At 37.2% G+C, this 144179-nt stretch overlaps 3 protein-coding genes, 1 long non-coding RNA gene and 2 pseudogenes across 6 annotated transcripts; 4 read left to right on the top strand and 2 right to left on the bottom strand.

The window, feature by feature from the left end:
- Positions 1-5334: 5334 nt before the first annotated feature.
- On the top strand, positions 5335-5778 carry LOC127079203 (60S ribosomal protein L12-3-like; annotated as a pseudogene).
- Positions 5779-24059: 18281 nt separating this feature from the next.
- On the top strand, positions 24060-24460 carry LOC127085402 (60S ribosomal protein L12-2-like; annotated as a pseudogene).
- A 10448-nt stretch (positions 24461-34908) lies between these two features.
- Positions 34909-35554, top strand: LOC127079201 (uncharacterized). Its single transcript, XM_051019618.1, has 2 exons — positions 34909-35260; positions 35339-35554. Exons 1-2 carry the CDS (start codon positions 35120-35122, stop codon positions 35552-35554), a joined length of 357 nt encoding a protein of 118 aa, XP_050875575.1. The 5' UTR covers positions 34909-35119.
- A 7022-nt stretch (positions 35555-42576) lies between these two features.
- LOC127088288 (protein SABRE) lies at positions 42577-79190 on the top strand. 2 transcript variants are annotated; one of them, XM_051029215.1, is made up of 23 exons: positions 42577-43046; positions 50457-50568; positions 50996-51256; positions 51526-51728; positions 53281-53503; positions 55896-56066; positions 56160-56237; positions 57775-58026; positions 60361-62448; positions 62978-64823; positions 65051-65145; positions 65486-65842; positions 66385-66503; positions 68731-68980; positions 70948-71172; positions 71597-71736; positions 73180-73252; positions 74374-74475; positions 74577-74756; positions 74948-75274; positions 75372-75539; positions 75750-76122; positions 78362-79190. In XM_051029215.1, the coding sequence occupies exons 1-23, from the start codon at positions 42976-42978 to the stop codon at positions 78469-78471; spliced, it is 7824 nt and encodes a 2607-aa protein (XP_050885172.1). In that variant the 5' UTR covers positions 42577-42975; the 3' UTR covers positions 78472-79190. The 2 variants fall into 2 exon arrangements, with proteins under 2 accessions (XP_050885172.1, XP_050885171.1); XM_051029214.1 differs by having other exon boundaries at positions 51526-51788.
- A 16448-nt stretch (positions 79191-95638) lies between these two features.
- On the bottom strand, positions 95639-97135 carry LOC127088287 (uncharacterized). The gene is made up of 3 exons (XR_007790165.1): positions 96597-97135; positions 96115-96475; positions 95639-95997 (listed from the first exon to the last, which is right to left on the bottom strand). It is a non-coding gene; the product is annotated as an uncharacterized LOC127088287 (long non-coding RNA).
- A 10720-nt stretch (positions 97136-107855) lies between these two features.
- On the bottom strand, positions 107856-110170 carry LOC127088286 (pentatricopeptide repeat-containing protein At3g18970). Of its 2 annotated transcripts, XM_051029212.1 has the most exons (3): positions 108694-110170; positions 108215-108406; positions 107856-108098 (listed from the first exon to the last, which is right to left on the bottom strand). In XM_051029212.1, exons 1-2 carry the CDS (start codon positions 110069-110071, stop codon positions 108231-108233), a joined length of 1554 nt encoding a protein of 517 aa, XP_050885169.1. In that variant the 5' UTR covers positions 110072-110170; the 3' UTR covers positions 107856-108098; positions 108215-108230. The 2 variants fall into 2 exon arrangements, with proteins under 2 accessions (XP_050885169.1, XP_050885170.1); XM_051029213.1 differs by lacking the exons at positions 107856-108098; positions 108215-108406 and having other exon boundaries at positions 108549-110169.
- Positions 110171-144179: the final 34009 nt, after the last annotated feature.

Raw genomic sequence — 144179 nt, 5'->3', positions numbered from 1 at the left:
AAATTGGACTAAAAGGATCCTGTTGAGTATAACGAATGTGAGGGGTGCTAATACCTTCCCCTTGCGTAATCGACTATCGAATTCGAATATGGTTGCAACAACAATTATTCTATTTTTAAAGGTTTTATAGATATTTTCCTATTCCTTCATCGAAATAAATAAAGTTCGGTGGCGACGCTGTTCGAATCATTTTTCCACGACCATCGTGAGGGGTCGTATTTTTCGAGATGCGACAAAGTGATTTAATGTAAGGAAAATAAGTTTATTATTGGGAATTTGTTCACTGAGGATGAAAAGTTAGTCAAAACATACTAGTGGAGGGGAAACAAGGTCAACGTGGACAAGTGTTGGAAATTGATTAACATAGACGAGCGTCGGAAGTCAATATATACGAGTATTGAAAAGTTAATATCAACACGGACGAGTGTTGGAAATCAATACAAACGAGTACTAAAAAGGTATGATCAACACGAACAAGTGTTGGAAATTAATACATATGAGTATCAAAAAGGTACAATCAACACAAACGAGTGTTGGAAATGACTACAAACAGGTATTGAAAAGGTAATATCAACACAGACGAGTGTCAGAAATCAATACGGACGAGTATTGAAAAGGTAAAATCAACACAGACGAGTGTTGGAAATCAATGTAGATGGGTATTCAAAAGGTAATATCAACACAGGCGAGTGTTGGAAATCAATACAGATGAGTATAGAAAAGGTACGATCAAAACGGATGAGTGTTGGAAATTAATATGGACGAGTATCGAAAAGGTACGATCAACACATACGAGTGTTGGAAATCAATACGGACGAGTATTGAAAAAGTAATATCAACATGGACGAGTGATGGAAATCAATACGGACGAGTATAAAAAAGGTACGATCAACACGGGCGAGTTTTGGAAATCAATACGGACAAGTATCAAAAAGGTACGATATACACGGACGGGTGTTAGAAATCAATACTGACAAGTATTGAAAAGGTAATATCAACACGGAAGAATGTTAGCAATCAATACAAACGAGTATTGCAAAGGTAATATCAACACGGACGAGTATTAGAAATCAATACAGACGAGTATCGAAAAGGTACGATCAACACATATGAGTGTTGTAAATCAATACAAATGAGTATTTAAAAGGTTAGGATCAACACGAACAAGTGTTAGAAAAGAATGGCTAACACAAACGAGTGATAAAAAAGTGGTTAACACGGATGAGTGTTGGGAAAATGGTCAATAAAAACGAATGTTGGAAAAAATATAGTCAACACGGACGAGTGTTTGAAAGAAATATGGTATTTCATACAAGGTACCAAGTCATGCCTATGCTTTATATGCATGTTTGAATTTGTATGACGTAATACTCCATCCTGATGAGAATGTAATGCTTTATGAGATAATAATTACTATATGTAGAATGTCAGTTGTTGGGCTTTGTGGTATGCATGGGCTATGTAGGGCCATTTTTTTGTCAAAAGGGAGGAAGGTTGAAAATTTAAAGTAACAATGACCATTGGGTTTATCAATCTAAATTAAGGTTTTGAGTTACTGGAGGAACGAGTTTTTAATTATGCCAATGATGATTGAGCTTTAATTTTTCTCATTTGTTTTACAAGGCTTCATGACATGCCATATGCATACAATGATATGCAAGAGTGAAAAGACATGATTAATGCATGATAATGATTTATGCAATGGTTTTGGGGTTCAAAAAGTTCCCATGGGATGGGTCATGTAAGGTTTGAGGCTAGGATAAGATTTATGAAGACATGATTCTCCGACACCTACTTCAGGCTCAACGGTTATTGATACACCTTTGAATTTGCCTAAAAAACTTGAAACATGGAGAAAACTTGCACCTCCGTAGCCTATCTCTGCCCCAATCTATTGGGTATTTGCATAGATTTCCCCAATCATAAGTTATGAAGCAATCTTGTCATAGGACGATCTCGACATGGCTTGCCCTAGTGTCTTCAAAGTGTATGCCCCTGATTAGTCGTCCCCATTAGCGGTTGACTTCTTGTGCTCTTGAGATGGCCTGCCCCAGTACTTTGAACCTTGGAGCGGTGCCCTTAAGCAACTGATTCTTAGAGAGATTTGTTGAAACTCTATGTGATTGCTCCAAATTGACTGAATCTTGAAGCAACTTGCCCTTTTGCTCAATGAAGTTTTCAAGCATTTTGCCCCTTGGTGTGATCAAACTTCTCATTATGGAAACTTTCTTGATGTCAAGTGCTTATCCGTAAATAAAGTTGTTCATTTTGAAAATGATAATTCTAATGGTATGCTTATGTAAGTTTTGAAATCCAGGTTCTTTTCATTGAAAAATTATGTTGTGATATTCAGTGATCACTAGTCAACATCTCATATCGATACCAATAGAAATGATAAGCAAGTTTGAAGTAGTCAATTTTAACGCGATCTTATTGTAGTATGCTTTTGAAATAAACCTTGCTTCAATTAGGTCTTTTAAGGGTTTTAATGTCGTATGGTTCGTGGTTTCAGAAAAAAGGATGTATCACTCAGAATTTTATTTTAACTTACTGTTCTCCTTGATGTTCTCCAATCCTACGTTCAGTTAGTTCAACATAAAAGTTGATTTTTTAAAAGGGTTTTGATGGTCAAGGAACCAGTGAGACTTTTAGAGTGGAAGTCACTCACATTTTGTTTTTTGTTTGTAGTCACACGAATTTGTTATTGTTGATGATTTTTTTCTTTTGGTTCCTTTTTTTTTCTTTTCGATTTCCCTAATTTTTGCGTAGACTGTGTTTTTTTTAGTTTGCAGTCCACCGAGATGCCCTAATTTTTTCCTAAGTCACTCGTTTTCAAGTTTTCGACTTAGCAAACTTTTCTCTTTTTTTTTTTTTTGCATTTCTCATTTTTTTGTTGGAACAAATCATGTGACATTTGTTCATTTGACTTGTTGAAAGGGTTGTGATTGCCTCGTTCCTTTTGTTAATAAGGGATAACCGTTATGGATTTGTGATTTTCGACCTCGTGTGAGGGATAAGATGTGGTTGATCCTCAGACGAGATACTTCTCTTTTTTCCTTTTTGAAATTTGAACGCATGGTCAAATTAATTGAATACTACCATGCCCCTGTTTAAGATTGAGGTTTTTTTTTTACATAAAGAAACTCATACTCCTAGGCTCAAATGGGTTTAATAGATATTATATTACATATACCTCTGTGTGTTTGAGAATTTGGAACAATGCCTTACATCGTCAGCAAGGTTTTATTCAAAAGCATACACCAATTAGTTTTGTGTATTCTGATTTCATAATTCTCCTTTTGATTTTTTCTTAAACAAGAGTTTGACATTGATGAGTAAAATACGAGTGAACACAAATAGATTTGTTTGAAACATGCATATTCATTTCATTATTATTATCATTCGAGAACAAAAAGGATTCCAAATGAAAATGATTGAACAATCTAATGATCGCCGACGTGATTTTCCTTTTTATCCATACACATGTTGGACTCATCATGCTTGTAGAAGTTTATGTGATAGTCCTAAAAGGGGTTCCCCTTCAGACTCTTCCGACGGATGCAACCTCTTCAGATGTATACTTGCTTCCACTTGCACTAGTTATGGTATAATTATGCCTGCATGTGGGGGCATGGGATTATTCAGTACATTCGGGCTGTTTAGTGTGAACATGATGGCCTTTGAGTCGATCAAGTCTTGTACTTTGTGCTTCAGGGTTATGCAATTCTTGATTGTCTGCCCCTGAGTGGAACTCATATCTAGCATTCACGTCATAACCTAAAGGAATAAGTGTTGGAGGAGGTTATTGTTCCCTTAATTGACCAATGAGCTATTAATAAATTTAGGGAGTAGTTGACCGTAAGGCATATGGATTGGGTCAAACTTTTTCTACGGCCTCATTGGTCTTTGTTGGCCTTGTTTAGCATAGGATTTTTTATGCTGATTTGGATACCGATTCTGATTTTGCACTTGATTCCCTTGACTTGGTTGGGGAATAAGCAATGGTTGTTGGCAAGTGTCATACCCCAATTTTGTCCGGGCATTTTAAATTTTCATAAATTCGATTTAATTTTCAGTTTACATCACATGTACAACATAACATGCATTTTATCATTAATAATACCTGAAATATCAGTCAGGATAAATTTATTGAAAATACAGACGAATCGGTTGAATCTTTCCTCAAGTACGGAAAAAATCAACGGATAAAAAGTTTCGAAATTAAAATTGCAGACGCTAGTATTATTAATCTACGGTTCATGTAGTTTAACCTGGTGTGCTCGTTGTATTTTTCAGCAGCAGTTTCAGTTATGTTTTGACCCGCCTGAGCCTTTTAACCGATGCAAACTTATTTCAGAATTTGAAGAAACACTCTATTTTTTCAATAAGTATATTTCGCACTGATCATTTTAATGTATCTGATTTAATTTTTCGAGCAAAATTTTGCCTGACTTTTATTCATTTTTAGTCATTTTAATTTTACTCTTTCGCCAAAATATTCTGATTAAATAAATAGAATTTTTCATGTCCTTGTTTTATTTTTATCATACTCATTTTAGAAGTTGAGAATTTTATTTGATTCAATTGGTTTAAATTGTTCTAAATCGGTTAAATCATATAAAAAAGGCATTATATGAATTTTGATTTATTTAAATAGTGTGTGTTTCTTGGTGTGTTTCTTGGTGTGTTTCTTTGATTCGATCCATGCCATCAATTCAAATTGATCAATGCTCCTCATTAGCAATCTGTATCTATTTCCATCATCCAATCAAAAACAACATTTAAATTAATTGAATAATTAATAATGAAAATAAAAAATATCTCTTTTTTTTGGACACGCCAGCGGTTAGAAAAGGGAGAAAGAAACACTCTCTCACACTCCAACGTCTCTCTCTGAGCCAAAAAGGAAAGAAAATAATAAAAGAGAAAGAGGCATCGTCCCTCTTCTTGTGGAATATCCATTTTTTCCCTCCAACAAACTCTATGCTCTCTCTGTTGTAAAAGAAAAAAAAACAGAAAGTATAAAGAAAAAGAGAAGCTTTTTCTCTTCGTCTTCCCCCTCCACTCTTAAGATCCACGACCACCATCTCCATTTGATTTCCATCTTCTTCTTCGCTGACCCCCATCCTCCATAAACCCTATTCACCTCCACGAACCCCTCACCTTCACAAACTTCAGAATGTAAACCCAACCCTCAAACCGCCGGCGACTTTTCTCTCTTCCACCACACACTTCCGATCTCCACCGGCAATAGCCGACCGAAAACCATAACGAACCCACCGACGAACTTCCTCTCACGCCGTCACACCTACCGCCATACCAAGACTCTCTATAATGCCTCTCAAGCTCGACCCATCCTAAGTCGTCGAAGTTTATGTCCGCGTCACCGGAGGTGAAGTCGGAGCAGCGAGTTCCCTCACTCCCAAGATCGGTCCCCTCGGTCTCTCCCCGAAAAAGATCGGAGAAGACATCGCTAAGGAAACCGCCAAGGACTGGAAGGGTCTTAGGGTTACCGTCAAGCTCACCGTTCAGAATCATCAAGCCAAGGTAGTTGTTGTTCCATCTGCGGCGGCGCTGGTTATCAAGGCCTTGAAGGAACCAGAGCGTGATAGGAAGAAGACGAAGAACATCAAGCATAACGGTAACATTTCTCTTGACGATGCTATTGAAATTTCTAAGATTATGAAACCTAGGTCGATGGCGAAGGAGCTTGCTGGAACTGTGAAGGATATCTTGGGGACGTGTGTCTCGGTTGGATGCACTGTTGATAGAAAGTGATCCTTTTCTAAATGCGTACAAGCTGCTGTTGTTCAATTTTAAAAGTATAGAAGTTATTCTTTTCTAAATATATTTAAATCATATAATATAGAATTTTAAAATATTTTTTTTTCTTTTCTTGCTTGCTGTTATAAAGTATATAAATTTTGTATTTTTAATGCATTCAAGTTATAAAGTATGGAAATATATATATTTTTAAATACATTCAAAGTTATAAAGTATAGAATTTGAAAGTATAGAAATTTGTTTTTCTAAATACATCCAAGTTATTACAAGGTGCATAAGTACTCCAAGGTTTCACAATTTTCTTTCTTATGCAGACAAATTAGTTTTTATATATGTTGCTATTGATAAAGTATCATAGGTTGTTTTCTGTTACAATTAATTCTTTGATTCAACCATTTAGTATTTATTTTGTTGTTTATTTCATTTTTTATGTTTTAATTAAATTAATTAAAGTTTTGTCTAATTAGATAATTCTGATTAATTAATTTTAATTTATTTGATTATTTGATTTAATTAAATAATTTCTGAGAATTAATCTTAATTAACTTCTTTAATCGATTTAACCAAATTTAAATTAATTAATTTCCTTAATTAGATAAGCATCGATTTATTTCACTATCAGTTTCACAAATCATTTGCAAACCATCAATTCGATTTCATTCATAATCAATCTCATTTCGAGACCATTTTCATAATTCAATTCATATGCACATGTAAATACAAACCTCGGTCAATATCGAGTGCGCCTTTTCCAAATCAATTCACAACACTTAATCACAATCAAATACTGTTTCATTTGGAAATGAAAAGGGAAATGGCTTTGAGTTTTCAATTCCTCTCCTCGATTATTTGAATATGAGTTCTCTTACTCGGTTAGTCAAATGGTCGTCACTTCTATTAACCTAAGCACAAACAAATCAAATTATTTTATAATAAGAAACAAAAAGGGAGATGACTTTGAGTCTTCAATTTCTCTCCTCGATTATTTGAATACAAGTTCTCTTACTTGGTTAGTCAAATGATTGTCGTTCTTCCACAAACTTCCAAGCCCTGATTAAATCAAAACACTTTCATAATAAGGTAAATGAAAAGGGAGATGACTTTGAGTTTTCAACTTCTCTCCTCAATTGTTTCAATACGATTTCTATTACTCGGTCAGTCGAACAATTGTCATTTTTTCGCCAACTTATACCGTAAGTCAAATCATTATCAAACTATACGAAAAGGGAGATGGTCTTGAGTTTTCAATTCCTCTTCTCAAATTCTTGGGTATGAGTTGTCTTACTCAACCATTCAAGTACTTGTCGGTTATCTAAAATACATCGACCATACATAAACCTATTTTCATAATCACTCAGATGAAAAAGAAAGCGGTCTAGAGTCTTCTATTCCCTCTCCCGACTGTTAGGATACGAGTTGTCTTACTCGATTATCCGAGTAATCATCATCCAACCAAAAACATTTCAACTAATCAAAAACACCCAACATATTAATCCAACTTGTCACCCCCATGTGACCTAAACTATTTTCAAAAAGAACAATGTTAATCCTTTCTAATGCGCACAACAAACCAATGCTTAAGCCTCCGCCGAGAGTAGACAAGCCAACGTTTAGCCTTTAGGATGCGATCTAAATAGTTGTTCACTAAAAAACACCAACCAACCGTAGTCCCCGAACTACGAATGCTCTGATTTCCTTATTATACCATAAGGATACGTAGGCAGGAGATTGTTGTATCTTCGCGAGCACACTAATAAAAAACCTCCCCTTTCACTTTTTGAGGTTCTCATCCATTTTCAATATTTTATAACCCAAAGATAACAAACAAACATAAATTAACACACAAATCGCAAAATTGAACTAAAAGGTTCCCGTTGAGTACAACGAACGTAAGGGGTGTTAATACCTTCCCCTTACGTAATCCACTCCTGAACCCGAATATGGTTGCGACAACCATTATTCTATTTTCTAAAGGTTTTATTGATATTTTCCTATTCCTTCTTTGGAATGAATAAAGTTCGGTGGCGACTTTGTTTCAAACGACATTTTTCCGCGTCCTATCGCGAGGGATCGCATTTTTTTCGAGGTGCAACAGATGGCGACTCTGCTGGGGAAAGCTCCAAGCAAAAGAGAGTGAAGCCTAATTTAGTTCAGTTTCTGTATTGTGTGTTAATCTTGTTTGTTTGATTTTTATTTTTGTTATGTTATTATTATTCTGTCATAATTATTGTATTGTGATTTATTGACTATGTCTTATTTGGGGCTTTCTATTAATGGTGCTTTGTGAGATAGGCTCTCTACCCGAGTCTGAGAAAAACCATAAGTTTAAGTTGGTGGTTGCACAGTGGACGCCCACAAGGAGTCTTCCTTGTTGGGAAGATACGAAGATCCCGCCTAGAGGAGATTCTCTTGAGATATTATTGTCCGACGAGTCTACGTCACGACGATAGTATTTTCAAGTTGGATCAATGACTCTAGGGACCTTTTAACCCACTATATCCTGTTGGTGTAAGCCCTAGAGGCCAATACTTTTGGTACATGTATCGAATTATTTATTAATAATAAAAGGCTTTTTCTTTATTATGTTTGTTTAATAAAGTCCCTATAATAGCTAGTCTGTTTAATGTATCAAGTATGGCTTAATCATGAGATCACATTAAACATAAGGACATTATTCTTAAAGTATCCGTAGTCAAGCTTTATTGTGAAGTGGGATAATATTAAAGCATGAAGACTATTATGTTTATAGACTGATGATCACATCTCATGGATCATGGATAAAGAGTTATCAAGTCTTAAACATAGGTATGAATATTAAGAGTAATATTTATACTGGATTGACCCGCTATGAGAATATTATATAGAATGTTATCCAAAGTGTCATAAGTTATTCTCATGGTGATAATGGTGTATACCACCCTTCGACCTGAAACCACTATGGACCCTAGATGTAGAGTCGAGTGCCTTATTGCTGATCAAACGTTGTCCGTAACTGGATGACCATAAAGACAGTTGATGGGTACTCCACGACGCATGCTAAGGGACATGAGTGAACTAGATGGAATTTGCCCATCCCACGTAACAGGATAATTGTCTATGGGCCCAATATTGAACTGGACAAGGATGACACGGTCTATGCCTTGTGTTCAATATAGACATAAGGGCAAAAGGGTAATTATACACATAATTATTATCACAGAAGGATTTGTCAGATCACATGACCTTTTTGTGTCTTGGGTAGCAGTGATGTGTTGCTAGATACCGCTCACTATTTATTATGTTAAATATGTGATTTAATATAATTACCAATGCCACGAAAACCTATAGGGTCACACACAAAGGACGAATTGATGAGAGATGGAGTAATTAAGGAATACCGTAATGTACGGTGCCCTTAAGTGAATTATAGAACATCGTAAGGTACGGTGTACTTAAGTAGAATACGAAATATGGTAAGGTACCACGAGCTTAAGTGATTTTGGCATATTATAAGATATGGGTCATATACACTTGAGTGGGCTTTTTAGCTTGCAGCCCACACAAGTGGTTCTATAAATAGAACCCTTGTGTAGAAGCATTGTAACACTTGCAATTTCGTTTCTCTCTCTCTATCTCACTCAAAGCCTTCATTCGTAGCAGCTAGCACTGAGATTGAAGGAATCCGTTCGTGTGGACTGAGTAGAGGCGTTGTCATCGTTCAACGTTCGTGATCGCCACAAGAGGTAACGATTCTATCACTGATCATGCCCATTCGTAAGGATAATTAAAGGAGAAATTTTAAAATTCCGTTGCGTTTTGGATCGCAATTCTCCTTCAGTGGTATCAGAGCCACTTACGAAACCATGAATCTGATAACTGTTTATTTTCTGTATTAATACAATTAAAGACATAATGAATCAAAGAATAAACGAGTAATTAAATCGAGATCGATCAAGTTATATATATGATATAAGTAATCCTGATGCAAAATACAGTATATATGATATACTGTTCCTGTTTCATTCATTCAAACACTTAATGGTTGTTTTCCTTTGAGCGATCAATGGTCGTTTGCTTCTTGATCCGACATTAGTATGGTGAAGCAATGCCGTGTTGATCAATCATACTGAATCAACAATCAAGATGTGTTTGACGGTCTGAAGTTGGTGCATTAGGGTTAGTGACGGCACAAGGGTTGTGTTGTCAAAGAGTTATACGATTAGGGTTGTGACTGCACAAGAGTTGTGCTTTCTAACAGATTTTCAAACAGTGTTAACCGGTTAACGTATATGGTTAACCGGTTAACGCAAGACGGAATACAACTTTCTAACATATTTTCAATAGTGTTAACCAGTTAACGTATTTGGTTAACCGGTTAACGCAAAACAGAATACAAATTACGAACAGATTTTCAACAGTGTTAACCGGTTAACGCATTTGGTTAACCGGTTAACGCAAGACAAAATACACCCGTTCCCGTTGACCGGGCAGCGGACCCCGGCTAACTCTGCGTAGTGTGATCGATCGTCGAAATTTAATTTGGTTTTAATTTATTAAAAGAATTAAAATTAATAATAATAATGTGTTTATTATTGTCTTGTGGTGATCGGTTATGACCTTAGTTTTCCTTTATTTTGTTTTGGGTTTTAAAATGCGACCTGCGTGTCGTGCCTCTCTTTTAATCTCTCAATGTAACTTCTTTTCTCATCTCACTCCATCGTATGTAAAACGAGTTTCTTTATGTAATGTAATATCATGAAGAAAGATAAGAAGTCAATATCAAAGGAGGACAACCTTGAAGATCTTGCTTGGAGAAGCTTAGATCGTTATTAGGTTAGCTTAGGTTCTCTCATTGGCTTGGGAGAACAATTGCGCTAGGGGCCATAACTGTTTCATTATATATGTATGTTGATACATGTGAATGTATGTTGATGCATGTGAGAGACGATTTATATGATAAATAAGCCGGTGATATCAGAATAATTACAAATTCCCTCAAATTAAATATTAAGTTTATGCTTTCCAAGTTTTAACACTCATCAAGACTAGTATCGGATAATGTAGGTTTCGCCTACGCGAGGTGCATGTTCTATATTAGTAAGGTGCGATGGGATAATTGTAATATCCAATTGTTAAAACAATGGGTCAAACTTAACTAAACAAATTATAATAAGATTATATATGTTTAGAAGCAAGAGTTGGAAATTATCCATGTGATGGATTATAATAAGGAGTTATTCACCCAACTAAAATATTCGAGAGTTGTATTAGATACAATTGGAAGGAGTTCCTTCCTAAATAACCTAGTTTTGTGTAATCCGCCTACGTGGATTTAAAACGAAGTGAAATATGGATCTCGACCCACTAGAAAATCTTCCAACGGGATTTTCCGAATCAAATGATGAGGGTCATTTGTTTTGAGTAAAATAGTGGGAGCATATTTAATTAAAGGCCTAATTAAATATGTTATTGATACTTATATTTTCATTAATTCTTATGTAGATTACTATGACAACAAACACCTTTAACAACATCTTGCGATCAATCCTTGACAAAGAAAAATTGTTTGGGACAAATTTTCTGGATTGGCACCGAAACCTGAGGATTGTCCTCAAACATGATAAAAAGCTGTATGTCTTGGAGAAATCTGTCCTGAAGAGGAACCTCCTAGTTCTGCACCTAAGGCAGAAAGAGATGCTTATAAGAAGCATGTCGATGATGCCAATGAAATTGCTTGTCTCATGCTTGCTACCATGAACTCAGAATTGCAAAAGCAACATGAGAACATGGCAGCGTTCGATATGATCGAACACCTGAAGATGCTCTATCAAGAGCAAGCAAGACATGAGAGGTTTGAAGTTTCAAAAGCCCTTTTTCAAGGCAAGTTAGCTGAGGGAGCCCCTGTAGGTCCCCATGTGCTCAAGATGATTGGGTATGTGGAAAATCTTGAGAGATTGGGTTTTCCCCTCGGAAAAGAACTTGCGACTGATTTGATCTTGCAATCGTTGCCGGATAGATTCAGTCAATTTGTCCTAAATTTCAATATGAATGATATGGACAAATCTCTTCCTGAACTGCTAGCCATGTTAAGAACTGCTGAGCAGAATCTGAAGTCAAAAGGGAAGTCCATTCTGATGATCGGAAATGGAAAGAGACAGAACAAAAGGCCCACCAAGTAGGGTGATAAAGGGAAAGGCAAGGAAGTTACCAAACCCAAACCCACAGTTGCTGCTTTAATGCCTAGTGGAGGCATAGCAAAAGAAGGGACCTGCTTCCAATGCGGTAAGACCGGACACTGGAAGAGAAACTGCCCAAAGTACCTAGAAGATAACAAGAATGGAGTAGAGACTTCAACTTCAGATATTTTTGTTATTGAAATTAATTTATCTACTTCTGCATCATGGGTATTAGATACTGGATGCGTTTCTCATATTTGTAACAATGTGCAGGGACTAAAAAGGAGTAGAGATTTGGCAAAAGGTGAAGTCGATCTACGAGTTGGCAATGGAGCAAAGGTTGCTGCTTTAGCCGTAGAAACTTATGTATTGACTTTACCTAGTCGTTTAATAATTCAGTTAGAGAACTGTTATTATGTACCTGCAATTAGCAGGAATATTATTTCCGTTTCTTGTTTGGACAAGTGTGGTTTTTCGTTTATAATAAGGAACAATTGTTGCTCAATTTATTTGAATGATATATTCTATGCTACTGTACAAATGAACAATGGACTATATGTCCTTGATCTTGAAATGCCTATTTATAACATTAATACTAAAAGGATGAAACCTAATGAGTTAAATCCAACTTACCTTTGGCATTGTTGATTAGGCCACATAAATGAGAAACGCATTTCCAAACTCCATAAAGATGGACTCTTGGACTCTTTTGATTATGAATCATATGAGACATGCAGATCTTGTTTAATTGGAAAGATGACAAAGTCTCCATTCACAGGAAAAGGTGAAAGAGTTAATGATCTTTTGGCCCTCATACATATTGATGCATGTGGACCACTGAACATACCAGCCAGAGGAGGTTTTCAGTACTTCATCACATTTACTGATGATTTCAGTAGATATGGTTATGTGTATATAATGAAACACAAATCAGAGTCCTTTGAAAAGTTCAAGGAATTCAAGAATGAAATACAAAACCAACTAGGTAAGAATATTAAAACTCTTCGATCAGATCGAGGTGGTGAGTATTTAAGCCTAGAGTTTGATGACCATCTGAAAGAGTGTGGGATCCTATCCCAACTTACTCCTCCTGGAACACCCCAATGGAATGGTGTATCTGAGAGAAGAAATCGAACCCTGTTAGACATGGTCCGATCCATGATGAGTCACGCCGATCTTCCAAACTCCTTTTGGGGACATGCACTATTGACAACAGCTTACACACTTAACCGTGTTCCATCCAAAAAGGTTGAGAATACACCATATGAGATATGGAGTGGTAAGAAACCACATATGTCTTACATGAAGATTTGGGGTTGCGAAGTTTATGTGAAACGACAAATTTCAACTAAGCTTGAGCCCAAATCTGACAAATGCTTATTTGTGGGGTATCCTAAAGAAACAAGAGGGAATTACTTCTACAATCCTTCAGAGGGCAAAGTGTTTGTCGCTCGAACTGGAGTTTTCCTAGAAAAGGAATTTATTTCCAAAGGAATCAGTGGGAGGAAAGTAGAGCTTGAAGAAATTCATGAATCACAAAGCATCGATACACCTATGGAGGAATTAGAGCAGGAAACACAAGTAGTTGTGGAAGAGCAACCTGCTCAAGTAGAACAAGACCAACGTAAGTCAAGCAGGATACGTCACATACCTGAGAGATATGGATATCTCATAACTGATCAAGGTGATGTATTACTCATGGATCAATATGAGCCTGTGACCTACCAAGAGGCCATAACTGGTCCCGAGTCTAAGAAGTGGCTAGAAGCCATGAAATCTGAAATGGATTCCATGTACACAAACCAAGTTTGGACCTTGGTAAAGCCTCCTGTAGGAGTTAACCCTATAGGATGCAAGTGGGTCTTCAAAAAGAAGACTGACATGGATGGTAAGGTACATACCTATAAGGTAAGACTGGTTGCAAAATGATATAAACAAATTCATGGGGTTGACTATGATGAAACCTTTTCACCAGTTGCAATGCTTAAATCTGTTCGGATTTTACTTGCTATCGCTGCATATCATGATTATGAAATATGGCAGATGGATGTCAAAATTGCTTTCCTTAATGGGAATCTTCTTGAGGATGTGTACATGACACAACCTGGAGGATTTGACATACCAGAAGAAGCCCAAAAGATATGTAAGTTACAAAGGTCAATCTATGGATTGAAGAAAGCTTCCAGAAGCTGGAATCTTCGTTTTGATGAAACAGTAAAACAATATGGATTCATCAAGAACGAAGATGAGCCTTGTGTCTACAAGAAGGTTAGTGGGAGCATGATCATGTTCCTAGTATTATATGTAGATGACATATTACTAATTGGAAATGATGTCCCTACCTTGTAATAAGTAAAGTCTTGGTTGGGGAAATGCTTTTCTATGAAGGACCTAGATGAAGCAGCCTATATATTAGGAATCAGAATCTATAGAGATAGATCACAAAAACTGCTTGGCCTAAGTCAGAGTACGTACATAGACAAAGTGCTGAGACGCTTTAACATGCATGATTCCAAGAAAGGATTCATACCTATGCAACATGGCCTGTGTCTTTCAAAAACACAATCCCCTTCAACTAAGGAAGAAAGGGATCCCATGAATAAGATTCCATATGCATCTGCAATAGGATCTATCATGTATGCCATGTTATGTACTCGACCAGATGTCTCGTATGCTTTAAGTGCAACGAGTAGGTACCAATCTGATCTTGGTGATGCCCATTGGGTAGCTGTCAAGAATATCCTTAAGTATTTGAGAAGGACTAAGGACTCATTCTTGATATATGGAGGTCAAGAAGAGTTGGCTGTAATTGGATACACCGATGCTAGCTTCCAGACAGATAAGGATGACTTTAGATCGCAATCTGGTTACGTGTTTTGCTTAAACGGTGGCGCTGTGAGCTGGAAAAGTTCAAAGCAAGATACAGTTGCTGATTCTACAACCGAGGCCGAGTATATTGCTGCCTCAAGTGCAGCAAAGGAAGTTGTTTGGATCAAAAAGTTCATTAGTGAACTTGACATAGTTCCTAGCATTGTGGATCCCATTGGTCTCTATTGTGATAACAATGGTGCTATCGCACAAACTAAGGAGCCTAGATCTCACCAACGATCCAAACACATACTTAGGCGTTATCACCTCATTCGAGAGATAAAAGATAGAGGAGATGTGAAAATATGTAGAGTACCTACACTTGACAATATTGCTGACCCATTGACAAAGCCTCTTGCGCAGCAGAAGCATGATGGCCATACTAGATCTATGGGCACTAGGGGTATGCCTGATTGGCTCTAGTGCTAGTGGGAGATTGTTGGTGTAAGCCCTAGAGGCCAATACTTTTGGTACTTGTATCGAATTATTTATTTAATAATAAAAGGCTTTTTCTTTATTATGTTTGTTTAATAAAGTCCCTAGAATAGCTAGTTCGTTTAATGTATCAAGTATGACTTAATCATGAGATCACATTAAACATAAGGACACTATTCTTAAAGTATCCGTAGTCAAGCTTTATTGTGAAGTGGGATAACATTAAAGCATGAAGACTATTATGTTTATAGACTGATGATCACATCTCATGGATCATGGATAAAGAGTTATCAAGTCTTAAACATAGGTATGAATATTAAGAGTAATATTTATACTGGATTGACCCGCTATGAGAATATTATATAGAATGTTATCCAAAGTGTCATAAGTTATTCTCATGGTGATAATGGTGTATACCACCCTTCGACCTGAAACCACTATGGACCCTAGATGTAGAGTCGAGTGCCTTATTGCTGATCAAACGTTGTCCGTAACTGGATGACCATAAAGACAGTTGATGGGTACTCCACGACGCATGCTAAGGGACATGAGTGACCTAGATGGAATTTGCCCATCCTGCGTAACAGGATAATTGTCTATGAGCCCAATATTGAACTGGACAAGGATGACACGGTCTATGCCTTGTGTTCAATATAGACATAAGGGCAAAAGGGTAATTATACACATAATTATTATCACAGAAGGATTTGTCATATCACATGATATTTTTGTGTCTTGGGTAGCAATGATGTGTTGCTAGATATCGTTCACTGTTTATTATGTTAAATACGTGATTTAATATAATTACCAATGCCACGAAAACCTATAGGGTCACAAAGAAAGGACGAATTGATGAGAGATAGAGTAATTAAGGAATACCGTAATGTACGGTGCCCTTAAGTGAATTATAGAACATCGTAAGATACGGTGTACTTAAGTAGAATAAGAAATATGGTAAGGTACCACGAGCTTAAGTGATTTTGGCATATTATAAGATATGGGCCATATACACTTGAGTGGGATTTTTAGCTTGCAGCCCACATAAGTGGTTCTATAAATAGAACCCTTGTGTAGAAGCATTGTAACACTTGCAATTTCGTTTCTCTCTCTCTATCTCACTCAAAGCCTTCATCCGTAGCAGCTAGCACTGAGATTGAAGGAATCCGTTCGCGTGAACTGAGTAAAGGCGTTGTCATCGTTCAACGTTCGTGATCGCCACAAGAGGTAACGATTCTATCACTGATCATGCCCATTCGTAAGGATCATTAAAGGAGAAATTTTAAAATTCCTCTGCATTTTGGATCGCAATTCTCCTTCATATCCGGCGGTTATGTAGTATTTACCTACGAAGTTTCAGACTTGTTGGGTTGATACGAAAGCCCCAATCAGATGAGATCCCTTGGACATATTACTATCTTACAGTAATATTTCCAATCTTGATCTATGACTCTGAGAACCTTGTTAGAACCCTGGACTCGAGAGTCGTGTAGTAGAATCCCCATGGAGCCTTCCTTGTTGGGACTATACGAAGACCTCAGCTAGATGAGATCTTCTTAAGGATATTATTGTCCGACGAGTCTTCGTCACGGCAATGGAGTTCTCAAGAAATATCTGTGACTCTAGGAACCTACCAACTGTAGAGCTTACCCATGGGGTTACATTAATCAGAGATACCCGTCATTTACCCGTTATGCTGATCCATCTGAGAACACTTTGAACTTGTGATCCTGAACATGTCACTACACTCATACACATATCATTGCATCTGCAATCATCATGCATTGCATATCACCTTTCACACAAAATATATACAAAAAAACTCTTCCACTTTTCGTCCATAACCTGCAGTTGATTCCCCGACACCCATATTAGACTTGAAGTAGCTATTGGAAGACCATGGATCCATTGGAGCAAAGTCACATTGCATTAAGAGGAGATGTTGACTCGATGAAAAACCAGATAGACCAACTTATGGAGGCTATGATAGCTTTATAAAAGAGGGAGGACAACATTCAATAGACTACAGTCGTAGAGAATGTTATTCCAGCTATAGTAAATGGTCTTACCCAACCTCAGCTTGTGCAAACCCCAGTTGATAACTCTATTGTACAAGAACGTCATGTTATTCAAGATTCCTCACGTCATGATGTTGTTGAGTATCACAGTTTTGCATTCTCTGTGCCAGACTCACATGGAACAAGCCTGGGGGTTAATACTGAACGACCATAAGATAATGAGATTTCTAAAAGATGTCGCGTGCTTGAGAAAAGACTCAAGGCTATAGAAGGACAAGATACTCTTGAACTAAATGCTTTAGACATGTGTTTTGTACCTGGCCTGGTTATACCCCCAAAATTCAAAGTACCAGAATTTGAGAAGTACAAAGGGGATAGCTGTCTGAAGCACCATTTGGTGATGTTTTGTCGGAAAATGACCTCTCATACCCATGATGATCAGCTAATGGTTCACTGTTTTCAGGATAGTTTGACTGGGGCATCATTGAGTTGGTACATGAAGTTAGAAAGGAGTTGTATTCAATCATGACTGGACCTAGCTAACACCTTCTTGAAGCAATACAAATATAATTTGGAAATAGCTCCCGATCTCATGCAGCTGAGGGCCTTATCTAAGGAAAGCAATGAATCCTTTAGAAGGTATGCCCAAAGATGGAAAGAGTTAGCGGCTTGCGTTGAACCACCACTCTTAGACAAAGAATTGATGGAATTATTCAAGGATACCTTGCAAATTCCATACTTTGAAAGGATGATTAGCAGTGCAACATCAGACTTCACTCACTTGGTGTCAATTGGAGAACGCATCGAGCATGGCCTCAAAAGTGGAAACATCCAATGCGCCTCAAATAGCCAGAGCGTTGATAGTGAATTTATTCCCAATTCCCAAAAGGAAGAAGAGGATGAAATTAATGCAGTCTGGGAAGCTCCACAAGCTTCACACCAGACACCATTCTCTCCTCATGGTCAGTATCCTACAAATCAAGGATCTTTTCAGTATCAACAACAGATTCCACCTCAACAGCCATACAAGCGACAAGATTTTCCATATCATCAGCGTCAACATGCTCAACCAAGGCCAAGAAAGCCAGAGAGACACATTGATCTGCTTCCAATGCCATACAGTCAAGTACTTCCGTATTTAATTGAGAGAGGGCTGATAGTGCCAAAGGAGCTAAAATCAGTAAGTCCTCCATATCCACCTGGCTATGACGCCAATGGTAGATGTGACTTCCATGCTGGGGCACAAGGGCATTCAATTGAAGTCTGCAAAGTGTTCAAGAGTAAGGTACAAACCCTGCTTGATTCCAAGATGTTATCCTTTGCACCTCGAAGCTTGCAAGTCAATAATACTTATTCGCCTAGCTATGCGGGTCCATCAGTCCAAACGGTGGAAGAGATTTCCGAGAATAGATCTGAAGATGATTATCATGCTAGTCTCGATCAGCAGAGCTACCACTACTCTGAAGGAGGTTAACCCAGCAGTGAACTAGACACGAGAGAGCTTCCTCTACACTGGAAATCATTTGGCTATTTCTAGTATTTCATTTGTTTTGTTCTTTGCACGTTAAAGTATTTATCTACTTTCAAATATTGTTGATTTCCTTTAAATGGTAATGTTAATGAAATGATCATGCATGTTTTGAACAAATCCATTCGTATTCACTCATTTTTTCCATCTACATAAAAAAAAAATTCTCCCATTCACTCATCAAAATTGTCGTTTTAGCAAAAATTAAAGGGAGGATGACAAAAACAAAATACCCATAATTGTTTACTATATGCTTTCGGATAAAATCCTACTGATGATGTACACACATTGTTTCAATTCCCCAAACACTGGAGAGATAAGAAGTTAATCCCTAGTCAACCACTTCGAGCCTAAAAGTAAGAGTTTCTTTCAGATATACAAACCCTTATGTTTAAACCGGGGCAGGGTAGTGTTCAGTTAGTCTGACTCCATATTTGGATTGTAAGGGAATACATTCCGTCTATGGATCAACCACATAATATTATTTACACACATCCTGAAGTGTCGAAGGAACCATACAAATCCAAATTTTATGTCGGTTGTTCTTCAATGACCAATGACTTGGCAGTCACGATTTCCAAAAAAAATTCAAAGAAAGAGCCCGCTAAGTCTAACACCCTAAAAGGAGACTTAGGCAAAAACTGGGGCAATCCTGATGGGTTAAAGCTTCAACAAGCGGTCCATGAAAAAGTTAGGGATCAAAACAAAAATCAAAAGAGGCAATGAAAATTCTCAACAAAACAAAATAAGATTCGGTGACCGCCATACCAAAATCAAAGGGTCACCAACATCCAAAAAATGAAATAAGGTGACTGCCATTTCAAGAAAGCCTTGAATCTTCATCTTTCTCCTTACATTGTCAAGCCTTTTTGACAAATATGTGTGTTAAATTAGCTGAACAAGGACTGGAGAATCATCACGAAGAAGGGGTGGGTTAAAACAAATTTGAGCCTTACATCCTTTGTTCAAAAACCGTGAACCAAGCCACATTACAACCCTTAAAAGACCTAATTGAGGCAGGGTTTATTCTGAAAGCATACTAGAACAAGGTTGCGTAAACTGACTCCTAAATATTTGCTAATCACCTGTATTAGCATCATATTCTCACTGTATCTTTCACGCACCAGCTAAATCAGCAATGCGTTTGAACTAATGGTTCATTTGTCACACACTATCACATCACTTCAGTAAATGATTTTTCAAACCCGCATGAACGTTGCATTAAAATTACCATTGATTAAATAAATAATTTTAAACTGTAAGTAAATACTTGACATCAAGAAGATTCCAACAAGAAGAAATAAGAGAAGAACTTGATCATTCGTCAGTACTGACCCGAAGCAAGAACACCTCTTAACCCTATGGATTAGGGGCATTGCATCCAATAACCATGAATTGGTCAGTCAAGAGATAAACCTTCAAAGCATCAGTTGGTCAAGGAGGCAAATTATTACAACATACTCAGTCAATCTGGGGCAAGCCTTTCAAAATCTCAATCAGGGGCAAACTACTGAAAGATTCATACGTTGGGGTAGAATTGGTTCAAGCCATGGTATAACTATTCCCAGGGTTTCTTTTCAAAAGGTGAATTCCTTCAAAGACCCTACAAGTCGGGACAGACAAGTTGCAAAGAGCCTTGGGGCATAGAAAAATCACAATCATCATGCATTGATTATGTTGCTACGCTCATTTGCAAGCCATCAAGGCATACCAGACAAAGAAGTCGAGGTTCTCTCAAGAACAAACATGCAGTCTATCAACAAGGAATCAAACCGGGGGCACCAAGAGAATCCATATTTATCCTTCAATCATCACATCATCCAAAGATCGAGTGTCGGGAAGTCAAAACCTTTCTCCAAATCCAAAGCCCAATCCACATTGGCAACTACCAAAAAAAAAGCCCACTTTGCTGGCATCTTCATAAACTCAAATCCAATCAACATTGGTACCCAGAAAGTCTCACCTTCAAAAAGCGAGGTCAATCCAAAAACAACCAATATTCATATTGCATTACCACGTGCACTGCATACAATGAAAACGCATAACTTTCCTGCCAAATAAGGAAGTTGCATATCAAAAAGCTCCCTCACAAAAACGAGAAATATCCATTGACATGCATCATATGCATACATAACATGATAAGTCCTTTCCATCAACCCTTTGATGAGGACATAACTTGACTTTTTCTTTCCGTCAACCCTTTGACGATGACAAACTCTTTTCCATCAGCCCTCTAATGATGATATCTAACAAAATTCCTTTTCCACCAACCCTTTGGTGATGCCACTCCCTAGTGAAGTTTCTGTGATCTTTTCCATCAACCCTTTGATGATGCCACTCCCTAGTGAAGTTTCTTTCCGTCAACCCTTTGACAATGACAAAATCTTTTCCATCAGCCCTCTGATGACGATAATTATATTACGTCAATCCTTTGACGATGATATTACATATTCCTTTTTCACCAACCCTTTGGTGCTGTTTTTCTTTACCTTTTCCATCATCCCTCTGATGATGATAATCTTTTCCGTCAACCCTTTGACGATGACATTCACCTATACATCAACCCTTTGATGTCGGCATTCACTACCTTTCTGTCAACCCTTTGACGATGATATCACATATACAATTTCTTTCCATCAGCCCTCTGATGATGATCATCCTTTTCCATCAACCCTTTGATGATGCCACTCACTAGTGAAGTTTCTTTCCGTCAACCCTTTGGCGATGACAATCTTTTCCATCAACCCTCTGATGACGATATCTTACAAAATTCCTTTTCCACCAATCCTTTGGTGATGCCACTCCATAGTGAGGTCTCCTTTCCGTCAACCCTTTGACGATGTCACTCCATAGTGAAATTCCTTTATGTCAACCCTTTGACGATGACATTTAACTTTCCATCAGCCCACTGATGATGATCCTTCCCACCAACCCTTTGGTGATGCCATCCTTTACTTCTTTCCGTCAACCCTTTGACGATGACGTAGTCTTTTCCATCAGCCCTCTGATGATGAATTTTTTTTTTCTGTCAACCCTTTGACAATGACATTTACCTGTCCGTCAACCCTTTGATGTCGACATTAACTATCTTCCATCAACCCTTTAATGATGAGATTCCCCGATAATCTCATTAAAAAATAAAACTTTGCAAAATATCCAATTACCCATTTGCATTCTAACATGCATCATATAAATCATTCATAAATGGTTTTCCTACCAAACAGAAAATAAAAAAAACACAGTCATATCAATCATCAACATACTCATGCATAACACTCCCACAAAATGGGAATTTCATAAAAGAGTGAACAAAATAAATCGCATTCCTACATGCACAGCCAAACACCCCCAGCAATTGCATATTGCATGCATCTCATGCATCCTCTCATGCATAGTATTTCCACCCAAAGTGGAACATCATACAAAAATCACACTAAAATATCAAGATCCAAGGTCATTCATGTATACCTTGGACATTCCTCATTTCCAAATGAAGTTATTACCCTGCATATGCTCGTGGGATTATTTCTCAGTAAATCATTTTTCAACTTTATGATTAATAATGATATTCTCAACATTTTCTTTACAATCATTGCTCCCCAAGCAGAGGTTACCCTAAAAAGTCTCTTATGAGCTTTTCCCCCTGCAGAGCATTTTTAGTAAATCTCCCTCAAAAGGAGTCCTTTCTTAAAATTTCCCCCCAACAAACGAACATTTGAGATACTGCTTCATTTATCTGAAGAATATCAATTTTATCGTTCAAGATACTGCTTCATTTATCTGAAGAATCTCACTTTTACCGTTTGGGATACTGCTTCATTTATCTAAAGAATCTCATTTTTACCGTTCGAGATACTGCTTCATTTATCTGAAGAATCTCATTTTTACCGTTCGAGATATTGCTTCATTCATCTGAAGAGTCTCATTTTTACTGTTTGAGACGCTGCTTCATCAATATGAAGAGTCTCATTTCAGATTTTTTTTATAGATACTGCTCTAATTTCCTCAGAGAGTCTTAGATTCAATTAAGGTATTTTTCCCTTGCTGGAACATCTTAATTCTATCAGATAAGATGCTGCTTCGACCCGATATAGAGAATCTCATTTTTACTGTTTCAGATGCTGCTTCATCAATATGAAGAGTCTCATTTCATATTTTTTAGAGATACTGCTCTAAGTATCCTCGAAGAGTCTTAGATTCAATTAAGGTATCTTTCCCTTGCTGGAACATCTTAATTCTATCATATAAGATGCTGCTTCGACTCGATACAGAGAATCTCACTTTTACTGTTGAGATGCTGCTTCATCAATATGAAGAGTCTCATTCCAGATTTCTTATACTGTTCTAGCATCCTACAAAAGTCTTGAGATTTAGCTAGGAATATTATTCCATTACTAACATATCTCGATTATGACGTCCAAGATATTGTTCCGACGACTCCCAGAAAGTCTTGGCTGTTCCATTTTTACTTTAGGATAATTTCTCTTACTATTTCTCACTGTATTTTCTTCCTTGCATTTCCCAGGACAAAATTTGGGTTTTTCTTGTATTCAATTATCTCCCACCGCGAATGTACGAAGACTGCTGTCATTCTTACTTTCCGGTTCGAGGTAATTAAATAGGGGTAGCTGTCATACCCCAATTTTGTCCGGGCATTTTAAATTTTCATAAATTCGATTTAATTTTCAGTTTACATCACATGTACAGCATAACATGCATTTTATCATTAATAATACCTGAAATATCAGTCAGGATAAATTTATTGAAAATACAGACGAATCAGTTGAACCTTTCCTCAAGTACGGACAAAATCAGCAGATAAAAAGTTTCAAAATTAAAATTGCAGACGCTAGTATTATTAATCTACGGTTCATGTAGTTTAACCTGGTGTGTTCATTGTATTTTTCAGCAGCTGTTTCAGTTACGTTTTGACCCGCCTGAGCCTTTTAACCGGTGCAAACTTATTTCAGAATTTGAAGAAACATTGTATTTCCCCTCCTTCATCCTTAAGATCCACGACCACCATCTTAATTTGATTTCCATCTTCTTCTTCGCTGACCCCCATCCTCCATAAACCCTATTCACCTCCACGAACCCCCTCACCTTCACAAACTTCAGAACGTAATCCCAACCCTTAAACCGCCGACGACTTTTCTCTCTTCCACCACACACTTCCGATCTCCACCGGCAATCGCCGACTGAAAACCATAACGAACCCACTGACGAACTCCCTCTCACGATGTCACACCTACCGCCACACCAAGACTCTCCGCAATGCCTCCCAAGCTCGACCCATCCCAAGTCGTCGAAGTTTATGTCCGTGTCACCAGAGGTGAAGTCGGAGCAGCGAGTCCCCTCGCTCCCAAGATTGGTCCCTTCGGTCTCTCCCCGAAAAAGATTGGAGAAGACATCGCTAAGGAAACCTCCAAGGACTGGAAGGGTCTTAGGGTTACCGTCAAGCTCACCGTTCAGAATCGTCAAGCCAATGTAGCTGTTGTTCCATCTGCGGCGGCGTTGGTTATCAAGGCCTTGAAGGAACCAGAGCGTGACAGGAAGAAGACGAAGAACATCAAGCATAACGGTAACATTTCTCTTGACGATGTTATTAAAATTGCTAAGATTATGAAACCTAGGTCAATGGCGAAGGAGCTTGCTGGAACTGTGAAGGAGATCCTAGGGATGTGTGTCTCAGTTGGATGCACTGTTGATAGAAAGTGATCCTTTTCTAAATGCATACATGCCGCTGTTGTTCAATTTTAAAAGTATAGAAGTTATTCTTTTCTAAATATATTTAAATCATATAATATAGAATTTTAAAATATAGATTTTTTTTTCTTTTCTTGCTTGCTGTTATAAAGTATATAAATTTTTTATTTTTAATGCATTCAAGTTATAAAGTATGGAAATATATATATTTTTAAATACATTCAAAGTTATAAAGTATAGAATTTGAAAGTATAGAAATTTGTTTTTCTAAATACATCCAAGTTATTCCAAGGTGCATAAGTACTCCAAGGTTTCACAATTTTTTTTCTTATGCAGACAAATTAGTTTTTATATATGTCGCTATTGATAAAGTATCATAAGTTGTTTTGTGTTACGATTAATTCTTTGATTCAACCATTTTGTATTTATTTTGTTGTTTATTTCATTTTTTATGTTTTAATTAAATTTTTGTCTAATTAGGTAATTCTGATTAATTAATTTTAATTTATTTGATTATATGATTTAATTAAATAATTTCTGAGAATTAATCTTAATTAACTTCTTTAATCGATTTAACCAAATTTAAATTAATTAATTTCCTTAATTAGATAAGCATCGACTTATTTCACTATCAGTTTCACAAGTCATTTGCAAACCATCAATTCGATTTCATTCATAATCAATCTCATTTCGAGACCATTTTCATAATTCAATTCATATGCACATGTAAATACAAACCTCGGTCAATATCGAGTGCGCCTTTTCCAAATCAATTCAAAACACTTAATCACAATCAAATACTGTTTCATTTGGAAATGAAAAGGGAGATGGCTTTGAGTTTTCAATTCCTCTCCTCGATTATTTGAATACGAGCTCTCTTACTCGGTTAGTCAAATGGTCGTCACTTCTATTAACCTAAGCACAAACAAATCAAATCATTTTATAATAAGAAACGAAAAGGGAGATGACTTTGAGTCTTCAATTTCTCTCCTCGATTATTTGAATACAAGTTCTCTTACTTGGTTAGTCAAATGATTGTCGTTCTTCCACAAACTTCCAAGCACCGATTAAATCAAAACACTTTCATAATAAGGTAAATGAAAAGGGAGATGACTTTGAGTTTTCAACTTCTCTCCTCAATTGTTTCAATACGAGTTCTATTACTCGGTTAGTCGAACAATTGTCATTTTTTCGCCAACTTATACCGTAAGTCAAATCATTATCAAACTATACGAAATGGGAGATGGTTTTGAGTTTTCAATTCCTCTTCTCAAATTCTTGGGTATGAGTTGTCTTACTCAGCCATTCAAGTACTTGCCGGTTATCTAAAATACATCGACCAATCATAAACCTATTTTCATAATCACTCAGATGAAAAAGAAAGCAGTCTAAAGTCTTCTTATCCCTCTCCCGACTGTTAGGATACGAGTTGTCTTACTCGATTATCCTAGTAATCGTCATCCAACCAAAAACATTTCAACCAATCAAAAACACCCAACATATTAATCCAACTTGTCACCCCCATATTACCTAAACTATTTTCAGAAAGAACACTGTTAATCCTTTCTAATGCGTACAACAAACCAATGCTTAAGCCTCCGCCGAGAGTAGACAAGCCAACGTTTAGCCTTTAGGATGCGATCTAAACAGTTGTTCACTAAAAAATACCAACCAACCGTAGTCCTCGAACTACGAATGCTCTGATTTCCTTATTATACTATAAGGATACGTAGGCAGGAGATTACTGTATCTTCACGAGCACAATAATAAAAAACCTCCCCTTTCCCTTTTTGAGGTTCTCATCCATTTTCAATATTTTATAACCCAAAGATAACAAACAAACATAAATTAACACACAAATCACAAAATTGAACTAAAAGGTTCCCGTTGAGTATAACGGACGTAAGGGGTGCCAATACCTTCCCCTTACATAATCCACTCCTGAACCCGAATATGGTTACGACGACCATTATTCTATTTTCTAAAGGTTTTATTGATATTTTCCTATTCCTTCATTGGAATGAATAAAGTTCGGTGTTGACTTTGTTTCGAACGATATTTTTCCGCGTCCTATCGCGAGGGATCACATTTTTTTTGAGGTGCGACAACAAGGATGCCTTGGAAGTTCGGGTTGTGGATGATATCTGAAATTCTGGTATCAGATATAAGATGTCGAAGGTAATGTTACGACACTAATATCTGTTAACACAAATAGGATAACGATACAAAATGGTAAAGTAAATGACACAAGCAATTGTTAACCCAGTTCGGTGCAACTCACCTACGTCTGGGGGCTACCAAGCCAGGAAGGAAATTCACTAAAATAGAATTAGTTCAAAGACTCTCCGTACACTTCAACAAGTTACAGTCTTTCTCACCTAATCTCTACCCGTGCAATTTCTACCTAAGCACTCTTAGATATGAGAACCCACTCACTTCCCTACAATCACACCTGTGATCTTAAACAACAATCCCTTGAGAAAAGAAAATACTTTTCAATTACACACTCTTGATTTTACTTCACAGTTTCAATCAAGAATACACACTCTTGATCTTGCTTCACAGCTTTGATCAAGAAGACACACACTCTTGCTTAACAGCTTTAGAGTGACAAATTACAACCACAAATCAGTCCAATTCAATCATCAATTGGTGACTTGAATGGCTTACAAGTCTCACAACTAAACATACATAAACCCTAGCTCTCTCTCTATATTTCACTCAGTATTGGTTGTGTATTCAAACAGGTTTTCTAAGTCCCTTTTTATAGAAGCATCCAGCTGGGCTTGGACATCTTGAAAACCCTAAATCTATTTTCCAATCAAATCTTTTTATAACAGCTGGTTAGATCTCCTTGGAAAATAAGTAAATCTGGTTGTAATCCATGATTAAATGCGCTAGCTAATCAGATCTTCAATCATACAAAGATTGCCATTAATTGTGCAATCACAAAACACCAGACATTCACACTGAATGTTCTGTGTACAGGATGTCGTGACATCGGGTCTGACATCCTGGAAAAATCCTGCATAATCCAATAATTCCTTTTATAACTTCCAACAGGTACAACCATATCAGATGCCATGACCTTGTGTATGTCATCTGAAACAATCCTGCATGAACATGTCTTTCATTTAAGCTCCAGCAGGTACATCCAATATCAGAAGCCATGGCATTGTATGTGGCATTCTGAAACAATCCTGCATGAACATGTTCTTGAACTCCAGCAGGTACATAGGACATCTCATGTTAAGACATCACACATAACATCTTGTGAACATTCTTTGTTTTACCAAAATTGCTGCCAACACTTAGTATCAATAATATCCATGAGGCATACCATGACATGAGGTGAAACCAGCCAGATGTAAAGGAGTGACCATCTATGTTGCGAGAATTGGTGTGAGATTGCCTTCCTTTCTCAACAATATTTGCAGGATTTCCATAACCAAGCTCATATGAGTTTTTAGTTGGTTGACCTCCTCCCTCAATAATTCCTGGCTTCGCTGAAGTTCGTACATAGTCATTTGAGACATGCTTCCACCGATAACTGGTGAATTATTCTATTTAAGAATGATGTTAATTGTAGTCGAAGACCCAACAACTTATTAGGATATTCGTACAATTGATGGAAAATACTACTTCAGCTTTAGAGATGCATGATTTGCAATGGATTTTCTTGAGGATGACAAGGAATATATTTTGGCTATAAAGGAAGTAAGTGCATGGGGTTCAGGATATTTTTCGAGAAAACTATTTGTCACTATGTTGTTTCCAGGTACAATAAATATACCATGTCATGTATTGAATAATACTTGGTCATGGCTTTCTGATGGTATATTGAATTCATAACGTATTTTATCTTCTAATCCATGTACAAAATGAAACAATGTAATTTTTCTCTTATTTTATTTCCTTGATATATCATAAGAGTTGTTTTTTTGAACAATAATATGAGTGTGTTTTCATATACTAGGTCTTATTTTGAGTAAATGGGCATAAAAAGCTAGCCCGTCCCACCAAGGTGGCGGCTTGGAGGGCTTGCCCACCTTATTTTATTTTATTTTATTTTCATTTTTTAAAGAAATTAAAAGACTTTTTTTTTCATTTCAATAAGAAAGCATCAAACCAAGAATTAGAAAGCATAAATGGCAAAAGACCAAAACCATCAAAGTGTGAACCTTTAATCAAGAATATAAGCTTCAACACGTATTCACCTAAAATAGAAGTAGAACCATCAACAAGTATTAACTCTCAAGTTTCAACCAACCAAAATAATTCTTAAGTTAAACAATCAAGCAACCGTTAACTTTTAACCATCAAGCAACCAAATTTAAGTTCAACCAACCAAAACCATAATAATTATTAATTACAACATCAAAGTTTAATTTCAACTAACCAATACCATAATAACACTGCCTAACAAAACAAGACTAAATCATTCTAAAATCTAAATCTTAATCATTAAGATCAAGAATATTAGATGCACTCTTAGAACAAGTTGGACCCTCATTTTCATCTTCATTGTCATTGTTATTTCCATCTACATTACAAAACAGTGAAATAAATTCAATGGTCAGTAAAAAATATATTTTAAGAAATAGTAGAAAACTATACTCATACTAAAAATAATTACCATCATCAAAGGCATGCAACCAATTGCGATAATAAAGCAACGCTTCAACATTTTCAGACAATAGTCGATTTCTATACTTGATAAAGCACTCTAGAACCAATACTAAAGGAAGATCCAGATGCAACAGTGGTATTAGGAATGCTTAACAAGTCTTGAGCCATTACCGAAAGTTCGGGAAATTTATGTCTAGTGCTCTTCCACCATTGCGGTACATCCAAATGTTTTGTATAATCAAGATCCAAAGTCGGCTTTTCTAAATACATGTCAAGCTGATTTTGACCATTTCTTTTAGTTGTACTAGATTGTTGTCTACCCACTCTAATTTCCTAAAATTATGACAATTGAATAATAACATAAAGTTAAATGAAACAAATTAGTAAATCATGATTTCATGTCATTTGTAAGAAATAATTAGTAAATCATGAACAAAAAACTTACATCAAATAAGCTTGGTTCAGTTGACATAGTTAAAGAGGTAGTATGGGGAATACTTGAAGCATTGGAAGAGGAAATAAAATATTTTGCAAACAACTTATATAATTTAAGCTTTATGTTTTCCAACTTCAATTTCCAAATTTAGTGGATCAATCACTTTATACAACACTTGGAGTGACAATTGTATTTGAGACCAAACAACTTGCTGGTTATTTGAGTCTGTTACAGGTATGATGAAATTACTATTTGTTATTGATTTATTATTTACCTGTTACAAATACCATTCCTTGTTTATTATTTTTTATGTATGTGTTTTGATATCAATGTTGAATATATGAGCATTTCCCTACCATTTGTGAATGAAAGGCGAAACATTCCCTAATGGGTACCCCATGAGCAAGGATATGGAATGGGATGCAATCACGTATGGGTGGTGTTACCGAGTATTGGAGGAGGCTCGATGCATTGACTATAGATGATGTCATCTGGACACCATACACTGATCATAGATTCCACTGTGAGTTCGAGGAGTCTTCATTATAGTCAGGTTATATGCGGTGGGAGACCATGATTGCTAAACATTTGCCTGAGAGATATCTACGACATTATGGTTATGTTCAGAGTATCCCATGACCAGTTCCAGGGCATTGATTGGTGGTTTCAGAGTAACTTCATCAGCTCTGGTCGTGCCATTAGAGATTCAGTAGTTAGGGTTTAACACCCCTTGTAGTGTGAGGGTGGTTACTTAAAGTGGTACCTCACTGTATCACACCCTCACATTATTTCGTCTGTTGAGGATATAAATGATGTTGGGCATTATGATGATGAGGTACTTGTTGATGACATGCCGCCACCACCTACTATAACTGATGTCGATGACCAACAATGTCTCTAGATGATTATAGTTATTATGGATAATCCCATGGTTTTAGTGAACCCATATGGCGAGGTTTATATTGGATTAGCTCGGGTTGCACACATATCCCGTGGGGGCCTATTTACACATCTTTTATATATTATGTATTATTTGTATATTACTCATACATCTTCATCAGAAACTTTTTTATTAGATAATATTTTTGATCTTTCATTCTAGCAACATCAACATAAACTAACATTTGATAAACGATTACATAGATTAAACATAACTTAAAAAAACAGTGATAAATAAGAAAACCTATACACTACCAGATGATTTTGGATATTTCATCATCTTCATTATGTCATCGACAAACCTTGAAATCTTAGCATTTAACTCGACCGACCCCTTTATTATCCTACGATGAATTGATCTCCATATATCCTTCATATCTTCATCCGTCTTTAAGTCAATAAGATTGTATTTCACCCTCTCGTCAGTATCAATCCAATATTCATGAAACTCGATCTTTCTCACCTTTATGTTTTTGGCATCGGGCAACAATTCATTCAACTCGGACGTCAGGCCAATAGAAAATGTGGTGCCATTTGGAAGTCGGAACTCTATGGAAGGTGAAGCTCTGTTAAATTACACTTCTCCCTTTATTAAAAATTAAGGAAGAGGAATTTGTTGAGATGTTTTTATCAAACAACAGGGGACCCCCTTATTTATACAACTTTGTTGTTACTCTAGACTATACAAAATTGTCGGTGTAATCACAGTTATTCAAAACTGTCGGCAAAATCCCAAGCATTTAAAATTTCAAACAAATAACACTACTGGAATTTTCACTTTGGTTGAAATTTCATATATCAACTAGTAAATTTTAAGTTTCCGGAATTATTTGAAACATACCGGAAATTATAAAATTTCCGGTATACCGAAAATTTATTTACGGTATACCGGAAATTTACAATACACAACCATAATTTTTGTTCGTACCAGAAATTTAATTGTTGCCTATCGGAAATTTCACTCATATTTAAGTTAGGGGCAATTTCGGGAATATGAAAGTATGGGGGTGTCATGTTTAATGGGGGGGGAGTTAAAAACTCCATTTTTTTAAACCGGTTTGCGGGCCAATTATGCCCCGTTATGTATTTCACTCACGAGGTTTTTTGATTTGGCGGGGCAGGTGAAACGGGTAGGCGGTCCCAAAATCCCAACCCATCCTGCCAATTTTGGCAGGTGCACGGGCCGACTTTGCGGGCCCCCGCCTGTTTTGCCACCCCTAATTGCATATTTATTGCTCCCTGATGGGAGAAATGCTCACTCAAAGTTCAAAATACATGTTCCTACTTTGGATAACTCTCTTTGCAACATTGAACATAAGGATGACCTTGTAGAATTGCTAAGACAAACACTGTTGATAATTTTGGATGAGGCACCAATGGCTCACACACATTATTTAAGGCTCTTGATAGATCACTAAGAGACATTATGAGTAACCATTCTAATTCTGAATCCATTTTTGATGGAAAAGTTATTGTATTTGGTGGTGATTTTAGGAAAATACATCATGTTGTCCCAAGAGGAACCCGTTCAGATATTGTATATAGTTCATTAAATGTTTCTTATATTTAGAATCATTGTGAAGTACTTACACTTACAAAAAATATGTGGCTACGAAGTGGTTCAAACCCAAATAAATGTCTTGAAATTGAACACTTTTCTAAATGATTGCTCGATATCGGAAAGGAAAATTGTCAAAACCTAACGATGGATGTGCAAAATTTGATTTTCCTTTAATATTTTAATATCAAGTTTTGATGACGCAGTTGAGGCAATTGTGGATAGTACATATCCTATTTTTTTAGAACTACCATTCATATGACTACCTAAAAAGTCAAGCTATTCTTTTAGGCAAGTCAAAAGATTACTACAACTCAAATTCGATCGATAGATCTGAAACACATGACACAGACATTTATAACTTCTAAGTCTAAAATTTATCAACTATCTAAGAACTCCAGGATTACCCGAACATCACATTAAATTGAAGATTGGGACATCTGTAATGCTCATCAGAAACCTTGATCAATCTGAGGGTTTGTGTAACGGAACACGTTTAATTGTCAATAAGATGGATAACCATGTACTTGAGGAAATGATTATGGGTGGTAAAGACCATGAATACCTCGTTTACATACCATGTATAGTTATGTCTCCATCATAATCTCCACGACCCTTGAAATTAAATCAAATAGAATTCCCGATAATTGTGTCGTATGCAATTACTATCAACAAATCAAAAGGTCAATCTCTTGATTAGGTTGGTTTATATTTGCCACAAGATGTTTTTAGTCACAGTCAAATATATGTCGCAATTTCAAGAGTGTCTTCAAAGAGAGAGATCAATATTTTGATACATGATGAACACAATAATGTCCAACGTGCAACAACAAATGTTGTTTATAAATAGGTCTTCCACGATATTTAATATGTACATCAAAGTTGTTATTTTATACAGTATGCAAACTTTACCGAAATTGTATAACTTTTATGAAGTGGCACTTAAATATCCAAGTTATTTCCTTTTATTTTAACCACTCTATTCAACATTTGTTGCATTACACAACTAAACTTTTTATTTCACGTAAATTATTCCTTCTTATAGGAACCACTTTCATCACGCTGTTAGACATTGGGCAATAAACTCAGGCTTCATGTAAACAAGTGTCACCCGTAGCTATTTTTTATTGGTTTTTTTAATCCCACAATAATGTTTTTCTATGTTATATTTTTCTCATGTTAATCACTTCCATAAGACATAAAAGAATATATTACTTCACTACATAGATGGAGCAGAGTCTATGTTTATGACAAACTTAACCACTACATTTTATTATAATAATTGTATTTTACATCTTCTTGCTACAAACATAGACATAACCATTACATACCTGAGGTACATTACTTGATTTATACTTGGAATATGTTTCTCATTACATATTGTAAATGTCTAATATAAAATCACATGCACCTGTTGACAACCACATAAAGAATGTCTAGTGAATGGAACAAAGTAAAAGCAACCATGGCACCTGTCCTCATCTCTTTCTTTTTAACAAACTCATACTAACCATGTCCAAATGATTTTTCATTAGGATTTCTTCCAGCTATATGAACTACATTGTCAAATATATCACCAGTTTCTTCATCTAAAAGACCGATCTTAGAAATATGACTGGGTAAAAATTTCTTACAAATATCCCTTGGAATATTCTAAAATAAAAACAAAAGAAACAACTTTACTTAATATTCTAAATTTGGAAATATGATTTTTCAATATTCATACATTGTTTTAGAGACGTACCAATACATTTGTTCCTTTCCTCATTGAATTTGTTACCTCCACCTCAGAGTAAATTCCATTATCTTCGACATTCATTGACTTCTCATGTTCGTTGATGCCATTCTGAAGAGCCACCTCACATTCACCTTCATTTTAAACATGAACCATATTTTTTTTATCAAATAAAGAAATTGCATCATATCTACTTCCCCACTCAACATATGTATAGTTGACATCACTTCATCCGTGTCAACAGGTGATGCGCTGCAAAATTTATGTATTCATATCATGTTTTTTCAAAACATGCATCCACAACCAATATGAAATACATATAAATAACTTAATTTCTACCATGTTTTTTTACCTCCATTGTACTAACTTGCAAGATGTATTCCAATGTTATATATAAGGGTCATCATTTACCAAATTAAACTCAACTTTTGGTTAAAAAAGATTTGACATGACGAGTGCAAATATTGAAAATGATTACAATTGTTATTGTTACTATTCTTGAATGACTACACATGCATGCTATCATATCCCTACCTAATATATTGCAAACTATTTATTACCATATTCTACATATGCTTCCTATGCAAATTTTGTCACTCTACACATGTTATGATATGGATTGGACTCTTACATACCATATCCAACAAACCCAACCACTATTATATTTCCAACATATCCAACAAACCCAACCACTATTATATTTCCAACATATCCAATTGTACACATGCATTAATGCATTTTGAAAAGCAACCACAATTAGTTAATTATTTTTATTTTTATATAAATAAAATGCTTAATTAATTAATGTCATTTATAACTTATTATATTTTATTTAATGAGAATTTTACTTATCAAACAAATTTATTACAATGACAATTTCTTAATCTTACACATAAGTTATAGTATCTTATTAATTATTTATTACTATAATAGTATATAAGTTATAATATATTAATAATTATTGGGTTAAATACACTTTACCCCCCTGTAATGTTAGCGAGTTTAGGGTTACCCCCCTGGTAAAGTTATTTTTTCAATACCCCCCTTATGTTATGTAGATTCCTTCATAGAACCCCCTAATATCCAGGTGGCATGGAATCTTGGTTTTTTATTTCAGACGTGGCTTTTTAATTTTTTTATTTTCACATGTGAATCTTCATTAGGTCTCCAGCATGGCATAAACTAGAAATTAGGGTTCCAAATCCATCCCTCTCTCTCTTCGTGAAATCCATCCCTATCCCAAATCCATCCCTCTCTCTCTTCGTGAAATCCATCCCTACCCCAAATCCATCCCTCTCTTCATCTTCGTCCGTGTCCCCTTCATCTGGGTTATGGGTGGCAGCAAGGCATCTTCCACGAGTGAAGTTGGAAACGGCTTACCAAGATGTGGATGCAATGAAACCATGAAGTTGTTGGTCTCCAAGTCAATTGAAAACCCCGGTCGCAAATTTTGGAAATGCAGGAATTATATGGTGAGCAATTTTGAAGCATTTTATTATTTTGAGTTTGATTTCGAAATTAATGTTGGTGGTGTTTGTCTCAAATTGCAGAATGGGTGCGGTTTATTTTTGTGGGATGATTTGGTCAGTGAGTTTGCAGTGAAAGAAACCAATCCGTCCGGATGCCGCCAATGTGAAGTCAACAAGGCTTATTTGATTGAATTTGCTAAAGAGATTGTTGAGGAGATAGATTGCAGAGTCGGAAAGCTTAACAAGTTAGAAAAACTGAAGAAAAAGATTGCAATGGAAAAGAGGAAAAATTTATGATTAATGTTTGTAATTGGTCTGTCATGGATGTTGATAGCAGCTATGGTTAAGTTAGTCTAATGAGTCTGTCATGTAATTGTTATGTCATTAGTGTTTTTCAGCAATGTAATGTTGAACTTGTAATGTGTTCATCAATGAAATGTAATCTGTTCATCAATCTTAAACTGGCAGTGCATCATCATTATTTGATTAAACTTTCAGCATTCAATCTACCAATAATGACAGAAAAAAGTTATATCATAATGAAAGAGCAAAATTGCAAAATCATCAGAAAACTACAGAACAATTTTATAGTCAGTAATTCTAAAGAAAATATGACATAGTAAACATATAAATAAATTGAAATATATTAATGTAGTCTATCTCTTAAACTTTTTCAGTGCAGAATTCAAGGTGAATGTAATTAAATACTTTGGCTTTTTCTTTAGGTCCTGCAGAATTCATGGTTTTGTTGTAAGATTAGTGCACAGACTAGCCATGGCTCTCTGCAGAATTCATGGTTTATGAAAAACAAGAAAAAAATGTGACAGACTAGCCATTGTGTTTTATAGACAATACACACCAATAATGTTAAACTGATACATTAGAATTGATCATCACAGTAAGTGCATATGTTTGTTACAAAAGGATCATCTGGGTCAGAACTATTCAACTCATCACTATAGTATACATCATCTGAATCCATACTCTTATTGGGCTCCTCCATACTGTTATTGGGCTCCTCCCTAATAGGCTTAGTAACATCTATTCCTTCAAAACCATCAAAGTAAGCAGTAGCTCTTTCATCTTCACTGTCATCTAACCCCTCTACCTTCTCCTCATCTAACCCATCAATTCCATTATCAGGGGGGTGGTCATCATCATTCACACATTTAGGTTCCCTATCAGCAGGGTCCATGTTCCCAGTACTATGTTCAACATACAAATCTCCTTTCACATTCATTGCACTAAAGTATAGAGCAAAATCATCAACAACATCATCATCTTTCCTAATCAGAAAAAAACCATCTTGAATTTCTAAAACTTTTGTCCATACCCTAACACAATCAGCCTTATACCCTAACCTACTCAACAACTTCTCAATGTTATCCATGTTCCAATTTGAAACATGTATCCCATTAACTGTCGTATCCGTACCCCCTCTGTATATAATTTCTTCTTCAAAAACCCTGTAAAATTCACCCCCATGGTGGAGTGTAACACTAAAGTGTTGTGAATCCTGTCAATATATTATACCCACATGTCAAAGATTGTTGATTTCAAAATTTTACCCTACGACATTGATGAACTTCAAATTTTTACTAACCTCGGACTTTGGACACTTCACTGAGCTCGTCTTCACTGAGCTGGATCGCTTCTTCGTATTCGCTGAGGTTGTCTTCATCTTCGTCTTCACTGCGGTCGTCTTTCTCGTTTGCTTCGTTCCCTGCATTCTTCTTCTTCGTCTTCGTCTTCCCCTGGAAATTTCGTCTTCGTCTTCCCTGCTATGTTCATAACCCTAATTTTCTAAGGGGGTATTTGAAATTAAAAAGTGTAAAATGACACATAATCACTTTAACAAAATTAAAAATATGCCAGGTGTAGGACCTCTTATTAGATTCCATGCCACCTGGATATTAGGGGGTTCTATGAAGGAATCTACATAACATAAGGGGGGGGTTTACAAAAAATATTTTTACAGGGGGGTAATCCTAAACTCGCTAACATTACAGGGGGAAAAGTGTATTTAACCCATAATTATTTATACTAAAATAAGTTACGGTGTTATCATTAGAGGAAGTGAGGGTGAATGACTTTGAGGTTTCTCCAAGCATATTTGTATAAGTAGTATTTATATAGCTGAGCTTTGAGGTATCTTTGAAAGTTTAAATATTGCGATGATAATAGATCTTAAAACATTATTATGGAAGTGAATTCTCAACAAAGTGTTAATGATATTGAGTCCAACAATTAGAGTAGTAGCATGGGAAGAACTTTGATCACCAAAATCAGAGCGTTATTACATCAAGATATTAATGTAAGAATTCAACATATTTACCGGGAAGCCAACATGTGTGTTGATGCGTTAGCCAGAGATGAAAGATTGTAGTTGACGATTATGTGCATCTTTAAGGAGTGTCCTTATTTCCTTAATCAATTTCTTGATAGCGATTTGTATGACAATCATATTCCCCATTTAATTTCGTTGTAATTTTCTCTTATGGGCTTAAACCCTCCCTTATATCAAAAAATAAAATAACAACTTTATAAATCCACTATCATGTTATTTGTATTACAAGTTCTAATAGAAATTTGTGTGTAATAAATGGTAAGAAATAATATGAACCTTCTTATTGTTCATAACACCTCCATCATATGTTTTATAACTACATTTTATTTAACGTCATATTGCATACTTGTTATTTAATCTTCTTGAATTTCGACATTTCAATACATTCATTTTGGATTTTCACATATTTTATTTATCATTCACGAAAATATGTTAATCCATATTGGCCATCTTATTCTTTTGTGGATTGTTTACAATTATTAAATGACTTCATAACTCTTTTCGAGGCTATATTATCTACTTTTTTTTTTTCAAATTTAAATAATTATAATCATTCAATATCACATATTACATTTTTAATACTATTTAAGTTATTATGACTATAACAATTCTATGATTAAAACCTTTAAAATACCTCAGATTAACTATACTTCTATCCACAATATATTTTTAAATCAAACTTGTAGTATGTATATAACCTCAGATGCATTCTACCAACCCATTTTTGGGTTATATTATAATCATCAAATAGTCAAATAAAGCCATTATCTTTACTATTACAACCACTACAATAAACAAATTTAACAATGCACCCTTTTAATTAATAGATTAACTAAATGTCTTAATTTATTTGACATCAAACCTTCCAGGAAAATGGTACAATTATTTACCCATGCAGTCATTTGTTAGCAATAGCAAAACAAGATATACCATTATACAAAATATATAATATTGTCCATACAATTAACATTACATTCAAGATTTGCTTAACAACCATTAATTCAAAATTAATTCAAAATAATAAAGTTCCAACAAATGAGATAATTCCTGACACAAAACACCCACTTTCCAAAACCATTCAACATTCTCCAAATACTAGAACACCATTAAAACAATTTCATCACAACACCAACTGCAAAATACACCAACCCACCATACATAAATCTCCAACAACACAACTTTTTTTTCGAGCATTCTCAGCGATTTAACACATACACATACAACTTTTTCGAAGGATAGCTAATGCTAAATCCTAATTTGTCTCCTCTTCTTAGCCTCTTATTTTGTTGGCAAACTCATACCACCCAATACCAATAAACTTTTCATTCTTCACAATCTTTTTGTTCCTTTTAGCAATGTGAACCTCTTCATAACAACTCATCTCGGTTTCCTCATCAATTAGCTATATCATTTTCTGGTTCCAATAGAGACATTTCTTTGTGACTATTCTCGAGAAATACTGTAAAAATACACGTAACAAAGGATTGACATCATTGTGTATTAACAAAATAAATACGTTTGTAATTTTGTGTATTAACAAAATAAATACGTTTGTAATTTTGTGTATTCCCTCATACCATAACAGTCTTTCAAGCTTTATACCCGAAGCTTATTTCTTTTCCCTAATAATATTCATCCTTTTGGTCTTCTTCATCTTTGCCATCTGAATCAAAACTGCTGTTGTGCTTGTCTAAGTTCGGATCCTTGAAAGGCCCCCACAATCTTACACGTATCTCCTTAACATCTTCATTATATGCTTCTATTAGGTTCTCAGCCCTGCATTAGATGGAGAAACATTAAATCATTTATTAGGAGCTACATCACAAAATACACAATTAACATGCAACCCGTCTTGTTGTTATGGATTTCTATAATTGCCAACCTAAACAAAAATTATTTTACGATGTCATCACTTCACCATAGACATACAAAACATACGCCCAACAAATATGCATGCAACTTCAGTCAAACCACTTTCAAACTCGACAATAATACATTAAACACGACTCATATTGCCATATTTCTAATTAAAATAACTTATAACATTTACACATCAGTTGAAATCCACCAAACATACATGCAACATCTTTAATCATTTTTAGACAATTCTTAATCAATATGGAAACTAATATTTATATGCTTTTTTCTTAATGATATGAAATAATTTCAAATCATTATTCAAAAATAATTCTTCTGCAATACCGAACAAAATAATCATTCAACAATACCAAATAAAATTCTTTTACCTGTTTCTGCTTTTACCAGATACATCATCAACCTTTGAAACTTCACCAACTGTTATGTCGTCTTCGCAAACTACTGCTACCTTCAATGCCTTTCATACTTCTTCCTCTCCCTTATAAACTTTTTGTTTACCATTTATTCCACCAACTGCAACTACAATCTGTTTTCCTTTTTTCTTTCTTCCTCAATCTTCCTGCAACAACTTCTGCATAAAGGCCGCCCAACTTCTACTGGATCCTCTCTTTGTTTCAGAATAGATCTGCAAGAAATACAAAAGAAACATTTAACATCATCAATCTATTTTAAACATTTCTAAGATCAAATGACACAAAAATGTCAAACTTAATAACATGACTCATCCGATAACTCTTTACCGCATATCCGTATAACAAAATCCATCATTGAATTGAAATATATTATCATATAGACCATCTCTATAAGATTTAACATCATTAAAAAATCATTTGATATGTCAAAGATAATGATTAAAATTAACGATTTTGTTAAAATTTTATATGACGTTAATTTGTATGCATCTCATTGATATATATATATATATATATATATATATATATATATATATATATATATATATATATATATATATATATATATATATATATATATATATATATATATATATATATATATATATATATATATATATATATATATATATATATATATATATATATATATACAATTAAGTTTTCCCATATCTGCTAGATAAAGTCATGGGACTCGGTGGAGCCATAGTTGGGGCGACTTCCTTTGAAAAAATAAGTTATTTGCATATAAATAAGCCCTAATGCTATTTATACATCCTACAATAGTCCCATTTTTCTTTTTCAAATATCCAAACCCATTGTCAATTACAATTAGGGGTGGCAAACGGGCATGCCTGCCCCGCAAAAACCCGCAAAAAAACGGGCCGGTCATAGTTGAGGATTTGGGCCTAAAACTTAGGTCCGCCCCGCAAAAAAGTGAGGGCGGGACGGGGAAAGCCCGCGGGCACTGCACTCTTTAAGCCTAAAAATGCAAAAAATTATGTAAATGCACGTGCCCGCAAAAGCCCCCGAAAAAAACGGGGCGTGGCGGGGCAGACACATTAGAGGTTGAGGGCCTAAATCCTTGGCCCGCCCCGCACTAAAGTGCGGGTAAAACGGGCATGCCCAGCGGATCGGGCCCGTTTTGCCACCCCTAATTACAATTATAATTTAACCTCATTTTTTAAACTTTGTCTTTCTCAATTCTATTACTTTTACACGTCTCCTTCTTTCTACACATTCTACTTTTATCACTTCTACTACCCTACCTCTTATTATTTTAACATTTCTTTTTTTATTAATAATTTATAAATTTATAAATTTCTCATTATTTATTACTATTTTCTTTTATTTTTAAATTTAATTATTTTTTAACACAACATCTATTTATGTTGAACTATTATTTTAAATATATCACCATTTACATATTTTATCCCTACTTTAACATTGTTTCTAACATACTTTCTAACACATTTATTTTATTCCAATCTCAATTAATAATTCTTTTTTTTTGTTTTTATTTTAATATCATAGTTGTAAATTGTCTCATTCTTTTATTGTTTTAAATTTAAACATCTTTTATAGGATGTTATGTTTAAATTTTGAAACAATTTACAATTTCTTTTACTTTAATTGCACATTTCTTTTTTAAACAAACTTTAACTATCAATTATAATAATGTTTGATTTTATAATTTATTTCAGGATAAAATAACTCTCATTTCTTTTCATTTGATTAACAATTATGCGTCCAACATTAAATCCTTTCAAACAGGTGGATCCGTGCACACACACGGATTTGTTACTAGTAGATTTAAAAAAAATATTTTTTTTTATCATTTTAACCCAACAAACGTTTTAAAATAAATTATTATGATGATATATATATATATATATATATATATATATATATATATATATATATATATATATATATATATATAATTTTAATAAATCTATATCATTCATTTAATCAATTGATTATTTTTTAAATTAATTATAGATAAATTAAAATTTCAATTATGTCATTTAAGATCAACTGATTCATAAATTTCATAATCACGTCATAAAAATGACATTTAAATAAACTAGCGATTAAAATTCTATAAAAATTAAAATGAAAGATAATAAATTAAATTTTAAAATAGAGAAATTAAAACAAATTAAGATATGAAAATTGTAATTAAGCAATTTCCTCAATACATAAAAGTAATTTTTTAATCATTTTAAATTATAAATTTTAAATATAAATTTTAAATATAAATTTATGAGACATGCGCTTATAGACTACTCCCTCCGTTCCTTTATAAGTGTCACTTTCTTGTAAAAAATTTATTTCTTTTTAATTGTCACTTGCAAAGTTTAAGGTAATATTAATTGCAATTTTGTCAAAATTACTCCTAGATAATGATTGCAGAGAGAGAAAAAGTAAAGTGAATGTAAGAAATAATTAAGGGTATTATAGATAAAAGAAGAATTATTATTTAAAAAGTAAATATAATGATTAGCTTCCTTGGTATGTGTAAAAAAAGTAAAAAAAAAAAATCACAAAAACAGAGGGAGTACTAATCCATACCTTAATCAGCTTTGTCACTAGGATTTTAAAAAATGATTATTCTCCCTAATTTCCGTGATTATGTTCCCTTAATAAGGATTTTTCGCTGCGCCGAGTCTTTACGACTTATGAGCACTAGCAATGAATGAAAGTGTTATAACATATCACGTTTCCCAAAGCCAAAGCTGTACCCGCGTGGCAGGTGATCATTTACACTATCGTGCTAGCAACTCACCACAGCACAACACACTGCCTTGGATCACCGAGCATCTCACGGATCGGATCTGATCTCATTCAGAATCAAAATCGAACTCTTCCGATCACGACGCTTTCCCTCGCTAGGGTTCTTCTTTTTCCTCTTTTATTCTCCCTAATTTCCCGCTACTTTACATGGAGTTACGCGGCAGAATCGTCTTCGTCTTTCTTCTCGCTCAATTCCGAGAGTACGATTGAATTTCCACTGTTCGCCGCTCAGAACTGACAACTACAACTGCTTTTTCTTCTTCTTCTTTTCCCTTTGATTTCAAATGGCAGCTTCTCCGGTTAATTTCCTCTTTGGATTTTTGTTACTTTCCATTACATTATGGCTACTTTTCATGTAAGTTCTTGATCAACTATCTATTTTTTTTTTTTAAATTTCATTCCTGCAAAGCATTTTTCTTACTGAATTTTAGCATATTAGTTTTTTTTAGTAAAATTAAACTTCAAATGCTTGTAGTATATGCTTAGGTTGAACTCAATTGGAATAGATGACTAGCTTGTGTGACACTTGTATAATTGGTCAAGTTTTGCATATTTAGTTTGAAATGCATACTGAATTGGTTGAGTAAGGGGCGAAGCAATCGGTTAGTTACATAATCAGGGGTGAGGTTGACCCGGAACTTCGGAGAAATGTAGAGGACATTATGTTTCATTAAGAAAAGTTAGTTATTGATTGAATAGTGTGCCCTCCCTCCAATCACAACATGGGGAACAATATTAAATTAGTCAGAATCTTGCTCATTGAACTGCCACAGAACTTAAGATTAGACTAGATAGATTCATCTTTATTGGGTACATGTAACAGACAAGTAACCCGCCCTGGATAAATTATGAACATGCTATGATCTCAATAATTGAACACTCATCTGTTAACCTTTTTTTTCAATAAAAGCTTTCAACTGTGAGTGGGTCAAGCTTAATCACTCTATTCCTTTCACCAACTAGCCCAGGTTTAGACCTCATTTGATCTAGTGCAGTTTCTTGAAGTTGGTGTGGATAAATAGTGAGATGGGCGTAGAGGACACCTTATAATGGAATATGATCTTGCATTTTGTTATCTATATCTTATTTTCTAATGTCTCTTTAGCTCAATGAGTGGCTTTATTGTATGAGTAAATTATTTTTGAAACTATGATGTTCGGGGAAGTAATGCAAATTATGTTTCATAATAAGTTTATTGTAAAAGTGACTTTTAGATTTTAGGCCTAACTCAACCCAATAAAATGATTTATTAGGTGAAGATTGTCTAGGATTTATAAGCTCTATCTAGGTCTTACCTCTAGGCAGAGTGATGCTTGGATTTTTCTTAACACACCTCTCGCATCTAGGGCTATTAGGCCTGATGTGTGGATAAAACGAGTGCCCCATAAATGGATGTGGATATGCTCTAATACCATCTTAGTTTTTGGGTCTAACCTTTTTTTAGGAGATCAAAGTCCCTTCCAAGATCAAAGTTGTGCTTAGACTGTAGCTTTGAAGAGAATTAACACTAAGTTTAAAATTACTTAGCATAAACATCCCTAGATTTACTAGACATATTATACATCCACCACGAGTGCTCAACACGTCAAATAGAAAGCAACTAGCAAGTAAACACTCTTTTTTATAGATAAGCAATAAATTCATTTTCAAAGAAGGGGAAAAATAGAAATCTGAGGGATATAAACCAAATTCAGGAAAATAAAATAGCAAAATTAAGAAAAAAAGGAAAATGAATGACCTAGTATTATAAGAGTGGGTATTATAAACATCCAAATTCACTGTTTTTTAGAAAAACACATAACAAAAACATTGGGAGGAAGTGTTTGCGACCTTTCGACGAAACCCTATTTTCAATCTAATAATAATTTTTAGCAAGTTTGGAGAACTTGATTAAAAAGGGGCAGCTCGTTGCAGAGGGCTTCCACCATTGTAGGGTTTGAAGAGACCTATATGTGTGACACCCGGGTCTGATGAGGGCAGGGAGAAACACTAGTGCATCTCCATGAGCTACAATCAAGGAGCGACTCTTAGCAGACTTCTATCCAAGGCAAACATTGTTGCAGATGACTTAAAGGAATTGATTAGCACTACCACCACTCATATCAATCTACCACCACTCATATCAATCCGATGCATATTCTTTTTATGGAGTTAAGAATATAAGTTAAGAGTGGTTGGTTTGAAAAACTTGTTGGACATGCTACCTTCAGAAATGTTTTCTAGGATGTCTGTGAGTAAGGGCAAAGCACACTGAAAAGACATGTCTTGTTTTTTGGGTGCTAGTCATTCTTCTAGCAATTATGAGCAAGTTTTTCAAATTCGAGAGTCTAGGTAAACTCGTGTTCCCTATGTAAACCCGACTTATAGATTCAACTCGAAAATTCTTTAGAGTTTACTCAATATTAAAATAACATCATATAATACCATTAAAATAATAATTCAACATTTCATCTTAATAGTAAAACAAATAGTTTTAGTAGACAAATATTTATAATAAACCAAAATGAAATGGTGAAATAAAAAGCTGAAATGGTAGAAAAATAAGAAACATATGGAGGCATAATAGTTGTCCATCACATCAACTCTAAAAATGTAAAAGTTTAAATGCACTTTTGGAGTTTTGGTCCCTTTATTTAAAAAAAATTAAGTTTTGATCTCTCCATTTTAAAATCAGTTTTTTGGTCCCTTATTTTTTAGTATTTCATGTGGTTTGGTTCCCCACCCCATTTTGAGATCAATTTTATTGACGTGACTGTATTTAGGTAGACTAATTTATTAGTTTTTTTATGAAATGTCAACAAAATTGTCTCCAAAATATGACATATGTTAGAAATAATTAAGAATGGAGATATTCTAAACTTTAAATGTTAGTATTCCTACACTATATAACTTCCTAGGTTAATGCTTTGTTAGACTATTGTAAATACAAGTACTATGATCTAACTAAAGACATAAAATTTACAAATTCTATATGGTATCAGTAGTGGTTTCTAGGGCTGGTCTACAATTTTGTTCTTGAATGTGTGTTCTGTCTTGCCACTCTCTTTTACACTTTCTAGCTATGCTATACTCCATATCCGGTGCAACCCACCACCGTGCACCGCCACATTTGCTGCGCAATCCTCCGACAAGCACAAAGATCATTATCTCGCCGTTGCATTCCTCCCCACGCGCCGCCACCAAATCAGCGCGTGGCTGCCTCCCAGCCACCAACTTTCATCATTTTAGTGATTTTTCAGCAATCTTTCTTCTCTCATTGGACGTAGATCGTCATGTCTGGGGCTGGATCTGCCGCTACCTCTTCTTTCGCTTTCAATTTCACTATTGTACCCTTGATTCCTAGTGAATAATTGGTAATGTATTCTTCACTTGAACCTTGGATCCTTGACCCAGGAGCCTCTGATCATATGTCCGGTAACAAATTGTTTTTTCCATCTTTGACTTATGTGGACACACTCCCGAGTATTACTTTGGCTAATGGATCACAAACAAAATGTCAAGGCATTGGCCAAACCCGTTCCACACCCACACTTTTGTTGAAATCTGTGCTTTATGTCCCTGGTTGTCCATTTAATTTAGTATCCATTATTAAACTCACTCGTACCCTACCTTACTTTGTTACATTTTTCGCGTTCTTGTGTAGGATCCGAGTATTGGGAAGACGATTGGAGTTGGGCATGTGTCTCAAGGTTTATATTACCTTTCAACAACAATAACACCTATTGCTTGTTCAACTGTCGTGTCTCTACATGTTGTTCATCAATGTTTAGGTCATCTCTGCCTTCAAAGATTGCATTGTATGGTTTCAACTCTATCAGAAGTGTCTACTTTAGAGTGTGAGTCGCGTCAGTTCGAAAAACATAATAAAAGTCTCTTTCCCGTCAGAGTCAATAAAGGAGTCACGTCTCCTTTTGCTTTAGTTCATTTTGATATTGAGCCCTAGTCGTGTTGTTTCTTGTTTGGGTTATCAATATTTTTTCATCTTTATTGACGACTTTTCTAGATGCACTTGATTATTTTTAATGAAAATCGCTCAGAGATTTTCTCAATCTTCCAAACTTTTTGCTCAGAAATAAACACACAGTTTGGTACTCACAAATATTGTAAAGTGACAACGCTCGTGAATATTACATCTTTTTAATCTCTTTTGATTTCACATGGCATCCTCTATCAGACCTCATGTGCTCATACTCCTCAACAAAATGATTTTGCTGAAAGAAAGAATCGACACTTAGTTGAAACGGCTCGTATCATGCTCTTCATAATAACGTACCTTCTCGTTTTTGGGAAGATCGATCCTTACAATTTTCTCTATCCCCACACCTATCTCTATCCCCGCACCTGTCTCTATCCCCACACTCGCCATTCACACTTATCAACGGAAGCCACATCAACCACCCACTCCTCACTCATGCATTACTCTTACGGATTCCCAGCCTTCACATCCTACACAAGAACTCCCCACTGCCTTACGTAAAGATAAATCATCTCAAAGTCCTAATCCTATTTATGCTGATCATCTAGATTATCATCGATTTTCTACATCCTACTCTGCTTTTGTGGTTTCCTTGGATTCAGTGTCTATTTCTAAAACTACAGGTGAAGCTATGTCTGACCTTGAATGGCGACTGGCTATGATCGATGAGACAACTGCTTTAGACTCCAAGGATACTTGGGATTTGGTTCCTCTACCTGATGAAAAAATTACAGTGGATTGTCGACGAGTCTACACAGTTAAAATTGGTCATGATGGAAAGATTGACCGCCTTAAAGCCCATCTCGTAGCAAAAGGATACACACATATCTTTGGTCTTGACTATGGAGACACCTCTCTAGTTGCCAAGATCGTATATGTTCGCCTTTTTCTCGCCTTGGCTGCTGTTCATCAATAACTGCTCCATCAACTAGAAATCAAAAATGTCTTCCTACATGTTGAATTACAGGAGGTGTTCATGGCGCAACCCCAGGATTCAGTGTTAGTGGTGCTTCTCACTTCACCAGTTGGCTTCATCGATCTCTTTAGGCTTGAAACTATCTCCCCGTGCTTGGCTTGACATGTTTAGCAATGTGCACTAAGAGTATGGTTGACTAGATGCGAAGCTGATTACTCTATCTTCTTTTTGTAGTTTTCACCATCGACTTGATTTGCCTTTATCTGTTGGTCTATGTCAATGACATCATCATCACGGGTAATGATAAGGCTGACATTCGGCGGTTGAAACAAAATTTGTCTTTACACTCCCAGACTAAAGATTTGGGACAGTTAAAATAATTTTTGGAGAATGAAGTTGCTCAATTCAAGACTGGTGTGGCTATTACTCAGCGGAAATATGCTCTTGATATATTAGAGGAAATTCACTTGATTGTCGACCTAGTGACACTCTTATGGATTCTAACGTCAAGTTACTATCAGGTCAGAGGAGCCACTAAAAGATCCTGGGAATATCAACGTCTAGTTGGCAAACTTAATTACCTCACAGTGACCGGACCAAATATTACCCTTGCTGTCAGCGTGGTTAGTCAATTTCTAAATGCTCTATGTGATGACTATTGGAACACCGTGATTCGTATTCTTAAGTATATAAAGAGTGTGTCGGGTAAATGATTACTCTATGAAAATAAGGGTAACACCTAAGTCGTGGATTGTTCTGATGTTGATTAGGCAAGTTCGCCATCAGATAGAAGACCAACTTCAGGGTATTGTATTCTCATTTGGGGGAATTCGATCTCTTGACAGAGCAAGAAACAAAACATAATTGCAAGGTCTAGTGCAAAAGCAAAATATTGTGCTATGACAACAACATGTGAACTCATGTGGTTAAAACAATTTTACTCCAACAACTCAAATTAGGTGACATCAAGACAATGAAACTAATTTGTGACAACCAAGTTGCACTTCATATTGCCTCCAGTTTGTTTTTTCATGAAAAAACTAAGCACAAAGATCGATTGCTACTTTGTAATGGATAAGGTTCTTTCAGAAGAAATCATAACTGATTTTGTTGGTTCAAATGATCAATTGGCTGACATATTTACTAAATCCCTTAGAGGACCTCAAGTTGAATCTATTTGTAAGAAACATGGTGCATATGACATGTATGCTCCAGCTTGAAGAGGAGTGATAGAATTAATTAAAATTGTAGATATTCTAACTATGATTGTTAGTATTCTTAGACTATACAACTTTTTATGTTAGTTAGTGCTTATTCATTAATCTTCAATGTATTTATGTAAGACTATTATAAATACAAGTAGTGTGATCTAACCAAAGACACACAAAACTTACAAATTCTATAACATAGATATTAAATTTGTCCATCTAAGCACTATCACGTCACGTTAGTAAAATCTATCCTAAAATGAGGCGGGGGATCAAAAAACAATGAAAATAAAAATCAGGAGATCAAAAAGCTAATTTTTAAAATGGAGAGATCAAAATTTAATTTAAAAAATAGGGAACCAAAAATATATTTAAGCCAAATGTAAATATATTTTTTAAGACAATAGATACTGCCACAAGTAAATAATTATATCAAATATTGGCTAATATTTACTTAAATTTTATAATTTTAAGACTAAACAAATGTTGAATCGTAAATTCATAACCCACCAGAAAATCAAGAGTTTTCCAATTTTATTTGTTTTTATGAACTTGTAAGAGCTTATTGACTCGTTTTGATGACCTAAATTCGTAAACTTGTAAGAGTTTAAAGTTAATTTGTGAGTTTAACAATCTTGGTTATGAGTTTATAATACGCACATAGCTTATCCCCGCAAATAGAGATGTTGTTTGTGCAACTAGTAGGTACCGACTACTAGGCTTCTAGGGAACAACCCTAACATTACATCAAGGCAAGGTTCATTCATTCTCTCTGGAGAGCCTTATGTGTTAAAAACAATTATTTGTGTAGCAAAATGCTCAGATTTACAATAATTGTTCTCAGTCTTTATAATTTATTGTTTTTGTGGCCACTCTATGGTGCTTAGTTCATGGCTACTTTAAAGGTGTCTCCCTCACAGCCATGCAAAGGGATTTGGGTTATCAGTTTTTATGACTGACTGTGCATTTATTTTCGATTTCTTGTCATTTCCTCTTTTCATTTATGTATTCACTTTTTCCTGATTTTTAATAAATCATCTTAGCATGCATATAAGTAAATAGAAGAAAAAAGTGCTAATGCCTATTTTTTTGTTACAGCCCCATTTCATTTAGCAGTTTATTTTAAAACACATCTCATTCCTAAGCTTTTATATGAATATACAAAATATTTCGAGGATAAAATTTAGCATTTTTCTTATTCTTACAGGGAGTATCTCGCCATTCTTGTTCAATTAGTTTTTATTTAAAGTATCATTCTTTGTTAATCTTGCTAATAGTTTAAAGAAATTGTTTAAAATTTAATTGAGTAGAAATGTCAAGCGGCAAAAGAAACTCCTTTTTCTATATGACGATCCAAGAAATCAAAATTGACAAAATGTTGAAGAGTATAAACTCAATGTAGGTGAGGTCTGTACTCTGTAGGATGTTTGGGTTGAAAACCCCCCAATGTTTTATTCGCAAGCTGTAGCACAATGATAATATTCTATTGAGTTCCCATTATTTTTTTCTTTTTTCCTAGGCGCAACTAATAATAACATGCAATGCTTTATGATTTAAATTTTTGGTATTATGTCACAATTTCTTTGTTTTTTCCCGTAGAAACAACTTGTGTACAGGCTTTGGACCATCCTGTTTCTTGAATTTGATCATGCTTCCTCTTTACAGATCTGCTTCCAGATTAATGGCTTGGATTTTGAGTTGGATTTTGGGAGCATCTGTTAAATTTCGTGTTGGTGGGTGGAAATGTTTAAGGGACGTGGTAGTGAAGTTTAAAAAGGTTTTTCCCTGCTTTCAGTCACTAAACTCATTTCATTGTTGGAGTTTTGAGGGCATTGGAGAGTTTTACAATATTCATTTTGTCAGGCCATAGTTTGAGAGTGTAAAATGCACTGAATGTGTGGGTTTTTTGTTGTGATAAATGCTTAAAAGTTGAATGAAGAATTGCTTCATCTCTTACTTTGTGCTAGTTTCCCCTTAAATAACATTTTCATGTCTAAGTTTTCTCCCAGCCTCTGAAATATGTAGGCAACTTGCTGCTGCCGAGAGTTGTTTCCTTCATACAGCTGCACTCTTTATCCTAATTAAATTCCTTTAATTTTATTCTACTGAAGTGTCATGTTTATCTCTGTGAATCAGATTTCAGACTAGTTTCTTTAGGGGCTCTGGTTCATTACAATATCTTTGTTGATTCACAACTTTTACAGGGTGCTGTTGAAACTGTATCTGTTGGTGAAATTAAGCTCAGCTTACGCCAGTCGCTGGTAAAACTTGGTGTGGGTTTTATGTCTCGGGATCCAAAGCTGCAAGTGTTAATATGTGACTTAGAAGTTGTGATGAGGCCTTCAAATAAAAGCCCAGGGAAGAAGAAAACTCGGAAATCCCGTGCTTCAGGAAGAGGGAAGTGGATGATTGTAGGCAATATCGCAAGATATCTGTCAGTTTGTGTGACTGATCTGGTTCTGAAGGTGCACATCTCCATAAAATTGCGTTGTTCTGCTTGTATGGTCAAATACAGGCTGACTTTATTTTCATATACTGTGGTGTATTAGCAGAATTTGTTGAAAAACAATTTTAGATCATCAAATTTAATGATTATTATTGATTAAATAAAGTTTGACACAATGTCTACTTTTAGGTTTAAGCTAAATTGTATTATACTATTTCTTTTGTTGTTTCTATTTGGATTCTTATCATGATATTTTTGCTCATTGATAATTTCTCCCAAACGTTGCAGACACCAAAATTTACTGTTGAAATCAAAGAATTGAATGTGGATATATCTAAAGATGGTGGATCTAAGTCAAGTTTGTTAGTTAGACTACAAATATTACCTATTCTTGTTCACATTGGCGAGCCGCGGGTTAGTTGTGACCAGTTATCTAATTTAAATGGAGGATGCAGTTCTTCGTGCCAGGCGTCCTTTGCTGCTTTAGAAAGGTCTTCCGCCCCTTTTATCTGTGAAAAGTTTTCAGTCTCTTGTGAATTTGGCCATGATAGGTATATTTCTTCTTTCCATTTATTATTCTAATATTAACATGCACTTGTTAGAATGCTGGCTGGAGTAGATAAAGAGATTGTCTATAAGGTGATCCAGAGTATGTTTGGGAGGGTTCAAAGATACATTTTGGTAAAAATTCAGAATGATATCCAAACACACTAGGCTATTTGATGTTTAACTATTATAGTTGGGAAAACCGGTTTTTTCAAGGAGAAACTAAAACCATAAATGAGATTTTAAATATATATATTTCTTCTTTCCACTTATTATTTTAATATTAACATGCACTTGTCAGAATGCTGGTTGGAGGAGTAGATAAAGAGATTGTCTGTAAGATGATCCAGAGTGTGTTTGGGTTCCAGTTTGGAAGGGTTCTGTTGGACTTTCCACCTTAATTGCGGTCCGTCCCTAGTCGCCTTAATTGCGCCTCTTTGGCATGCCTCATTGTAGCCCCTAACACCTTCATTATGTTAGCTTTGAAGGGGTGGATTTAGTCCCACATTGCTTAGAGATATGGTCTGTGTTGTGTTTATAAGTGGGAGCAATCCTCACCTTACAAGCCGGTTTTAAAGCTGGTTTTGTAGGGATGAGTTAGACCCAACCCAAATTCTGAGATGGTATCAGAGCCTATCCTAGATCTATTGTTGGGCTTCCTGCATCATCCACGCTTTGGGCTCATTGAGGCCCAAGCGTGAGGGGGTGTGTTGGACTTTCCGCCTTAATTGCGGTTCGCCCCTAGTTGCCTTAATTGGGCTCTTTGGCTTGCCTCATTGCAGCCCCTAACAACTTCATTGTGTTAGCTTTGAAGGGATGAATTTAGTCCCACATTGCTTAGAGATATGGTCTGTGTTGTGTTTATAAGTGGGGACAATCCTCACCTTACAAGCCGATTTTAAAACCGGTTTTATAGGGATGAGTTAGACCCAACCCAAATTCTGAGAGGTTCAAACTTATATTTTAGTAAATTCAAAATGACATCCAAGCACACTAGGCTATTTGGTGTTTAGCTATTATAGTTGGAAAAATCTGGTATTTTCAGAGAAACTAAAACCATAAATGAGATTTTAAATGTTTTAATTCTATATTGTTTTCCTTAACATGGCGATCACTGCTGCATGACATTACTGGTTTACTCTTAGCATATAATGCAACACTTATTTATGCACAAAATTTATAGACACATACACTTAGTTCGGCAAATATTGCACGATGAGATGAAGAATTCAAAATGCCTAATCAGCTATCAGTTTCTATTTGTTTGGTTCATAATTCTGGCGATGTACCATATGCACTGAAGATTTTTTCAACTATGTAATCTGTCTAATGGAACTTCCTTTTTCATCAAAATTATTCGTCATATATTGATTTGCTGTTTTTGTATTTTGTACTGTTGTTTTTGGCTTGATTGCCTGACTTCAGCTTGGATAGTCTCAGTCTCACTATTTTGTATTGCTGTAAGTTAATTCTGTCTTTCTTCTTTTTTGGACATAGGGAAGCTGGTATAGTTATCAAGAATGTGGACATTTCCAGCGGAGAGATTACATTGAATTTAAATGAGGAGTTGCTTTTGAAAAGCAAGAGTTCATCAAAGTCTTCTTCTAACTCTGACAGTGTTATAGGGTCACAAGCTGATTCTGCAAGCAATAAAAAACCATCAAAGAAGCAGCAAAGACTTGCAGCCTTCTCCAAGTACAGTTCTATGTTTCCTGAAAAGGTTGTAAATTAACACATACACCCTATTCTTAATCATAACAAAAAAACACACACACACACATTTAACTATTAAGGGAGAACGGGAAAACAAAGGGAAGGGAAGAAAATTTTCTCAAACAATAAAAACTGTTAAATACACACTAAGCATAGCAAGTACATCAACACAATAATTGGAGTTTATTTTTCCGTTACGATTTGTTTTTTTATTTTGAAGTGACAATTAATTTTGACCGTATTTGAAAAGATCAGGGCTATCAAATATATTATTATCGCCACCACAAGCATTACTTATACTCACTCCATCCTAAATCATAAGAAAAAAGAAATCAATTCACACTTACTAAGACAACCAAATCATAATAATTTGGAGTATGACTTTTTGTTTTTTCATTGGAATAAGGTTTATGACAAGATGTAAAAACACTTTTTATTGGTTATTGGTTATGGAGAAAATGGAAAGGAGAGCAAATTAAATGTAATTTTCTTTGAATTTCACCGAAATAAGTAAAGTCAATTCTTGAAAATGATAGATTTTTGGAAGAACATCATTAAATTAGAGAAAAGTTGATATTTTTTGCTTATAATTTGGGACACAAAAATGAGTTTATTTTCTTATAAATTGGGACGGAGAGAGTATTTTGCTTGAATTTATAAATGTGTACAGCAGTACTGTAATTGCAATAACCTAGATAGTCTTAAGCTGACAGCTGTCGGCATCACTGCCAGTAGTTATCATCTTACCGCATTATGTTATTTGCTGTTAGGTAAGCTATGCAAGTGCCAAGTTATGCAAATGACTAACTGTGATATTTCTAAAGACCCACGGTTACCATATCACACTATAAGTACAACTTGTACACTATGTTTTTAGTAGATCAACAGAATATCAAACACTGTAACTTTCTCTCCAGTGTTCTTAGTTTTGTTTCTCAATAGAATTTATTATTTGTGTTTCTTTTTACCTTCCTTTTGGTTTGATTAACTTAAATTGTTTGGTTGAAGTTTAGTCTCTTGGCTGGTCTTAATGTTTCTTTGAAATGGGATGTCTCATTTGATGCTCCCTAGACATTTTTTCAATGTACTGATATGGAAAATATTAGAAGAGAACCCTTTCTTTTTTATTTGAGAGCAAGGCGGAAGAAGGTTTCACAGCCAGAACATGTATCTGAGCATCTAAAAACTAATAATGTAGTTCGGAATATATGGAGGCAGACAGTCTTTCTCAAATATGAAGGTTTAGTTTATAGGTTGAGGCTACAACGGAGCAACATTATGAATGGTTCATAGTGGACCATATATTTGGCCATTAGAAATATTATTATTTTCAGAATGGTTCAAATTTCTTTAATTTTTTTTTTACAGATAGACCCTTTAGCTTCTTGTATGGATAGTGTTATAGAATCTTTTCACGCTCCTCTTCCACCTATCGCTTCTCTAGAGTCTAGTCCGTCTTACCACCACCACCAGAAACAAATAATATTCTCCACCAGGGATTTTCAGTACAACGTACTGCATCCCCCCATTTTTCTATCTCTGTAAACACACCACAATGCCGCAAACCCAAAACTCTTGCCGCGATGCCATCTATCAAACCCCTCCCTGAAAACCATTACCATAGGCACCCTTCTCTCTCAACTATCTACATCCTTTACTTTTCTCCATTTTCCCAGAAACCCTTGACATCTCCAAAAGGGTGTTTCTGTAGTTCTAGTTTACAATGTTTTTAGATTAGAATCTCTTCATCTTCTATCAGGTATTGCAGCGACTGAATTTTCTAGTCACAAAGCATTGAGAATGCACAAGCTTTTGTTGGCCATCTTGTGCAGCAAACCGCTGAGCACACCGAGTTCTCCTCTAATAAAAAGAATGCATTATAGAATCAGTTTATCTTTCTGCTGGGTTGTGTGGTGTAATGGTGTGTCTTTGTGCTGCTTTTCCCCAACTTTATGCTCTTTATGTGGTGCTTCGGTTATGGGTTTCCTTGTTGTGGATAGGTCTAGTTTTTCAAGCCATTTTCATTTTCTTTTTCAGAAATTTGAAGGGTAGAGAAACTGCATAAGTTATGTATGATCTTGTTGCTTCAAAGTCTTGATTCTGTTACTGTTTATGATCCGCTGGACACTAGTATTTGGCTTTTGGGCAAATGTGATTCCTTCACTTGTAAGTCTCTCTGAGTACGTGTTCGTGTCCTTGGTGACTTTTGGTTTCCTTCGAGTAAATTTAATTTGGAAATCTTGGGCCTAATGAAATTCAAAGCCTTTATCCACTATATGTTGCTTAATTTGATAACAGTTCTGGTTATATTTGTTGGTCTTATTTAATCAAAAGTAGCATTCAAAATGTGCTTTTAAAATTGTTTTAATGTCAATTGTGAATCATTTTTTTATTGACAGGTCAACTTCAATCTACCAAAGTTGGATGTGAATTTTGTGCATCGTGAACATGGTCTTTCTATTGAAAACAACATCACGGGTATCCAATTGAAAAGCTCCAAATCTCGATCTACTGAGGATGTTGGGGAGAGTACACGCCTTGATTTTCAACTGGAGTTTAGTGAAATTCATGTACGAGTTTGACTGTTAATTATGGTGAAGCTCTTTTTGAATTTTGTTTTGTTTCTTCCTGACAAGTTTTCATTTGCCTTATTGATATTACAGCTTCTTAGAGGAGCTGGTTCTTCCATCCTGGAGATATTAAAGTTGGATTTGGTTTCTTTTGTATATATCCCTGTACAGGTAGGTTATTTACAATCATATAAAGTAGCTTTTGCATGTTAAGACAAAATGCCGAATGAATTTAGAATAAGACTTTTCATTATTCAACAAGTGTTAGACTACACCTATTTCTACCAAGAGTTTATATGACTGTTCAAGAGAGACTAATACAACAAAGCCGTTACTGACAGATGTCAGTAACTGCTTATAACATAATGAGAGGTGATATATGTGTTCAACAGAAACCAGTACAACAGAATCAGCGGCTGACAACTGCCAGTAACTGCCTTTAACAATAAGAGGTGATACAGTGCTGCAAACTTTGTGGCCTTATCATAGACACTAACATTACATCACTGTAAACCGTCATTCCTTTGTCTTTACTCTGACTGGCTAAATTTACCCAAATAAGGGGTTAAATTCCAAACAATTTTTTTTACTGTATTGAAAGAAAGTTTATTGTAAAGCTAACTTGGTGGTGGAGTGGTTAATCGTCTATAATTATCGCCTGAGAATTTTTGGTGGCTACACAATAGTTGGTTTTATGCTTGAAGTTATCATGCGAAGCCACATAATTTTGCGAATGTATTTTGGCTGAGAGTTATTCATGAGAATCCCACAGTGGATAGTGAGATACATGAGTAGTGGTTATAATTTCAACGGGGCTGTCGAAATTTCAGAAGGTATTATTATGATTTCATTGTTACAAAATACAATAGATTCAACTCTATTTATAGAGTTGTAGTTAGGCTAAACTAACTCTCTTAAATCAAGGGAACAGTTCCTGAATTCAAGGAGCTGTTACAACAGAAACTAAGTGTGTACTGTTACAACATAAACTAACAGCATGCTGTGATAACAGAAACTAACAGCATGTTAGCTGGCACAGGCGCCAGCTGTTATGCCTCAACTGACAGTATCTCTAACAGGGGCAACCCTCACCCCATAATCTAGTTTTCGATGTTGAGTTAGGCCCAAACCCGAATTCTAATATTTATCTATAAATTACAAATGGAAAATGCTCAGATAGTAAGAAGCTAAAATTGCTATGCCTTTGGCGGTATTGTTCAAAACTAATTTTCTCTAATTATAATTAAGTATATATGTATAGTTGGACTAAGGAAGTTTCCTCATGAACTTCATAAAAAAACAGCTGCTTCTTTTTCATTTTAAAAAGAAGATATGAATATAATTAGTTATGTAGTTGTAGGTTGACATGATACCCTAACGTAATGCTTCTGTTGTACTAGACCCACAATTGACCCTGACAATTTAACAGAAAGATTGGAAAAAATAAATAGGAGGTTTAATTAAAGGAATGAAGGTGCTAAAATAAAAACAGAAGTTATAAGAAAGTCGGAACTTATTTCTTTTGGGTACACAAAACAGGAATTTTAAATTCTCATGTTTGTCTTTTTACACACTGCTCAATTGTTTTAAATTGTTTTTTGGGGTTATATTTGTACTGTGTGTGTTTTTATACGGAGCTTGAAATTTCTTTTTGTATCAGATGTGGTAACTTATTATTATTGTTATTGGGATTCTTCCTCTGTATCAGCCAATTTTTCCTGTTAGAGCTGAAACTGAAATCAAACTAGGAGGTACTCAGTGCAACATCATAATGAACCAGCTAAAGCCATGGCTTCTCCTTCATTTTTCCAAGAAGAAAAAAATGGTTCTTAGAGAAGAAACTTCTGTTGTCGCAAAGCCACAATCAACTGATGGTGAGATTATCATGTGGACATGCAATGTCTCAGCTCCTGAGATGACAATAGTGCTTTTCGACATGGTTGGTTCACCAGTGTATCATGTAAGTATCGGACTTATTTGTCTCTTCATTATTGTAACAAATTGCTAATAAAGCGTTAAAAAGTTGAATCATATCTTTGGAAAATGTTCCCAGAAGGTGCTATAACACTAATGTATGACTAGTTTAATGTCTAATGTGACTTTTTGCTTTGTTTGGGATCTTCATGCATCTTAGCTCTCTTTTAATTAAGTGTTCAATTAGATTCCATTTCTACTGTGACATTCTATTCTAAAGTAAGGATGTTATTCAAATGAAGTTGAATAATGGGTCTATTTAACTTACCGCATTTCCAGATATGGTGACACGGCCCACAAAGGGTAAAGAGCTCAAAAGATATGCCATATTGCCATGATAATTTTCTTCTTCTTTCTTTTGAATGAAAATTGTACTTATTTGAAGCCCATATTCCAACAGTTCAATTAATAGGTCTATAAAAGGGTAATAATACTGTGATTTGAATAAGCTTCTTATTAAACTTGTTAAGAAGTGTAGTTGGGCCTAACTCATCCCTACAAAATCGGCTTGCAGGGGGAGGATTGCCCCCACTTATAACCACATGCTCAGGTCATATACTGGAGCGTGGAAATAAATGACGGTGACCAGATAGCGGAAACCTGATAGCAGGTGTCCCACCGGATCTTAAACCAGACTCTTGATACCATGTTAATATATGTGGTTGGGCCTAATTCATCCCTACAAAACCGGTTTGTAGGGTGAGGATTGCCCCTACTTATAGCCGCATGTTCAGGTTATATATTGTCCAATGTGAGACTCTTCAGAGAGCTTAAGAGTGATTAGGTATAACTGGGTAAGCAGAGCTTTCAAGTTCAAATCTTAGCAAGCTTATTGATGAAATGAGGACCATTAACTTATCCTGAAATAATAATTTATATGAATTCAAAACATTCTCTGATGTTTTCTGAGACATTATTGGAAATTAAGTCATTGAAGTATTAACTATAAACTAGGTTCCAAATGTATTAGTTGAGTCTCTTAATGTCTTTTCCTTTTTAGGAAGATATTTTCTTTACACTAGATGCACTAACATCAAGAACCATAAGGTTAATGATCAAAGTATCTCAATATTTTGTTTTTTTTGGGATGTTAGAAGATAGACTATTGTGAAAATTACTTACAAATCTCTAAACTGACATAACATCTTGTAGTGAAGCTTATTGAAGAATACAATCCCCCCAAATTAATAATGGAAGTATGAAACGAAAAAATTGAAATTTTGATCTTAAGCGGAATTTTTTTTGATGCTATTGCATCTCATGACTCCTTTCATTTCCTCCCTCTTTTATCTTTAGTAAAATAACTTCTAAAAAAATTAGTTTGACATTATTTAATTCTTCTGAGTAGCAGTACTTTTATGTTTCTGCTCTTACGTTTTCAGTCACCTTTAGAAGAAGCAAGGAGTTAGGATGGAATCTTTACGTGAGTCTAATGGACTAATATTTCCTTTGGCTTTATTAAGCATGCAATTGTTTGATTTTTGAGGTGAGTGTTGCGAAGTTCTGTTTTTAGTTGACATTTTCCCAGACAAAATATGTGTGAATGCAATCGAGAACCCAAATATTGAATGACGATGGTTAGCAAAGATTGAACCAAGATCAGAACAGTTGATCCCGTGCTTCCCACACTAGATAGACTTCTTTCTCACGATTTTGAAGGCGATCTGGCTCGGAGAGGAAATATGGAAGAATTTATGGGAAACCAGATCATGATGAAGTCAATGAACTTGATAACAGGTTCAGCCTGGTGACAACAGATGGAGGAAGTTTTTACCATCGAGGCATTCTCTCATGGTGTGGGAAAACAAAACTGTAGCTGTGAATTTGCTGGAAATAGTGTTTTTGGCGACTTAAGAGTGTGGTGACACTCTAACCATAGAAAGAGGATCCACCGCAAATGGTGGTGGAGGCAGAGAGGTTTCAGAAGAAGACATGAATAAAGGTCAAGAGGCTCTGATACATCTTGAAGTTCAGAGAAAACATAAAGAAACTGCAAATGAATATAGATAGGAAGAGTCTAATGTAGGTGTCATTGGCAGTTGTACAAAAGTTAGTAAAACTAAGTGCAACTATACTAACAGCATTCTAATTGTGCTGACAACTTTACTAATTAAATAGTATATTCTCACACAATTTATTGGGGTTTGTTTTGTATGTTTAAAATTGAAATTCCTTTCATTTAATTTTTTATACATTGAGTATCGATAAACACTTGAGTTCTATTGTTTAGAGGTAGTTATCCTTGTTTTACATTTATTATTTTCCTTTAAATTAGTTGTGCAAAGAAATTTACTTCAGTTTTATTGCTTTTCAATTCTAGGGATGCTCACAATCATCACATCTGTTTGCAAACAACATTTCAAATACGGGGACGACAGTACATGTTGAACTTGGAGAGTTAAATCTCCACATGGCTGATGAATATCAAGAGTTCTTGAAAGAAAGTGTTTTTGGTGTGGAATCAAATTGTGGCTCCATTATGCACATTGCAAAGGTTAGTTTGGATTGGGGGAAAAAGGACATGGAACCATCTGAAGATAATGGTCCTAGGCTATGTTTATCAATTGATGTGACTGGAATGGGAGTTTATCTAACTTTCAAACGAATAGCGTCACTCATATCAACAGCCATATCATTTCAAGCTTTATTAAAAACCCTTTCGGCTTCAAAGAAAAAATTGTCTCATAGCCAAGGGCGTTTATCAAAACCTTCAGGGAAGGGAACTCAGATTTTGAAATTCAATCTTGAGAGGTGTTCTGTATATATTTGGGGTGAGACAGGGTTGGATAATGCAACTGTTCCAGACCCGAAGCGTGTTAATTATGGTTCACAAGGTGGTAGAGTTATAATAGATGTCTCAGAAGATGGTACCCCACGCAATGCCCACATAATGCCCACTATTTCCAATGAATGCCAGAAGCTCAAGTACTCTGTCTCTCTTGAAATCTTTCAGTTCAATTTGTGCACGAACAAAGAGAAACAGTCCACGCAGATTGAACTTGAAAGAGCCAGATCTGTCTATCAGGAATATATGGAGGAAAATCGGCCAGTAACAAAGGTGGCATTGTTTGATATGCAGAATGCTAAATTTGTACGGCGATCTGGTGGCCTAAAACAGATTGCTGTCTGTTCTCTTTTCAGTGCTACTGACATCACTCTTAGGTGGGAGCCTGATGTACATCTATCACTAATGGAACTTGTATTGCAACTGAAGTTACTGGTACATAACAGCAAGCTTGAACACATGGGAGATGCATCTCATGGACGAGATGCTAATTGGAAACAAGATGCTACCACTGAATCCGGACATCTTGAAAAGCAGAAGCATAAAGAATCAATTATTGCTGTTGATGTAGAAATGTTAAGTATTTCGGCTGGGCTAGGAGATGGAGTTGATGGTATGGTTCAGGTGCAGTCCATATTCTCTGAAAATGCTCGTATAGGAGTGCTCCTTGAAGGACTCATGCTTAGTTTCAATGGGGCTAGGATCTTCAAGAGTAGTCGAATGCAAATTTCACGAATTCCCAGTGTCTCTGCTAGTGCATCTGATGCAAAAGGACATGGGATCACTACATGGGATTGGGTAATTCAAGGTCTTGATGTTCACATTTGCATGCCATACAGATTGCAATTGCGTGCCATTGATGATGTCATTGAGGATATGTTACGAGGTTTGAAGCTCATAATTGCTTCAAAGACAAATTTGATTTTTCCAATGAAGAAAGATAGCTCTAAAGTTAAGAAACCCAGTTCTGTTCAATTTGGATGCCTTAAATTTTGTATACGCAAGTTAACTGCTGATATTGAAGAGGAACCAATCCAGGGATGGCTTGATGAACACTATCAGTTACTGAAGAAGGAAGCTGGTGAGTTAGCTATCCGAATGAACTTTCTAGATGAATTAATATCGAAGGCGAAGCATGGTCCTAAATCTACTGACACCATTAGTTCTTCTCAAGAAGGAAAATTTTCTTTTAACAATATTGAGGTTGATGTAAAAGATGCGACTACTGTTGAATCCATAAGAGAAGAAATTTATAAAAGATCATTCCGATCATATTACCAGGCATGCCAAAATTTAGTGTTATCAGAAGGGTCAGGTGCTTATAGAGAAGATTTCCAGGCTGGTTTCAAACCCAGTACTTCGAGGACTTCTCTTCTTTCTATAACTGCATTAGATTTAGATCTAAGCTTGAAAAAAATTGATGGAGGAGATGCTGGGATGATTCAGGTTCTGAAGAAGCTTGATCCTGTTTGTCTTGAAAATGATATACCATTCTCTCGACTGTATGGGACAAATATCCTCCTAAATACGGGCTCTCTTGTGGTTCAGCTTCGGAATTACACATTTCCTCTTTTCTCCGGAAGTTCCGGTAAATGTGAAGGTCGTCTTGTGTTGGCTCAGCAGGTAATATTAGGATAACCTCATTGTTTCCTTTCCTTCTATAGGTGTTTTTTAAAAACTTAATATTGATTGCATTATTCCTGTTATTATATGAAATAATTGGCTTCAAGTGATGCTGTAAATATTAACTGTTACAAGAGAGTAAAGTAAATTAAATTAAAAAAAGATCAAGATACCTCCCTTTGAGAAATGCCTGATTGTCATAGTTGCCCCCCTTTGAGATAGTTCCAATAGAAAAGACAGTGGGAAGTTCATGAGTAAAGAATAAGATAACTCCTAAAAAATGTACAATATTAAATTTAGGAAACTCACAGCACGGAACAGAGTTTTTCCTGTCATTCTGGTAAATGATTTTGGATAGTTCTGTTGTTTAAGACGTGTCTTATATCTAACTACTACTTTATACACGTCGACATGATTGTATATTTCCTGCTACTCATACTGATATATTTCTTTACCCGTTTTGGGGACTTGGCTACATTTTATGCAGTAGTATTTCCGTTCCTTTGCCTTATTTATTTATTTTAACTAGGCAACTAGCTTTCAGCCACAAATATATCAAGATGTCTATGTTGGGAGATGGAGAAAGGTTCGCATGCTACGATCGGCCAGTGGTACTACTCCACCTATAAAGACATATTCGGATTTGCCAATACATTTCCAGAAAGGCGAGGTATCATTTGGGGTGGGTTATGAGCCAGCTTTTGCTGATGTTAGCTATGCTTTCACTGTAGCACTTCGGAGGGCTAATCTAAGTGTTAAGAATCCTGGTCCACTTATTTCGCCACCAAAAAAGGAACGGAGTTTACCATGGTGGGATGACATGAGAAATTACATACATGGAAAAGTTTCCCTACTGTTTTCTGAATCAAGATGGAATATTTCGGCAACTACAGATCCATATGAAAAGGTTGACAAACTTCAAATTGTAAGCAGCTGCATGGAGATTCACCAGTCTGATGGTCGCGTTTTTGTTTCTGCCAAAGATTTTAAGTTTCTATTAAGTAGTTTGGAAAGTTTGGCAAATCGATGTGGTTTCAAAATTCCAACAGGAGTCTCTGGTGCATTTTTGGAAGCCCCTATCTTTACTCTTGAAGTTACAATGGACTGGGAATGTGTATCTGGAGATCCCATGAATCATTATTTATTTGCACTACCAGCTGAAGGCAAACCTCGCGACAAAGTATTTGATCCCTTCAGATCGACTTCTTTTTCTCTCCGATGGAACTTCTCTCTTAGACCCTTTCCTCTTTCATTAGTAAGACATTTCCCAGCTTCCTTTTCTAGAGATAATACTGAAGGAGGTGCTACTGTATTTGATCCTCCTCATGTATCTCAAAATGTTTCACGCATGTCCCCTACATTTAACTTTGGAGCTCATGATCTAGCATGGATATTAAGATTCTGGAATTTGAACTACAATCCTCCACATAAGCTGCGGAGCTTCTCTCGTTGGCCGCGCTTTGGAGTTTCGAGAGTTGCCAGGTCAGGCAATCTTTCACTAGATAAAGTGATGACTGAATTCATGCTTCGTCTAGATGCCACCCCAGCTTCTATTAAAAACATGCCTTTAGATGATGATGATCCAGCCAAGGGACTGACTTTCACAATGACAAAGCTAAAGTATGAACTGTGTTATAGTAGGGGCAAGCAAAAATATACTTTTGAAAGCAAGCGTGATATTCTTGATCTTGTTTACCAGGGTCTTGACTTTCATATGCTCAAAGCTTTCATAAATAAGGAAGCCTGTGCTAGTGTTGCTAAAGTAGTTAACATGATACTGAAAAGTTCACAATCTATATCAACAGACAAAATCACCTCCGACAAAGGTTACATGACAGAGAAAAATCGTGATGATGGGTTTCTATTGTCCTCCGATTACTTCACTATCAGAAGACAATCCTCAAAGGCCGATCCTGCCAGGTTACTAGCGTGGCAAGAAGCAGGGAGAAGAAATGTTGAGATGACATATGTACGATCTGAGTTTGAAAATGGGAGTGAAACTGACGAACATGTGCGGTCTGACCCAAGTGATGATGATGGTTACAATGTGGTAATAGCTGACGGTTGTCAGCGTGTGTTTGTCTATGGTCTTAAGCTTTTGTGGACTATTGAAAACAGAGATGCTGTTTGGGCTTGGGTTGGTGGCCTATCCAAAGCCTTTGAGCCTCCTAAGCCTTCTCCATCTCGGCAATATGCACAGAGGAAATTACTTGAGGAAAACAAAAAGCATGATGGAGCCGATTTAGGTCAAGATGATGTTTCAAAGTGTCCTGCCACTGGTAAAATTTCTAAGTCTCCCTCTTCTCAGCAAGCAGGTACTTCTGGGTCAATTTCATCTCCATCAAATTCAGTTAAGGAGGACACTTTGCTATCTGGTATGCCTTATATTCTCATTAACTTTTGTTAACTGCTATGAATTTGGATATGCAAATTAGATTGGAGACCAGTAACACACGATAAATAGATAGTTAAATATACCATCTGTTGCTACAAATAGTATTATTGCTTGCAAGATCATTGAGTTTTTATTTATTTATTAAGAACAAATGTTTCCACCAAGTTTTAGTCCCCCTTTTGTTTCCTCTTTTTGGTGCATTGACAGCTAAGATGGAGAACATAGATGATTCAGATGGGACTCGACACTTCATGGTGAATGTCATTGAGCCACAATTTAATCTTCACTCGGAGGATGCAAATGTAAGTTTACTAAATGTAGACACTTAAAGTAGCAGGAAGCTTTTGGGTTTTTGTTTACCTTCAATTTTGTTTTTGATTAAATTCCTTATCACTTTTTAATTTTATTTTCCGGTATTGTCAATCAATTTACTTAGCACCTTGTTAACTTATAAATATGCTTTGCTCTTAGTGGTGGCACCCCTTCTATTTGTTAGATTTAATTGTCGGTGATTGTTAGTAACAATAACCAGAAATTTGTTACTTGGTGCTTCGTTTCTTTGTTTGATATTTTTATTCATTTATTGATATTCTGGACATTGCTCATGCTTTTAAAACAACCTCACTTTTTTTTGACAAACAGGGTAGGTTTCTGCTGGCTGCTGTCAGTGGCCGTGTTTTGGCTCGGTCGTTTCATTCCGTCCTTCATGTTGGTTATGAGATGATTGAGAAAGCTTTTGGTGCTACGGACGTACATATTGGTGAATATGAACCTGAAATGACATGGAAAAGAATGGAGTTCTCTGTTATGTTGGAACACGTACAAGCTCATGTCGCACCAACAGATGTTGATCCTGGAGCTGGATTGCAGTGGCTTCCTGAAATTCTTAGAAGTTCTCCAAAAGTAATGCGTACGGGTGCTCTTCTCGAGAGAGTTTTTATGCCCTGTGATATGTATTTTAGGTACACAAGGCACAAAGGGGGCACTCCAGAACTGAAAGTGAGTTATTTTATACTTATGTTGTAAACATATAAATGAATCTTTTATCCCTAAGTCCATATATTCCACGATATGCAAATCTAGAACAATTTGTTTCTCTAGTCTTAGAATTGTGGTTGGACCTAACGTATGCCCACAAATCCAACTTGTGAGGGGAGAATTGACCCCACTTATAAACATATGTTCAAGCCATATTTCACCCAACGTGGAACTCTTTAACACATCCGATCTCGCCCAACACTATTGGGCTTGGTGCGTGAGTATAAATAGTGAGTGACCCGATAATAGAAACCTGGGAGCAAGTAGACCAATGCATCATGCACGAGACTCTAATACCATCTTAGAATTGTGGTTAGGCCTAACACAACCCCATAAAACTAGCCAATAAGATGATGATTGCCCCCCATTTATAACATATGTTCGGACCATATATCATCCAAGGTGGAACTCTTTATCATCTAGTTAGTTAATCTCATTTCTCATGGCTGTCAATACTCTATTTCAAATGTTTCATTTTAGTTTAAACATGAGTTCTACTGCAGGTGAAACCTTTGAAGGAGCTCACATTCAATTCTCGTAATATAACGGCAACAATGACATCTCGCCAGTTTCAGGTCATGCTGGATGTCTTGATCAATCTTCTCTTTGCACGCCTTCCAAAGTAAGGATCAGCCTACTATCTCCTTGCATTCATTCTAAATTACTTTTTTCTTTTCAAACTGTACCTCTTTCAAACACAAGTATGCTGTGATTCACTCCTAATCATAATGCTAATTTTCTGGTAATGTAACAAACCAGTTCATTTTTTATGTTTACAACATTGATTACTCTTTCAAATTTGATGGATTAATATGTGTATGATGGTTACTAAAAAAAGTGTATTGTGGCAGAAATGACTAGTTGACTACATAAGCTAGGATCACGATTGACTTTATTGACATATTTCCTCCGTCCTACAATGAGTGACCCATTCAGAATAAATGAGTGTCCCAAAATAAATGATCCATTCTAATTTTCAATGCATCTTTTCCACTTTTACCCTCTAATTAATATTACTTTCATCATTCCCAATACATGATAAGGATAGTTTAGTAAAAATATCATTCTCTCTCTTTCATTTATTCCTTTTTCTTAATATGTGTGAAATTGACAACTGGGTCACTCATTGTGGTACGGAGGGAGTAAGAGAAAAGGAAAGGTAATTGGTGAAACTGTGTGTTTGAACAGCACCACAAAAGTTTATTATATTAGGAATTACACAATTAAGAGTATTAATTACAAAAGGAATATGCTACAAAATATTCTATTTATAAGAATGTATTTACAAAAATCAACACTCCCCCTAAAAAAGGGAGTATATAAATCAAATGCACAAAGTTTGCCACACATATAATTAGTTCTAGACCTCGTAGGGACTTTGTAAAAACATCTGCCAATTGATTATTAGAATTGACAATGCTTGTGACAATGTCGTCTGATTCGATCTCTCTCTCTCTCTCTCTCTGACAAAATGACAGACTATCTCAATATGTTTTGTCCTCTCATGAAAAAATTGATTTGAAGCAATATGCAATGCAACTTGATTATCACAAATAAGTGTCATTGTTCTTGCTTCTTCAAATTGAAGTTTTTTGAGCAACTGCTTCAACCAAATGAGCTCACATGTTACCAATGCCATGACCCTATATTCTGCCTCTGAGTTTGATATTTCAACTACATTTTTTCTCTTGCTTTTCCAGGATATCAAGTTTCCTCCAACTGTGAATTATCAAACCATCTTTAGATTAGCCTACCTCAATACCTAACAAATAGCGTAGTTTACCATGTATTTCGTTTTAAACTGATTCAAAAGATGTTATTTCAACTGGAGTATTTTTTCCGATTACTACTAGTTATGACTGTTAAGAGTCCCACATCGGACAATATATGACCTGAACATGAGTTTATAAGTGGGGGCAACCCTCACTCTACCAACCGGTTTTGTAGGGTTGAGTTAGGCCCAAACCACACATTCTTAACATGGTATCAAAGCCTCGTTTAAGATCCGGTGGACCACCTATTATGGTTTTCGCTATCGGGCCACCCACCATTTATTCCCACGCTCCAGATGTCCAGTCCTGGGCGTGAAGGTGTGTGTTAAGAGTCCCAAATCGGACAATATATGGCCTGAACATGAGTTTATAAGTGGGGGCAGCCCTCACTCTACCAACCGGTTTTGTAGGGTTGAGTTAGGCCTAACCACACTTCTTAACAATGACAATATCACCAGAAGACACTAGGTCAATTGGAAAAGCACAGCGGAGTCTCAATAGGCTCTATGTACCATATTGAAATAAGAGAAAACGAGAGACATTTGCTGAAACCGCATGTTTGAATAGCACCATAGAAATTCTATCATATAGGGAATTGCATAGTTACGAGTATTAACTAAAAATGAAATATGCTAAGGTAAGAATATATTTTTCAAATATCAACAGGCTTCTTTTAAGAAGTTTAACTCCCAGAGATTTCATTTGTGACTGATTTTTCAGTTACTTTATTTGGTTAGAACTATATGCTGTATTGTAGGTACAGTTATTTAGTATAGTGAAGCGGAAGCCTTGCATCGGCATATACCTCTTTATTATTGACTCTTAACTTCTTTATTTCAGACACCGACTTGAAATAGTGGTTAGATGTTATCAATGCTAGAGTAGTTTTCTTTTTAGATTTACTCTTTTCATTAATTGTGTGAAAATAATTATTTAAATATTTAGCGTTAACTTTGATCATCAAGTTTGACATTGATATGATATTTCTTTCCTTTCAAGTAACTTAAATGAAACCCCATTATATTCTATGATATATGATGAGCTCTTCCAAGTAAATGTGTATTGTACTCAACTCAGGCCTCGAAAAAGTAGCCTGTCCTTTCCGGCCGAAGATGATGATGACGTTGAAGAAGAAGCAGATGAGGTGGTTCCTGATGGTGTTGAAGAGGTGGAGCTTGCAAAAATTAATCTTGAAAAAAGACAGAGGGAACAAAAGTTGCTTCTTGATGATATTAGAAAATTGTCTCTTTGGTGCGACTCTTCTGGAGATGTACATGCTGAAAAGGAAAGTGACTCATGGATGATAACTGGTGGAAGATCTATACTGGTAAGAAATGAACCTGATCAACATTCTTCTAACTGACTTGAAAGTCTTAGTCAAATTATAGTTGCTTAATGTTAAATCTTCCAGCTCTTCTATACAAAAAAATGAAATCAATTATGTACTGTGCTAAGTGATTATTTTGTGCTTGTAGTACTTGAAATATTAGTACCACGTTGGTAGACTTATTAGCTGTGAATGGTAAACTCATGATAAAAGATGGTGTTTTTTTTCTCTTCATATTTTAACAAAGGAAAGGCATGCACTATGTAAGCAAGAAAAAGTAACCTTATTTTGCCCACAAACATTAAAGATTCCATGATTTGTGTTTGAATGGTCCTGATGTTAATGATATGTCCAAGCTTATTAAACATGAGAATCTATGCACACTTGTAGATGTTTTGGAGATTTGACTCGTAATCTCTACTAGTGAACTCAGTGGTAAGAGTTTACCTAGCATACTAATATACTAAGAAAGACTATAAATGCACATTACATAATACAATTCCATCAACACAATATTCATTCAACATTCCCTCCATAAAAGATTTTCTTTTAGAAGAGCAACCATGAAATGTATAGACTGAGATGAGATCTCTGTCTTGTTTCCCCCCTTTATCTAACCAGTCCCCTCCAAATTCCTTCTAGCTAGCTAACTATCTAGTCTATGTAATTCCTACTACTTACTCCCTTTTGTTCTTTATCCCAACACAATGCCATAAGTTGCCCCTGCTTTTCTTATCAAAGCTTGCTTTCAATTCACATTCAGTACATGGTTCCCCTGTTTAATGAATGAGTTAGTTTTTAGGTATATCCTATGCTCGGGATTGATATTACTGAGCTGAACTTGTTCTATGTTATGGTTTTTTGCAGTTCTTTATTGTCGTAAGTCCATGTCTTTCAATTTTTTTGAAGACTGAACTGGTCAATGAACTAGAAAAGGTAGTGCTTCAGAAGTTGGGCTGTAGTTACTACTATAAAATTACACCCGTATACAAAGTTAATATATAATGCTAATATATTTGGTGTTTTAATATAACTTTTAGAATTTTGGATTTGACCTTCTCAACCTTACAAAACCGGTTTGTAAGGTGATGATTGTCCCCATTTATGAACCTAAGTTCTAGCCATATCTCTGATAGGTCTGTTATTGTTAGTTAAGAAGTTGTTACTTGTTAGTTAAATAGTTGTTTAATTAGTTCGTTAGTTAATGGATAGTTAGTAGCTCTGTTAAGAGGTAGTTAGGGCAAATAAGGCATGTTGCTTATAAATAGAAAGGAGAATTAGAGAGGGGACTGTCTTATCATTTGAGAGGAATGGGGCCTTTTGGCATTGAGAAGTAGGTAGACCTTCGGAGTGACGCCGTTGCTTATAATCGAAGGGGATTGTTCCCCATTTTCAGTAATAATATACCAGTTCTATCAATTGGTATAAGAATTTGGTTAGTTGATAGGTTTATTATTGTTAGTTAATCAGTTAACGGGTAGTTAGGTCAAATAATGCATGCATTGCTGCCTATAAATAGAGAGGAGGATAGGAAATATATTGCATAATTTTCTTTGTTGATACACAAGATATTGCATTACTCATTAGCATAGTACTAGCTCCTAAGCTTTCACAATTTTTTTTATTACTTTTGATATAATTATGTCATTATTCTATAACACCCTTAACTATTTACTATTATCTCATTCTACATATTTCTCTCTGCCATAAATACTAAGGGTATTATAATTATAGACAACAATAGTTAATGTTACATTAATCTTTGAAAATGGCAAATAAATAGAGATAGTTTAGTCACAAAGCTCATTTTATCATGAAAGCTAGTATACTCAATGATTTTCTTAAGAAGTGTGCATAACCTTACATGCCACTTAATGAGGCGGAGGGAGTAACTTTGAGATGTATTTTGTATTTGTATGCATATTTCAATATATGACAAATGTTCATGCCTAATTAAATACCGGCAGGTCCAAGGATTGAAGAGAGAGCTATTAAGTGCACAAAAATCAAGAAAGGCAGCATCTGTAGCACTAAGGCTAGCTCTTCAAAAAGCTGCGCAGCTAAGGTTGACAGAGAAGGAGAAGAACAAAAGTCCTTCATATGCTATGCGGATATCTCTGCAAATTAACAAAGTTGTTTGGAGCATGCTGGTTGATGGTAAATCCTTTGCTGAAGCCGAGATCAATGACATGGTAAGATTTATGTAGCAAGCTTGTTGTCTCACTATTCTTGACGTTTACTTCCAAAACTGGCAGGGTCCATTACAAAATTGCTTCACGGAAAGTATAAACTGTTGTCTCTGTCAAAGTCTACTCTTGAAGTATATGTCCTAAAAGTTTATCGTATTATTGGTTAGATTTTGTACATGGTCTACATCTATACAAAATTGATGCTTTTCTTTTACGATAGCAAGCCATTCAATGGCTTAACCTGACTACTATTGGGACCAAGGGAAAAATCACATCACTCTTATTTAGTTTTTCTTTCTTGACCATATTCAAATGTATGAGAATGGTGGTTCCTTGCTAGCTTAGTTTTGCAACTTTCCGTTTCTTTTTCTTTTGGTCTCAATTTGCAAGAGTATGCTAATTCAGTTTAATTTTTGCCAACACTTAGATATATGACTTCGACCGGGATTACAAGGATGTCGGTGTTGCTCAGTTTAAGACAAAATATTTTGTTGTCAGAAACTGCCTGCCTAATGCCAAGTCTGATATGCTTTTGTCAGCATGGAATCCTCCGTCCGAATGGGGAAAGTATGTAACTCTTCCTGGACTTTTTTTAGTTTATTGCTGCTTACAGGTCAATGCTTTGATATTTGTTGACTTTCTGTTCCAAGTGTTGTTTTAATGATTAGAGAGGAGTTAGGTTACTTTGTGATTATGTTTGAAATTCTAGTTGACTCCATCTCCCTCCGTTTAAGTTGCTATAAATGGCTTATTCTCTCTCTCCTACCCACTTGTTGTATTTGTGCTCTTGATATCGTTGAACATGTCTACAAGCCCTATGAATCACTAGCGCTGCTCCTGTTTTCATCACTGAAGGGCATAAAGAGAGTGTTATAGAGGATGTACCTTGTTGCATATAATAGTAAATGTTGTAAATAGTTAATTTTACTATTGGTATTTTTAGTATTATTAGTAGTAATTCATGTTTGGACCTTTAGTAAGGCTCATTAGGTTAGAATACTTTATATAATGAGATTATTGCTTGTATACTCATTATCATTATATAGTATTCTGATTTAATATGGTATCACGAGCTATCATTCGAGAGGGTCTCGCTTCTGCATAAAAAACCCTAGTTGCCTTAATTGCGGTTCTTTGGTCAAAAACTCTAGCCACCTTAATTGCGGATGCTGGCCTTCGTTGCAGTCCCGTTTAACAAACCTGGGTGTACTGTTCACCGTGTGCACTGTTCACCATGTGCACTGTTCATACAGCCACACCTATCTCCGTCAATTAAAGTTGACCTCACCGTCCAGACCATCATAGTCACTTGAAAAAACTTGCCAAAATCCAGAATTTTACTGCCGCCAGAACTGCCATGCACCACAACCCTCCGGCAGCCATTCTGGCCATGAAGGCATTCTGAATACTTTTATAATTTGATTTTGATGGAACCTCATTTTGATGGGATATGACAGAAGTTATTATAATTATTAAGTATAACTGTTCCTTTAAATCTGTGTATTTTTTGTTTTGAAGTATATATGTATGTAGTTGGAATTTATGTTTACAACAACAACAACCAAGCCCTATCCCACTAAGTGGGGTCAACTACATAGATCAACTTTCGCTATAATGTTCTATTCAGGACCATGCTTCTATCCAAATCGTTAATCTCGGGATCTTTTTTAATAACTTCTCTTATAGTCTTTTTAAGCCTTCCTCTTCCTCTAGTTTACTATGTACATTATTTTTTAGTCCTCAGAATAGCGGTCATTACGCTATCCTCTATGCCGCTACAACATTTTGGGGGTTCGGCGTTATGTATCGCTATCCTCAATCAACAACCTAGTATTGCACCCTATTGCACCAAGACTCCTCCTCTTCATTCATATCCTCATTTTTATTTTGAAAAATTTCTATCCATTTTGTAAGGGGTGAGCAGCTGCATGTTTCGTCCTGCTGTATTTGTGTTCCTTATTGCAAGTGTCATATGCTCAACTGCTTTCTTTTTAATGATTATTTTTCCAGAAAAGTGATGCTTCGTGTTGATGCACAACAGGGAGCTCCAAGAGATGGAAATTCTTCTCTAGAACTTTTCCAGGTAATTTATTTTAGGTTCCTTTCTAATTTGTGTTTTTCTCTTTCTTGCTTTTCTGGGTGGTATATGGTTAAAGATAGGGCCATTTCATCATACCGTAATAGAGTTATCTCATGTATACGTTCTCCAAAAATAAATAATATTGTCTAGTTAGTTTCAAGAAGGTTTTGCACCGATTCTCTGCCTAAATTAAGGATTTGAAATTTTAAGATTACATTCCTATAAGTGTGGAATTGGTGTCTGTTAACATCATTTGGCCCGTTTAGATGTTATCAACAGCGGTATATCATAAACATGCCTAAATTACACCTTTCTTTGAAAAAACTATTATTTTGTGAATTTCACATTTGTAGCATACATTTAATTGCAATGAAAATATAAAATGTGAATATCAAGGAGCTAGGAAAATGGAAATGTTATATCTCCATTCTGTGAATTTTTCTGCAAAATATAGAATTATGCCCTCTTATTCTAAGAAGTTTAGAAGATATAAGAGACACATGTCTTCTCCGTAGGTATGGCAATGGGGACCGACTTCGTGGATACCCGCAACAACCCACCTAAGTTTGAACCGGAAAACACACTTTGATCCTTGTAGATTTTCTTTTCTTCCATTTGAGTCTCAGTCAAATCCATTCAGAGTGCCCTGTTTTAGTCCATGTCATCAATATCTGGATGCTATATGCCGACGTGTAAAATTTTCTTTTCCACCCTGATTAGTTCTACCTACCTAACCATGCACCTCTTCTCAAAGTTTACTCCAACAAAGTCTCTCCGCCACTCACATGCTTGATATTCACATTGGCACTCCTCAAATTTCACTTATCCAATTCATGGATGCAATTCTTAGCCTTACACCAAGAAAAACTAAATGCACACCAGAAAAACTCTCATAAATCTTCCCTACATTAATTGTACATCTGTACAAGTTCCCCATTGCACAATTAATAACTACTAAAGATCTGTATTACCATATAATTCACATATTAACAATTATGCTCTGTTATTTTCTTATACCTCCCAAGTACACAAGCTATATTTTAAGCTTGTTTTTTCATGATTCAGAACATGGCCTACATTTTGACTTTGGGCTCTAACTACTGTGAAACTACTTTCAACTATAGGTAGAAATTTATCCCCTTAAGATCCATTTAACGGAGACGATGTACAGAATGATGTGGGAGTATTTCTTTCCAGAAGAAGAACAAGATTCCCAACGGAGGCAGGTTAGTTTAGGATTAGAAATCCTTATTACCTCGTCTGTTAAAACCAATGTTAAAATTGCAGATAAATTTGGTCAAAAGTTATACTGGGGTTATTTTTACAGGAAGTTTGGAAGGTTTCTACCACTGCTGGTGCAAGGCGTGTAAAGAAATCATCGCTCCTTGAAGCTTCTGCTTCGAGCAGTCACTCAATAAAAGAGACCGAGGCCTCATCTAAATCTGGCATATCTGCAATGCTATTTCCTGCAACAAGTCAGCTTCCTGTCCATGCTGTATCAGCTCAAGTAAGCATTTGATTATTTGTCAAGTACATGGCTCTGTTATTAAATTACTAATAATATAGAGGATAATATGAAAGGTGGCATTGGTGGGAGAGGTAGAGAAGAATACAGATTTGTTCTCATGTTCTCCCAATTTATAGTAATTTTAGATGTTAGCTAGATTTCCATAAGGAGTTTTTGTATCCTGCTCGCAGATAACCAAAGTGCAAAGTGCCAAAGAAAACCCTAATACTAGTATAACCCCTGAGTTGAGAAGGACATCATCTTTTGACCGAAGTTGGGAAGAGACTGTTGCCGAATCTGTAGCTAATGAACTTGTTTTGCAAAGTTTTTCTTCCTCAAAAGATGTCCCATGTAGTTCTGCCGAGCAACCAGATGAAGCCAAGAATAAATCAAAAGATTCCAAAGGTGTTAAAGGTGGCCGCTCATCTCATGAAGAAAAAAAGGTGGCTAAGTCACATGAAGAGAAGAGATCAAGGCCACGGAAAATGATGGAGTTTCACAACATCAAAATTAGCCAGGTTGGTGGTTTCGGGCTTTTGGTAAAGCTGTTGTCTATCTTCACTTATGATGCAACATTTCAAATTTCTGCTAAACACAGTGCATTATTTCTTGCAGGTGGAATTATTGGTTACATATGAAGGACAGAGGATTGTTGTAAATGATCTCAAGTTACTTATGGATCAATTTCACCGGCCGGAGTTTACTGGGACTTGGCGAAAACTCTTTTCCAGAGTTAAGAAGCACATCATCTGGGGGGTCCTGAAGTCTGTGACTGGAATGCAGGTGATCAGTGACTTACAGTTTCCTTCTATTTTCATTTTGTTGGTTATAGTTATATATAACTGGTGTTTTCCTTTGAACTCAGACACCTTATTTATACCTACCGCCGCAAATTTATGAGTGTTTTCCTTTGGAGATCTATTTGGTGGCAACTTTTAACTGTTTCTCTACTGAAGTCCCTTACATATTTTACCTATTCATTGGATCACGCAGGGTCGGAAATTTAAAGATAAAGGTCAGAGTCAGCCTACCGGAGCTGGTGTTCCTGAAATTGACCTCAATTTTAGTGACAATGAAGGCCAAGGAGGAAAATCTGATCAATATCCGCCATCTTGGCCCAAGCGTCCAGGTGATGGTGCAGGTGATGGATTTGTGACATCTATTAGAGGACTATTCAGTACTCAGCGTCGCAAAGCAAAGGCATTTGTGCTCCGAACCATGAGGGGTGAAGCAGAGAATGATTTTCCAGGTGATTGGAGTGAAAGCGATATGGAATTCTCTCCTTTTGCTAGGCAGCTGACCATTACAAAAGCTAAAAAACTTATTAGGAGGCACACTAAGAAGTTCCGCTCAAGAGGACAAAAAGGTTTGCTAAATTGTTACTTTTGTTCTATTGCTTTTGCATTTATGACTGCATAATATTCATTCAATTTGTGGAACATTGTTTTTTTTTTTAAATTTTGGCTAAAAGAACAATATATTACTGGAAAGAAAGGAGAATATAGGGATGGCAATTTGACCCATCACCACGGGTAGGGTAAAAACCTGCATACATGGGTACGGACACGGGCTCGAGAAATTACCCACTTAAATAAGCGGGGATGGGTGCGGGGATGGGCACCTTAGTACCCAACCCGCCCCATATCCGCACAATATATATTTATATATTTTAATTTATATTATTATATAAAAATAAATGTGTGTCAATTTTTAAAAATACATCAATTTTAAACTACTACATGTTTAATATAAGTGATCATTTATTTCATAATTCAACAGTAAATTTTTTTAAAAACTTTTTAATGTTGCTAAAAACTTAAAATAATATGATATTTTATGCTTAACATATTTATTTTTATTAGAAATGCGGGTAACGGATACGGGTACGGGCATGGGTGCCAATATTGATACCCAAGCGGGTATGAGCTCGGGTACGGATTTTTTTTCCAACTGCGGGTATGAGCTCGGGTCCGGTTTTTTTTTCCAACTGCGGGTATGGGGACAGGTAATATAGTACCCTATCCAAACCCTACCCATTGTCATCCCTAGGAGAGTACATGTATGGCCAAAAGTTATTTCTAAGATGAGAAATTCTTCAAAGGAAACAGCAAAGTAAGCAAGCCAAAATGGCAATTAGAGTGCAGCTAAATTGTCTTCTAAATCTGTTAATAAACCAGTAACTTATCTTCTTCAAGTAAATGCACCAAACGATTTTTTTATGTAAAAAATTTAGGGTGAGGGGATATGCCTGTGTCCAAAGTAGGGAAGCCCTTAGTGTTCAAAGAGCACCTACAAAGGGATTTACTTTTACCTCCCTCAAATGATACTTGCAGAGCTCGAACTTGGAACCAAACTTGGAACCACTGGATCCAAGGTCTGTCTTTTTACCACTAGACCAAACCCTTGGAGTTTACACTAGACAATTGTTAAAACAGCCCATAAATTCAGATATTCTTTACCTTTTCTCTAAACCTTATTAAACTGATCTTTGTTTTAAGAAGCCAGGCCCCAATCAGAATACAAGGCCCAACTCCAAAAACCAGCAAAACTAAATCCAATCGATATCAAGGTGAAAGAATATCTCTAGTGTTCACTGATAAGATCTGATAGATATTATCCATTAAAATTAGTTGCTTTACCCATGATGCACGCAAACGGGCTAGTGTTTCCAAACTAATTACTCATGTAAGGGAAGAGGTGTCTTTGGTCTACAACACAAGTGCTAGGAACACTCTCTTTTTAACACTCTCTCAAACACTCACTCTCTTATTGGATGAAAGACATATGAGTCTCTCACTTTTGAAATGGGTCCCACATAAAGTGGTAGGATCCACATGTGTTTTACCCAATAAAAAGGTGAGGGTTAGAGAGTGTTTTTAGCACTCCTCATCAATTACATGTCAATTGTATTAATCCTTGTAAGGAAGGCTCAAATTGGAGGGAGTTTCAAACTTCCAAAGAGTATTTGTCACGGTCTGATGATTAGGACAGAAAGCGACTCTACTAAGGACTTTTGAGAAAAAGAAATACAACAACCCAGTCTTTTTCCACTAGTTGGATTGTTGTTGACTAAATTACAAAGAACACATACGTGAAAATTTCTGGCTATCCAAAGTAAAACCATGAGTTCTTTATTCACTTGTTTCCTCATTACTTGATTGGATTTCAAGTTTAAATTTTGGTGATAATTTTTAGTGTAAATAAAACTAGTATATTATGTTTGTGATGCTGTATTCATCTGGTCTTCTACCTTTATTTTTTTTTTTTCCTCTTGTATTTTGTTTTTACTTAGTTATTTGAATACCCTAACATTATGATTATACTTACTTTTATAAATCTAACCTTTATGAGTATGACAAATTCACATTAGCTTTTTCAATGATTGTATGTGCCCCGGGCTTGCAAATTTAGCCAATCAAATTATAGAGTTCAATGACAATTCTTGCAAAGTTAGCCAATCAAATTATAGAGTTCAGTGACAATTCTTGCAAAGTTAGCCAACATCTTTGTTTTGATATTTGACTTCCTCGTCTTATTTATTCATTATGGTCAAATCCTATCATGTTCTCTTGAGTACTTGAGGATGAAGTTTCAATCTCTTGCAGGTTCATCTTCCCAACAAAGAGAATCGTTACCATCATCTCCAAGAGAGACAACCACATTTGACAGTGATTCTTCAAGCGGATCCTCACCATATGAAGATTTTCACGAATAGAAATGTTCATAGTTATCAAAGGATTTCATACTTTTCAATCATGATACACATTCGATTTAGTTCTTACATGCTCTAAAGGACACATCAATGTGTGAGATGATTTCTCTCTGTTAAGAGGCGCAGTTGAAAACTGCAATATGTACATCTTGAGCCGAGGGGCACCTGGAATGGAAACAGAAATACATGACTGATGTCTGTTGCTATCAAATGTGTATATTCGTGGCGACCCTAGTCAGACTCTAGTCATTGGTTATAAAGAGCCTTTCATCTTACATTTCCAATTCCACATAAACCACACATCTGATGTTTTATACCTTAACAACTTCAGTATCAATGATCAAAGAGCTTGTGGTCGCCTCTTTGCTCGCCCAAGTCACATCCAGGTTGTATATTCTTGTAGCTTCTTGTCAGTTCAATTTTGGCTTCTTAATTTATTAGATAATAATATGCTAAAGGTTGACAAGATTATGTATAGACATTTCATCATATTTTGATAAAATAGAATAAAATCAATATTTTTATTTTGTAAATCGACATCCTTATATAGATAGACTAGTGCTTTTAAATGCTACTTTCAATGAGGAGGTTTGAAATTCATCGCCAGATTGTATATTAAGATTTGTTTTTAGATAAAGCTATACAACTATAGATGATTTGTAATGTTACTCTTTGTGAGTTTCCTCTGTTTAATAACTGTCGTACGAGTTTGCAAAGGCTAAGCTAAGTTGTGCTTTATAACAAATTTTGTGTTAGAATTGTGAGTTGTTGAATCGGTATAAAAGGATTGTTATGTTGGTATTCATAGGATGAAATTTCAAAATATTTTATAATAAATTATTTAATAGTTTTAATTTTAGAAAATATTTTTCAACCAAGATAGTAGTTTTTTAGTTGATAGAATCTTTCAAAATTTTATATATTAAATTATTGAATGGTGGAATCCAAAGTTAATTTAAAAAAAAACTGTTTTTCAACCAAATAATAATATTTTTCAATTGATACAATGTTATGAGCAAGCTAATCAAAATTGGATCATATAATTCATCAACATGTTTAGGGATTCAAAGTTTAAAGGTTAGATCGGGATTCGACCAGAGTTTAAAGGACATTCGTCATGAAATCCAGCATAAAGGGAACAAGAATCTTCACCATAAAATCCGACATAGGAAATATTGCCTCAAGGGGTAAGGGACCTTCACCATAAAGTTGTGATATAAAGGTATGAGATTTCTAAGTATAAAATAACCTTCTATGACTTCAACATTTGATAACTCCGAATGAAGGGTGTGAATTGACTCTCTTATAAGATGTTTGTAGATTTAATATATTTTTGTGTTCAAGGTTTAGATAATTTAGAAACCTACCAAGCTTAGTTTAGAAGAATCTCAGGAACAAATCCACAAGATTAAGATCACTCTCTTTAAAACATGTTTAGAATCTCGAAAAATGTTATGGTGATTTGATATTATTTGATAGAAGTAGAAATAATATAAATTCATAGGCTAAGTACAACGCTATATCATTTCGATGGTATGCTCCAAGGTTCGACAAAAGAAACTTTCGACATAAGTAATTAGGATATTTTTAAAAGAGCAGTTCAAAATAATTCAAATCTCGAAGACACGTGGAAGCAAACTAGAAGGCTGAAGTCCACGTAAGGGAGTACATGTCAATTTCTACGAAGATAACTGTTTATCGACTGTTAACATTGTAATAGTATATAAGACGAGTCCAGTCATGTAAACAAGGGGCGCAAAATTCATCAAGTATTCTCTATAGAACTTAAGTATCCAAGTTATCGAGAGAAAATAGTTTGTGAGAAGAGGTATGAATCCGCGTCCTTTATTTTAATCCTTTAAATTTGAAGTATTTACTTACACGATTTTTATTATGTTCTTTTTTTACTTCTTATTTCCAAAGCAATTATGCATTATTCAAGTTAAAGTTTATGTCTAAATTTTCGACATTCAAACATCAAAGTTCCACGCATAAACACTTTTTTGTTATATTATTTTGCACAAGGTGTCATATGATTTTTTCGAGTTTAATCCTGTAAGTGAACGAAAACTTGTGACTTAATTTACCAGAAACAACAGGCCAATAATACCTCACTATTAACAGTTTGTGTGCGAGGGCTTTCTCGCCAATGTGACTTCTACATGCACCCTTGTGTACCTTTGCAAGGACCAGGGCAAACATCGTAGCATGGGATAAGCCCTCCCTATTTTGTATAGTTTCCCATAGAGCAGGTGTACTTAGCAGCCTGTTTTTGGATCCTTCTTGCTTCTCCCTCGCCTAGTGGAAGTTCTCCAGAATGTAGATAACGTAGTATGAGAGATATCTAACTAGATTCTAGGATAACTTCCAGAGAGTACACATCGTCTATCTTAATGTTGGGGGAGTCGAGGGTCTCCTGGATAACTATTATGTTGAACCACACTGTCTTCAATGTGCCTGTCTTGGATATAAGGTATGCTTTGAAGTTTTGTTCGTGGGGGAAAAATATCCATTTCAAAGGAGAAAAAACGAGAAGATAAGTTATATACCTCTTGAAAATATCTTATCAGCTTAGGCTCTTTGACTTGGTACTGGCCAAAGACTTGGTTAGAGCCCCGTACTCCACCTGGTTGTTGCCGGCGGTGAACTCAAACTTTAGGACTTGCTAAATGAGTATGTCGTTGGTTCCTTCTAGGATTATCCTAGTGCAACTCCCTTTTATGTTGGAGGCGCCATCTATAGATAACACCCGCTCTGGGGTGTCCTATCCTATATGAGCGAGCTGAATTCTGCATAAAATCTACCAGAGCTTGTGACTTAATTCTCCCCTTAGGGATATGTTGGATGTCGTATTTTGAGAGTTTCATCGCCCAAGATACCATCCTCCCTGCTAAATTGGGCTTCTTCAAATTTGCCGAACATGATGGGTTTTTACCAGGATCTTGTGACCCTGAAAGTATGATCTCAATTACCTTACTACTACGACAATAACTTGGGCCAATTTCTGAATATTTTGATAGTGTCCTTTGGCGCATATGAACACATTTCTTACAAAATACACAAGTTTATCTACCCTGTCTATTTCCTAGACAAGGACTGAGCTCATCGCCTGATCTGTGATCGAAAGTTAGAGGAGTAATGGCAACCCTTCCCTCGGGAGAGTCAGGATAGGAGACGATGTGAGGAAGTTCTTGACCTTGGTGAAAGCCTCCTCACACTCAGGGATCCACTCAAACCTCTCTTTCTTCTTTAAGGAAAATAAGAAGACAAAGACTTTGTCGCATGCTGTTAGCTAGGATATTCGACAAGGGAAAAAAATCTTAGTACAATAATAAGACTTAGAGCAAGTTGAGGTCAACTAGATTTTTGTCGAAGTGTTATGGTGCAAAAGTCAAGTTTCAAGAGAAAAGGTGCAAATGAGACTTATGATATTTTCGTAAAAATGAATATTTCTTCTAACATTTCGACGACATGGTGGCTTGAGTTTTCAACGACAACAAGGTGCATCGATTATCAGTTATTTGGGTGCAAAAAGGTGTTTTGTTCAAAATGAATAACTACTTCTCAGTATTATCTCAAGGAACATGTGGAGAATGTTCAGAAACGAGGTACATGCAAGAATCTACGTGGAGAAGGTCGAAGAAACAAACATTAGAAAACAATTATTTTACACTTGTATAAGTAGGGATTCTAGTGTTAGGATTTAGGGTGTTCATTTGATTTCACTACAAAATCTCACAAATACTCAAATTACCTGCATTAGAGAAAAACGAGTTCACTGAAAAAATGTATGAATCTTGAAACATCATTTTATTCAAATGCAAAGTTTTTTTTTTTAATTTCATTTTATGTTCTTTGTCAATTTACTTTCATATCTTTTTTAACTACATTGTTACTTTACATCTGCATTATAAAATTTTACTCTTATTAACATTGTCAAAGTCATTACTTTTCTCAACTATTTCGACTAAGTCGAAACCCTATACATTTTTTACACAAAATTATAAACAAAATGTTTAGCACTATGTCCTAGTATTCCCTAGTTGATCATGTAAGTAACCTTCAATAAGAGACTAGCAATTGTTTACCAAATTTTACAGTAAACAAATTGGCATGCCTAGTTGGACCTTTGCTAAACTTTAGTCTTTTATAGACATTCATAGTTTTCTCTTATAAACTTGTTATGCGTACATGCATTGTTATGAGTAGTTTGTATGCGTTTAAGAAGTGGAAAGTATTTACCAAAAATGACGCGTCCTCCTATAGATAACACCAGTTCACAGAACAATCCCCAAAATATAGAAGAATAACCATCAGATCGACGATTAAAATGGATGTTATTTCAAGGCCCGTTAGGACAACTGCCCCGATGGTATTGTCAACAAAAATTGCACCGGTACCATCACAGGGGATGACACCCCTACCATAGTCAGATAATACCCTATTTAACCCTGCGGTCCTAGGGCCTTTGTTTGGGTTCTCAATACCAATGAATAATAGAGAATACCCTTATGGCATGCCAACGTCGATGATGACTGGCCTTCATACTAATATGTCAAATTTTAGTGATAATGCAATGGCTAACGGGCCATCGTATAATCCACATAATGCCTCGTCTTCGACCATCAATAATATGCTTTGACCAGGAGGGATATGCTACATCCCTCAAATAACGCTATCTTTAAATACCACCTCTATGATGGCCATGAGGCAACAAATGGACGAAAGTAACTTAGATTTAGCTAACACCCCGACCCAATAAATGAGAGCCATATTTAATCATTTGATTACGAATACAAGCCAAACCAATGAGTTGTTGACCAATCAAATGGATCGAATTGCTGACTTTTTTTGGCACACCTCAAGTTCAGGCACGACCAACCCCTCAGATATCAAACGTTACACATGTCGAAACGCTTGAAAACGGGATGGCCCACGTGAATGTAGGCCAAAGCCAGGGATTTCGACCAATAGAGCCTATCCCAAATAGGGTAGAGGAAGAATACACGTGTCAATATAATCCTAGACCTTTGATGGTTCAGAGAAACTAAGACGCCGACCATGTTCTTCGACATGTCCAACAAAATAACTTTGGGGGACATAACAACATAGCCAATATGGTAGAATATATTTTGGCCCATATAGACTTAATGTGGGACTCCACAATCCTACCTTTATATCTCCTTTGTTAGAATACGTTCGACAAACAGAGTTGCCCAGGGGTTGGAAAGTTCCGAAATTTACTAAGTTCGCTGGCGACACTAGTGAGTCGACAGTTGAACATGTCGTCAGGAATCAAACCGAGGCTGGCGACATTGTGAATAATGAGAATTTTAAAATGAAGTATTTTCCAAATTCTCTAACAAAAATGAAGTATTTTCCAAATTCTCTAACAAAAACGCCTCCACATTTTGTTAAAACATGGTGTCAGTTGGAGAGATTAATCCATGAACAATTTTATATGGGTCAGTCGAAGATAAGTTTGAAGGGGTTGACTAGTGTTAGGAGAAAAGTCCCTGAGTCGATTGATGATTACCTAAATAGGTTCAAACTTCTTAAAGCAAGATTCTTTACACAAGTCCCTAAACACGAGTTAGTCGAAATGGCTGCAGGTAGCCTGGATTATTCATTAGGAAGAAACTGGATACTCAATACGTTAGGGACATAGAACAATTGGCAGATAGGGTTCGCCAAGTCGAACGCTTGAAAGCTGAAAAAGCCAAAACGAATAAGTATCATAAAAAAGAAAAGGTTGCGTACATAGAGGCAGACGAATACCTCTCATACCTAGGCGACGAATATGTCAAAGAGAGTGAGATCAATGTGGCTGAGCTTAGTCAGTACCTCCTTACATATGTATATTACTGAAGCCGTCAAACAGGAAGAATCTTGTCGAACCCAACAAGAATGACAAATTCGTCACAAAAACATATACTTTTGATATAACAAAGTGTGACGAAATATTTGATTTGTTAGTCACTGATGGATAGATAATAGTTCCTCCGATCCTGAAAAACTCCTTCATTAGAACAGAGAAAAAATAGAGGTTTTTGTATATAACATAATTTTGGGGGTCATAAAACATCTCAATGTGTTCTTTTCAGGGATTTGGTGCAAAAGACTTTAAAAGAAGGTAGGCTGCAATTTGGCGATAAGCCAAAGGCATCAATGCAGGTGGATGTTGACCTACTCCAAACTGAGGATGCTCACTATGCTGAACCCATCGAGAACATAATGGTGGAAGCTACTGAGGGCTTCAACATGGAGGTTGAGATAGCTGAGAAGATTTATGCAATTGCTGACGCAGAAATGCAAATGACGTACCCTAAAGCTGAATAGGGTTGCTCGACTTCCCGGAATGGTGCAAGTTGAGTGACTCTAAGATGATGTTATGCCTAAGGTGTGCATTGTCTTAGACGAGGAAACTATTAGGAAACTGGAAGATAGCAAGATGCAGGATCCCAGAAGAAGCAAAGGAGGAAACCAAGCTTCTAGGTTCACTTCAGAAAAAATAGGTTTTCCTCGTATAAATGAAGAATATATGTGACATTTTCGGCAACCTCATCAGATAACTTATCATCACTAATAAATGTACCCAAAGGAAAGTGGCTTAAGCCTTTGAACCAGCAATGGGAAAATCAGTCGAAGTGGAAAGTGGTCGATCTCAAGATAGGATTGCCAGACCGGAAGAACTAGAAGGTGTCGAAGGGGAAGTCACACATCCCTCATAACTACAAGGGAAACAACCCCATGACACAAATGTAGTGGAGGAGTCACCAAAGGAAGAACAAGACTGAAAGACAAGTCTTTGCAACCAAGCGTGAAGCCCCTGTGGCGAAGTGTGATATGGTTGTGTCGAAAACTCAGAAGAAACCCTACACGAGGAAACTGAGCGATGAAGACAAGAAAATAGCCAACCAAAGACTGTCCTTGAGGGTAGCACATATGGGAAAGAGTGGTTCTAGGGAAAGGGCGAATACACCTAAATATACCCCTCAACCAGAGGAGGAAGTCCCTGAATACACTCCTCAACTTAAGGACAAAACTCCAGAATATACTCCTCAGTCAAATGATGAGATAATTAAAGATAACTTCAACACGGAATTTGAAGATGACTTTCAAATTAACTATGGCATAGTCTCTGTGCTCCCTGCAGAGTATGATAACGTGTCAGGGGTTTCGAAGACTGAGGAAGATTACATACAAGATGAGGTTGCAAATCAAAAGCCTCTATGTTATTATGTTATGGACAATGGCTTTGTTGAGAAGCGAGATGCCACTTTTGAGAGGCCAGACCCTGGGATGATGTACCATCTCAAACTTTTGTTCATTAGGGCGAAGTTAGATAATGTGGCCGTCAACAAAGTTTTCATTGGCGGGGGAACAATTGTCAATTTGATGCCGCATTCATTGTTTAAAAATGGGGAAGATATATGATGATCTTCGAACTCACAACATGGTTTTGTTGAATTATGAAGGCAAGACCAGTCACATTTTGGGGTTGATTAAGGTAGAACTCTCCGTTGGCTCTACGACTAGGCCAACATTATTCATGATGATTACATCCAATGCCAATTACAACTTATTACTTGGGAGTGAGTGGATCTGTGGAATACATGTAGTGTGTTCGACTATGCAATAGAGGTTTGCCATCTGGCATGAAGATGGCATAGTGGAAAACATCGAGGTTGACTATAGTTATTACATGGTTGGAGTTAGTAAGATTGGCAAGAGGAACGTTGACAGAAACTTGGCAAAGATTCCTCCATGTTATGCAGCAGAGGAGGTTTATACTCCTCAAAAGGATGCTACATATTTCCTGAACCTTCATCCTTGTCATGGGTTCATTTGGGCTAAAGAACAAGTAAAAAATCAATCTGTCGAAGAAGTAAGTATGCCACCCATAAGGTGGACCATGGTCGATGAAAATGACTTCTGAGTCAAATTCATTGGCTCAAATTTCGGCTTACATGGATGAAAATAGATTAAAGTCAACCCTTGAAGCTGGAGCATTGTATAATTTGGCTCTTGAAGCTAATGTCGAAAACTCTGATAAATTTGGGGATAACCTTTATGGCCAGACAACAGCTTCAGAAAGTTGAAGGCTTAATTATATCTATGACAATGAGCCTTTAGGGTTTGAAAAAGACCCGCTTGATTCAACTAAAAAGATGTTGGCCCAAGACCCTAAAGGAAGTAGATTTAGGCGATGAAGCAGTGAAAAGACCAACCTACATCAGTGCGAAAGTCGAACCAAGTATGAAGAAGAAGGTGGTTGAATTGCTTAAAGAATTCAAAGATTGTTTCACTTGGGACTACAACGAGATGCCAAGGTTAAGTCAAAACATGGTGGAGTTAAAATTTCCAATTTGACCTGGCAAGAAACCAGTCAAACAACCACAAAAAAGGTTTGCATCAAAGTGAAGGAGAAGGGCGATCCAAAACACAGTGGAATTTAAAATTTCTCCTTTCGTGATCCTTACGAATGAGCATGATCAGTGATAGAATTGTTACCTCTTGTGGCGATTGTAACCTTTGATGCAGATCTACGGAGCGATCACGAACGTTGAACGATGACAACGCCTCTACTCAGTCCACACGAACGGATTCCTTCAATCTTAGTGCTAGCTGCTATGAATGAAGGCTTTGAGTGAGAGAGAGAGAGAGAGAAACGAAATTGCAACTGCACTAATGCTTCTGCACAAGGGGTCTATTTATAGAACCACTTGTGTGGGCTACAAGCTAAAAAGCCCACTTAAGTGTATGTGGCCAATATCTTATAATATGCCAAAATCACTTAAGCGTGTGGTACCTTACCATATTTCATATTCTAGTTAAGTACATCGTACCTTACGATGTTCTACAGTTCACTTAAGTGCACCGTACCTTACGGTGTTCCTTAGTTACTCTATCTCTCATCAATCCGTCCTTTTGTGTGTGACCTTGTAGGTTTTCGTGGCATTGGCAATTATATTAAATCACGTATTTAACATAATAAACAGTGAGCGGTATCTAGCAACACATCACTGCTACCCAAGACACGAAAATGTCATGTGATCTGACAAATCCTTTTGTGATAATACTTATGTGTACAATTACCCTTTTGCCCTTATGTCTATATTAAACACAAGGCATCGACTGTGTCATCCTTGTCCAGTTCAATATTGGACCCATAGACATTTATCCTATTACGCAGGATAGGCAAATTCCATCTAGGTCACTCATGTCCCTTAGCATGCTTCGTGGAGTACCCATCAACTGTCTTTATAGTCATCCAGTTACGGACAACGTTTGATCAACAATAAGGCACTCGACTCTACATCTAGGGTCCATAGTGGTTTCAGGCCGAAGGGTGGTATACACCATTATCACCATGAGAATAACTTATGACACTTTGCATAACATTCTATATAGTATTCTCATAGCGGGTCAATTCAGTATAGATGTTACTCTTAATATTCATACCTATGTTTAAGACTTGATAACTCCTTATCCATGATTCATGAGATGTGATCATCAGTCTATATACATAATAATCTTAATGATTTAATGTTATCCCACTTCACAATAAAGCTCGACTACAAATACTTTAAGAATAATGTCCTTATGTTTAATGTGATCTCACGATTAAGTCACACTTGATACATTAAACGGACTAGCTATTCTAGGGACTTTATTAGACAAACATAATAAAGAAAAAGCCTTTTATTATTAATAAATAATGCGATACAAGTACCAAAAGTATTGGCCTCTAGGGCTTACACCAACACAAATATCATATCGAATATCAAAGAGGAGATTGAAAGGATGCTCAGGAGTAAATTCATTAGAACGTCCAGGTATGTTGAATGGTTAGATAATATCATACCCGTTATAAAGAAAAATGGAACTCTTAGAGTTTGTATAGATTTTAGAGATCTAAATAATGCTGCACCTAAAGATGAGTACCCAATGCCCGTGGCAAAAATGCTAGTAGGTTTAGCCACAAGCTTTGAGTATTTAAGTATGTTAGATGGGTATTCTGGGTACAACTGGATCTTTATAGCTAAAGAAGACGTACCTAAAATTACATTTCGATGCCCAAGTGCACTAGGAAGTTATGAATGGGTAGTGACTCCTTTTGGTTTAAAAAATGTTAGGGAAACCTATCAGAGAGCTATGAATTCAATATTCCATGACTTCATCGAGACTTTCATGCAAGTCCACATCGATGGCATAATAAAAAAATCCTCATCAGAAAATGGTCATTTAGGTAGTCTTGGACAATTCTTGCAGAGGATTAGGAAATATGGATTAAAAATGAATCCATTAAAGTGTGCTTTCTGTGTTCATGCAAGAGACTTATTGGGATTTGTGGTGAAAAAGAAAGGCATAAAGATCAATCAGAACAAACCGAAATAAATATTGTATATCAAGCCTCCTTCGACAAAGAAATAACTTCAATATATATTAGGGAAAATAAATTTCTTGAGAATATTCATCTCCAACTTAAGTGACAAGACTCATTCATTCTCGCCATTACTTCGACTCAAGAAAAAGGGTGACATAATATGGGGGAGCGAGCAACGAGAGGCTTTCGACAATATTAAAGATTATATGATGAAGCCTTCTATCTTGTTACCTCCAAGTAGAAATAAGTGTATGAAATTGTACATATATGCGTCAAATTTGACTGTAGGAAGTATGTTAGCTCGAGTGGATGAAAATGGCATTGAAAGAGCCATTTATTATCTCAATAGAATCTTGTCTAATGCAGAAACTAGGTATAATGCAATATAAAATTATGTTTGTGCCTATATTTCTCATGTACAAAACTTAAGCATTGTATAAAACCAATTGATAGTTATGTCTACTCTCATTTTAATGTTATTATACATATGTTATCGAAACCTATATTACAAAGTCAAATAAGCAAGTGGGCTTTAGAACCCACTGAATACTCATTGGATTATTGTCCTTTGAAAGAAGTAAAAGGCCAAATTGTCGCATACTTTATTGGCGACCACTCAATGGTTGAGGCAATAGAAGGCTATGCATAAACTAGGCCTTGGAAATTGTACCTCAATAGTTCTAAGCATAAAGATGGAACCGGAGTTGGAGTATTCATTATTTCGGTAGAGGACATACCGACTAAGTTCAAGTTTAGAATCGAAGGTCTTTGTTCGAATAATGAGGCTTAATATGTAGCCTTAATAAGAGGACTTCATATTTTATTAGACTCAGGGGGAAAGAAATGTCGAAATAAAATGAGACTCAGAATTGGTGGTTAGACAATTGAAAAAAAAAGTATAAATGGATAAAAGAAAATTTGATGATGTACTTTGTCATGGCCAACCCCTGCTAAAATGTTTCGACCATGTATCTATTGACCACATAGATCGAATGGAGAATCAAGAAGCAAATGACTTAGCCCATATTGCTTCAGGTTAAAAAATATCTAAGTAGAGATTAGAGGATTTGGTTGAGGTAAAAGATAAGTTTATCTCCATAGAAAGCTCTTCGAAGACATTGTCAATGTCAAAAATGGGGTGGGGTGGGTGGGTGGGTGGGGGAGGTCAGATGAAACCGAGACAACATCAAACTTAGAAAAATCTGAGTTTTTTTTGAAATTTTTGAAACTTATGAAGTTTTGGCGATTGACTTAATGTCAGATAATGATTGAAGAAAACCCATTGTCAAATACTTGGGAAATTCGACAGGAGTGACTGATCAAAAGGTCAAGTATAGAGCCATAAGTTATGTAATTATGTAGAACGAGTTGTTTAAGAAAACTCCTGAGGGGATTCTTCTTAAGTGCCTTGGAAAAAATGAAGCATATTTAGAAATATTTGAGGTACATAGAGTATCATGTGGCTCTCATAAAGTGGGCCATAAGATGAAATGGTTACTATTTCGACTAGGGGTTTATTGGCCAACTATGCTGAAAGATTGCATAGATTTTGCCAAAGGATCTCAGGAATGCCAAAAACATTCAGGTATCCAACACGTGCCTGCAAGTGAGTTGAACTCAATAGTCAAGCCATGACCTTTTAGAGGATTGACCTTAGACATAATTGGCGAGATTAAGCCCTCCTCGAAAGGGCATAGATACATCTTGGTGGGGATATATTATTTCACTAAGTGGATATAAGCCATCCTTTTGCCTAATGTCGACTAAGAAGAAGTGATTAGTCTAATCCAAAATCATATTATATATAGATTTGGAATACCTGAGACTATTACCACTGACCAAGGCTCAGTTTTCACAGGCAGAAAATGGCAGAGTTTACGTCAGAAGTAGGATTCAAGTTACTAACTTTGACACCTTATTATGCCCAAGCTAATGCTTAGGTCGAAGCGTCCAATAAGACTTTGATTCGTTTAATAAAGAAGCACGTGGGTCAAAAGCCAAGGAATTGGCATAGAACTTTAAACCAAGTGTTGTGGGCTGAAGCTAGTGGAAATATACCCGAATGTATCGCACGCTCGAACATACAATAAAGTCGCCGTCGAACTTTATTTATTCTCGAAGGAAAAGGAAAACATCGATAAAACCCGAGGAAAGAGATATGTTGGGTAAGGAAGTCAGTTATGCAAGGGGGAGGTATTAGCACCCCTAACATCCATGGTACTCCATGGGAACCATTTTGGTTGTTATCGCTCGAATATGTGTGATATCTAAGATTACTCGTAAAAGAATAAGGGAAAAGGAATGAGAAATAGATAAAGTGCTCGGTAAGGATTTGGGCCCTCATGCCTACGTATCCTCATAGTGCAATGAGGAATTCAGAGCTCCGTAGTTCAGAGAACTAGTGATGGGAGATGAAATGAAGTTATGATCAGAGTACATATGCATTGATTACACAATTTAAATAACTCACTTTTGTAGTTATGATGTGACACATTGAAGTGTGTCAGCCATGGTTGAAAGATATATGTGTTGAAGCATCATAACTTCAAGATGTAGTAGAAGCATCTAGTCTAGGGTTTTAAAAAATGGTTCGTAACCTCCAAAAATGGTCGTGACAAAATGGTTTTTTCAGATGTCGATATCGATAAAGTTATCATCGTTTTTATATTAAAGAATAAATTGTAATTAATTCACACCGCGACGACCGTATTCAGTGTTACGACACTTGTACTATTCAAAATCACGAAAACCTTTAAGTAACCGCGACCGTTTTTAAAACCCTAATCTTTTTTAAAACATGTTGCACAAAAATATTAAACTATATATAGATCACAGACTAACGTTAGATTTTAGTAAGATGTGACACTCTAAGATGATGTTTTACAATCTATCCATAGGTGAAATGACCCATATGTTAGACGCCATTACATATTTGTTCCACCGGCCTATTGATGGCTAAATTTTAGATCATACTTTAATTCATAAGACCAAAACACTAGATGTTGATAGAGGAGTTAAGAGTAAACGTCGTTGAAGCTAAAAAGAATTTCTTCAGACCCGATGATGCTATGCAATGTTTAAATGGATGAAGATAATATACACAAATCATTTGAAATTCTTTTTTGTCTTATCACAACAATGAAAAATGTAACACTCTGATTTAATTATTAATTTAATTTAATTTAATTGAGTATTTTATTTAAATAATTATTTTGTGAATATGTGACATGTTTGGTCGGTGACGGTATTTGTGGTGTTTTGTGTTATTTAATTGGGTTTGTGGGGATTAACTGATTAATTAATTAGAATTTGGTGAGAATTTGTAAAATTGAGTCAGTTTTATGAATTGAGATAGTTTAGTGGTGAGTGGATGAGAGTTGAACTTTAGTTGGGCAAAAAGTATAATTTAGAGAAATTAAATAAAATAGTATATATTTTATAAGTTAGACAAATTAGGTTTTTAGAGGCTATTAGAGAAAAAAAACATGGAAATGGAGTGCTAGGACTTGAGAGAAAGAGATCAATTGAAGCTTGTCTTGTTGAATTTTTTGGAATTACAAAGTAATGGAGAATTCTTCATCTATGGGTGCTTCATTCATGAAAGAGTAGAGAGATTTCCCTTAACCTCTAATATGATTTTCTATCTTTTGTTGATGGTGTTGTTTGATGAATAATGTGATTGTAGTTATGTATGTATGTCATGATTTAATTGCAACATCGTGTACTCTATTTGGTGTTATTGTTGCATATGTTGTTTGTTCATAAACATAAGTTTTGACATGAAATTGGGATTTCCAAAGCATGAATTAATTCTGGTTTTTATGATTAAATCAATGGAATAACATATTAGATTAATAGAAATTAGCATGTTATTGTGTGGTAATCATGTGGGTGATGTTTTTGGACTATTTTGAAGGATTTTTATAGAGTTTTTGAAGTTTTGCAAGTGCATAATGCAATTCTGCTTCTGTTAGTAAGGTAATGGGCGTCACCCGTATGACACCCTGGGCATCACGCGCTGTGAAGTGCTGAAGAACGTTAGGCATATGAAGGGGATACCATCATGGCCTCCGGGCGAACATGGACTTACCAAGTCGTCACAGTGTGACATGTTGGATGATGGGAAGGATGACGGGCGTCATCCTGGTGACGGGTTACCTGCCATCGTGTCAGAATGCGTGTCCTGACCTACTGAGTTGGGTTTTGAGGGTGGTTTTGTCTAGCGGTCGAAGATTGATTATTGTTTGGTGTGTTTTAAGGAATATGAATTGATTAATGGAAATTATATAATTAATTGAGTAATATTATGCATAAATGTGAGTTATGTGTAATTGTGAAATATGTGATGAAAAATACAAGTATAATGTGATGTAGATTTTTGTGCATACTTGTTCATAAGCGGATGAGACATGTCCTTTGAGATGTGAGTTACTATTGATGCAGTGAATATATTTAATTACAGTCAGAGTGAGGTTGTATTGCATCTTTGTTGTCGACTACTTATGTATAATCAAAGTGGGGTTGTGTTGCATTTTTTGTATGATATTCATCATATGTGTCGTTGTTGTGAAAGAGACGTGTTCGCTAGTTCAGAGTGGGGACTAGTGACGTGTCCCAAGCCTTGAATGGGGGCATGGAGCTCAGAATGAGGGCTCGCGGTTTGCAGAGATTAGGACCCGGTTTGTATGAAGAACCAAACGTTGAGTCAGTACCACATGCATATAGAGTTGAGTTGTGAGTCCGGTTCAGAGTAGGAATCGTGACGAGTATGAGTCGAGTCATTGTTGCATTGTATTGCATGATTGTGATTGGATGATTGTGATGTGGATGAGATGTGAATACATGATATTGGTGTATTTTCTGATTATGTGGATGATTGTGTAGATGTGTGAATCTACCTTGAATGTTTATGCACCATGTATTATTTGAATGTACTCTCACCTCCTTTTTGTGTTGTTGTGTATCTGCTCCTCTGGAGTACAGACAATCAAGTACTTGATTAGGAGCTTGAGGTTGAGGACCGTGTTGTGCCTCTTTAGTTGCTTGTCGTTCGGATCTATAGTTATAGTCACTCTGATACATAACACGAGGGGATCGGTTGTCCTATATTTGTTTATGTTGCATATCGTTCTGTTTGATTTTATTTTGCGATTAATCATATTTCAAACTAATAATGTTTTTGGAGTTTTTATGTCAGATGTTCTTTGTAATTCCGCTGTTTATCAAACAAATTATTTTTCATTATTATGTCATTCAAATTGGTTTAATGGTTGTGAGTAGCATCTTGCTTGGTGATTAATTATAATTTATTTATTTAATTGTCGAGTCAAATGTTACAAAACACACATAAAGAATCACCAATTATGTGCGATCAAGACAAACTTAGAACAACCATATTTATTTGAGTGCAACACATGTTAATATTGTGTACCTGAAATATCTCACACACTCATATACTGCACATGGGTATTCCTATGGAGTTGTGTGTCTTATTTACGTGTAAGAGAGTGAGTTTTGTGTCTCACACGGGTAAGAAAATTCAAGACATGTTGGCCGGAAACACATTTATATTATTTATTTTATGAATAATTATCTTTATAAATTAATAATAATATAATTAACTTAATTATTTGTATACTTGATATGTTATGGTAATTTTACGTTTATTTATTGAATATAGAAAGATATCATTTCATTCGCAAGACACAATTTGTTTCTAGCGTGTCACAACCACCGGCAAACAGTCAAAAAAGATAGATTCGTCATTGATGTCATGTCTAATCAAATCATATAAGTTATTCTCTTGAAAGAATAATGGATCCAAAAAACCAATAGATTATCAAAAACGAGTAGCAAATTCACAATCTCTCAAGCACTGTAGAGTCGTCTCAGCATCCTGATTGCATCTAAAACATATATTCTTCTTGGACATATCACGATGACACAACATTGATCTCGTAGAAATGAACTTATATAAAACCGTCCAAAAGGAAGAATTTAACTTTCTCGAAAAAACAGGAATATGTCACACTCACTTTGAACAATTTACTTATTTAATATATGAAATTAATTTTGATATTAGTGTCTGCAAATTAATTTCTCTTTCATAATGAATTTGGAACGCCGGGAGAGTATAGTCGATCCACTGAACTAGTTAAACTTGCTTTTTCTAGGGCTTATATTTTAGAGCATAAATATGCATCATACCCACGACCCATCAAAAACTTTAAAATAAATCCCACATTTATATTATATAAAAATTTAAATAAAATAATTTAAATTCATGTATATCTAAATACATTAAAATATTTATATTTTTAAAATAAATCAAAAGTAAAATAAATATATATTAAAAAATACCATGACACAAATGATTTATCAAAAAAAATCATTAAAAAAACATAAACGTTAAAATATTTTTCAATTGTTGTTATTCTCATATCCATATCGTTGTCATATATGTTCTATCAAGTTTTGTCGAAGGTGTTGTTATACCCCGATAGATTTTGTCCGGGCATTTCAAATCTTCATAATTCCAATTTCATTTCTCAAATTGTGTCATATGCACAGTATGGCATACATTTCATCACGAGGTACATTACCTTGGTTTCATATCACTATCATGTCATGTCCATATTACTTAGAAACATGCATTTCATAAATCCAATTTCATCTAAAAGAAGGATTCATTATGCAAATGCAAAAAAAGGATACTACCTAAAGTGGAATACTAATATGAATCAAGGTCATGGTTAAGTTTCATCATGCAGTGGCCATAAAATCCAATGACATTACAAGAAAGGTACAGTCATAAGTTGCATTCTGAAGTCAAGATTCGAATAACAGAACAGCATGAAAACAGAGCTACGTCCACAATCCAAAATCCAATTGAGTTTTTCAGCATGAGGAACCAGAGGATACCGATATGTTCACAAGATCCAGGTCCAGAAAACATACCTGGTGAACATGCTACACATAAAGTACGACATCACCAAAGCAATGATTCCTATCACCTGTCAAAGGATCTCCATATGTTGCTTACCAGTTAACCAGGGTACAGGAATCAAGGTATTATGCAAAACCAGCTACAAGACGAAGTCTACTCAAAGCATTGCTTAAGAATGTTCAGTAAGTCGTACCTACCAAAACACAAGCAAGGTGACCGATAGAACATGATAGCCTAATAAGGGACAGCCAAGGGTCGTACGCCATCTAAAAAATCGAATTTACATGACAGTAAAAATGAGGATTCTTACCATGACAGATACAAGTGTTACTGCGGTAAAGAGGCTAGTGAGAACAATCTTGCATTTTTGTGAGGATCTTGCCAACGCAATGGATTCGAATTACAACTTTCACACAAGGGACCACACAAAATCCAGAAGGAAATCTTACTCTAACAGAATGATTTGCTGGATCCGCCAGCTCACACCATCACATGAACCTCGTACCACCTCTCTATAAGAAGGGAGTGAAATCCACTAAAAAAGAGTTGATTCCGCACCGTTACTCTGCTGAGATTTCACTCACACCCAATCACCAAAGACCAAAGCTCGATACGACTCAAAGTGTACTCAGAGTTTGTCATTAGAACTTTGAATAAACTGAGCTAAGCCACTGCCAAACCAAGATATACCAAATCAGTAAAGAAGAACGGAGGGGGGAGAGGAAGCGAAGAAGACGGAAAGTTCAGAAGAAGGAAGAAAGAACCTCGAAAGACGCTAAAGAAATCGTTTACCTCGCCTTGACCGAAGTCGAACGTCGGACTAGCTCCGGTTTGGTATTTAAACTTCTCCTTTGCATGATTTGAGGTTACCACCTTCTTCACATCGCTTCATAAGCCATAAACCCCATGATTGTCACATAAAATTGCTGTTGCGTTGAGTTTAATTTTGATTTGAAAACTTAGGTTTCCTGTTCTGTTTATTTGATGATCTGGGTTCTCTGAACTTTTTGACTTGAAAAGTTACATAGCTAGATTCGAATTTACAAGGGTTTTAGTGGCTAGGAGTTCGATTTTTAAGTACTCGTGACGGCGCCGCCATGGCTGCACTGAGGTGCCGTCGTAGATTTATATTGTTACTACCCAGTTCGCTTCAGCGTTGAGGTTGGGTCTAGAACAGAGAAAAAGAAAAAAGAACAGAGTTAAGAGGGGCAGATAGGGAGAGTTTAGTGAACGTTAAGAGAAAGGATTATTGTTAATAACTTTTCACTAACAATACATTTAATGTTGGGTTAATGATTCGTTCAAATCCCATTTGGATAACAACGTATCAATACATTGGCTCTACTGTGTGTTCATGTTTTAATGTATTATTATTATTTTTTAAATTATCTGCTTGATTTCAATGCTTAGATTAAGGGTAGCATTTACTGCTAGGAATCATTTGGTTTGTGTTAGGGAGCGGAAAAGTCACCGCTGGAGACGAGGCTTCCACCTTCTTTTTCTCAACCTCATTATTTAAGTTTATTATTGATAATTAATGGAGAATTGGGATTGGGCCCTGACCGAGCGGGCCTTGTACATTACTGTGAATTTGCTATTTCAACCCCCCAGCGCCCAACACGATTATGTGGGCTTTAGGCTTTTTGTTTTAAGACTCATTTCAGTTTAACAACCAACCCTCTTCCTTTTCTTACCCCTTCTTCTAACTATTTAGAAAACACAATTAAGTTGTTCAAACCTATTGATCTTTTCAATTGAGGTAATTTTTTATTATTTTTATTGACTTTTAATTAATCCAAATTGATAAAATAATTTCATCTCGAATTAATTAGCTAATCAATCTTGACCAAATTTTTGTTTTCAACCAAATTTCTACCAATCTAAACCTTTATTTATTAATATACTCTCCCAAATTATTTAAATTAATTTTGAATGAAAAGGAGAATAGTAAGCCTCCACTTCACTATCTCTCGACTATTCGAATAATTGGCGTACACCATATTGCTCGGATTTTCGTCATTCCATTAAAACCCTAAAGCTCCGTAAAATTAAAATCACTCCCCCAAATTATTTATAAATTCTAAGAGCTTTGTTTTAATAATTAATCTTTGAATGAAAAGGAGAATAGTAAGCGTCCGCTTCACTATCTCTCGATTATCCGAATAATTGGCGTTCGCCATATTACTCGAATCTTCGTCATTCAATAAAAACCCTAATAATCATTCAAAATACAAATCATTTTCCTAAATTAATGTAATACTCAAAAAATATATCTTTGTATAAGTTTGGGATGAAAAAGGAGATAGGAAGCGTTCGCTTCACTATTTCTCAAGCACTTGAATAATTGGCGTACGCCACATTGCTCTAGTTCTTGTCACCCGATTAAAACCTTAACCAAATACAATTTCCAAATCACTTTTCTAAATCAAATTTAATTTCTAAATTCAAATTATTTTAAAACCATAATACAAGTTCAAATCATTTCTTCCAAATTAACTAAATTCCAAATTCTTTTAATTCTAAATTTACGATAATAAAAGGATAGGAGGCGTTCGCCTCACTATCCTCCGATTATTCGAATAATTGGCGTACGCCACATTGCTCGAATCTTCGTCATCAAATTAAAACCACAATCGAATAAACTCAAATCACCTTTTATATCAAACACAGTTTCAAAATAAACTTTAACTTAAACTTCAATAGAGAATGGGAGGCGTTCCCCTCACCATTCCTTGATTATTTGAATAATTGGCGTACGCCATATTGCTCAAATCATCAACTTTTCAAAACCTATCAATTCAAAATATTCAAACTATTTTCACAAATGAAATACAACATCTAAAAACATATCTTTTATAAATTAAACCTCGGACGATAAAAGATGGGAGGCGTTCGCCTCACCATCTCTCAATTGTTTGAATAATTGGCGATCGTCATATTGCATAAATTATCGACTTCCGATTAAAATACGCTAAATAAACTTGGATAAAGGAATAAGTGGTGCACGCCTCATTATTCTTTGGATAAGCAAGTAGGAGGCGTACGCCTCACTACCGTGCATATTCAACATCCACAAATAAACTTTAAAAATAATTCGAACGAAAAAGGAGTAGAAGGCGTTCACCTTGTTATTCCTCGAAAGAATTGAACGATTGGTGTGCACCACATTGCTCAATCTTTCATCGTTCTTCAAAAAACACCTTAACAAATCAAACTAACTTCTCGCCCCCGCGCGATCGTAACCAAACCAAAAACACCCAAACACATCAGTTCAACTCGTCACCCCCGCGTGACCAAAACCCTTTTCAAAAGAACACTGTCAATCCTTTCTAATGCGCACAACAAACCAATGCTAGAGCCTCCACCGAGAGTAGACAAGCCAACGTTTAGCCGTTAGAACGCCGACCTACACAGTCGTTCATTAAACAAAACACACCAAATATTCGTAGTAGCTCGAACTACGAATGCTCTGATTTCCTTATTGCACCATAAGGATACGTAGGCAGAAGATTGTTGTATCTTCGCGAGCACACTAATAAAAAACCTCCCATTTTCCCCTCCTAAGGTCTTCATCCATATCTATCACCAATTCTAATCACTCGAAGCAAGTAAATAACAGTCAAATAGCAAATCAGACTAAAAGGTTCCCGTTGAGTACAACGGACGTGAGGGGTGCTAATACCTTCCCCTTGCGTAATCGACTCCCGAACCCGAATATGGTTGCGACGACCATTATTCTATTTTAAAAAAGGTTTTCTCGATATTTTCCTATTCCTTCATTGGAATAAATAAAGTTCGGTGGCGACTCTATTTCGAACAATATTTTTCCGCGTCCTATCGCGAGGGATCGCATTTTTCGAGGTGAGACAGGTGTCAATGAATTTATTTATCATGAAGATCAAATCTTCTATGTAGAAATTCTTGAAAATCAATATTAGAATCATTTGGAAATATTGTCACATCATTGCTCAAATCATCATAAGAAAAATTACAATTTCCACCATATGTGGCACGTACATCTTCAACAATCATGTTGTGTAATATGATGCGCAAATTCATTATGCGTTGGAGTGTATCTAAGTACCAAGATCGTGTTGGGTTACGTATGATCGCAAATTAGGATTGAAAAACTTCAAATGCTCGTTCAATATCCTCTATTACCCCTTCTTGATGTTGGGCAAACAATTTTCTCTTATCCCCTTGTGGCATCAGGATACTTTTCACAAAGTGGCCCATTCAGGATAAGTATCATCTTATAAATAATAATCCTTGTTGTATTCAATATAATTGATTGTAAAATGAACCTCGGGAGCTCGTCCTTGCAGAACACCATTGAAGACATTGGATTGATTTAACACATTAATATCGTTGTTTGAACCTGCTACCCCGAAGAATGCATGCCAAATCCGTAAGTCTTGTGAAGCCACTGCTTCAAGCATAACAGTTGGCTTCCCATGAGGATCTCGAACCTATTGACCTTTCAATGCAACTGGACAATTTTTCCATTTCCAATGCATACAATTAATACTCCATAACATACTTGGAAATCCTTGTGCCTCCCCCATTTGCATTAGGCGTTCAATGTCTTTAGTGTTTGACCTTCACAAATATTGAGCCCCGTAGATGTTGATCACTCCCCTTATAAACTTATCAACACATTTTAGGGTCGTGGTTTCACCAATTTTCAAATATTCATCAGTACTATCAGCAGATGCTTCATATGCCAACATACGGATAACAGCTGTGCATTTACGTAGTGGTGAAAGACCTGATCTACTAGTTACATCAACACTAATTCTAAAATACTCATCATGTTGATCCAGAGCTTCAACAATACGAAGGAACACATGTTTATGTATTCAGTACCTTTGACGAAACTGCTTATTCGTGTATACCAGAGTTTCTGAAAAATAATCATTGAACAATTGATCATGTCCCTCTTCACCAACCTTTTAGTTGCATCAATTTCCTCTCTTTGTAATTGATGTCACGATACTTGTTGTAAGTTTCTCCAATCCTCTTCCAAAAACTATCTTCTTTTTTATCAACCCCAACAATTGAATCATTTGATACGTTGAGTCATGACTGAATGAAAACTTCATCCTCTTTTTGTTGGAACCTTTGTTTATGCGTATTCACAACCGGTGTGGATGCAACTTCTTCACCAAGATTAATAGTTTCTACGCTACCTTAAGTGCAAAGTTATAGTGTTCCGTGTTCTTGATCATTTGATTGCACACCACTCCTACCTATTTGAGCTCCATGAGGCATAGTGAGGTTAGTTGATTGAGATGTAAATCGTTGATATTGATATGAATAAGGTGGTATATAATGAGTAATTTCCAAAGTGTGAATTATTTTGTGGATTTGGGATAAAATGAGAGTTTTGAAAATTTGAATTATGGTATGAATTTGAGATAAAAGGTGCATTTCTAAAGTATTGATTGCTTTGTTGATTTGAATTAGAAGGAGGACTACCACAATTTTGCATAAAATTAGATAAAGAGTTATGTTGATTAAGATCCATTGACAAATAAATATGTAAAAGAAAAAAATTAAAATAAGATAAAATCAATAATTCAAAAATAGATTAATTGTGGATGTAAATTGTAATAAAATTAGTATCTATTGATGAGATTAAAAAAAATTACTGTTAATATTTTTTTACATGTAGCAATATAATCGTTGTTGAAACTAATAAAATATAGCGGTTGTAATTTTTCTTTTTGTTGACAATCCAACTGACACTTAGAAAATATTCACAAATTAGCCAACATTTACTATCTAGAAAACTAGAAAACGTTATTTTTGCTCAATTATCCATTATCTCTTACACTTAAAACTTTGTTTTTTTGTGTATGAACAGTGAAACAGTGGCGATATTTATGCTCTTAGATTGTCAGGAATTGTGATTCGGTGAAACGGTGTATGAAAGATCGACTAATTTTCCACCAAATTATTTTAAATACAAAAATGATAGACATAACTTATTAGAGTTTATGAAATTGAAAGGTTAAGTTTAACTATTAAGTATGACCTTCCTAAAGTTAACCTTGAGATTAAATTCATAAATGAATTTTAAAAAATTGATAATAAAGAGAAGTAGTTATTGTAATAAGTGTTGTGAGTGGTATTCTACCCCGTTTAATACGATATTGTTAGAGGTAGACACATAAGAAAAACTGAATTCAAAGCCATCATCTCAAAAAAAAGTGACATTAGCAAGAATAGATAAATTAGAAATAAATCAAAAATATATATATTCAGAGCAAGTATTTCTTCTTGACTCATAAAAGTGTTGGATGATGAGTCATGAACAGTAGGTTGGCCTTCTTTCTCCGTTACATGGCAGGTTGATTTTCCTTTTCTATTGGAACAGTTTTGACATTTGGGATGGATTGTTCATGTTCCACCGTTTCAAGACTTTTTGTTGTTGATTGGTCGGAAGACAAATTATCATAAACAGAAGCGATGATATCATCTAGCTCTTCGATTTTTTGAGGAGACAATTGTTCAGTATTAGTCTCCGCCTCATGGGTTGGTTCAGTAGGGACACATGTATCTTCACCAGTTACTTTGTTTTCTAAATGAACAGAAGAGAGGTTGGAGTAAATAAATTCCGACCAATGAATATGACAGAAGGTTTCAGAAGGGATCGAACGAGGGATACTTGTTGGTTCGTCCACCATGTTTTCATCCGGTTTCGACAGTTCCTAGAAATAAAAAATGGTTAGTTAAGTTAAAAATCAAAGAATAAAAGTATGTATTATGCGAAGCAATACTTTGGGATCATTTTCTTTGACAGAGGGATTTTTTTGGCTCATCCCGCACTGTTTCCTCAATAGGCAAGTTTTCTACTCCTTTACCTTTATTGGAGGGATCAACATTTGAGGTTTTTGTTGTTTTTAGAAGGATGATTTTGGGGGCAACGCCTTTTTTGCTGACGGTTGATTGGGAGGGAGTCTTTGGTTTGGGCCTTGAGAAAATCAGAGTTTTTTCACTGTCCTATGAGCTTTCGACTTCAGCCACAATTTCTATGGGTCTTTGAGTAGCCTGTTTGAAAAGATGGTTTAATATCGCTGTCAATTAAAGTCGTCGAAGAAGAAATCTAATATGTATCTGTGTTGTGGAAGCCTTTTGAGATTTCTTTTTCTTCTTTATTTTGGTGGTTGCAGGAGAGTCGAAATCGCATTTTCGATTTTGAAAGGAAGGAAATATTAGAACTATTTGAAAAATTAGCTAAAGTATGAAGAAAGAAAAAACTCACCTTTTTCTGTTGAGGTTCTTTTTTTTTCTTGTCATCACCAACATTGGAAGGGTCTTCGACCATGGTGCCGCCTTTTGTTGTAGTTTCATATATAAAAAGAACATGTGAGAAATTGAAGGTATTAAAGAAAATAATTTAAATGACTAAATGTATACATGTTTCTTTTCTGGGTTCCCTTGTAAGTTAGAGAATGCAGTCGACAATCTCTTGCAGAAATTCTTCTTAGAAAAGTGGCTTTGAAAGTAGCTTATCCACCACTTATTGAATTCCACTATTAGAAAGAAAGATGGATGGAAGTGGAAGATATGTAACTTGAGAACTTGCTGACGAGAAAAGGACATGCAATCTTTGTACTCTGTCAGAGTGAATTTCCTTTTTGGTCAACAAATGTTAGCTTCCCAATATTAAAGCGAACTTGCCAACATTTGGATGAAACAAAATTGTGTAGCCACTAAATTCGGTTGGTAGCCAATGTAGCCAAAATCAGCAGTTCCAGGGAACCTGTTTCGAAACTAAGTTGGACCAAAACATCTGTCTACAAAAGGAACCATGGTCGAAACAAAAGTAGTCGACTCAAGAAAGAGGTTGATATATTTCATAAATGTTATTTGGGAAGGATTGTCATAAGCAGTGACTAAGGCAAGTCTGGTGCCTTCGATACTTCTGCAATTGGTTTCTTCAAGTAAAGCTTTCGATTCAATTATGTGCAACTTAGGTTCGAAGGTAGCGTTCAACCAAAGTTACAAGAGCCATAAAGGGCCAAAGACGAGGTGTGATTTGTTGCTTTCGGGGAGATGTTTCAACTTGTAAGAAGTATTCCCAGGTGACTGATAGAGATTGGCTAGGGAAACTTTTTTAATCCTCATGGAGTTGAATTGCGAGAGGGACAAACTTTTCAGATATTTGTAATGATCCTGAACAGAAAATGTAGTAGGAAAGCCAAAGGGTCAAGAAAGCTATGTGCTCTTGGTCAGAGACTTCTTCGGTTTGTTTGTCATGGTGGTCGATTATGAAGTCCTTAAAGCTGAAGTGTTCGATAACGAATTTGTGGTTGGTTTCTATGGTGTGGGTGAAGGTTTTGCCAAGAGAGTTTAGTCCCGTGATGGCTGCTACATCGAACAAGGTTGGCGTAAGCATTCCACAAGGGAACTAAAAGGTGTTAGTCGAGCCTTTCTAGAAGAAGATTGATGCAAGTAACATGGTTGGTTTATACCTAGGGCCAGTTCGAGAAATTTGTATCATATCGAAGATGCCTAAATCTTCCCATTGTTTTTGTTTTTCGACTTTGTTAAGTCAGAAAAGGTATTCTTTACTTTGAGTTGGAGGTGCAGATCAAAAGACACGCACAAGCGTCTCCATAAAGGATAAATCGAGAGAGCGTTCTTCGAACATTGAAGGCATAATGATGGGATAACATAGAAAAAATTTCTTCACTTTTTCAGTGTGAGTTTTAGCAGTTTGGTATGGTCCTAAGAATGCCACCAGTTTGCCAAAAAGAACAAAGGGAATGAGTACCTGTTTTTTCCAAATGGAGATTCTCTATTTAAACATTGGTGGTTCGGGAACAAAATCTCTCCCTTCATCATTTTCTGATGGAAAAATCGTGTAAGCCATTGGATTTTTTTCCAGTGTCAAACTTGTTGGATGAAGCGCTAGCTACCATTAATGAAGTTTGTAGAGCTTGTTGTGAAGGAAAAAGGGTTTTTCTGTGTGCAGAACGATTGGAATCGAGAAGTGAAGAAGATGAAAATAGAGTGTTGTGGAGGTATTTATAAGTTGTTTTCCGTCTCAGTATCTAACACTTGGCAGACGCATGGTAATATGGATCAGTTTCGTGTCTTGAGAAATGGGATAATTGGTAAGAGGTGGAGGAATTGATGTGAGTGGAACAATTAATGAGACATGCAAAAGCATGATCTCCCAGAAACTAGGAGCCATGATGGGATTCTGAAAAGATTTTTTTTTATGAAAATGACAACGCGTAGTAAAGTGGTAATGATGACAATGACATCAGTGAAGAAGTTGGAGCAGTGTCGAAACTACATTCTAAAATGTCACCTTTCTTTATTCTTATCTAAAATTGAAACATGGCATTTTGATGGATAATTTTTTATCTCAAATTTTTGACACTAGCATTAATGTGATAAAAGTCATGCAATAATGACTTTAGTGTAAAGTTAAAATGGTGAATAATGATCATGAGGATTTCGAAAAATACGACTTGTCAACATGGAATGTTACTGAGGTCGAAATCGTAGCTGGACTAAAGAGTTAGGTACTTAGTAATGTGAAGTCAAGACTCTCCATCCAATATGTTTTAATGAAGACAGAGTTCAATGCAAGTGATCATGCCAAAAGTATGGAAAAAGTTTCAAGCAATGTGTGAAAGCTAGCATCAAAGGATTCAAGACTTATTTTGAAGACTAGCATTGATCTTGAGTTTTTAAGGTACAATCATGTAATATATATTGATAACTTAGTGCTCAAAATTAATCCAAATATTCATTGCATGCATGATCCATTGTGTCTCACATGTCTTTGTTTCTATACTATTTTTCTAAATATTTTTTTCAAAAATTAGTTCAGGAAATCGATTACCCCTTTTCAGGAAATCGATTTCCAATTGCCAAAATTCAATTTTCAGTTCAGGAAATCGATTTCCACTTGCCAGAACCAAAATTTTACTCAGGAAATCGATTACCCCCTTTTGGGAAATCGATTTCAGTCTCGAGATTTTGAAAAATCCTGAAACAGTGGCTGATTTTAGACATGTCTTATAAAGTAAACGTTTTCCAAAGGTCATCCTTTGACCATTGCATATTTCCATTGAATCACACTCTTTCATAGAGGTGTCAAGGTGATATAAATATTCATATTTTCATAAATCAAAAGTCACCTCTTCCATTGTAATTTGAAATCTCATACACATTCATTTTCAAACAAGTGCTTTGATCTTTGAACTTTCATTAAGAATTTTTCTGCATTGTTCATATATAGCAGTCCAGAAAATTCATCTCATATTCATAAACACTTGTGCACTAATATATCCTTATAAATTGCTTGCAAAAGAAGATCAGCCATAGTGATTGATACATTGTCATATACTTTCTTTACTTAATATTTTTCAGAATTGATTGTAAACACCTTGTTGTCCAGGATTGTTGGAAGCAAGAGAGTCGAGTTTGAGAGGATTGTTTTCATATCAACTTGATGAATCACAAGAGGTTGTTCTTGGTGATTGTGTCTGTCTTGTACAAGTCATAACAAATAGTAAAATCTCTTTCGTGTTGAAAGGAGACTAAACATACCTTTGGATTGTGAGGGGAACTAGGATACTTCCTTTTGTTCTTTATTTTTCTTCCTTTATTGCTTTCTAAACTCATCACGAAACCAGAAAAATCAGAACCAACTTGTCTCTAAAACCAGAGTTTGTAATTGGTCCTAATTCAACACTCCCCCTCTCTCTCTTAGGCGCACTCCGAACTTACAAGTAAAATTCAGAGTTTCAAGATATTTTCTACGCGGTTGAATGAGGTGTATGTGGATAAGATCAAACTGTTACTAAAAGACACATGGAAGTCTGTCGAAGACAAAGACTGCATGGAATTAAAGACGTGGCATGTTATGTGTAATCGACCCTTATAGACGGTTGTTACCTTATGATTAGTATATAAGTAGCGTTTACTTTGAGTTTTAGGGGTCCACAATTGTATACAAATTAAAGTTTTTTATACTCAAATCTTTTCTTTATTTTCACATGTATTTCGATTTCAATTTACATTCCAATCATCCCTTTTAAACTTCATTTCGATTTTCAGTTATTACTTTCAAATTACACATTTCGAAATTTATGTCAAAATCATTTAAAGTTCATGGTTCACATAAAATATGTTGAGATATTTTCAAGTTTAATCCCTTAAATAAATTAAAATTTATTTTTGTTCGTTAAATTTCACGGTAAACACACGCTTGATATGCAAAGAGTTCGTGCACCTATCACAATACAATTGCAAACTATTCAACCGGTTGAAATTTGAAAATGGCTCGGCACGGTCATTATCGTCAACACCAAATGTAAAATTGCCTAGCTGCAAGATGAATATTTTCTTTATATTTTTGAAAATAGATTTAACAAAAATATTTTTCAAAATATTATAAGTTGTTCTAAATTTATTTTTCCTAAATTAAAAGATTAAATTGTTCATTCAATAACATAAATATACATTATTGAAGATCAAAATATAGTCAAAATCATAATTTTTTTAAAAAATTATATCTCAAAAATGATTTTATGAAAAGCTATTTGAAATAGCTTAAAAATTAAGTGATTTTTTAAAATTTTAATATCCAAAAAAAGTTTCGATAAAATGATGAAATACCTAAAATAACATTTTAAGAATAACTATTCAAACCAAATTTTTTCATTTAAAATTTTTATGAAAAATTTCCTTATAAATTTTTTTTACACTAAATATATAACACCATAAAAATCATTTTTAAAAAAAACCAAAACAAACCGTCCTAAAACCGGCAAATTAAGCAATTTTGGAAACAGTGTTTCATGATCTCTATGGCAAATAGAAAGCTTAAGAAATGTTAAAGTCTGACATGAAAACCTATTTTATGAATAGAAAAGTTTTCCGGTATCAAACTGTTCTATTGGAAATTTGAGAAAAAAAAATTAGGAAATATCAAAAAGAGTAATGTATAATAGAGACACTTGTTTTCAAATCTTATAAAAGAATTTATGTCCAATTTATAAAATCTTAAGCAAAGATAGACACTTCGAAATAGTAGCCATTTTGGTGTGTGTAACATGTATTTATGTCAACACATAGGATACTCGCAGTTGCAATTTATATAACTTTTCTATTCATAAAATAGCTTTGTTAACATGATTTTAGACAAGTACATTTTTGTTAATTTTCCATAAGTTCCAAATATACATGTATTAAACAGGCAAGACTTGATAGTAGAACAAACTCCTACAGAGGGCCATAACATCTAATGGATTCGATGTTGCAAATCTGCAATAAAGAATAATCAGATGCAATATTATTCAATAGAGGAAAACCTGATATATATATCACATCTTTTTTAAATTTGACTACTAGCACAAGTGAATTAGAAATTCAAAACATACCTTTGAGTGACCATTCTTATCCACCAAGTAAAATATAAACCCTCAAAAATGAGAAATGATGCCCCAGGGTGAATGATGCCGTTAAAGAACGAAGTCGCTGACAAATGCTCGGTCCAGTCCAGGAAGTGTCATCATTCAAGCTTTCTATGTTGCGCCCAGATAATACACAAGGACTTGACGGTCTTGTCAAACCTGCAATGAAAGGTGGAATGGTAACAAAAGCAAGTGATTTCTTGCTTAATCATTACAGTAATGGTTCCTACTTCCTACTAACATAGTCATGCAAATATGTTCTTTATGAAGTGAATAGCACGATCCAACCATAAATCATGAATTGCGGAAAGTAACAGTTTGTTCAAAATCATTGTCTTGCTAACATACTATTCTTTCATAAAATAATAATCCAATATCAATTGCTAATTACAATGCATCATTGCTCAAAGTTTGAACTGAGCTAAGACCAGATTTATTAAAAATACCCCTAGTCTTCATTTTCTTCCTTAAAACTTCAACATCATTCCATCTTTCTGCTGAAGCATAGACATTTGACAAAGCAACATAATCTTCACTTTTATGAGCTAAATCTTCATAACTCTTCTCTTTAAACTTTAGAAGAAACCTCCCCACTTTATCTCCCATCACAACATCCCCATGAATCTTACAAGCACTGAGCAAGCTCCTCCAAATCACAGTGTCCGGACTAATCGGCATTGCCATGATAAAATCATAAGCCTCGTTCAAGTTTCCGTTTCTTCCAAGAAGATCAACAACACAACCATAATGCTGTATCCGAGGCACTACACCAAATTTCGGTTCCATATCACGAAATAACCGAAGCCCTTCTTCAACAAGGCCTGCATGACAACAAGCCGACAACAAACTCGTAAAAGTCGTTTCGTTCGGTCTCACGCCATCATCTCCCATCTTATACAAAATCTCCAATGCCTTTTCCCCTCTCCCATGAATAGCTAGCCCGGTAGTCATGGCAGTCCAAGTCAAAACATTCCTCAATTTCATCCGCCAGAAAACATACAAAGCACTCTCAAGACAACCGCATTTCGAGTACATATCAACAAGTCCTGTTCCTATAAACACATCATCTTCAACCTTACACAACAGCTTCACCGCAAACCCGTGTAAGCAAACACCGATTTCCATCATACCCGACTGAGAAGCCGCAGAAAGCAAGCAAACCACGGTTCTATCATTCGGTCTAACTTCACTCGCACCAACCATCAACATTTTCTTAAACAAACACAACCCATCCACAGCACTTTTTCCATTTCCATCTTTTACCGAACAATAACCAGTAATCATAGCATTCCACGTGACAACAGTTCTGTCAGACATTTCATCAAACACCTTACGTGCTGACTTAACATCTCTATTGTTAGCATAGAAATGAATCAACGTAGTTGGAACTAAAACATTGGAACCGAAACCTTGTTTTATGATTAAGGAGTGCAATTGTGTTCCTAATTTTAACGTTGAATATGAAGGGGAACGAGCAGAAGCCCCAAGGATGAAATTGAAAGTGTGGTGATCAAAATGAATGAGTTGCTTTGAGAAGTGGGTTTGGAAAAGGTGAATTGAGTGGTTAAGAGGGGTGCATTTAACGAGGGTGTTGAAGAGAAATAAATGTGGGGTGTGGAAGTAGTAAAATATGGAATTGAGAAAGTTAGGGTTTGGTGAAGTGGAAGAGTAGTGATTGATTAATTTGGCAAAGAGTTTGGGGGAATTAAGGTTGTTGGTGATTAGTTGGGCGTGGATTTGTTTAATGTTGTTGTTTGTTGAGGTTTGTTTGGGAAGAGAATTTAAGAGTGAAATGCATTTGAGTCTTGGAAGTGTTATTGACATGAGATGATTGATTAGAAAAACTCTTGGAAGAATGTGTTTTGTTTTCACTTGGCTTATTCGGAAATTGGTTCTAACGTTTGAATACACAATAAACTTTTATTTTTATTAATACATTGTGTGATGTTACTATGTGGACATTTTGAATATATGACAAACGAGATAGAAAAAAAAATACAAAAATGTGAATTTAGATTAACCGTTGATGGATATAGAAGTTGAATAAATATTAAGCAAAAAGAAAAACTGCTAAAGCCGAAATTAAATTTAAAAAAGTATGAAAAAATTATAGTGTATAAACATTGTATAAAAATTAGAGTGTATTGTCTAAGTTCTTTATAGATGTGATAATGTTTAAAGTAAAATAACAATAGGATATGTATTTGAAGTGAAAATGAATTAGTAAAATAGAATGGATAATTTGAAAGAAAAAAATTATTAACTTAAATTATGCTGATTGTTGATAAATTAATTAATAAAATGGTCGGAGAAAAATATTATAGATATAGTGATAGAGTAGTATGATAAAATAGTGGAAAGAAATTGTGAATGTTTAAAAAGAATAAAAGAATATATATATATATATATATATATATATATATATATATATATATATATATATATATATATATATATATATATATATATATATATATATATATATATATATATATATATATATATATATATATCTTATTATTATTATTATTATTATTTCAGTGTCGGCTAAAGAATCAATACTGATTGTTTCGTGTCGACCAAAGACTTAGGATTCACTACTTAGCTCATGTCAAGGATCTAAGACCTATTGCTCTGGGTCGTCTAAAGGCCCAATAACACGAGGTCTATTGTCTAGCCCACTCCGCCAAGCTCAAGGTATAAATATCTGTATAAAGGATTTTAAGTTACATAATCTCTAATCTCCACTTTCACTACCAGTATCTTGAACTCTAAATTGATTTGGGTGTTGGAGTGTGTCGCAACGCGAAAAACAACCGGCGGGAAAAGACACAGAGCCGCCACCGTGCGTTATTTATCCCGGAGGAGGGAAACGAAACGCTCGAAGTAAACCTGGAAAGGAATGGTCTCACGACCAGAGATCATAAGGATCGAGAGTCGGTTACGCAAGGGGAAGGTATTAGCACCCCTCACGTCCGTCGTACTCGACGGGATCCACGCTCAGAAGAATAGAAAAAGGTTGCTAAATAATTGCTCAAAAAATGCACACACACTGGAATAAGCAAACATGTGAAAGGAGATGGAGGAAGGGGACTCGGCAGGATGTCGCATCCTGGGCCTACGTAGTTTGTCAGAAACAAACATCAGAGTCGACGTAGTTCGGGGAAACGGGAACGGGCTCGCTAGGATATCGCATCCTATGCCTATGTATCTCATCAGGAATGAGAATCAGAGCTACCGTAGTTCGGCTAACGCACGCCGAAACAAAACACACGCAAAGACGCTGAGACGTCAAAAGAAACTCGCAAATGGAAACAGACTGCCAATGGCTGGCCTTACGTCCGACTCCGAACACACAAACGAAACAGGAAACCGAAGGCCAATCGCTGGGCTTACATCAGACTCCACAAAACAAACAAACACACACAGGAAACCAAATGTCAATCGTTGGGCTTACATCAGACTCCAAACAACCAACCACAAACGGGAAACCGAATGCCAATCGCTGGGCTTACATCAGACTCCAAACACATACACAAAGCAGAAGGGTTGAAAAAGAAGAAGGGTGAACACACAGACTAATAGGGAGTCGGGAACTCGAGCCTGATATCTGTCAAGCAAAACACACGCAAAAAAGAAAAGGGTTTGCCCGAAGAGATCTCGCATGATCTCCTGCCTACGTACCTCATCTGGTATGAGGATCAGGGCAACGTAGTTCCCCTTAACAGGGGAGAAACTTTCTCCTAACCAGAGACCAAGGGAATAACGGACTAAAAGGGAGACTGACTCGAGCCTAATAGTCATCATGCAAATTATAACCCTAGGTTGAGGTCTCTAACAAGAGTTTGACTCACACAGGCAGTGAGTCAACTCAAGTCTATCTCTACGTACGTTCAACTTCCTCGAAAGTTGATCATACGACTCCTACAGAAAGGAGATGAGAAGCAAAAGCAGATAAACATCGAAAGCAATCATCACACGCTATATGCAAACAAGCGGCTCATACAAGGCTGGGCTTTAGTCAAGGGGTCATATCAACCTCGACAAACAAGCCAACACTGGAAAGGGTGTCTGAGGCTCTTAACCACTGACATTGACCGTCAGGGTGAGCAGATGAAATGGGAGATGAGGGTTAGACCTCACAGCTCTTAACCCGGGCCTGGGTGAGCTTGAATCAAAGAAGGTGTGGGAGTCCAGAATGAGGAACTCTATTCCACAATGACCGACTCTATATACAAGATCTCGGGTGTTTATTCAAAATGCATCAGCACGTAGTGCGAGCAAGATGAAAGACTCAACTGAATAGCAGGGGATGGATTGCACATCCCTTCTATCTGCCAATGCCTCTTCACTTAGGAGGTCTTTACATGTAACCATGCCTCATTGAGGTCTTTAGCACAAAATTAAACAATCAAGAACATGGCCTCTTAAGGAGGGCTTCAGACAGGTGCCTGCCAAAGATAGCAGGTCTTCCAGACTACATGGAGTTCAAGAGATTACCTAAGTGGTATGCCAACCACAAGCAAAGTAAAGCAACTCAAATAATGAGTTAAAGCGGCTAAAGTACCTGTAAGAAAATCACACAAGTCAATATTCACATTCAGACAACCAAACAATAGTTAACAGATAACAACAGACAGACAATCCCAATATGTACAACATGTAAGCCATAAGAGGTAAACACTCAAGTGATTCACCAAAGGACCTACAAAAGAACCAAAGGTTAGCAAACATAGCAAATATCCAAGCTCAAATGATGAGGCAACATCAATCATGGAGATGAATGCTTGAACCTGAAATTCAAAGCTCAAATGTTAGTACAAACCCCTAGGGCAAAGCCTAGGGTCAAAGGTGAATCAAAAAGTCAAAACAGAACTTGATATTCAACAAGAAGCATCTACAATCAAGCAAGAACATGTCCTAAAAAGGACCAAGTCAAAAGCATTAAGCAAAGTCATTTCATGAGCATGAGAAGGCAAAGGCAATTTCAAAGCATACAATTGATCATCAAGAATCAAAATTCCATATTAAAACAGAAATGAATCAAACAATTTTGGAAATTTTTATGTGCATACAACATGTCAAGCACAATCATCATGTTAAAAATTATAATCAGAGAAGCTTCATTGATATGGCAATGAAAATGAATAAGATCAACATCAAATTGTGTGACACACATTGTCACACCATACAATCATGTGCATAAAACAGAGATGAAAAATGAGAAAAATACCAAACCAAGCCTCAAAGGTCAAGCATCATGTTAGGAATCATCACACAAAATTTCATGGCAATTGGATCATTATTGAGCATTTCCCAATAGAAAGAATGAAGCATGGCATAATTGTGTACATGTTCAATGAGTTCAACATAATTAAAAATCCAGACATGGTAAAATCATAAAATCAACACCATAAAATACTAGACAAACACATGATCATGTAGGAAAAAATTTGGAATTAATTGGATCATTTTTCAATTTGTTATGATTTTTTGGAAGTTGGATAAAAAATATGAAATAAAATGTGACATATGTACATGATATTTGGAGGGAAAAATAAATGATGAGGCTAATTTGAAAAAGCGCCAGAGATGGGAATCGAAGTGAGGATGCGCGCTAGACTTGAAACGACGCCGTTTTTGGCCAAAGGCAAGGAAATTAAAATGAAAATCTGGAAATGCACTCAGGGAGAATCGAAGCATGTTCATGCTTGCTGAACAAAACGGCGCCGTTTTGGAGTGCCGCCCCTAGGGTTTGCAGGCGGTGGCGCTCAAGGTGGAAACCACCGTCTCCTACCTTGAGACGGTGGTGAACAGTAACCACCAATAATATTTTTTTGCAGATTTTTGTAATACCTATACCAATTGAAAGCTCTCAATATGTACAATCCAAATCCACTACTATTTCAGTCTAAAACATCATGAACAAAGAGAATCGAAGGAAAACTCATTTGCATTCAAAACTTTAATTCACCATAACTTAGTCATTTCTCAACCAATTTTCATGAATTTTATATCAGAATTTTCAGCGAGCAAAGATCTATCTAATCATGTTCATAAAATTAAGAATTAAGAGACTCGAAATTTCACCAACCTGGAATGGCAGTGATCAAAACAGTGAGTTCAAGGCCTTCAAAGTGTGTGAATCCACTCCTTAACTCTTGTTATGAAGCTTTGTGAATGAATTGAGGCTTGGAGATGCTTGGATCTTGCTCAATTTGCACTTGCCATTGATGTGTTCATATGCTTGACATGCTTCAAACCTTGCTCAAATTCCACAAAAAATGGATGAATCATGCTCCAAATGTCATGAGGATGATGGATCTATCAAGAAAATGTGTGGTTGTGTGGAGAAAATTTAAATTTGAGATGAGAGAAATTTTGGAGGGAAAATGAGATCTAGATCTAGAATTTGTGATTATGAACAATTCTGTTATGATTTACCTTATATATGCTCTACTAATCACATCCAAATCACAATTAGTCATGAGTTAATTAGGATTAGGCAAAAATAAGGTGTATGACAAATTTTGGAAAATTGGTGGTGCCATGCAAATGCACACGTGAACAGTAGCAAATGGATGATCAAATTCACTTAAAATCACTTCATGCACATGTTGGCAATGGTATTTTGTTCCCATGATGCACCAAATTCAAATTTGCAAATTTCCCTCCAAAATGGTCATGAATGGGCAAATGATTAAATGATGAAATTTCATGCAATGCCATGAATGATTTGGAAAATATATGTCATAAGGAGCAAAGTGAAAAAAGAGGCACTCAATTTGGAGCTTTAGATCAAAAGTTATGGCCTTTTGAAGTTTCAAGCACACTTGGTAATGATTTGATCATATCTCCTCAACCATTCATCATAAATTCATGATCTTGGACTTTTTGGAAATGGGAGAGAAAGATCTTCAACTTTCATGTTGGACAAAAATTCATTTGAAGCTTTTTTGATGATGTAAAATCAAGTTGAATTTGAACCAAAAACTTTCCATTTTTGGAAACTTCCAATTACAGGTCACTTTCCATTTTTGGAAACTTTTGATCTGACCTCAAATTCTTCAAGATAAGTGTTTGTAATGATGAATAAGACTCTTTGGGACATGAATGAAGTGTCTCAAACCATTTCTCCACCTCCTAGCCCTCAGCTGACTTTCTGTTGACTTTCTGGTTGACAGATGATCTAGAAGTGCTCTGATCAGCTTAAGCCTCCACCTTTTGAGAAAATGGCTCAGAAATGAACCCCTAGTTCCAATAAGCTCTTCCACATAACCATGTGATCTTCATCATCAACAAATACCTCATCTTCTTGCAAAACCCTGATTGAAAGAGTGCAATTGATTAGGGTTGACCAGAGGTTAAAACCCTACTCCCAAGGAACCTGAGCATGAATTCTGAAACCTTTGATAAGGACATAACTATGATGATGGTGATATACCCTTGCAATCAAGATAATGCTCAACCTCCTTGAAGAACCAAGAAAACCCCAATTGAAGCACAAACCCTCAGATGGTTGGTGATCAATTCAATAAGACCCTCAGGCTTGAACTATACAACTTCTCCATCTCTGACAAGACCTTAGAGGATGACTTGCTTATTTTCACATGATATGCAATATGCAAATGCCTAATATCCTAAAACATGAAATGCAATATGCTAAACTAGTCCCAAGAAGAGGAGGGCAAATTTTGAGGTGTTACAACTGTCCCTATTCAATCCACTGTGAACCTGTCGATATGAACAACCTCGACTTTCAGATGATCAGGGTGAAGAGTGATTGAATACCAAGAACAGACGAACAATTTGCACTCCGATGGAAAATAATTAACAGTGCTCGTCAGAATCGGCAACAAGGTGATCATGAAATAAAAACCCGTATGGTACGGTGAGAGTCAGCCTGAATACCGAGAAGATTGACCTGGATACCAAAATAAATGGTAACACAGGAACCACCATGGCCTGAACGCCGCTCGTCAGTATGAATACTGGACATCAGAATATGAGAGTATTGATATCGGTCTGAACACCGAGAGATTGGCCTGAATGCCCGAAAAACTGACCTGGATGCCATTTCGGTCTGAATACCACTTCGGACTGAATACCACTTCGGTCTGAATACCACTTCGGTCTGAATACCGGAAAACTGGCCTGAGTGCCACATCGGTCTGAATACCGGAAAACTGGCCTGAATGCCACTTCGGTCTGAATACCGGAAAACTAGCCTGAATGCCACTTCGGTCTGAATACCGGAAAACTGGCCTGAGTGCCACTTCGGTCTGAATACCGGAAAACTAGCCTGAATGCCACAAGTACTTCGACCTGATCGTCGGAAACTTCTTCGATCTGAACATCGGAAACTGGCCTGAGTGCCACAAGTACTTCGACCTGATCGTCGGAAACTTCTTCGATCTGAAAATCGGAAACTTCATGCCCTACGACATCGGCAACAATAAGGTAAAGTGATGAATGAGACGGCACACGGGTCAACAATTCATGCTAGGGATAATAAGCCATGAGCATGCCATCCCTACTTAATCCACGGTGAACGAACAATTTGCGCTCAGCTGGGGATTATTCTCTTTCTCTTTTTTTTTGCTTTTCTTGAACCCCAAAACTTCTCTTGATTTTTTTTTATTTCCATCTCCGCCCGACAGAAACTTTTCCTCCAATATCGCACTACTGGGGAATACTGTTGATTCAGAATCACGATGCCGAACTCCTGAGAGTAACATCTTCACCATCTGGCGAAACCAATCCTCAAACAGTAACCACGACTTGAGACTAGTTTAAGCTTGCAATGCTGATGCATGATTCTTTACAGCGTAATGCTCTACAACCATGGAAATGCTACGCAATTAGCTATGCAATATGCTATGCTTATCTAAATGATGAATGCATAAAAAGTATCCCCCTCAAGGGACTCTTTTGGGGAGCTCGAGGCACTCTGCTGAGGAACTCGACAACACTCCAATCTCCACCCTGCTGGGGAATAGCACTGCTGCTGGAAAAAAGACAACCCTCGCCAGGGATGACCTCCACTGAACCCGATCCGCTTGGGAACCTCGCTGGGGAAGAAACCACCAACGCACACTGCGTGGAAAACAACAATCTTTCAGACTTGCTGGGGATATAACAATCCCGACACTGCTTGGGGAAATAAGGAAAGTCTGGCACATAACACCCGTCGACTCGTCGAACCCTGGTATTCAACATCTAAATCCAGTGTCAGCTTTCCACTTTTGAGAGCTCCCAGGCTCGTCTGGACTTTTCTGATTCATCACCTTGTATTCTCGCCTTCTCCGTACTCCACGGAGATCGAACTCCCTGGATTCATACAAACTTTCCAGTCCTCAGACTTTGAAGAGTCTTCTTGATTAACCCTCCAGGATCGTCGTACGTTCTTCCGTCGTCTTTTCACCGTTCTTCTATTTCTCTTGTCCCTGACTGGACTCCACGGGGATCTTTTGTCAAAAGCTTCACATCACAACCTGCAAGTGAGTGAAAGTATCTAACAGCACCTGCAACAGAGATCGTTAGATAAAAACGTGCCCCAGGCGTGCCAAAATTTCAACATCCAGGTCACTCAACCTTCCGAATAAGATTTCAGGCTTTCAATCTTATACACATGCATTGGAAGGGACCCGTATGTCTTAAAATGCAAATATTCTTTATCAAAATAAACAGATGTTTTTGCAATCAAAGCGGTAATGAAAACAAAAACAAAATTATTTGACTGAATATGCATTTTATTTATTGAAAAAAGGTGGCTCAAAACCGAGCAATACACAGGAAGCAATTCCTGAAAAGAGGTAATTGTGCACAAAAGGAAAAATCTATCCTAATGGCAATGTGAACCCGTGATCTCATCGAGTTCCAACTTGGTTACACCCCATATGTCCTCAAGACTCTCCGTGCTTTCTGCCTTCTGAACAAGACGCTTCCGACCGATCCCTACCGGGGATTATCCATGTGTCTCAACCAAAACACAAACGATCATGCTAGACGCAGTTGTTCGTTTCAATCCCTCTTTTGCCTGGACCGCCCTTTCGGGTTTTCAGTCCACCGGGATACCCTTTTTTGCCCAAGTCGCCCTTGTGGGGTTTTCGACTTGCCGGGTGTACAGTTTTTTTCATTTTATCCCTAATTTTTGCCCGAACCTTTTCATTAATTTTCATTTTCATTTTTTTTTCTGATTCGCCGGGATGCCCTTTTTTGCCTGGACTATTTTATTCTTTTCGTCCAGCGGGTCTCTTTATACGAAGTATTTTTTAACTGCGTCCGTATTCACAGGGGATGGAAAATCCTCGCCATCCATGGTCGTCAACAACAAGGCTCCGCCAGAGAAAACCTTCTTGACCACGTATGGACCTTCATAATTGGGTGTCCATTTGCCCCGACGATCGTTCTGAGGAGGAAGGATCCTTTTCAACACCATATCGCCTGCGTGATACACACGAGGTCGCACCTTCCGGTCAAAAGCACGCTTCATCCGCTGCTGGTACAACTTCCCATGACAAATGGCTGCCAGCCTCTTTTCCTCGATCGGGCTCAACTCTTCATACCGAGTCCTTACCCATTCAGCCTCTTGCAATTTCACGTCCATCAAGACTCTCAAAGACGGAATCTGAACCTCAACTGGTAGCACGACTTCCATCCCATACACAAGCGAGAATGTCGTTGCCCCAGTAGACGTACGCACCGAGGTTCGATACCCGTGCAATGCAAACGACAACATCTCGTGCGTATCCTTATAGGTCACGACCATCTTCTGCACAATCTTCTTAATATTCTTATTGGCTGCCTCAACCGCCCCATTCATCTTCGGACGATAAGGAGAAGAATTGTGATGCTCGATCTTGAACTCCCGACACAGTTCTACCATTATCTTGTTGTTCAAATTAGAACCATTATCAGTAATGATTCTTTCGGGAACCCCATATCTGCAAATGATGTTTCTCTTGAGGAATCTGGCAACAACCTGTTTCGTCACGTTTGCATAAGAGGCTGCTTCCACCCACTTGGTGAAGTAATCAATAGCCACTAATATGAATCGGTGCCCATTCGAAGCCGTAGGCTCAATCTTTCCGATCATATCAATGCCCCACATAGCAAACGGCCACGGAGACGACATTAAACTCAACGGATTTGGAGGCACGTGCACCTTGTCAGCATAAATCTGGCATTTATGACACTTCCGTACAAAATTGAAACATTGGGCCTCCATTGTCATCCAATAATATCCAGCTCTTAACAATTTCTTCACCATTGCATTCCCACTGGCATGGGTACCGAACGACCCCTCGTGAACCTCTTTCATCAGTTGGCTTGCTTCTCCGTCATTGACGCATCTGAGCAAGACCCAATCAAAATTCCTCTTGTACAAAACCCCATCCTTATTCAGATAGAACACCATGGCCAACCTCCTCAGAGTCTTTCGGTCCTTCTTGGATGCTCCCTCAGGATACTCTTGGGTCTCCAGATAGCGCTTGATATCGTAATACCACGGCTTCTCATCATCAGGCGCTGCCTCAACAGCAAACACATAAGCCGGTCTATCCAGACGTCCCACCTCAACACTAGGGAACTGATTCCACCACTGTACCTTAATCAAGGCGGCCAGAGTAGCCAAAGCATCTGCCAAAGGATTCTCTTCTCTAGGCAAATGATGCAATACCACCTTGGTGAAAAACGTCAACAATCTCCTCATATAATCCCGATATGGAATTAAATGAGATTGATGCGTATACCATTTTCCGTTAACCTGATTCACAACCAAAGCTAAATCTCCATATATAACAAGGTTCTTGATCCGCAAATCAATCGCCTCTTCGATCCCCAAGATACAAGCTTCGTATTCAGCCACGTTGTTGCTGCACTCAAATGTTAGCCGGGCAGCAAAAGGAATATGAGATCCTTTCGGCGTAACCAAAACAACACCAACACCGCTACCATTCACGTTAACGGCCCCATCAAACATCAAAATCCATTCGGATTCAGGGTCAGGCCCCTCCTCCGGGATTGGTTCCTCACAATCTTTCGATTTGAGAAACATGATGTCCTCATCAGGGAACTCAAACTTCATCGGTTGATAATCCTCAATGGGTTGCTGGGCGAGGTAATCATACAATACGCTCCCCTTGATTGTTTTCTGAGAGGTATACTGAATATCATATTCAGTCAAAATCATTTGCCAGCTCGCAACCCTTCCGGTCAATGCTGGCTTTTCAAAAATGTACTTGATCGGATCCATCTTGGAAATCAACAAAGTGGTATGAACCAGCATATACTGCCTCAGTCGGCGAGCAGCCCATACCAAAGCACAACAAGTTTTCTCGAGCAGTGAGTATCTTGTTTCACAGTCGGTAAACTTTTTGCTAAGGTAGTATATGGCATGCTCTTTTCGACCAGACTCGTCATGCTGCCCCAGTACACACCCCATAGACCCCTCGAGGACCGTCAAGTACAGAATTAACGGTCGTCCCTCCACAGGAGGCATCAGAATCGGAGGCTCCTGCAAATACTCTTTTATCTTTTCAAATGCCGCTTGGCAATCATTATTCCACCTGACCGTTTGATCTTTTCTCAAGAGCTTGAATATAGGTTCACACGTGGCTGTTAGATGAGATATGAACCGTGAAACGTAGTTCAATCTACCTAAGAAACCACGAACCGCTTTCTCTGTTCTCGGTTCAGGCATTTCTTGTATTGCTTTTACTTTAGCAGGATTAACCTCGATTCCTCTTTCACTCACAATAAACCCCAGCAACTTACCGGATCTCACTCCGAAAGTGCACTTATTCGGATTCAACCTCAGTCTGAACTGTCTCAACCGGTCAAATAACTTGGCCAGATCTACCAAATGCCCCTCTTCTGTTTGGGACTTTGCTATCATGTCATCAACATAACATTCGATTTCATGATGAATCATATCATGAAACAAAGTCACCATGGCTCTCTGATAAGTAGCGCCGGCGTTCTTGAGACCGAATGGCATCACCTTATAGCAAAAAGTGCCCCACGGTGTAATGAACGTTGTTTTCTCCATATCATCTGGCGACATTTTGATTTGATTATAGCCAGAGAAGCCATCCATGAAGGAAAACACCGAGAACTGAGCTGTATTATCTACCAACACATCAATGTGAGGTAATGGGAAATCATCCTTCGGGCTAGCTCTGTTCAAATCCTGGTAGTCCACACACATTCTCACCTTCCCATCCTTCTTCGGGACCGACACAATAATTGCGACCCAAGGCGGATAATTAGTGACGGCTAGGAAACCAACATCCAACTGCTTCTGCACTTCCTCTTTGATTTTCATGGCCATTTTGGGTCGAGTTCTGCGCAACTTCTGCTTCACTGGAGGACAATCTGCTCTCAACGGTAGCTTGTGCACCACGATATCGGTATCCAACCCTGGCATATCTTGATAAGACCAGGCGAAGATATCAACATACTCTTTCAACAGCGCTACCATTCTGCTCTTAACACTCGCCTCCAAAGCAGCCCCAACTTTCACTTCTTTCCTGACCTCCTCGGTACCCAGGTTCACAACCTCAACTTGCTCCTCATGCGGCTGAATCACCTTCTCCTCTTGTTTTAACAACCTGGCTAATTCCTCTGGCAGTTCACAATCTTTTTCGCCTTCTTCTTCAGCATGATAGATCGGATTGTCGAAGTCATATGAGGGTGTAACAGGATTGTTATCAATGAGATCCGGCGAATGATCGCATCTGCATGAATGTTGATTCATGCATTGCTTTAGAACCGGAGCGAAGCAAATGAAAAGAAAAGTGAAAACAAACATTGCCATTTTTATTTTTGTTTATTTTTAAACTGCAAAAATAAATGAAAGACAGGGAACACCGCTTTTAATGAAAAACATCCTTTTATTAATGATGCAAATTTTGCAAAATGAAACATATGAGGTGGCCCTTACAATGAACCATTACACTTCGGGCAAAACGTATGGCTTTCATGCAGACAGAATTGAAAAACAAGAAATATTACTCTTCACGTAGAGTGACAGTGATGATCTTTTCGGCCTTCCAGTTCTGGATCTCCATCCCTGGTACGCACGGTTTTATCCACTGATCTCCATCCCTGGTACGCACGGTTTTATCCACTGATCTAGCTCGCAATCACTGTCGACCTCTTCACCCACCGCACAGATGTGATATGGATCCAGCATTCCAGCACTGGTGAACGTGAAAGGCTGACGACGACCCTGTTCTGCCCAGACGAGCCTCGGCCCGGCTGATAACCAATCCCAAACCGGTCTTCCTTGGCGGCGATGTCAATCATCTTTCCCCAACCTGGGGCTTCTCCGCTCTTCACCACCTCAGCAGCCTGCTTATATGAAGAAATGGACGGCTTCTTCTCTTCTTTGACAAAAGTGGCATTCTCCACCTTGACAGTTTCAAATGCTTGACTTGGTGTTTCCCATATCTCACCGCCCATTTCAACATACTTGAACGATGATAGGTGGCTGACGAAGATGTCTTCCTCCCCACAAACGGTGACGACCTTCCCGTCCCAGATGTACTTCAGTTTCTGGTGCAAAGTCGAAGTCACTGCCCCAGCAGCGTGTATCCATGGCCGACCCAACAAGCAACTGTATGTCGGCTGGATATCCATGACATGAAATACGGACTTAAACACCTCGGGCCCGATCTTTACAGGGAGCTCCACTTCCCCAAACACAGCCCTTTTAGAACCATCAAAGGCTCTAACTATTAGGTCTGTGGGCCTCAAGATCAACCCTTCACAGTCCAACTTCGCCAGGGCCTTCTTAGGCAACACATTGAAGGATGAGTCGGTATCCACCAACACGTGCGAAAGCACCGCTCCTTTACACTCCATTGCAATGTGTAATGCCCTATTATGATTACGCCCATCAACCGTCAAATGAAGATCAGTAAAACCCAACCCATGGTTGGCATTGACATTGGACACCACTGTCTCTAGCTGATTGATCGTTATCTCTTGAGGAACATAGGCTCTCTTCAGTATTTTCAACAAAGCCTCTCTATGCCCCTCTGAGCTCAATAGCAGAGATAAGATTGAGATTTTGGACGGCGTCTGCTGCAGATGGTCAACAAGCTTATACTCTGACTTCTTGATGATCCTAAAAAATTCTTCAGCTTCATCATCAAGTTCTTTCTCCGACCCACCAGGCGCCGGTGTCGCCACTGGAGTACCCTCGCTCGCCACCTGCTTCCCTCTTGCCCTGGCTAAAGCCTCGGCCTTATCTTTCTTTTCTCTCTCTCCATCCCCACTCCTCAAAGCATCAGGTGCAAACAACCTTCCACTGCGAGTGAAACCACTGGGTCCGACATTATCCACCTTTGAAACGGTGGTTTCACCTGTAGCCTGAACTTCCTGCTTCTCCCCATTACAGTATACCTCTCCACCATAATCCCATGGCACAACATCGTCGTTGTCATAAGGAATAGGCCCAGGTACCGTGATAGTAACTGGAGCCGCATCTGCCAGCGTTGACAAATCGATCGGATCAAAGTAGATGGTTATGGTGGAGACATCCTCCTTCTCCAGATCAACCTTCTCAAATCTGAGGCTTCCTTCACCCATCATCTTCTGGACAACCTCCCTCAATACAACACACCCATTGGTGGCAACGGTGCAAGCAACACAACAATCATCACACCCCGGGAAGACCCCATTCCTCAATAATTGTCTCTTGACCTCAGACAATGGAGTCTTTAACCGGTTCACATCCGTCACCCAGATTCGGCCCTCATCCTCAGAAGTTGCATTCACCCCCATTTGACCATGCACGGGCATGGGATTAGCATTCACATTTGGAGATGGAGCAAAATTGATTGCCTTAGAATCCACCAGGTCCTGGACAACATGCTTAAAATCTTTACAATTTTCCACGTTGTGTCCAAGGGCACCAGAGTGAAATTCACATTTAGCATTTTCATCATAGCTGGCCGGCCTCTGATCCGGTCTCAACGGAGCCAACGTCCTCAGCTGGACCAACCCCAAATCCTTCAACTTCTTCAATAAGAATGAGTATGTCACAGGTGGTCTATCAAATTGACGATCATTCGTTCGTCCTCTTACCTGATACCCGACCCTCTACGGTCTCTGTTGAAATGGCTATCTTTGTTGTGGTTGTTGTTGTTGTTGTGAATTATTAGCAGGAATTGTTACCGCAGCAGTGTGCTGGTAGTAACGATCCCTACCTTGTCCTCTTTGGGTATACACAACACTTGTATCACCCTCCTTCTTTCGCTGGCCATTACCAAAGGGCTTCTTCGATCCAGACGACGAAGCGCTACCCTGTATCTTTCCCAGCTTCAACCAGCTCTCTATTCTTTCCCCAGCCACTACAATATCAACAAAGTTGGTAACCGAGCATCCCACCATCCTTTCTGCAAACGTCCCTGAAGGGTACCCATAAACAGATCAGACATCTCCCGGTCTACCAACGGAGGTTGGACTTGGGCAGCCAACTCCCTCCATCTCTGTGCATATTCTTTAAACCCCTCACTAGGCTTCTGAGACATACCCTGCAACTGGGTACGGCTAGAAGCCATGTCAGCATTAAATTGATATTGTTTAAAGAATGCATCTCCGAGATCCTGCCAGCTCTTGACATCAGATGACCTCAACTTGGTATACCATTCCAGAGACCCACCAGACAGACTGTCCTGGAAGAAATACATCCAAAGCTTCTGGTCCATTGTATAAGCAGAAATCTTTCGGACAAAAGCCTGGAGATGAGTTTCCGGGCAAGAACTCCCATTATACTTGTCAAACGCAGGCGCTTTAAACTTTTGCGGGATCACAATCCCCTCAACCAGCCCCATGTTCGACATATTAACAACCCCCGGAGTAGCATAACTTTCTAGAGCCCTAATTTTCTCCGCCAACACCTGAATTTCCTTGTTTGGTGGTTGAACACCATATTGACCGAATTGCTCATTCAGCATGGAGAACTGATCCGCTTCTTTGTCTTCCTCTCTATCCTCCTCAGCCCCGAAGAAAGGAGGAAACAGACTATCCTTCAGATTGTTGTTCACCGGACCCGGTCCACCGTCTGTAGCAGCACCAAAACCACCACCATTATTGATCACCACCCCAGCAATAGTCTTCTTTCTGAGATCTCCTCCATCCCTTGATCCACCGAGACCATTGTTGGAAACACCCTCCTGATTATTACCACTGTTGACAGCCGAAGCCCGCTCGAGCTTTTCCACCTTATCAGCAAGTGCTTTCTGTCCCAATGCCAACCCTTGCATGACGTTTATCAGCTCACCCATTTTCTCCTTCAACTCGAGAATATCTGCGTTGGGTAGATCCATCAGCTTGGATTTGTTGCGCCTGGTAGGGTATCTGTGCAGGCGTGCTACGTGCAAAGGAATGATTCTACGTGCGCGAGCAATGATTCCTGAAACAATCAAGCACGTTAGAAACTGACACCTGCAAAATATAAGACAAGTTATTATGATTCATGCATGAATGCAATGTCTATCCATATGAGGAACACTCTGTCTTTCGATCCTGGCTTCATCGAGACAGATAATAATCCGACAACAATATTCTGATATCAATCATCTGATTTTGCCATACAGAGCAGAGAATTATGATTTAGCAAAGATATCACCCAACCATGTGTGTGCTGTGTGAGTGCATACAGTCAAACAAATAAAGCTTGAAGATCAATCACTGAATGATAATAACCACTGTATATCAAGAGTGCACAATGTCGCATCCGCGAAAAACAACCGGCGGGCTAAAACAAAAACAACACAGAGCCGCCACCGTGCGTTATTTATCCCAAAAGAGGGAAAGGAAACGCTCAGAGTAAACCTGGAAAAAGCATGGTCTCGCGACCAAAGAGAATAGGATCGGGAGTCGGTTACGCAAGGGGAAGGTATTAGCACCCCTCACGTCCGTCGTACTCGACGGGATCCACGCTCTAAAGAAAGAAAAGGTTACTAAAACAAACATCACACACACACACACTGAAAACAACACAGGTGGGGGAAGAGGGGAGAGTGCTCGCTAGGATATCGCATCCTATGCCTACGTATCTCGTCTGGAACGAGAATCAGAGCTACCGTAGTTCGGCTCACGCACGTCGAAACAAAACAAAACACAAAAAGGCAAACATGGAACCCGAACGCCAATCGCTGGACTTACATCAGCTTCCGAACCAAACAAACCCACACTGGAAACCAGATGCCACTTGATGGACTTATACCAGACTCCGAGCACACAACAAGAGGATACGGAATGCCAATGGCTGGGCTTACATCCATCTCCTAACACACACAAGAAGGAACAAGCAACGAGTTACTAAGGAGTCGGGAACTCGAGCCTAGCAACTGTCAAGCAAACACACAGACTAACAGGGAGTCAGGAACTCGAGCCTGATAGCTGTCAAGCACAACACCCATAAGACGCTGAGACGTCAGAAGAAACTGAACACACAGACTAACAGGGAGTCGGGAACTCGAGTCTGATATCTGTCAAACACAACACACGCAAAAGAAGAAAAGGGTGCCCGGAGAGATCTCGCACGACCTCCTGCCTACGTACCTCATCTGGTATGAGGATCAGGGCAACGTAGTTCCCCTTAACAGGGGAAAGGAACACACAAACTAATAGGGAGTCGGGAACTCGGACCTAAAAGTCATCAAGCAAGCAAGAAGAGACGCTGAGACGTCAAAAGAAGCAAAAAGGTTGCACGCACACAACACCACAAAAAAAGAGAAAAGGGCGCCCGGAGAGATCTCGCTCGATCTCCTGCCTACGTACCTCATCTGGTATGAGGATCAGGGCGACGTAGTTCCCCTGAACGGGAAAGAAATTCTAACCAGATACAAAGGGAGACACACTACTAGGGAGCTGTACTCGAGCCTAGATATTATCATGCATCATTGCCCTATGTTATGGTTTCTATCCTAACTTGCACAGGCAACAAGCTAATCCTAAACAGGCAAAGCAATCAAAGTAAACAATCACAAATAGCACACACTATATCCAAACAGAGGTGGCTCAAACAAGGGTTAGACTACCAAAGCAAGTCAACTGTATCAGGGTGATGTTAGCTCTTAACCCTGACATTGAGAGTCAGGGTGAAGCCAGATGAAAGGTGAGTGAGGGGTGTGCCTCACAGCTCTTATCCCTGGCCAGGGAGAGCTTCAGACAAAGGAAGTGTGGGTCCAGAAAGTGGGAACCCTTCTACACTTATGACACTGACTCAACTGTATAATTGTACATGGATCTTGGGTTAATATCCCAATGCATCAACACAGTGGTGTGAGCAGAGGGATGACTCGACAAGAATAGCAGGGGATGGATTGCACATCCCTTGTGTCTGCCAATTGCCTTAACAAAGGTCTTTTCCTGCTTGGGGACAAAAATAAACAAGCACAATCATTGCCTCTTAAGGAGGACTTCAGACAGGTGCCTGGCCAAGTAACAGGCCAGGTCTTCCAGACTACATGGAGAAAAGAAATTCTACCTCAATTGGTTTACACAACCAAGCAGCAGCACAAGCGAGTTCTCAAGGAACTATATATTAGCAACTAATGTACCTGAAATCAATCAAATACAGTCAGTATACCAATCACAAAGTCAAAACAGACAAGATAAGAGCCAACAGTCAACACAATCAATCACATGTGCAAAGCACAAGTCCAAAGCAAGTGAGCTAAGCATCCTATAAAATAGAACAAGTTAGTTCATAACAATCAACCAAACTCAATCAACTTGCATTAATCTCCTTAAAGCATTTGCTTCTTAACCTGAAAATCACATTCAAACATGAGAAACAAGACCACTAGGACAAGCCTAGGGTCAAAAGGAGGTGAAAAATCCAAAACAGCAAGTGAAAATTATCCAACATCAAGATCAAACAATTAAGAATCAAACCCAAGTGGTTCCACATTCATATCGTTCATCATTATCATTTCATGAAGGAAAAAGCATCAAACATGCAATTTAGAACTTCAAAGGACCAAACAGAATGATCACAATCAAATCAATACCAAAACATTTCAATAAATCCTCAACAAATTCATGATCAAACAGAATTCATAACATGTCAATCATACCAAATTTCAGCTCATTTGGACCAAGGGAAGCAAGTCAATGAAATTCAAAAAGTCCAGACAAGTTTAAGCAAGCCAATACAAGGCATCAAAACATGCATCCACTTCAACCAATCATAAAACAGAGATAAAACATGATAAATGAATGAGACCAAAGCCAAGATGCACTTCAAGATGTCTACAATACTCATGCCAAATTTCACATCCATCCAATTAATAACCAGAATTTCACAAATCAAATGCAAACATGTCTCACAAAAAAGTCAACAAATGACTAAACAGGGGAGAAAATCTCAATCAAATAGGAAATGCATTCAACAATTCCAGAAAAATTCACATGTATTCTCAACGTTCACAAGTATTCTCATGCAAAAATCCAGCTCAATTCAAGTTCAACAAGCATAGAAAATAAAATCAAGAAGTTGCACAAAGCATGGCATGGCACAAAATGTAACACCTATAAAGATCATGTCATAACTCTCAATCCAGGAACTCAAAAATTACAAAACACATATCAAAATGACCAGGAATGAGTCTAGTTTAAGCACAAAAAATTGCATGAATTTCTAATGAAGCATCATCATTTTATGAGCAAAAGAGTGAGCATGGTGCACAAAAGGACACATTCAAGCAAACCCTAAGCATTTTCAAAATATACCCGTGCACAAAATTATTAAAAATCACCAGAAAATCAAGCACATCACAAGGAGCATTCCACAAAAAATCTCACATTATTTGGACAAAAATTGAATGAGATATGAATTTTCTAATGTTGAGAAAAAATAAAAAACATGAAATGGAGGCATGTGAATCATGTGGAGGCAAGGAAATTAATTCAAAAGGCCAAAAGCGAAAATGACACAGCCAAGACTCGAAGGGAGTCCACTTTCAAAAGCCTGGCGCGCTCAAACACCTTGGAGCGTGAACAGTAGCGCTGGAACGGATCTAGCAAGGCTTTTTTTGAAATTTTTCAAGTGTTGTTCATGTTCTTCATGTGTTCATAGGCTCAAGAACAAATGTTCACAAAATTGGACAAACTTTATATCAACGGAAAGGTCTTTCAACGTACATCATGAATATCAAATTAATTTTTCCTAATTCTTCCTAAATTAAGAGAATCGAAGCCAAACATAATCATGCATGAAACTTCAAATCAACATAACTCTCTCATTTCTCAACCAAATTTAGTGAAACAAATTGCAGAATTCTCTACTAAGAAAGATCTATCCAAATCATCAATCAATTTCATGAATTATTGAATTCGAAAACTGACCTTGATTTGAGCACAGTGATGAATTCGCGCGTTTCAGGCCTTGTAGGTGCAAAACAGAATCTCTATGATGATGTAGAAGATGAATGAATGCAAGGCCTTGGCTCAACAGTGCTTGATTTGCTCAGAAATTCAATTTGCCATTGTTGAAGCTTGATGCAAAAGTCCACGAATTGGCTTGGAAATGATGAAATTTTGATCCAATTAGCTTCCAAAATACATGTTGATGATGAATCAATGAAGATCCTGGCAAGGTTTGTGAAGAAATTGCAAAAAAGTGAAGATGAAAAGTTGAGAGAATTTTGGTGATTTTCAGATCTAGATCTGAATTCTGTTATCATTAAGATGAAAACAGTTAGGATTTAGTTTATATATGCATTGTTAAACATGTTAGTAATCATGATTAGTGCTAATGGAATGGATTAGTGAAAATGCACATGTTATGCAATTTGGCAAAATTGCCCTTTTTCAAATAGAACCAATGGAACAGTGTAAAACCAGTTGAAGCAAGTCCAAATTTCTGTTTAGAAGTGATTGGCATTGGTTTGGAGTGAAAATTGTATGTATTTTTCAAAATCACCTTTTTTCCCACCAAAATTTAAATTGGTTCACTTGAAAAATGAACTTTTTATGTGATGATTTTTGATGAAATGTAATGATGCATTATGATAAAACATGTCAAATGAGATTTGCTCAAAAAAGAATCACCCAAATTGGCCAAATGGTTCAAGAGTTATGCCTCTTTGAAAATCAACTTTTTTGAACAATGATCAATCCATAACTTGCCAACCACACATGAGAAATTCATGTTCTTGGACTTTTTGGAAAGGTGAGAGCAAGATCTACAACTTTCATGTTGGACAAAATTTCATTTGAAGCATTTTTGGACATGTAATTTTGAGGAGAAAAACTTTCCATTTTTGGCAGTTTTCAATTACAGGTCACTTTCTATTTTTGGAAAGTTTCCACCTGACTTTATTTTCTTCATTCTTGATCTTTGAAATGCCAAATGAAACTTGTTTAGACATGAATGAAGTGTCTCTAACCCTCTCCCTCCTCCAAATCCATGAATTCAGGCACAATTGACCACAGTTGACTTTTTCTGACTGATAGATGAATTTCAGCTTGACTGATCAAATTGAGCCTCAAACTCCTGATGAAATGGCTCAATGATGAAGCCCTAGCTTCCATAAGCTCCATATAATCATATGATGATCCCCATATCCATTGAAAACCCCATCTCCTTGCTAAGTCCTGATTGGCCCAATGCAGATGATTCAACTGATTAGGGTTGACCAGAGGTCAAAACCCTAATCTCAAGGTATCTGATCAATCTCTTGGTGATGACAAAACCATTATGATGATGATGTATCATTTCAACCAAGATGAATCTCAATCCCCTTGAGAATCAAAAACCCTAATTTGAATCACACATCCTCAGATGATTAATGATCAGTCCATGAAACCTTAGCTTGCATCTTAACCTCTTATCTTCTGACCCAGACTTATGAGGATGACTTGCACAATATTGCCACATGATATGCAATATGCAATGCCTAATGACCTAAAAATGATATGCAATATGTTAAGCTAGTCCCAATAGAGGAGGGCAAATTTTGAGGTGTTACAGCTGCCCCTATTCAATCCACTGTGAACCTGTCGATATGAACAACCTCGGCTTTCAGATGATCAGGATGAAGAGTGATTGAATACCAAGAACAGACGAACAATTTGCACTCTGATGGGAAATAATTAACAACGCCTGTCAGAATCGGCAAAGAAACAATCTTGAAGAAAAAACCCGTCTGGTACGGAGAAAGTCGGCCTGATCACCGAAACAGAATGTCGACCTGGATACCAAAATAAATGGTAACACATGGATAACTATGGCCTGAACACCACATTCGCTGGGGATTACTATCTCTTTTTTTTTGCTTTTCTTGAACCCCGAAAACTTTCTGATCGATAATCTTTTTCCTTTTCTCTGATTGAACTGTATTTTCGTGCTGATCGCGTAACGTCCTTTGATTTTATTCCCATCTCCGCCCGACGGAAAAGTTTCCTCCAGTATCGTACTACTGGGGAACATTGCTGACCTGACGTCATGATGTTAAACTCATCCGAGTAACATCTTCACCATCCGGTGAAACCAAATCTCAAGCGGTATCCACGGCTTGAATCGCGCTGATCGCGTCATGATGTTTAAACTCATCCGAGTAACATCTTCACCATCCGGTGAAACCAAATCTCAAGTGGTATCCACGGCTTGAATCGCGTTGATCGCGTCATGATGTTAAGCTCATCCGAGTAACATCTTCACCATCCGGTGAAACCAAATATCAAGCGGTATCCACGGCTTGAATCGCGCTGATCGCGTCATGATGTTAAACTCATCCGAGTAACATCTTCACCGGTGAAACCAAATATCAAGCAGTATCCACGGCTTGAATCGCGCTGGTCGCGTCATGATGTTAAACTCATCCGAGTAACATCTTCACCATCCGGTGAAACCAAATCTCAAGCGGTATCCACGGCTTGAATCGCGTTGATCGCGTCATGATGTTAAGCTCATCCGAGTAACATCTTCACCATCCGGTGAAACCAAATATCAAGCGGTATCCACGGCTTGAATCGCGCTGATCGCGTCATGATGTTAAACTCATCCGAGTAACATCTTCACCGGTGAAACCAAATATCAAGCAGTATCCACGGCTTGAATCGCGCTGGTCGCGTCATGATGTTAAACTCATCCGAGTAACATCTTCACCATCCGGTGAAACCAAATCTCAAGCGGTATCCACGGCTTGAATCGCGCTGGTCGCGTCATGATGTTAAACTCATCCGAGTAACATCTTCACCATCCGGTGAAACCAAATCTCAAGCGGTAACCACGGCTTGAATCGCGCTGATCGCGTCATGATGTTAAACTCATCCGAGTAACATCTTCACCATCCGGTGAAACCAAATCTCAAGCGGTATCCACGGCTTGAATCGCGCTGATCGCGTCATGATGTTAAACTCATCCGAGTAACATCTTCACCATCCGGTGAAACCAAATCTCAAGCGGTATCCACGGCTTGAATCGCGCTGATCGCGTCATGATGTTAAGCTCATCCGAGTAACATCTTCACCATCCGGTGATACCAAATATCAAGCGGTATCCACGGCTTGAATCGCGCTGATCGCGTCATGATGTTAAACTCATCCGAGTAACATCTTCACCATCCGGTGAAACCAAATCTCAAGCGGTATCCACGGCTTGAATCGCGCTGATCGCGTCATGATGTTAAACTCATCCGAGTAACATCTTCACCATCCGGTGAAACCAAATCTCAAGCGGTATCCACGGCTTGAGTAACTGATACTTGCGATGCTGATGATTTTCCAACTAGTGAAACCACTTCTCAAACGGTAACCACGGCTTGAGTAGCATCTTCACCCACTGGAAAAACCATATCTCAAACAGTAACCACAGCTCGAGACTAGCTTATGCTTGCAACTATGATGCATGACTTTTTTTTCAGCGTAATGCTCCATAATCATGGAAATGCTATGCGATTTATTATGCAGTATGTTATGCTTATCTACATGATGAATGCATAAAAGTATCCCCCTCAAGGGACTCTTCTGAGAAGCGCGAGGCGCTCTGCTGAGGAACTCGCCATTGCTTCAACTCCACCCTGCTGGGGAATAACACTGCTACTGGGAAATAGGCAACCCTTGCTGGGGAAAAACCTCCTTTGCACTCTGTGGGGAAACAACGGTCTTTGACTTGCTAGGGATACAACAATCCCGTCTCTGCTTGAGAAACCACCACCCACAGATACCTCCGCTGGGGGAACAACAACCTCCAGACCTGGCGACTGGGGGAAGCATCAATCTGAAACCTGCTGGGGATAACCATCCTGACCCTGCTAGGGAAGCCACAGACCTTGGATCTGCTGGGGAATTAGTCCTCACGACTCTGCTTGGAGAGATAAGGAAATTCTGGTTCTGAACACCCGTCGACTCGTCGAATCATGTCATTCATCATTCAAATCCATTGTCAGCTTTCCAATTTTGAGAACTCCCAGACTCGTCTGGACCTTTTCTGCTCCATCATCTTGTATTCCCAACTGCTTCGCGCTCGACGGAGAGCGAACTCCTGGGATTTATACAGACTTTCCAATCTTCAGACTTTGAAGAGTCTTCTTGATTAATATCCAGGATCGTCGTACGTCCTTCCGTCGTCCTTTCACCATTTCTTCCTCCATTTGTCCCTGACTGGACTCTGTGGGGACCGTTCGTCAAAAGCTTCCACATCACAACCTGCAAGTGAGGGAAAGATACCTAACAGTTCCTGCAAAAGAGATCATTAGATAAAAACGTGCCCCAGGCGTGTCAAGATTTCAACACTTGGGTCACTCAACCTTCCGAATAAGATTTCAAGTCTTCAATCTTATATGCACGCATTGGAAGGGACCTGTATGTCTTAAAATGCAAAGATTCTTTATCAAAAATAATCGGATGTTTTCGCAATCAAAGCGGCAATGAAAAACAAAAACAAAATTATTTGACTGAATATGCATTTTATTGACTGAAAAAATGTGTGGCTCAAACTGAGCAATACAAAGGAAGCAATTCCTGAAAAGAGGTAATTGCGCACAAAAGGAAAAATCTATCCTAATGGCAATGTGAAACCCGTGATCTCATCGAGTTCCAACTCGGTTACACCCCATATGTCCTCAGACTCTCCATGCTTTCTGCCTTCTGAACAAGACGTTTCTGATTGATCCCTTCCGGGTATTATCCATGGTGCCTCAACCAAAGCGCAAACGATCATGCGAGACGCAGTTGTTCGTTTCAATCCCTCTTTTGCCTGGACCGCCCTTTCGGGTTTTCAGTCCACCGGGATACCCATTTTTGCCCAAGTCGCCTTTTCAGGTTTTCGACTTGCCGGGTGTACATTTTTCTTTTTATCCCTAATTTTTGCCCGAACCTTTTCTTTCTGTTTTTTTTTGGTTCGCCGGGATGCCCATTTTTGCCTGGACTATTTTCTTCTTTTCGTCCAGCGGGTCTCTTTATACGAAGTATTTTTTAACTGCGTCCGCATTCACAGGGGATGGAAAATCCTCGCCATTCATGGTCATTAACAACAAGGCTCCGCCAAAGAAAACCTTCTTGACCACGAATGGACCTTCATAATTGGGTGTCCATTTGCCCCTTCGATCGTTTTGAGGAGGAAGGATCCTTTTCAGCACCATATCACCCACGTGATATACCCAAGGTCGTACCTTTCGGTGAAAAGCACGTTTCATCCGTTGCTGGTATAACTGCCCATGACAGATGGTTGCCAGCCTCTTTTCCTCAATCAGGCTTAACTCTTCGTACCGGGTCCTTACCCATTCAGCCTCTTGCAATTTCACGTCCATCAGGACTCTCAAAGAGGGAATTTGAACCTCAACCGGTAGCACGGCTTTCATTCCATATACCAACGAGAAAGGCGTTGCCCCAGTATGCGCACCGAGGTTCGATACCCAGGATACCAGCTTCATACTCAATCACACCGTCGGTGCCTTCAAACGTTATCCGGGCAACAAAAGCTTATTCACCTTAACCTCCCCCATCAGACATCAGAATCCGTTCGGATTCAGGGTCAGGCCCCTCCTCCGGGATCAGTTACTCTCAATCTTTCGATCAGAGCACCTCGAGATGTCCTCATCAGGGAATTCAAACTTCATCGGTTGATAATCCTCCACGGTTGTCGGGCGAGGTAATCAGACAATACACTCCCCTTGATTGCTTTCTGAGGGATATACTGGATATCACATCAGTCAAAATCATTGCCATCTTGCAACCCATCCGGTCACTGCTGGCTTCTCAGATATGTACTCGATCAGATCCATCTTGAAATCCACAAAGTGGTATGAACCAGCATATACTGTCTCAGTCGGCGAGCGGCCTATGCCAAAGTACAACAAGTTTTCTCGAGCAGTGAATGTACTGTTTAACAGTCGGTAAACTTTTTGCTAAGGTAAATTGCATGCTCTTTTCGACAAGACTCGTCATGCTGCCCCAGTACACCTCATAGGCCCCTCGAGGGCTGTCAAGTACCAGATTAACAGTCTCTCTCCATAGAGAGGCAACAGAATCGGAGGTTCCTGCAACTTATTCTTTTATTTTTCAATGCCCCTTGGCAATCATTATTTCACCTGACCGTTTGATCTCTTTTTTTTCAACAGCTTGAGTATAGGTTCACACGTGGCTGTTTAGATGAGATGTGAACCATGACATGTAGTTCAATCTACCTAATAGACCACGAACCTCTTTTTCCATTCTCGGTTCAGGCATTTCTTGTTTTTTTTTTAGCAGGATCAACCTCGATTCCTCTCTTATTTACAATAAACCCCCAGCAGCTTACCGGCCCGCACTCTGATAGTGCACTTATCTGAATTCAACCTCAGTTTGAACTGTCTCAACTGGTCCAACAGCTTGGCCCGGTCTGCCAGATGCCCCTCTTCTGTTTGGGACTTTGCTATCATGTCATCAACATAGCATTCAATTTCATGATGAATCATATCATGAAACAAAGTCACCATGGTTCTCTGATAAGTAGCACCGGTGTTCTGCTTCTCTAGAGGACAGTCTTCTCTCCATGGTAGCTTGTGCGCAACGACATCGGTATCCGACCCTGGCATATCCTGGCATGACCATGCGAAGGTATCCACATGCTCTTTCAACAGGGCCACCATTCTGCTTTCGACTCGCCTCCGAAGCGGCCCCCAATTTTCACTCCCTTTCTGACCTAGGCGGTGCCTGGAATAACAATCCCAATTCGCTTCACGTGCGGCTGAATCACCTTCTCCTCTTGTTTAAACAACCTGGTTAATTCCAGCAGATCACAATCTTCTTCGCCTTCTTCTTCGGCATGATAGATCGGATTGTCGAAGTCATATGAGGTGTAACCGAATTGTTATCAATGAGATCCGGAGAATCACTTTTCGAAGTCGGAACGAGACAAATCAAAAAGGGAAAAAATGAAAACAAACATTGCCATTTTTATTTGTTTTTAAACTGCAAAAATAAATGAAAAACAGGGAACACCGCTTTTAACTGAAAAACATCCATTTATTTATGATGCAAAATGTTGCAAAATGAAACATGAGGTGGCCCTCAAAATGAACCATTACGTGTCGGGCAACACGCACGGCTTTCATGCAAATAAAAACTGAAAAACAAGAAATATTACTCTTCCGGACGAGTGACAGTGCTGATCCTGTTAGGCCTTCCAGCTTCCTGGTACGCACGATTTGATCCACGACTCCAGCTCACAGTCACTGTCAATCTCTTCACCCACTGTACAGGCGTGACCTGGATCCAACATTCCAGCACTGACAAACGCGAACGGTGGACGGCGTCCTCTGTTCTGCGCAGACGAGTCTTGACCTTCCTGATAGTCAACCCCGAACATATCCGCCTTTACCACAATGCCTATGATCTTCCCCCAGCCTGGGATCCCTCCATTTCTCACCACTTCTACGGCCTGTCTGTAAGAAGAAATGGACGGCTTTTTCTCTTTCTCAACACCAATGACATTTTCCACCTTGACGGTTTCAGCTGCCAGACTGGGTGCTTTACATCTTACGTCATCCATTTCCACTTTCTTTATTCTCTGGATCGCTTCCCCCATCGCTACACACCCCTTTGTGACGATGGCCGCACAACAATTATCAACTCTAGGGAAAGCTCCATCCTTCGTCGGAGGTTTTGGGACCACAGACATTGGCATTTTTAACTGATCCTTCTCACTCACCTCTATCCCTTTCTTGTCCTTCGGCATCATTTTCACTTTTACAGGACCATGCCTCGTCGCGGGGTTAGCACCATCATCTGTCGTTGGTGCAAAGTTGATTGCCTTAGAATCCACCAAGTCTTGGACCACATGCTTAAAGGCTTTGCAATCCTCAACATGATGTCCGGGTGCCCCAGCATGGAACTCACACCTGACATTCTCATCATAACTGGCAACCCTCTGATCCGGTTTCCCTGGAACCAATATCCTTGGTTGCACCAACCCAAGATCCTTCAACCTTATAAACAGAGAGGCGTAAGTCACGGGCGGCTTATTGAAATGACGGTCTGTCGTCCTTCTTCTCACCTGGTACCCATCTTTCTGTGTCCTCTATTGAGGTGGTGGTTGTTGCTGTGGTGCAGGTGAATCACCAATAGGAATGGTTACGGTGGCAGCATAAGGGTGGTAACGATCCTTACCGCATTCTCTTTTAGTCTGCGCACCACCTGATTCAACCTTCTTCTTGAGCTGACCATTGTCAAGGGATTTCTTCACTACGAATGACGGAGCTTTCCCCTGAACTTTCTCCGCTAGCAACCATTTCTCAATCTTCTCCACCTTTTCAGCAATTACCTTCTGCCCCAAGGCAATCCCTTGCACGACTTTGAACAACTCTCTCATCATCTCTTTTAGCTCGAGAATGTCGGCGTTAGGCGGATCCATCAGTCTGGGTTTGTTGAGTCTGGCAGGGTATCTGAGCGGAAAAGTTGTGCGCACCGGTTAGATACTGATACCTACAAAACAGCAAATAGGTTAACATGCATGAATGCAACGTCTATCCATACGAGGAAACTTCTGTCTTTTGATTCTGGTTTCATCGAGACAGATAATATTTTGACATCCTCATTCTGACATTTAGAATGTCTCTCCACCAGATTTCTCTATCAATAATACTCCCCATATGGCTAGACATAGGTTCGATGCAGATGAATGCAAAATGAGAATGATGCAGATGTATGAATGCAATGCATTGTGCCATCCTCCGAGTCATCTGATCATCTGTTGTACTGAGCCCGATCTTTGAACTAATCACAACCACCTGAGGTACTGAGCAATCACAAATCCGACTCAAGGGTTCCGAAATAAACGGAACTGAAAGATACATCACCATCATCATCAGACAATCTCTGAGCAGATAACCATAACATCCTCTGAATCGGCCCGGGGAATCCTGAAATAAACGGATCCCCACTGATAAATAACGCGGACAGCACTCCGGCGTCTCGACAATAAATGTCCATAAATCCGACTTATAAATATGACTCTGATCAACGGAACCAAAAGTCACCATCAAAGTCACCAACAGAACATGCATCCAAAAGAATCACCCTCCCCTCACAGGTGAATTCTAATCAATTCATCCTAAGACGGATAATAGTCTCGACAATCGGGCAGAGATACTCAATGGGTTTGCCCTTTCGGGTGTGCCATTGTAGCTCTCCTGAGATCGTCTAAACCAAAGATCCGGGAATGAACGGTCACCGAAGTCAATAGTTCAGATGAAGTGACACAACCAAAGTGGATACTCCACAAAGGAAAAGCTCCCTCAAAAGAACCTCGTCCGGCTTGTGGTATGTCACGTTGCAACAATATGCTGATAAAGCAAATGAGGAACGTGAAACCACACTAATCCTAGGTGTATACTCGGGCCTGGGTTTTAGCCCCACTCAGAACACCCACCCCAAACAGAGGAACCACCTGCACAGAGGACGACAACATGATAGTATGATGCATGCAAATATTTATGCAAATATATACACAACAGAATAATAAATGCAATAAATAAAGCGGCACAAGCAACCTAAACTATCCTAGAACGCTAGGAGAGACTCGCTTAGGGAAGATGGACCAGCACAGGTCAACAATACTCCCCAGCAGAGTCGTCAGCTGTCGCATCCGCGAAAAACAACCGGCGGGCTAAAACAAAAACAACACAGAGCCGCCACCGTGCGTTATTTATCCCAAAAGAGGGAAAGGAAACGCTCAGAGTAAACCTGGAAAAAGCATGGTCTCGCGACCAAAGAGAATGGGATCGGGAGTCGGTTATGCAAGGGGAAGGTATTAGCACCCCTCACGTCCGTCGTACTCGACGGGATCCACGCTCTAAAGAAAGAAAAGGTTGCTAAAACAAACATCGCACACACACACTGAAAACAACACAGGTGGGGGAAGAGGGGAGAGTGCTCGCTAGGATATCGCATCCTATGCCTACGTATCTCGTCTGGAACGAGAATCAGAGCTACCGTAGTTCGGCTCACGCACGCCGAAACAAAACAAAACACAAAAAGGCAAACATGGAACCCGAACGCCAATCGCTGGACTTACATCAGCTTCCGAACCAAACAAACCCACACTGGAAACCAGATGCCACTTGATGGACTTATACCGGACTCCGAGCACACAACAAGAGGATACGGAATGCCAATGGCTGGGCTTACATCCATCTCCTAACACACACAAGAAGGAACAAGCAACAAGTTACTAAGGAGTTGGGAACTCGAGCCTAGCAACTGTCAAGCAAACACACAGACTAACAGGGAGTCAGGAACTCGAGCCTGATAGCTGTCAAGCACAACACCCATAAGACGCTGAGACGTCAGAAGAAACTGAACACACAGACTAACAGGGAGTCGGGAACTCGAGCCTGATATCTGTCAAACACAACACACGCAAAAGAAGAAAAGGGTGCCCGGAGAGATCTCGCACGACCTCCTGCCTACGTACCTCATCTGGTATGAGGATCAGGGCAACGTAGTTCCCCTTAACAGGGGAAAGGAACACACAAACTAATAGGGAGTCGGGAACTCGGACCTAAAAGTCATCAAGCAAGCAAGAAGAGACGCTGAGACGTCAAAAGAAGCAAAAAGGTTGCATGCACACAACACCACAAAAAAAGAGAAAAGGGCGCCCAGAGAGATCTCGCTCGATCTCCTGCCTACGTACCTCATCTGGTATGAGGATTAGGGCGACGTAGTTCCCCTGAACGGGAAAGAAATTCTAACCAGATACAAAGGGAGACACACTACTAGGGAGCTGTACTCGAGCCTAGATGTTATCATGCATCATTGCCCTATGTTATGGTTTCTATCCTAACTTGCACAGGCAGCAAGCTAATCCTAAACAGGCAAAGCAATCAAAGCAAACAATCACAAATAGCACACACTATATCCAAACAGAGGTGGCTCAAACAAGGGTTAGACTGCCAAAGCAAGTCAACTGTATCAGGGTGATGTTAGCTCTTAACCCTGACATTGAGAGTCAAGGTGAAGCTAGATGAAAGGTGAGTGAGGGGTGTGCCTCACAGCTCTTATCCCTGGCCAGGGAGAGCTTCAGACAAAGGAAGTGTGGGTCCAGAAAGTGGGAACCCTTCTACACTTATGACACTGACTCAACTGTACAACTGTACATGGATCTTGGGTTAATATCCCAATGCATCAACACAGTGGTGTGAGCAGAGGGACGACTCGACAAGAATAGCAGGGGATGGATTGCACATCCCTTGTGTCTGCCAATTGCCTTAACAAAGGTCTTTTCCTGCTTGGGGACAAAAATAAACAAGCACAATCATTGCCTCTTAAGGAGGACTTCAGACAGGTGCCTGGCCAAGTAACAGGCCAGGTCTTCCAGACTACATGGAGAAAAGAAATTCTACCTCAATTGGTTTATACAACCAAGCAGCAGCACAAGCGAGTTCTCAAGGAACTATTAGCAACTAATGTACCTGAAATCAATCAAATACAGTCAGTATACCAATCACAAAGTCAAAACAGACAAGATAAGAGCCAACAGTCAACACAATCAATCACATGTGCAAAGCACAAGTCCAAAGCAAGTGAGCTAAGCATCCTACAAAATAGAACAAGTTAGTTCATAACAATCAACCAAACTCAATCAACTTGCATTAATCTCCTTAAAGCATTTGCTTCTTAACCTGAAAATCACATTCAAACATGAGAAACAAGACCACTAGGACAAGCCTAGGGTCAAAAGGAGGTGAAAAATCCAAAACAGCAAGTGAAAATTATCCAACATCAAGATCAAACAATTAAGAATCAAACCCAAGTGGTTCCACATTCATATCGTTCATCATTATCATTTCATGAAGGAAAAAGCATCAAACATGCAATTTAGAACTTCAAAGGACCAAACAGAATGATCACAATCAAATCAATACCAAAACATTTCAATAAATCCTCAAAAACTTCATGATCAAACAGAATTCATAACATGTCAATCATACCAAATTTCAGCTCATTTGGACCAAGGGAAGCAAGTCAATGAAATTCAAAAATTCCAGACAAGTTTAAGCAAGCCAATACAAGACATCAAAACATGCATCCACTTCAACCAATCATAAAACAGAGATAAAACATGATAAATGAATGAGACCAAAGCCAAGATGCACTTCAAGATGTCTACAATACTCATGCCAAATTTCACATCCATCCAATTAATAACCAGAATTTCACAAATCAAATGCAAACATGTCTCACAAAAAAGTCAACAAATGACTAAACAGGGGAGAAAATCTCAATCAAATAGGAATTGCATTCAACAATTCCAGAAATATTCACATGTATTCTCAACGTTCACAAGTATTCTCATGCAAAAATCCAGCTCAATTCAAGTTCAACAAGCATAGAAAATAAAATCAAGAAGTTGCACAAAGCATGGCATGGCACAAAATGTAACACCTATAAAGATCATGTCATAACTATCAATCCAGGAACTCAAAAATTACAAAACACATATCAAAATGACCAGGAATGAGTCTAGTTTAAGCACAAAAAATTTCATGAATTTCTAATGAAGCATCATCATTTTATGAGCAAAAGAGTGAGCATGGTGCACAAAAGGACACATTCAAGCAAACCCTAAGCATTTTCAAAATATACCCGTGCACAAAATTATTAAAAATCACCAGAAAATCAAGCACATCACAAGGAGCATTCCACAAAAAATCTCACATTATTTGGACAAAAATTGAATGAGATATGAATTTTCTAATGTTGAGAAAAAATAAAAAACATGTAATGGAGGCATGTGAATCATGTGGAGGCAAGGAAATTAATTCAAAAGGCCAAAAGCGAAAATGACACAGCCAAGACTCGAAGGGAGTCCACTTTCAAAAGCCTGGCGCGCTCAAACACCTTGGAGCGTGAACAGTAGCGCTGGAACGGATCTAGCAAGGCTTTTTTTGAAATTTTTCAAGTGTTGTTCATGTTCTTCATGTGTTCATAGGCTCAAGAACAAATGTTCACAAAATTGGACAAACTTTATATCAACGGAAAGGTCTTTCAACGTACATCATGAATATCAAATTAATTTTTCCTAATTCTTCCTAAATTAAGAGAATCGAAGCCAAACATAATCATGCATGAAACTTCAAATCAACATAACTCTCTCATTTCTCAACCAAATTTAGTGAAACAAATTGCAGAATTCTCTACTAAGAAAGATCTATCCAAATCATCAATCAATTTCATGAATTATTGAATTCGAAAACTGACCTTGATTTGAGCACAGTGATGAATTCGCGCGTTTCAGGCCTTGTAGGTGCAAAACAGAATCTCTATGATGATGTAGAAGATGAATGAATGCAAGGCCTTGGCTCAACAGTGCTTGATTTGCTCAGAAATTCAATTTGCCATTGTTGAAGCTTGATGCAAAAGTCCACGAATTGGCTTGGAAATGATGAAATTTTGATCCAATTAGCTTCCAAAATACATGTTGATGATGAATCAATGAAGATCCTGGCAAGGTTTGTGAAGAAATTGCAAAAAAGTGAAGATGAAAAGTTGAGAGAATTTTGGTGATTTTCAGATCTAGATCTGAATTCTGTTATCATTAAGATGAAAACAGTTAGGATTTAGTTTATATATGCATTGTTAAACATGTTAGTAATCATGATTAGTGCTAATGGAATGGATTAGTGAAAATGCACATGTTATGCAATTTGGCAAAATTGCCCTTTTTCAAATAGAACCAATGGAACAGTGTAAAACCAGTTGAAGCAAGTCCAAATTTCTGTTTAGAAGTGATTGGCATTGGTTTGGAGTGAAAATTGTATGTATTTTTCAAAATCACCTTTTTTCCCACCAAAATTTAAATTGGTTCACTTGAAAAATGAACTTTTTATGTGATGATTTTTGATGAAATGTAATGATGCATTATGATAAAACATGTCAAATGAGATTTGCTCAAAAAAGAATCACCCAAATTGGCCAAATGGTTCAAGAGTTATGCCTCTTTGAAAATCAACTTTTTTGAACAATGATCAATCCATAACTTGCCAACCACACATGAGAAATTCATGTTCTTGGACTTTTTGGAAAGGTGAGAGCAAGATCTACAACTTTCATGTTGGACAAAATTTCATTTGAAGCATTTTTGGACATGTAATTTTGAGGAGAAAAACTTTCCATTTTTGGCAGTTTTCAATTACAGGTCACTTTCTATTTTTGGAAAGTTTCCACCTGACTTTATTTTCTTCATTCTTGATCTTTGAAATGCCAAATGAAACTTGTTTAGACATGAATGAAGTGTCTCTAACCCTCTCCCTCCTCCAAATCCATGAATTCAGGCACAATTGACCACAATTGACTTTTTCTGACTGATAGATGAATTTCAGCTTGACTGATCAAATTGAGCCTCAAACTCCTGATGAAATGGCTCAATGATGAAGCCCTAGCTTCCATAAGCTCCATATAATCATATGATGATCCCCATATCCAT

The sequence above is a fragment of the Lathyrus oleraceus genome, chromosome 5, assembly GCF_024323335.1.
Source record: "Lathyrus oleraceus cultivar Zhongwan6 chromosome 5, CAAS_Psat_ZW6_1.0, whole genome shotgun sequence".
Taxonomy (NCBI): domain Eukaryota; kingdom Viridiplantae; phylum Streptophyta; class Magnoliopsida; order Fabales; family Fabaceae; genus Lathyrus; species Lathyrus oleraceus.
This window is presented reverse-complemented; position numbering and strand designations above follow the sequence as displayed.

Coding starts and splice junctions, on each gene's coding strand:
- LOC127079201 (XM_051019618.1), top strand. CDS start 35,120: ATGGGTGGCAGCAAGGCATCTTCCACGAGTGAAGTTGGAAACGGCTTA. Junction 35,261..35,338: donor GGAAATGCAGGAATTATATG/GTGAGCAATTTT, acceptor CTCAAATTGCAG/AATGGGTGCGGTTTATTTTT.
- LOC127088288 (XM_051029214.1), top strand. CDS start 42,976: ATGGCAGCTTCTCCGGTTAATTTCCTCTTTGGATTTTTGTTACTTTCC. Junction 71,737..73,179: donor CCTCCGTCCGAATGGGGAAA/GTATGTAACTCT, acceptor TTATTTTTCCAG/AAAAGTGATGCTTCGTGTTG. Junction 74,757..74,947: donor TCCATGCTGTATCAGCTCAA/GTAAGCATTTGA, acceptor TCCTGCTCGCAG/ATAACCAAAGTGCAAAGTGC.
- LOC127088286 (XM_051029212.1), bottom strand. CDS start 110,071: ATGTCAATAACACTTCCAAGACTCAAATGCATTTCACTCTTAAATTCT. Junction 108,407..108,693: donor GAAGAAAATGAAGACTAGGG/GTATTTTTAATA, acceptor CTTTCATTGCAG/GTTTGACAAGACCGTCAAGT.